Genomic DNA, 143039 nt, shown 5'->3' with positions numbered 1-143039 from the left:
TACGAGCTTGTGCTGCAATGCTTGGAAGAGAGAATCGTGGAAATTACAAGCACGTGCGAAGGAGGCTATGAGCTTGTGCTCCAATGCTTGGAAGAGAGAATCGTGGAAATTACAAGCACGTGCGAGGGAGGCTACGAGCTTGTGCTCCAATGCTTGGAAGAGAGAATCGTTGAAACTACAAGTACTTGCGAGGGAGGCTATGGGCTTGTTATCCAATGCTCGGAAGAGAGAATCGTGGAAACTACAAGCACGTGCGAGGGAGGCTACGAGCTTGTGCTCCAGTGCTTGGAAGAGAGAATCGTTGAAACTACAAGCACGTGCGACGGAGGCGACGAGCTTGTGCTCCAATGCTTGGAAGAGAGAATCGTGGAAACTACAAGCACGTGCGATGGAGGCTACGAGCTTGTGCTCCAATGCTTGGAAGATAGAATCGTGGAAACTACAAGCACTTGCGAGGGAGGCTACGGGCTTGTGCTCCAATGCTTGGAAGAGAGAATCGTGGAAACTACAAGCACGTGCGAGGGAGGCTACGAGCTTGTGCTCCAATGCTTGGAAGAGAGAATCGTGGAAACTACAAGCAGGTGCGAGGGAGGCTACGAGCTTGTGCGCCAATGCTTGGAAGAGAGAATCGTGGAAACTACAAGCACGTGCGAGGGAGGCTACGAGCTTGTGCTCCAATGATTGGAAGAGAGAATCGTGGAAACTACAAGCACGTGCGAGGGAGGCTTAGAGCTTGTGCTCCAATGCTTGGAAGAGAGAATCGTGGAAACTATACGCACGTGCGAGGGAGGCTACGAGCTTGTGCTCCAATGCTTGGAAGAAAGAATCGTGGAAACTACAAGCACGTGCGAGGGAGGCTAGGAGCTTGTGCTCCAATGCTTGGAAGAGAGAATCGTGGAAATTACAAGCACGTGTGAGGGAGGCTACGAGCTTGTGCTCCAATGCTTGGAAGAGAGAATCGTTGAAACTACAAGCACTTGCGAGGGAGGCTACGAGATTGTGCTAAAATGCTCGGAAGAGAGAATCGTGGAAACTACAAGCACGTGCGAGGGAGGCTACGAGCTTGTGCTGCAATGCTTGGAAGAGAGAATCGTGGAAACTACAAGCACGTGCGAGGGAGGCTACGAGCTTGTGCTCCAATGCTTGGAAGAGAGAATCGTGGAAACTACAAGCACGTGCGAGGGAGGCCACGAGCTTGTGCTCCAGTGCCTGGAAGGGAGAATCGTGGAAACTACAAGCACGTGCGACGGATGCTACGAGCTTGTGCTCCAATGCTTGGAAGAGAGAATCGTGGAAACTACAAGCACGTGCGAGAGAGGCTACGAGCTTGTGCTCCAATGCTTGGAAGAGAGAATCGTGGAAATTACAAGCACGTGCGAGGGACGCTACGAGCTTGTGCTCCAATGCTTGGAAGAGAGAATTGTGGAAACTACAAGCACGTGCGAGGGAGGCTACGAGTTTGTGCTCCAATGCTGGGAAGAGAGAATCGTGGAAACTATACGCCGGTGCGAGGGAAGCTACGAGCTTGTGCTGCAATGCTTGGAAGAGAGAATCGTGGAAATTACAAGCACGTGCGAAGGAGGCTATGAGCTTGTGCTCCAATGCTTGGAAGAGAGAATCGTGGAAATTACAAGCACATGCGAGGGAGGCTACGAGCTTGTGCTCCAATGCTTGGAAGAGAGAATCGTTGAAACTACAAGTACTTGCGAGGGAGGCTATGGGCTTGTTATCCAATGCTCGGAAGAGAGAATCGTGGAAACTACAAGCACGTGCGAGGGAGGCTACGAGCTTGTGCTCCAGTGCTTGGAAGAGAGAATCGTTGAAACTACAAGCACGTGCGACGGAGGCGACGAGCTTGTGCTCCAATGCTTGGAAGAGAGAATCGTGGAAACTACAAGCACGTGCGATGGAGGCTACGAGCTTGTGCTCCAATGCTTGGAAGATAGAATCGTGGAAACTACAAGCACTTGCGAGGGAGGCTACGGGCTTGTGCTCCAATGCTTGGAAGAGAGAATCGTGGAAACTACAAGCACGTGCGAGGGAGGCTACGAGCTTGTGCTCCAATGCTTGGAAGAGAGAATCGTGGAAACTACAAGCAGGTGCGAGGGAGGCTACGAGCTTGTGCGCCAATGCTTGGAAGAGAGAATCGTGGAAACTACAAGCACGTGCGAGGGAGGCTACGAGCTTGTGCTCCAATGCTTGGAAGAGAGAATCGTGGAAATTACAAGCACGTGCGTTGGAGGCTACGAGCTTGTGCTCCAATGCTTGGAAGAGAGAATCGTGGAAACTACAAGCACTTGCGAGGGAGGCTACGGGCTTGTGCTCCAATGCTTGGAAGAGAGAATCGTGGAAACTACAAGCACGTGCGAGGGAGGCTACGAGCTTGTGCTCCAGTGCCTGGAAGGGAGAATCGTGGAAACTACAAGCACGTGCGACGGATGCTACGAGCTTGTGCTCCAATGCTTGGAAGAGAGAATCGTGGAAACTACAAGCACGTGCGAGAGAGGCTACGAGCTTGTGCTCCAATGCTTGGAAGAGAGAATCGTGGAAATTACAAGCACGTGCGAGGGACGCTACGAGCTTGTGCTCCAATGCTTGGAAGAGAGAATTGTGGAAACTACAAGCACGTGCGAGGGAGGCTGCGAGCTTGTGCTCCAATGCTGGGAAGAGAGAATCGTGGAAACTATACGCCCGTGCGAGGGAAGCTACGAGCTTGTGCTGCAATGCTTGGAAAAGAGAATCGTGGAAACTACAAGCACGTGCGAGGGAGGCTACGACCTTGTGCTGCAATGCTTGGAAGAGAGAATCGTGGAAACTACACGCACGTGCGAGGGAGGCTACAAGCTTGTGCTCCAATGCTTGGAAGAGAGAATCGTGGAAATTATTGGCACGTGTGAGGGAGGCTACGAGCTTGTGCTCCAATGCTTGGAAGAGAGAATCGTGGAAACTACAAGCACGTGCGAGGGAGGCTACGAGCTTGCGCTCCAATGCTTGGAAGAGAGAATCGTGGAAACTACAAGCACGTGCGAGAGAGGCTACGAGCGTGTGCTCCAATGCTTGGAAGAGAGAATCGTGGAAATTACAAGCACGTGCGAGGGACGCTACGAGCTTGTGCTCCAATGCTTGGAAGAGAGAATCGTGGAAACTACAAGCACGTGCGAGAGAGGCTACGAGCTTGTGCTCCAATGCTTGGAAGAGAGAATCGTGGAAATTACAAGCACGTGCGAGGGACGCTACGAGCTTGTGCTCCAATGCTCGGAAGAGAGAATTGTGGAAACTACGAGCACGTGCGAGGGAGGCTACGAGATTGTGCTCCAATGCTGGGAAGAGAGAATCGTGGAAACTATACGCACGTGCGAGGGAGGCTACGAGCTTGTGCTGCAATGCTTGGAAGAGAGAATCGTGGAAATTACAAGCACGTGCGAAGGAGGCTACCAGCTTGTGCTTCAATGCTTGGAAGAGAGAATCGTGGAAATTACAATCACGTGCGAGGGAGGCTACGAGCTTGTGCTGCAATGCTTGGAAGAGAGAATCGTGGAAACTACAAGCACGTGCGAGGGAGGCTAAGAGCTTGTGCTCCAATGCTTGGAAGAGAGAATGGTGGAAATTACAAGCATGTGCGATGGAGGCTACGAGCTTGTGCTCCAATGCTTGGAAGAGAGAATCGTGGAAACTACAAGCACGTGCGAGGGAGGGTAAGAGCTTGTGCTCCAATGCTTGGAAGAGAGAATCGTGGAAATTACAAGCACGTGCGATGGAGGCTACGAGCTTGTGCTCCAATGCTTGGAAGATAGAATCGTGGAAACTACAAGACTTGCGAGGGAGGCTACGGGCTTGTGCTCCAATGCTTGGAAGAGAGAATCGTGGAAACTACAAGCACGTACGAGGGACTCTACGAGCTTGTGCTGCAATGCTTGGAAGAGAGAATCGTGGAAATTACAAGCACGTGCGAGGGAGGCTACGAGATTGTGCTCCAATGCTTGGAAGAGAGAATCGTGGAAATTACAAGCACGTGCGAGGGAGGCTACGAGCTTGTGCTCCAATGCTTGGAAGAGAGAATCGTGGAAACTACACGCACGTGCGAGGGAGGCTACGAGCTTGTGCTCCAATGCTTGGAAGAGAGAATCGTGGAAACTACACGCACGTGCGAGGGAGGCTACAAGCTTGTGCTCCAATGCTTGGAAGAGAGAATCGTGGAAATTATTGGCACGTGTGAGGGAGGCTACGAGCTTGTGCTCCAATGCTTGGAAGAGAGAATCGTGGAAACTACAAGCACGTGCGAGGGAGGCTACGAGCTTGCGCTCCAATGCTTGGAAGAGAGAATCGTGGGAACTACAAGCACGTGCGACGGAGGCTACGAGCTTGTGCTCCAATGCTTGGAAGAGAGAATTGTGGAAACTACAATCACGTGCGAGGGAGGCTACGAGCTTGTGCTGCAATGCTTGGAAGAGAGAATCGTGGAAACTACACGCACGTTCGAGGGACGCTACCAGCTTGTGCTGCAATGCTTGGAAGAGAGAATCGTGGAAATTACAAGCACGTGCGAGGGAGGCTACGAGATTGTGCTCCAATGCTTGGAAGAGAGAATCGTGGAAATTACAAGCACGTGCGAGGGAGGCTACCAGCTTGTGCTGCAATGCTTGGAAGAGAGAATCGTGGAAACTACACGCACGTTCGAGGGACGCTACCAGCTTGTGCTGCAATGCTTGGAAGAGAGAATCGTGGAAACTACACGCTCGTGCGAGGGAGGCTAGGAGCTTGTGCTCCAATGCTTGGAAGCGAGAATCGTGGAAACTACAAGCACGTGCGAGGGAGGCTACGAGCTTGTGCTCCAATGCTTGGAAAAGAGAATCGTGGAAACTACAAGCACGTGCGAGGGAGGCTACGACCTTGTGCTCCAATGATTGGAAGAGAGAATCGTGGAAATTACAAGCACGTGCGAGGGAGGCTACGAGCTTGTGCTCCAATGATTGGAAGAGAGAATCGTGGAAACTACCTGCAATTGCGAGGGAGGCTACGGGCTTGTGATCCAATGCTTGGAAAAGAGAATCGTGGAAACTACAAGCACGTGCGAGGGAGGCTACGAGCTTGTGCTCCAATGCTTGGAAGAGAGAATCGTGGAAACTACACGCACGTGCGAGGGATGCTACGAGCTTGTGCTCCAATGATTGGAAGAGAGAATCGTGGAAACTACAAGCACGTGCGAGGGAGGCTAAGAGCTTGTGCTCCAATGGTTGGAAGAGAGAATCGTGGAAACTATACGCACGTGCGAGGGAGGCTACGAGCTTGTGCTCCAATGCTTGGAAGAATGAATCGTGGAAACTACAAGCACGTGCGAGGGAGGCTAGGAGCTTGTGCTCCAATGCTTGGAAGAGAGAATCGTGGAAATTACAAGCACGTGTGAGGGAGGCTACGAGCTTGTGCTCCAATGCTTGGAAGAGAGAATCGTTGAAACTACAAGCACTTGCGAGGGAGGCTACGAGATTGTGCTAAAATGCTCGGAAGAGAGAATCGTGTAAACTACAAGCACGTGCGAGGGAGGCTACGAGCTTGTGCTGCAATGCTTGGAAGAGAGAATCGTGGAAACTACAAGCACGTGCGAGGGAGGCTACGAGCTTGTGCTGCAATGCTTGGAAGAGAGAATCGTGGAAACTACAAGCACGTGCGAGGGAGGCTACGAGCTTGTGCTCCAGTGCCTGGAAGGGAGAATCGTGGAAACTAGAAGCACGTGCGACGGAGGCTACGAGCTTGTGCTCCAATGCTTGGAAGAGAGAATCGTGGAAACTACAAGCACGTGCGAGAGAGGCTACGAGGTTGTGCTCCAATGCTTGGAAGAGAGAATCGTGGAAATTACAAGCACGTGCGTGGGACGCTACGAGCTTGTGCTCCAATGCTTGGAAGAGAGAATTGTGGAAACTACAAGCACGTGCGAGGGAGGCTACGAGCTTGTGCTCCAATGCTGGGAAGAGAGAATCGTGGAAACTATACGCCCGTGCGAGGGAAGCTACGAACTTGTGCTGCAATGCTTGGAAGAGAGAATCGTGGAAATTACAAGCACGTGCGAAGGAGGCTATGAGCTTGTGCTCCAATGCTTGGAAGAGAATCGTGGAAATTACAAGCACGTGCGAGGGAGGCTACGAGCTTGTGCTCCAATGCTTGGAAGAGAGAATCGTTGAAACTACAAGTACTTGCGAGGGAGGCTATGGGCTTGTTATCCAATGCTCGGAAGAGACAATCGTGGAAACTACAAGGACGTGCGAGGGAGGCTACGAGCTTGTGCTGCAATGCTTGGAAGAGAGAATCGTGGAAACTACAAGCACGTGCGAGGGAGGCTACGAGCTTGTGCTCCAATGCTTGGAAGAGAGAATCGTGGAAACTACAAGCACGTGCGAGGGAGGCTACGAGCTTGTGCTCCAGTGCTTGGAAGAGAGAATCGTGGAAACTACAAGCACGTGCGACGGAGGCGACGAGCTTGTGCTCCAATGCTTGGAAGAGAGAATCGTGGAAACTACAAGCACGTGCGAGAGAGGCTACGAGCTTGTGCTCCAATGCTTGGAAGAGAGAATCGTGGAAATTACAAGCACGTGCGAGGGACGCTACGAGCTTGTGCTCCAATGCTTGGAAGAGAGAATCGTGGAAACTACAAGCACGTGCGAGAGAGGCTACGAGCTTGTGCTCCAATGCTTGGAAGAGAGAATCGTGGAAATTACAAGCACGTGCGAGGGACGCTACGAGCTTGTGCTCCAATGCTTGGAAGAGAGAATTGTGGAAACTACGAGCTCGTGCGAGGGAGGCTACGAGATTGTGCTCCAATGCTGGGAAGAGAGAATCGTGGAAACTATACGCACGTGCGAGGGAGGCTACGAGCTTGTGCTGCAATGCTTGGAAGAGAGAATCGTGGAAATTACAAGCACGTGCGAAGGAGGCTACCAGCTTGTGCTTCAATGCTTGGAAGAGAGAATCGTGGAAATTACAATCACGTGCGAGGGAGGCTACGAGCTTGTGCTGCAATGCTTGGAAGAGAGAATCGTGGAAACTACAAGCACGTGCGAGGGAGGCTAAGAGCTTGTGCTCCAATGCTTGGAAGAGAGAATGGTGGAAATTACAAGCACGTGCGATGGAGGCTACGAGCTTGTGCTCCAATGCTTGGAGGAGAGAATCGTGGAAACTACAAGCACGTGCGAGGGAGGCTAAGAGCTTGTGCTCCAATGCTTGGAAGAGAGAATCGTGGAAATTACAAGCACGTGCGATGGAGGCTACGAGCTTGTGCTCCAATGCTTGGAAGATAGAATCGTGGAAACTACAAGCACTTGCGAGGGAGGCTACGGGCTTGTGCTCCAATGCTTGGAAGAGAGAATCGTGGAAACTACAAGCACGTGCGAGGGACTCTACGAGCTTGTGCTGCAATGCTTGGAAGAGAGAATCGTGGAAATTACAAGCACGTGCGAGGGAGGCTACGAGATTGTGCTCCAATGCTTGGAAGAGAGAATCGTGGAAATTACAAGCACGTGCGAGGGAGGCTTCGAGCTTGTGCTCCAATGCTTGGAAGAGAGAATCGTGGAAACTACACGCACGTGCGAGGGAGGCTACGAGCTTGTGCTCCAATGCTTGGAAGAGAGAATCGTGGAAACTACACGCACGTGCGAGGGAGGCTACAAGCTTGTGCTCCAATGCTTGGAAGAGAGAATCGTGGAAATTATTGGCACGTGTGAGGGAGGCTACGAGCTTGTGCTCCAATGCTTGGAAGAGAGAATCGTGGAAACTACAAGCACGTGCGAGGGAGGCTACGAGCTTGCGCTCCAATGCTTGGAAGAGAGAATCGTGGGAACTACAAGCACGTGCGACGGAGGCTACGAGCTTGTGCTCCAATGCTTGGAAGAGAGAATTGTAGAAACTACAATCACGTGCGAGGGAGGCTACGAGCTTGTGCTGCAATGCTTGGAAGAGAGAATCGTGGAAACTACACGCACGTGCGAGGGAGGCTACGAGCTTGTGCTGCAACGCTTGGAAGAGAGAATCGTGGAAACTACACGCACGTTCGAGGGACGCTACCAGCTTGTGCTTCAATGCTTGGAAGAGAGAATCTTGGAAACTACACGCACGTGCGAGGGAGGCTACGAGCTTGTGCTGCAATGCTTGGAAGAGAGAATCGTGGAAACTACACGCACGTTCGAGGGAGGCTACGAGCTTGTGCTGCAATGCTTGGAAGAGAGAATCGTGGAAACTACACGCTCGTGCGAGGGAGGCTACGAGCTTGTGCTGCAATGCTTGGAAGTGAGAATCGTGGAAACTACATGCACGTGCGAGGGAGGCTACGAGCTTGTGCTCTAATGCTTGGAAGAGAGAATCGTGGAAACTACAAGCACGTGCGAGGGAGGCTAAGAGCTTGTGCTCCAATGCTTGGAAGAGAGAATCGTGGAAATTACAAGCACGTGCGATGGAGGTTACGAGCTTGTGCTCCAATGCTTGGAAAATAGAATCGTGGAAACTACAAGCACTTGCGAGGGAGGCTACGGGCTTGTGCTCCAATGCTTGGAAGAGAGAATCGTGGAAACTACAAGCACGTGCGAGGGAGGCTACGAGCTTGTGCTCCAATGCTTGGAAGAGAGAATCGTGGAAACTACAAGCAGGTGCGAGGGAGGCTACGAGCTTGTGCTCCAATGCTTGGAAGAGAGAATCGTGGAAACTACAAGCACGTGCGAGGGAGGCTACGAGCTTGTGCTCCAATGCTTGGAAGAGAGAATCGTGGAAATTACAAGCACGTGCGTTGGAGGCTACGAGCTTGTGCTCCAATGCTTGGAAGAGAGAATCGTGGAAACTACAAGCACTTGCGAGGGAGGCTACGGGCTTGTGCTCCAATGCTTGGAAGAGAGAATCGTGGAAACTACAAGCACGTGCGAGGGAGGCTACGAGCTTGTGCTCCAATGCTTGGAAGAGAGAATCGTGGAAACTACAAGCACGTGCGAGGGAGGCTACGAGCTTGTGCTCCAATGCTTGGAAGAGAGAATCGTGGAAACTACAAGCACGTGCGAGGGAGGCTACGAGCTTGTGCTCCAATGCTTGGAAGCGAGAATCGTGGAAACTACAAGCACGTGCGAGGGAGGCTACGAGCTTGTGCTCCAATGCTTGGAAAAGAGAATCGTGGAAACTACCAGCACGTGCGAGGGAGGCTACGACCTTGTGCTCCAATGATTGGAAGAGAGAATCGTGGAAATTACAAGCACGTGCGAGGGAGGCTACGAGCTTGTGCTCCAATGCTTGGAAGAGAGAATCGTGGAAACTACAAGCAGGTGCGAGGGAGGCTACGAGCTTGTGCTCCAATGCTTGGAAGAGAGAATCGTGGAAACTACAAGCACGTGCGAGGGAGGCTACGAGCTTGTGCTCCAATGCTTGGAAGAGAGAATCGTGGAAATTACAAGCACGTGCGTTGGAGGCTACGAGCTTGTGCTCCAATGCTTGGAAGAGAGAATCGTGGAAACTACAAGCACTTGCGAGGGAGGCTACGGGCTTGTGCTCCAATGCTTGGAAGAGAGAATCGTGGAAACTACAAGCACGTGCGAGGGAGGCTACGAGCTTGTGCTCCAATGCTTGGAAGAGAGAATCGTGGAAACTACAAGCACGTGCGAGGGAGGCTACGAGCTTGTGCTCCAATGCTTGGAAGAGAGAATCGTGGAAACTACAAGTACGTGCGAGGGAGGCTACGAGCTTGTGCTCCAATGCTTGGAAGCGAGAATCGTGGAAACTACAAGCACGTGCGAGGGAGGCTACGAGCTTGTGCTCCAATGCTTGGAAAAGAGAATCGTGGAAACTACCAGCACGTGCGAGGGAGGCTACGACCTTGTGCTCCAATGATTGGAAGAGAGAATCGTGGAAATTACAAGCACGTGCTAGGGAGGCTACGAGCTTGTGCTCCAATGATTGGAAGAGAGAATCGTGGAAACTACCTGCAATTGCGAGGGAGGCTACGGGCTTGTGATCCAATGCTTGGAAAAGAGAATCGTGGAAACTACAAGCACGTGCGAGGGAGGCTACGAGCTTGTGCTCCAATGCTTGGAAGAGAGAATCGTGGAAACTACACGCACGTGCGAGGGAGGCTACGAGCTTGTGCTCCAATGATTGGAAGAGAGAATCGTGGAAACTACAAGCACGTGCGAGGGAGGCTAAGAGCTTGTGCTCCAATGCTTGGAAGAGAGAATCGTGGAAACTATACGCACGTGCGAGGGAGGCTACGAGCTTGTGCTCCAATGCTTGGAAGAAAGAATCGTGGAAACTACAAGCACGTGCGAGGGAGGCTAGGAGCTTGTGCTCCAATGCTTGGAAGAGAGAATCGTGGAAATTACAAGCACGTGTGAGGGAGGCTACGAGCTTGTGCTCCAATGCTTGGAAGAGAGAATCGTTGAAACTACAAGCACTTGCGAGGGAGGCTACGAGATTGTGCTAAAATGCTCGGAAGAGAGAATCGTGGAAACTACAAGCACGTGCGAGGGAGGCTACGAGCTTGTGCTGCAATGCTTGGAAGAGAGAATCGTGGAAACTACAAGCACGTGCGAGGGAGGCTACGAGCTTGTGCTCCAATGCTTGGAAGAGAGAATCGTGGAAACTACAAGCACGTGCGAGGGAGGCTACGAGCTTGTGCTCCAGTGCCTGGAAGGGAGAATCGTGGAAACTACAAGCACGTGCGACGGAGGCTACGAGCTTGTGCTCCAATGCTTGGAAGAGAGAATCGTGGAAACTACAAGCACGTGCGAGAGAGGCTACGAGGTTGTGCTCCAATGCTTGGAAGAGAGAATCGTGGAAATTACAAGCACGTGCGAGGGACGCTACGAGCTTGTGCTCCAATGCTTGGAAGAGAGAATTGTGGAAACTACAAGCACGTGCGAGGGAGGCTACGAGCTTGTGCTCCAATGTTGGGAAGAGAGAATCGTGGAAACTATACGCCCGTGCGAGGGAAGCTACGAGCTTGTGCTGCAATGCTTGGAAGAGAGAATCGTGGAAATTACAAGCACGTGCGAAGGAGGCTATGAGCTTGTGCTCAAATGCTTGGAAGAGAATCGTGGAAATTACAAGCACGTGCGAGGGAGGCTACGAGCTTGTGCTCCAATGCTTGGAAGAGAGAATCGTTGAAACTACAAGCAATTGCGAGGGAAGCTACGGGCTTGTGATCCAATGCTTGGAAAAGAGAATCGTGGAAACTACAAGCACGTGCGAGGGAGGCTACGAGCTTGTGCTCCAATGCTTGGAAGAGAGAATCGTGGAAACTACAAGCACGTGCGAGGGAGGCTACGAGCTTGTGCTCCAATGCTTGGAAGAGAGAATCGTGGAAACTACAAGCACGTGCGAGGGAGGCTACGAGCTTGTGCGCCAATGCTTGGAAGAGAGAATCGTGGAAACTACAAGCACGTGCGAGGGAGGCTACGAGCTTGTGCTCCAATGCTTGGAAGAGAGAATCGTGGAAACTACAAGCACGTGCGAGGGAGGCTACGAGCTTGTGCTCCAATGCTTGGAAGAGAGAATCGTGGAAACTAGAAGCACGTTCGAGGGAGGCTACGAGCTTGTGCTCCAATGCTTGGAAGAGAGAATCGTGGAAATTACAAGCAAGTGCGAGGGAGGCTACGAGCGTGTGCTCCAATGCTTGGAAGAGAGAATCGTGGAAACTACAAGCAGGTGCGAGGGAGGCTACGAGCTTGTGCTCCAATGCTTGGAAGAGAGAATCGTGGAAACTACAAGCACGTACGAGGGAGGCTACGAGCTTGTGCTCCAATGCTTGGAAGAGAGAATCGTGGAAACTACACGCACGTGCAAGGGACTCTACGAGCTTGTGCTGCAATGCTTGGAAGAGAGAATCGTGGAAATTACAAGCACGTGCGAGGGAGGCTACGAGATTGTGCTCCAATGCTTGGAAGAGAGAATCGTGGAAATTACAAGCACGTGCGAGGGAGGCTACGAGCTTGTGCTCCAATGCTTGGAAGAGAGAATCGTGGAAACTACACGCACGTGCGAGGGAGGCTACGAGCTTGTGCTCCAATGCTTGGAAGAGAGAATCGTGGAAACTACACGCACGTGCGAGGGAGGCTACGAGCTTGTGCTGCAATGCTTGGAAGAGAGAATCGTGGAAACTACACGCACGTGCGAGGGAGGCTACAAGCTTGTGCTCCAATGCTTGGAAGAGAGAATCGTGGAAATTATTGGCACGTGTGAGGGAGGCTACGAGCTTGTGCTCCAATGCTTGGAAGAGAGAATCGTGGAAACTACAAGCACGTGCGAGGGAGGCTACGAGCTTGCGCTCCAATGCTTGGAAGAGAGAATCGTGGGAACTACAAGCACGTGCGACGGAGGCTACGAGCTTGTGCTCCAATGCTTGGAAGAGAGAATTGTGGAAACTACAAGCACGTGCGAGGGAGGCTACGAGCTTGTGCTGCAATGCTTGGAAGAGAGAATCGTGGAAACTACACGCACGTGCGAGGGAGGCTACGAGCTTGTGCTGCAATGCTTGGAAGAGAGAATCGTGGAAACTACACGCACGTTCGAGGGACGCTACCAGCTTGTGCTTCAATGCTTGGAAGAGAGAATCTTGGAAACTACACGCACGTGCGAGGGAGGCTACGAGCTTGTGCTGCAATGCTTGGAAGAGAGAATCGTGGAAACTACACGCACGTGCGAGGGAGGCTACGAGCTTGTGCTGCAATGCTTGGAAGAGAGAATCGTGGAAACTACACGCACGTGCGAGGGAGGCTACGAGCTTGTGCTGCAATGCTTGGAAGTGAGAATCGTGGAAACTACATGCACGTGCGAGGGAGGCTACGAGCTTGTGCTCCAATGCTTGGAAGAGAGAATCGTGGAAACTACAAGCACGTGCGAGGGAGGCTAAGAGCTTGTGCTCCAATGCTTGAAAGAGAGAATCGTGGAAATTACAAGCACGTGCGATGGAGGTTACGAGCTTGTGCTCCAATGCTTGGAAGATAGAATCGTGGAAACTACAAGCACTTGCGAGGGAGGCTACGGGCTTGTGCTCCAATGCTTGGAAGAGAGAATCGTGGAAACTACAAGCACGTGCGAGGGAGGCTACGAGCTTGTGCTCCAATGCTTGGAAGAGAGAATCGTGGAGACTACAAGCAGGTGCGAGGGAGGCTACGAGCTTGTGCTCCAATGCTTGGAAGAGAGAATCGTGGAAATTACAAGCACGTGCGTTGGAGGCTACGAGCTTGTGCTCCAATGCTTGGAAGAGAGAATCGTGGAAACTACAAGCACTTGCGAGGGAGGCTACGGGCTTGTGCTCCAATGCTTGGAAGAGAGAATCGTGGAAACTACAAGCACGTGCGAGGGAGGCTACGAGCTTGTGCTCCAATGCTTGGAAGAGAGAATCGTGGAAAGTACAAGCACGTGCGAGGGAGGCTACGAGCTTGTGCTCCAATGCTTGGAAGAGAGAATCGTGGAAACTACAAGCACGTGCGAGGGAGGCTACGAGCTTGTGCTCCAATGCTTGGAAGCGAGAATCGTGGAAACTACAAGCACGTGCGAGGGAGGCTACGAGCTTGTGCTCCAATGCTTGGAAAAGAGAATCGTGGAAACTACAAGCACGTGCGAGGGAGGCTACGACCTTGTGCTCCAATGATTGGAAGAGAGAATCGTGGAAATTACAAGCACGTGCGAGGGAGGCTACGAGCTTGTGCTCCAATGATTGGAAGAGAGAATCGTGGAAACTACCTGCAATTGCGAGGGAGGCTACGGGCTTGTGATCCAATGCTTGGAAAAGAGAATCGTGGAAACTACAAGCACGTGCGAGGGAGGCTACGAGCTTGTGCTCCAATGCTTGGAAGAGAGAATCGTGGAAACTACACGCACGTGCGAGGGAGGCTACGAGCTTGTGCTCCAATGATTGGAAGAGAGAATCGTGGAAACTACAAGCACGTGCGAGGGAGGCTAAGAGCTTGTGCTCCAATGGTTGGAAGAGAGAATCGTGGAAACTATACGCACGTGCGAGGGAGGCTACGAGCTTGTGCTCCAATGCTTGGAAGAATGAATCGTGGAAACTACAAGCACGTGCGAGGGAGGCTAGGAGCTTGTGCTCCAATGCTTGGAAGAGAGAATCGTGGAAATTACAAGCACGTGTGAGGGAGGCTACGAGCTTGTGCTCCAATGCTTGGAAGAGAGAATCGTTGAAACTACAAGCACTTGCGAGGGAGTCTACGAGATTGTGCTAAAATGCTCGGAAGAGAGAATCGTGTAAACTACAAGCACGTGCGAGGGAAGCTACGAGCTTGTGCTGCAATGCTTGGATGAGAGAATTATGGAAACTACAAGCACGTGCGAGGGAGGCTACGAGCTTGTGCTCCAATGCTTGGAAGAGAGAATCGCGGAAATTACAAGCACGTGCGAGGGAGGCTACGAGCTTGTGCTCCAATGCTTGGAAGAGAGAATCGTGGAAATTACAAGCACGTGCGAGGGAGGCTACGAGATTGTGCTCCAATGCTTGGAAGAGAGAATCGTGGAAATTACAAGCACGTGCGAGGGAGGCTTCGAGCTTGTGCTCCAATGCTTGGAAGAGAGAATCGTGGAAACTACACGCACGTGCGAGGGAGGCTACGAGCTTGTGCTCCAATGCTTGGAAGAGAGAATCGTGGAAACTACACGCACGTGCGAGGGAGGCTACAAGCTTGTGCTCCAATGCTTGGAAGAGAGAATCGTGGAAATTATTGGCACGTGTGAGGGAGGCTACGAGCTTGTGCTCCAATGCTTGGAAGAGAGAATCGTGGAAACTACAAGCACGTGCGAGGGAGGCTACGAGCTTGCGCTCCAATGCTTGGAAGAGAGAATCGTGGGAACTACAAGCACGTGCGACTGAGGCTACGAGCTTGTGCTCCAATGCTTGGAAGAGAGAATTGTGGAAACTACAATCACGTGCGAGGGAGGCTACGAGCTTGTGCTGCAATGCTTGGAAGAGAGAATCGTGGAAACTACACGCACGTGCGAGGGAGGCTACGAGCTTGTGCTGCAACGCTTGGAAGAGAGAATCGTGGAAACTACACGCACGTTCGAGGGACGCTACCAGCTTGTGCTTCAATGCTTGGAAGAGAGAATCTTGGAAACTACACGCACGTGCGAGGGAGGCTACGAGCTTGTGCTGCAATGCTTGGAAGAGAGAATCGTGGAAACTACACGCACGTTCGAGGGAGGCTACGAGCTTGTGCTGCAATGCTTGGAAGAGAGAATCGTGGAAACTACACGCTCGTGCGAGGGAGGCTACGAGCTTGTGCTGCAATGCTTGGAAGTGAGAATCGTGGAAACTACATGCACGTGCGAGGGAGGCTACGAGCTTGTGCTCTAATGCTTGGAAGAACGAATCGTGGAAACTACAAGCACGTGCGAGGGAGGCTAAGAGCTTGTGCTCCAATGCTTGGAAGAGAGAATCGTGGAAATTACAAGCACGTGCGATGGAGGTTACGAGCTTGTGCTCCAATGCTTGGAAAATAGAATCGTGGAAACTACAAGCACTTGCGAGGGAGGCTACGGGCTTGTGCTCCAATGCTTGGAAGAGAGAATCGTGGAAACTACAAGCACGTGCGAGGGAGGCTACGAGCTTGTGCTCCAATGCTTGGAAGAGAGAATCGTGGAAACTACAAGCAGGTGCGAGGGAGGCTACGAGCTTGTGCTCCAATGCTTGGAAGAGAGAATCGTGGAAACTACAAGCACGTGCGAGGGAGGCTACGAGCTTGTGCTCCAATGCTTGGAAGAGAGAATCGTGGAAATTACAAGCACGTGCGTTGGAGGCTACGAGCTTGTGCTCTAATGCTTGGAAGAGAGAATCGTGGAAACTACAAGCACTTGCGAGGGAGGCTACGGGCTTGTGCTCCAATGCTTGGAAGAGAGAATCGTGGAAACTACAAGCACGTGCGAGGGAGGCTACGAGCTTGTGCTCCAATGCTTGGAAGAGAGAATCGTGGAAACTACAAGCACGTGCGAGGGAGGCTACGAGCTTGTGCTCCAATGCTTGGAAGAGAGAATCGTGGAAACTACAAGCACGTGCGAGGGAGGCTACGAGCTTGTGCTCCAATGCTTGGAAGCGAGAATCGTGGAAACTACAAGCACGTGCGAGGGAGGCTACGAGCTTGTGCTCCAATGCTTGGAAAAGAGAATCGTGGAAACTACCAGCACGTGCGAGGGAGGCTACGACCTTGTGCTCCAATGATTGGAAGAGAGAATCGTGGAAATTACAAGCACGTGCGAGGGAGGCTACGAGCTTGTGCTCCAATGCTTGGAAGAGAGAATAGTGGAAACTACAAGCAGGTGCGAGGGAGGCTACGAGCTTGTGCTCCAATGCTTGGAAGAGAGAATCGTGGAAACTACAAGCACGTGCGAGGGAGGCTACGAGCTTGTGCTCCAATGCTTGGAAGAGAGAATCGTGGAAATTACAAGCACGTGCGTTGGAGGCTACGAGCTTGTGCTCCAATGCTTGGAAGAGAGAATCGTGGAAACTACAAGCACTTGCGAGGGAGGCTACGGGCTTGTGCTCCAATGCTTGGAAGAGAGAATCGTGGAAACTACAAGCACGTGCGAGGGAGGCTACGAGCTTGTGCTCCAATGCTTGGAAGAGAGAATCGTGGAAACTACAAGCACGTGCGAGGGAGGCTACGAGCTTGTGCTCCAATGCTTGGAAGAGAGAATCGTGGAAACTACAAGTACGTGCGAGGGAGGCTACGAGCTTGTGCTCCAATGCTTGGAAGCGAGAATCGTGGAAACTACAAGCACGTGCGAGGGAGGCTACGAGCTTGTGCTCCAATGCTTGGAAAAGAGAATCGTGGAAACTACCAGCACGTGCGAGGGAGGCTACGACCTTGTGCTCCAATGATTGGAAGAGAGAATCGTGGAAATTACAAGCACGTGCTAGGGAGGCTACGAGCTTGTGCTCCAATGATTGGAAGAGAGAATCGTGGAAACTACCTGCAATTGCGAGGGAGGCTACGGGCTTGTGATCCAATGCTTGGAAAAGAGAATCGTGGAAACTACAAGCACGTGCGAGGGAGGCTACGAGCTTGTGCTCCAATGCTTGGAAGAGAGAATCGTGGAAACTACACGCACGTGCGAGGGAGGCTACGAGCTTGTGCTCCAATGATTGGAAGAGAGAATCGTGGAAACTACAAGCACGTGCGAGGGAGGCTAAGAGCTTGTGCTCCAATGCTTGGAAGAGAGAATCGTGGAAACTATACGCACGTGCGAGGGAGGCTACGAGCTTGTGCTCCAATGCTTGGAAGAAAGAATCGTGGAAACTACAAGCACGTGCGAGGGAGGCTAGGAGCTTGTGCTCCAATGCTTGGAAGAGAGAATCGTGGAAATTACAAGCACGTGTGAGGGAGGCTACGAGCTTGTGCTCCAATGCTTGGAAGAGAGAATCGTTGAAACTACAAGCACTTGCGAGGGAGGCTACGAGATTGTGCTAAAATGCTCGGAAGAGAGAATCGTGGAAACTACAAGCACGTGCGAGGGAGGCTACGAGATTGTGCTCCAATGCTTGGAAGAGAGAATCGTGGAAATTACAAGCACGTGCGAGGGAGGCTACCAGCTTGTGCTGCAATGCTTGGAAGAGAGAATCGTGGAAACTACACGCACGTTCGAGGGACGCTACCAGCTTGTGCTGCAATGCTTGGAAGAGAGAATCGTGGAAACTACACGCTCGTGCGAGGGAGGCTACGAGCTTGTGCTCCAATGCTTGGAAGCGAGAATCGTGGAAACTACAAGCACGTGCGAGGGAGGCTACGAGCTTGTGCTCCAATGCTTGGAAAAGAGAATCGTGGAAACTACAAGCACGTGCGAGGGAGGCTACGACCTTGTGCTCCAATGATTGGAAGAGAGAATCGTGGAAATTACAAGCACGTGCGAGGGAGGCTACGAGCTTGTGCTCCAATGATTGGAAGAGAGAATCGTGGAAACTACCTGCAATTGCGAGGGAGGCTACGGGCTTGTGATCCAATGCTTGGAAAAGAGAATCGTGGAAACTACAAGCACGTGCGAGGGAGGCTACGAGCTTGTGCTCCAATGCTTGGAAGAGAGAATCGTGGAAACTACACGCACGTGCGAGGGAGGCTACGAGCTTGTGCTCCAATGATTGGAAGAGAGAATCGTGGAAACTACAAGCACGTGCGAGGGAGGCTAAGAGCTTGTGCTCCAATGGTTGGAAGAGAGAATCGTGGAAACTATACGCACGTGCGAGGGAGGCTACGAGCTTGTGCTCCAATGCTTGGAAGAATGAATCGTGGAAACTACAAGCACGTGCGAGGGAGGCTAGGAGCTTGTGCTCCAATGCTTGGAAGAGAGAATCGTGGAAATTACAAGCACGTGTGAGGGAGGCTACGAGCTTGTGCTCCAATGCTTGGAAGAGAGAATCGTTGAAACTACAAGCACTTGCGAGGGAGGCTACGAGATTGTGCTAAAATGCTCGGAAGAGAGAATCGTGTAAACTACAAGCACGTGCGAGGGAGGCTACGAGCTTGTGCTGCAATGCTTGGAAGAGAGAATCGTGGAAACTACAAGCACGTGCGAGGGAGGCTACGAGCTTGTGCTGCAATGCTTGGAAGAGAGAATCGTGGAAACTACAAGCACGTGCGAGGGAGGCTACGAGCTTGTGCTCCAGTGCCTGGAAGGGAGAATCGTGGAAACTAGAAGCACGTGCGACGGAGGCTACGAGCTTGTGCTCCAATGCTTGGAAGAGAGAATCGTGGAAACTACAAGCACGTGCGAGAGAGGCTACGAGGTTGTGCTCCAATGCTTGGAAGAGAGAATCGTGGAAATTACAAGCACGTGCGTGGGACGCTACGAGCTTGTGCTCCAATGCTTGGAAGAGAGAATTGTGGAAACTACAAGCACGTGCGAGGGAGGCTACGAGCTTGTGCTCCAATGCTGGGAAGAGAGAATCGTGGAAACTATACGCCCGTGCGAGGGAAGCTACGAACTTGTGCTGCAATGCTTGGAAGAGAGAATCGTGGAAATTACAAGCACGTGCGAAGGAGGCTATGAGCTTGTGCTCCAATGCTTGGAAGAGAATCGTGGAAATTACAAGCACGTGCGAGGGAGGCTACGAGCTTGTGCTCCAATGCTTGGAAGAGAGAATCGTTGAAACTACAAGTACTTGCGAGGGAGGCTATGGGCTTGTTATCCAATGCTCGGAAGAGACAATCGTGGAAACTACAAGGACGTGCGAGGGAGGCTACGAGCTTGTGCTGCAATGCTTGGAAGAGAGAATCGTGGAAACTACAAGCACGTGCGAGGGAGGCTACGAGCTTGTGCTCCAATGCTTGGAAGAGAGAATCGTGGAAACTACAAGCACGTGCGAGGGAGGCTACGAGCTTGTGCTCCAGTGCTTGGAAGAGAGAATCGTGGAAACTACAAGCACGTGCGACGGAGGCGACGAGCTTGTGCTCCAATGCTTGGAAGAGAGAATCGTGGAAACTACAAGCACGTGCGAGAGAGGCTACGAGCTTGTGCTCCAATGCTTGGAAGAGAGAATCGTGGAAATTACAAGCACGTGCGAGGGACGCTACGAGCTTGTGCTCCAATGCTTGGAAGAGAGAATCGTGGAAACTACAAGCACGTGCGAGAGAGGCTACGAGCTTGTGCTCCAATGCTTGGAAGAGAGAATCGTGGAAATTACAAGCACGTGCGAGGGACGCTACGAGCTTGTGCTCCAATGCTTGGAAGAGAGAATTGTGGAAACTACGAGCTCGTGCGAGGGAGGCTACGAGATTGTGCTCCAATGCTGGGAAGAGAGAATCGTGGAAACTATACGCACGTGCGAGGGAGGCTACGAGCTTGTGCTGCAATGCTTGGAAGAGAGAATCGTGGAAATTACAAGCACGTGCGAAGGAGGCTACCAGCTTGTGCTTCAATGCTTGGAAGAGAGAATCGTGGAAATTACAATCACGTGCGAGGGAGGCTACGAGCTTGTGCTGCAATGCTTGGAAGAGAGAATCGTGGAAACTACAAGCACGTGCGAGGGAGGCTAAGAGCTTGTGCTCCAATGCTTGGAAGAGAGAATGGTGGAAATTACAAGCACGTGCGATGGAGGCTACGAGCTTGTGCTCCAATGCTTGGAGGAGAGAATCGTGGAAACTACAAGCACGTGCGAGGGAGGCTAAGAGCTTGTGCTCCAATGCTTGGAAGAGAGAATCGTGGAAATTACAAGCACGTGCGATGGAGGCTACGAGCTTGTGCTCCAATGCTTGGAAGATAGAATCGTGGAAACTACAAGCACTTGCGAGGGAGGCTACGGGCTTGTGCTCCAATGCTTGGAAGAGAGAATCGTGGAAACTACAAGCACGTGCGAGGGACTCTACGAGCTTGTGCTGCAATGCTTGGAAGAGAGAATCGTGGAAATTACAAGCACGTGCGAGGGAGGCTACGAGATTGTGCTCCAATGCTTGGAAGAGAGAATCGTGGAAATTACAAGCACGTGCGAGGGAGGCTTCGAGCTTGTGCTCCAATGCTTGGAAGAGAGAATCGTGGAAACTACACGCACGTGCGAGGGAGGCTACGAGCTTGTGCTCCAATGCTTGGAAGAGAGAATCGTGGAAACTACACGCACGTGCGAGGGAGGCTACAAGCTTGTGCTCCAATGCTTGGAAGAGAGAATCGTGGAAATTATTGGCACGTGTGAGGGAGGCTACGAGCTTGTGCTCCAATGCTTGGAAGAGAGAATCGTGGAAACTACAAGCACGTGCGAGGGAGGCTACGAGCTTGCGCTCCAATGCTTGGAAGAGAGAATCGTGGGAACTACAAGCACGTGCGACGGAGGCTACGAGCTTGTGCTCCAATGCTTGGAAGAGAGAATTGTAGAAACTACAATCACGTGCGAGGGAGGCTACGAGCTTGTGCTGCAATGCTTGGAAGAGAGAATCGTGGAAACTACACGCACGTGCGAGGGAGGCTACGAGCTTGTGCTGCAACGCTTGGAAGAGAGAATCGTGGAAACTACACGCACGTTCGAGGGACGCTACCAGCTTGTGCTTCAATGCTTGGAAGAGAGAATCTTGGAAACTACACGCACGTGCGAGGGAGGCTACGAGCTTGTGCTGCAATGCTTGGAAGAGAGAATCGTGGAAACTACACGCACGTTCGAGGGAGGCTACGAGCTTGTGCTGCAATGCTTGGAAGAGAGAATCGTGGAAACTACACGCTCGTGCGAGGGAGGCTACGAGCTTGTGCTGCAATGCTTGGAAGTGAGAATCGTGGAAACTACATGCACGTGCGAGGGAGGCTACGAGCTTGTGCTCTAATGCTTGGAAGAGAGAATCGTGGAAACTACAAGCACGTGCGAGGGAGGCTAAGAGCTTGTGCTCCAATGCTTGGAAGAGAGAATCGTGGAAATTACAAGCACGTGCGATGGAGGTTACGAGCTTGTGCTCCAATGCTTGGAAAATAGAATCGTGGAAACTACAAGCACTTGCGAGGGAGGCTACGGGCTTGTGCTCCAATGCTTGGAAGAGAGAATCGTGGAAACTACAAGCACGTGCGAGGGAGGCTACGAGCTTGTGCTCCAATGCTTGGAAGAGAGAATCGTGGAAACTACAAGCAGGTGCGAGGGAGGCTACGAGCTTGTGCTCCAATGCTTGGAAGAGAGAATCGTGGAAACTACAAGCACGTGCGAGGGAGGCTACGAGCTTGTGCTCCAATGCTTGGAAGAGAGAATCGTGGAAATTACAAGCACGTGCGTTGGAGGCTACGAGCTTGTGCTCCAATGCTTGGAAGAGAGAATCGTGGAAACTACAAGCACTTGCGAGGGAGGCTACGGGCTTGTGCTCCAATGCTTGGAAGAGAGAATCGTGGAAACTACAAGCACGTGCGAGGGAGGCTACGAGCTTGTGCTCCAATGCTTGGAAGAGAGAATCGTGGAAACTACAAGCACGTGCGAGGGAGGCTACGAGCTTGTGCTCCAATGCTTGGAAGAGAGAATCGTGGAAACTACAAGCACGTGCGAGGGAGGCTACGAGCTTGTGCTCCAATGCTTGGAAGCGAGAATCGTGGAAACTACAAGCACGTGCGAGGGAGGCTACGAGCTTGTGCTCCAATGCTTGGAAAAGAGAATCGTGGAAACTACCAGCACGTGCGAGGGAGGCTACGACCTTGTGCTCCAATGATTGGAAGAGAGAATCGTGGAAATTACAAGCACGTGCGAGGGAGGCTACGAGCTTGTGCTCCAATGCTTGGAAGAGAGAATCGTGGAAACTACAAGCAGGTGCGAGGGAGGCTACGAGCTTGTGCTCCAATGCTTGGAAGAGAGAATCGTGGAAACTACAAGCACGTGCGAGGGAGGCTACGAGCTTGTGCTCCAATGCTTGGAAGAGAGAATCGTGGAAATTACAAGCACGTGCGTTGGAGGCTACGAGCTTGTGCTCCAATGCTTGGAAGAGAGAATCGTGGAAACTACAAGCACTTGCGAGGGAGGCTACGGGCTTGTGCTCCAATGCTTGGAAGAGAGAATCGTGGAAACTACAAGCACGTGCGAGGGAGGCTACGAGCTTGTGCTCCAATGCTTTGAAGAGAGAATCGTGGAAACTACAAGCACGTGCGAGGGAGGCTACGAGCTTGTGCTCCAATGCTTGGAAGAGAGAATCGTGGAAACTACAAGTACGTGCGAGGGAGGCTACGAGCTTGTGCTCCAATGCTTGGAAGCGAGAATCGTGGAAACTACAAGCACGTGCGAGGGAGGCTACGAGCTTGTGCTCCAATGCTTGGAAAAGAGAATCGTGGAAACTACCAGCACGTGCGAGGGAGGCTACGACCTTGTGCTCCAATGATTGGAAGAGAGAATCGTGGAAATTACAAGCACGTGCTAGGGAGGCTACGAGCTTGTGCTCCAATGATTGGAAGAGAGAATCGTGGAAACTACCTGCAATTGCGAGGGAGGCTACGGGCTTGTGATCCAATGCTTGGAAAAGAGAATCGTGGAAACTACAAGCACGTGCGAGGGAGGCTACGAGCTTGTGCTCCAATGCTTGGAAGAGAGAATCGTGGAAACTACACGCACGTGCGAGGGAGGCTACGAGCTTGTGCTCCAATGATTGGAAGAGAGAATCGTGGAAACTACAAGCACGTGCGAGGGAGGCTAAGAGCTTGTGCTCCAATGCTTGGAAGAGAGAATCGTGGAAACTATACGCACGTGCGAGGGAGGCTACGAGCTTGTGCTCCAATGCTTGGAAGAAAGAATCGTGGAAACTACAAGCACGTGCGAGGGAGGCTAGGAGCTTGTGCTCCAATGCTTGGAAGAGAGAATCGTGGAAATTACAAGCACGTGTGAGGGAGGCTACGAGCTTGTGCTCCAATGCTTGGAAGAGAGAATCGTTGAAACTACAAGCACTTGCGAGGGAGGCTACGAGATTGTGCTAAAATGCTCGGAAGAGAGAATCGTGGAAACTACAAGCACGTGCGAGGGAGGCTACGAGCTTGTGCTGCAATGCTTGGAAGAGAGAATCGTGGAAACTACAAGCACGTGCGAGGGAGGCTACGAGCTTGTGCTCCAATGCTTGGAAGAGAGAATCGTGGAAACTACAAGCACGTGCGAGGGAGGCTACGAGCTTGTGCTCCAGTGCCTGGAAGGGAGAATCGTGGAAACTACAAGCACGTGCGACGGAGGCTACGAGCTTGTGCTCCAATGCTTGGAAGAGAGAATCGTGGAAACTACAAGCACGTGCGAGAGAGGCTACGAGGTTGTGCTCCAATGCTTGGAAGAGAGAATCGTGGAAATTACAAGCACGTGCGAGGGACGCTACGAGCTTGTGCTCCAATGCTTGGAAGAGAGAATTGTGGAAACTACAAGCACGTGCGAGGGAGGCTACGAGCTTGTGCTCCAATGTTGGGAAGAGAGAATCGTGGAAACTATACGCCCGTGCGAGGGAAGCTACGAGCTTGTGCTGCAATGCTTGGAAGAGAGAATCGTGGAAATTACAAGCACGTGCGAAGGAGGCTATGAGCTTGTGCTCAAATGCTTGGAAGAGAATCGTGGAAATTACAAGCACGTGCGAGGGAGGCTACGAGCTTGTGCTCCAATGCTTGGAAGAGAGAATCGTTGAAACTACAAGCAATTGCGAGGGAAGCTACGGGCTTGTGATCCAATGCTTGGAAAAGAGAATCGTGGAAACTACAAGCACGTGCGAGGGAGGCTACGAGCTTGTGCTCCAATGCTTGGAAGAGAGAATCGTGGAAACTACAAGCACGTGCGAGGGAGGCTACGAGCTTGTGCTCCAATGCTTGGAAGAGAGAATCGTGGAAACTACAAGCACGTGCGAGGGAGGCTACGAGCTTGTGCGCCAATGCTTGGAAGAGAGAATCGTGGAAACTACAAGCACGTGCGAGGGAGGCTACGAGCTTGTGCTCCAATGCTTGGAAGAGAGAATCGTGGAAACTACAAGCACGTGCGAGGGAGGCTACGAGCTTGTGCTCCAATGCTTGGAAGAGAGAATCGTGGAAACTAGAAGCACGTTCGAGGGAGGCTACGAGCTTGTGCTCCAATGCTTGGAAGAGAGAATCGTGGAAATTACAAGCAAGTGCGAGGGAGGCTACGAGCGTGTGCTCCAATGCTTGGAAGAGAGAATCGTGGAAACTACAAGCAGGTGCGAGGGAGGCTACGAGCTTGTGCTCCAATGCTTGGAAGAGAGAATCGTGGAAACTACAAGCACGTACGAGGGAGGCTACGAGCTTGTGCTCCAATGCTTGGAAGAGAGAATCGTGGAAACTACACGCACGTGCAAGGGACTCTACGAGCTTGTGCTGCAATGCTTGGAAGAGAGAATCGTGGAAATTACAAGCACGTGCGAGGGAGGCTACGAGATTGTGCTCCAATGCTTGGAAGAGAGAATCGTGGAAATTACAAGCACGTGCGAGGGAGGCTACGAGCTTGTGCTCCAATGCTTGGAAGAGAGAATCGTGGAAACTACACGCACGTGCGAGGGAGGCTACGAGCTTGTGCTCCAATGCTTGGAAGAGAGAATCGTGGAAACTACACGCACGTGCGAGGGAGGCTACGAGCTTGTGCTGCAATGCTTGGAAGAGAGAATCGTGGAAACTACACGCACGTGCGAGGGAGGCTACAAGCTTGTGCTCCAATGCTTGGAAGAGAGAATCGTGGAAATTATTGGCACGTGTGAGGGAGGCTACGAGCTTGTGCTCCAATGCTTGGAAGAGAGAATCGTGGAAACTACAAGCACGTGCGAGGGAGGCTACGAGCTTGCGCTCCAATGCTTGGAAGAGAGAATCGTGGGAACTACAAGCACGTGCGACGGAGGCTACGAGCTTGTGCTCCAATGCTTGGAAGAGAGAATTGTGGAAACTACAAGCACGTGCGAGGGAGGCTACGAGCTTGTGCTGCAATGCTTGGAAGAGAGAATCGTGGAAACTACACGCACGTGCGAGGGAGGCTACGAGCTTGTGCTGCAATGCTTGGAAGAGAGAATCGTGGAAACTACACGCACGTGCGAGGGAGGCTACGAGCTTGTGCTGCAATGCTTGGAAGAGAGAATCGTGGAAACTACACGCACGTGCGAGGGAGGCTACGAGCTTGTGCTGCAATGCTTGGAAGTGAGAATCGTGGAAACTACATGCACGTGCGAGGGAGGCTACGAGCTTGTGCTCCAATGCTTGGAAGAGAGAATCGTGGAAACTACAAGCACGTGCGAGGGAGGCTAAGAGCTTGTGCTCCAATGCTTGAAAGAGAGAATCGTGGAAATTACAAGCACGTGCGATGGAGGTTACGAGCTTGTGCTCCAATGCTTGGAAGATAGAATCGTGGAAACTACAAGCACTTGCGAGGGAGGCTACGGGCTTGTGCTCCAATGCTTGGAAGAGAGAATCGTGGAAACTACAAGCACGTGCGAGGGAGGCTACGAGCTTGTGCTCCAATGCTTGGAAGAGAGAATCGTGGAGACTACAAGCAGGTGCGAGGGAGGCTACGAGCTTGTGCTCCAATGCTTGGAAGAGAGAATCGTGGAAATTACAAGCACGTGCGTTGGAGGCTACGAGCTTGTGCTCCAATGCTTGGAAGAGAGAATCGTGGAAACTACAAGCACTTGCGAGGGAGGCTACGGGCTTGTGCTCCAATGCTTGGAAGAGAGAATCGTGGAAACTACAAGCACGTGCGAGGGAGGCTACGAGCTTGTGCTCCAATGCTTGGAAGAGAGAATCGTGGAAAGTACAAGCACGTGCGAGGGAGGCTACGAGCTTGTGCTCCAATGCTTGGAAGAGAGAATCGTGGAAACTACAAGCACGTGCGAGGGAGGCTACGAGCTTGTGCTCCAATGCTTGGAAGCGAGAATCGTGGAAACTACAAGCACGTGCGAGGGAGGCTACGAGCTTGTGCTCCAATGCTTGGAAAAGAGAATCGTGGAAACTACAAGCACGTGCGAGGGAGGCTACGACCTTGTGCTCCAATGATTGGAAGAGAGAATCGTGGAAATTACAAGCACGTGCGAGGGAGGCTACGAGCTTGTGCTCCAATGATTGGAAGAGAGAATCGTGGAAACTACCTGCAATTGCGAGGGAGGCTACGGGCTTGTGATCCAATGCTTGGAAAAGAGAATCGTGGAAACTACAAGCACGTGCGAGGGAGGCTACGAGCTTGTGCTCCAATGCTTGGAAGAGAGAATCGTGGAAACTACACGCACGTGCGAGGGAGGCTACGAGCTTGTGCTCCAATGATTGGAAGAGAGAATCGTGGAAACTACAAGCACGTGCGAGGGAGGCTAAGAGCTTGTGCTCCAATGGTTGGAAGAGAGAATCGTGGAAACTATACGCACGTGCGAGGGAGGCTACGAGCTTGTGCTCCAATGCTTGGAAGAATGAATCGTGGAAACTACAAGCACGTGCGAGGGAGGCTAGGAGCTTGTGCTCCAATGCTTGGAAGAGAGAATCGTGGAAATTACAAGCACGTGTGAGGGAGGCTACGAGCTTGTGCTCCAATGCTTGGAAGAGAGAATCGTTGAAACTACAAGCACTTGCGAGGGAGTCTACGAGATTGTGCTAAAATGCTCGGAAGAGAGAATCGTGTAAACTACAAGCACGTGCGAGGGAAGCTACGAGCTTGTGCTGCAATGCTTGGATGAGAGAATTATGGAAACTACAAGCACGTGCGAGGGAGGCTACGAGCTTGTGCTCCAATGCTTGGAAGAGAGAATCGCGGAAATTACAAGCACGTGCGAGGGAGGCTACGAGCTTGTGCTCCAATGCTTGGAAGAGAGAATCGTGGAAATTACAAGCACGTGCGAGGGAGGCTACGAGATTGTGCTCCAATGCTTGGAAGAGAGAATCGTGGAAATTACAAGCACGTGCGAGGGAGGCTTCGAGCTTGTGCTCCAATGCTTGGAAGAGAGAATCGTGGAAACTACACGCACGTGCGAGGGAGGCTACGAGCTTGTGCTCCAATGCTTGGAAGAGAGAATCGTGGAAACTACACGCACGTGCGAGGGATGCTACAAGCTTGTGCTCCAATGCTTGGAAGAGAGAATCGTGGAAATTATTGGCACGTGTGAGGGAGGCTACGAGCTTGTGCTCCAATGCTTGGAAGAGAGAATCGTGGAAACTACAAGCACGTGCGAGGGAGGCTACGAGCTTGCGCTCCAATGCTTGGAAGAGAGAATCGTGGGAACTACAAGCACGTGCGACGGAGGCTACGAGCTTGTGCTCCAATGCTTGGAAGAGAGAATTGTGGAAACTACAATCACGTGCGAGGGAGGCTACGAGCTTGTGCTGCAATGCTTGGAAGAGAGAATCGTGGAAACTACACGCACGTGCGAGGGAGGCTACGAGCTTGTGCTGCAACGCTTGGAAGAGAGAATCGTGGAAACTACACGCACGTTCGAGGGACGCTACCAGCTTGTGCTTCAATGCTTGGAAGAGAGAATCTTGGAAACTACACGCACGTGCGAGGGAGGCTACGAGCTTGTGCTGCAATGCTTGGAAGAGAGAATCGTGGAAACTACACTCACGTTCGAGGGAGGCTACGAGCTTGTGCTGCAATGCTTGGAAGAGAGAATCGTGGAAACTACACGCTCGTGCGAGGGAGGCTACGAGCTTGTGCTGCAATGCTTGGAAGTGAGAATCGTGGAAACTACATGCACGTGCGAGGGAGGCTACGAGCTTGTGCTCTAATGCTTGGAAGAACGAATCGTGGAAACTACAAGCACGTGCGAGGGAGGCTAAGAGCTTGTGCTCCAATGCTTGGAAGAGAGAATCGTGGAAATTACAAGCACGTGCGATGGAGGTTACGAGCTTGTGCTCCAATGCTTGGAAAATAGAATCGTGGAAACTACAAGCACTTGCGAGGGAGGCTACGGGCTTGTGCTCCAATGCTTGGAAGAGAGAATCGTGGAAACTACAAGCACGTTTGAGGGAGGCTACGAGCTTGTGCTCCAATGCTTGGAAGAGAGAATCGTGGAAACTACAAGCAGGTGCGAGGGAGGCTACGAGCTTGTGCTCCAATGCTTGGAAGAGAGAATCGTGGAAACTACAAGCACGTGCGAGGGAGGCTACGAGCTTGTGCTCCAATGCTTGGAAGAGAGAATCGTGGAAATTACAAGCACGTGCGTTGGAGGCTACGAGCTTGTGCTCCAATGCTTGGAAGAGAGAATCGTGGAAACTACAAGCACTTGCGAGGGAGGCTACGGGCTTGTGCTCCAATGCTTGGAAGAGAGAATCGTGGAAACTACAAGCACGTGCGAGGGAGGCTACGAGCTTGTGCTCCAATGCTTGGAAGAGAGAATCGTGGAAACTACAAGCACGTGCGAGGGAGGCTACGAGCTTGTGCTCCAATGCTTGGAAGAGAGAATCGTGGAAACTACAAGCACGTGCGAGGGAGGCTACGAGCTTGTGCTCCAATGCTTGGAAGCGAGAATCGTGGAAACTACAAGCACGTGCGAGGGAGGCTACGAGCTTGTGCTCCAATGCTTGGAAAAGAGAATCGTGGAAACTACCAGCACGTGCGAGGGAGGCTACGACCTTGTGCTCCAATGATTGGAAGAGAGAATCGTGGAAATTACAAGCACGTGCGAGGGAGGCTACGAGCTTGTGCTCCAATGCTTGGAAGAGAGAATAGTGGAAACTACAAGCAGGTGCGAGGGAGGCTACGAGCTTGTGCTCCAATGCTTGGAAGAGAGAATCGTGGAAACTACAAGCACGTGCGAGGGAGGCTACGAGCTTGTGCTCCAATGCTTGGAAGAGAGAATCGTGGAAATTACAAGCACGTGCGTTGGAGGCTACGAGCTTGTGCTCCAATGCTTGGAAGAGAGAATCGTGGAAACTACAAGCACTTGCGAGGGAGGCTACGGGCTTGTGCTCCAATGCTTGGAAGAGAGAATCGTGGAAACTACAAGCACGTGCGAGGGAGGCTACGAGCTTGTGCTCCAATGCTTGGAAGAGAGAATCGTGGAAACTACAAGCACGTGCGAGGGAGGCTACGAGCTTGTGCTCCAATGCTTGGAAGAGAGAATCGTGGAAACTACAAGTACGTGCGAGGGAGGCTACGAGCTTGTGCTCCAATGCTTGGAAGCGAGAATCGTGGAAACTACAAGCACGTGCGAGGGAGGCTACGAGCTTGTGCTCCAATGCTTGGAAAAGAGAATCGTGGAAACTACCAGCACGTGCGAGGGAGGCTACGACCTTGTGCTCCAATGATTGGAAGAGAGAATCGTGGAAATTACAAGCACGTGCTAGGGAGGCTACGAGCTTGTGCTCCAATGATTGGAAGAGAGAATCGTGGAAACTACCTGCAATTGCGAGGGAGGCTACGGGCTTGTGATCCAATGCTTGGAAAAGAGAATCGTGGAAACTACAAGCACGTGCGAGGGAGGCTACGAGCTTGTGCTCCAATGCTTGGAAGAGAGAATCGTGGAAACTACACGCACGTGCGAGGGAGGCTACGAGCTTGTGCTCCAATGATTGGAAGAGAGAATCGTGGAAACTACAAGCACGTGCGAGGGAGGCTAAGAGCTTGTGCTCCAATGCTTGGAAGAGAGAATCGTGGAAACTATACGCACGTGCGAGGGAGGCTACGAGCTTGTGCTCCAATGCTTGGAAGAAAGAATCGTGGAAACTACAAGCACGTGCGAGGGAGGCTAGGAGCTTGTGCTCCAATGCTTGGAAGAGAGAATCGTGGAAATTACAAGCACGTGTGAGGGAGGCTACGAGCTTGTGCTGCAATGCTTGGAAGAGAGAATCGTTGAAACTACAAGCACTTGCGAGGGAGGCTACGAGATTGTGCTAAAATGCTCGGAAGAGAGAATCGTGGAAACTACAAGCACGTGCGAGGGAGGCTACGAGCTTGTGCTGCAATGCTTGGAAGAGAGAATCGTGGAAACTACAAGCACGTGCGAGGGAGGCTACGAGCTTGTGCTCCAATGCTTGGAAGAGAGAATCGTGGAAACTACAAGCACGTGCGAGGGAGGCTACGAGCTTGTGCTCCAGTGCCTGGAAGGGAGAATCGTGGAAACTACAAGCACGTGCGACGGAGGCTACGAGCTTGTGCTCCAATGCTTGGAAGAGAGAATCGTGGAAACTACAAGCACGTGCGAGAGAGGCTACGAGGTTGTGCTCCAATGCTTGGAAGAGAGAATCGTGGAAATTACAAGCACGTGCGAGGGACGCTACGAGCTTGTGCTCCAATGCTTGGAAGAGAGAATTGTGGAAACTACAAGCACGTGCGAGGGAGGCTACGAGCTTGTGCTCCAATGTTGGGAAGAGAGAATCGTGGAAACTATACGCCCGTGCGAGGGAAGCTACGAGCTTGTGCTGCAATGCTTGGAAGAGAGAATCGTGGAAATTACAAGCACGTGCGAAGGAGGCTATGAGCTTGTGCTCAAATGCTTGGAAGAGAATCGTGGAAATTACAAGCACGTGCGAGGGAGGCTACGAGCTTGTGCTCCAATGCTTGGAAGAGAGAATCGTTGAAACTACAAGCAATTGCGAGGGAAGCTACGGGCTTGTGATCCAATGCTTGGAAAAGAGAATCGTGGAAACTACAAGCACGTGCGAGGGAGGCTACGAGCTTGTGCTCCAATGCTTGGAAGAGAGAATCGTGGAAACTACAAGCACGTGCGAGGGAGGCTACGAGCTTGTGCTCCAATGCTTGGAAGAGAGAATCGTGGAAACTACAAGCACGTGCGAGGGAGGCTACGAGCTTGTGCGCCAATGCTTGGAAGAGAGAATCGTGGAAACTACAAGCACGTGCGAGGGAGGCTACGAGCTTGTGCTCCAATGCTTGGAAGAGAGAATCGTGGAAACTACAAGCACGTGCGAGGGAGGCTACGAGCTTGTGCTCCAATGCTTGGAAGAGAGAATCGTGGAAACTAGAAGCACGTTCGAGGGAGGCTACGAGCTTGTGCTCCAATGCTTGGAAGAGAGAATCGTGGAAATTACAAGCAAGTGCGAGGGAGGCTACGAGCGTGTGCTCCAATGCTTGGAAGAGAGAATCGTGGAAACTACAAGCAGGTGCGAGGGAGGCTACGAGCTTGTGCTCCAATGCTTGGAAGAGAGAATCGTGGAAACTACAAGCACGTACGAGGGAGGCTACGAGCTTGTGCTCCAATGCTTGGAAGAGAGAATCGTGGAAACTACACGCACGTGCAAGGGACTCTACGAGCTTGTGCTGCAATGCTTGGAAGAGAGAATCGTGGAAATTACAAGCACGTGCGAGGGAGGCTACGAGATTGTGCTCCAATGCTTGGAAGAGAGAATCGTGGAAATTACAAGCACGTGCGAGGGAGGCTACGAGCTTGTGCTCCAATGCTTGGAAGAGAGAATCGTGGAAACTACACGCACGTGCGAGGGAGGCTACGAGCTTGTGCTCCAATGCTTGGAAGAGAGAATCGTGGAAACTACACGCACGTGCGAGGGAGGCTACGAGCTTGTGCTGCAATGCTTGGAAGAGAGAATCGTGGAAACTACACGCACGTGCGAGGGAGGCTACAAGCTTGTGCTCCAATGCTTGGAAGAGAGAATCGTGGAAATTATTGGCACGTGTGAGGGAGGCTACGAGCTTGTGCTCCAATGCTTGGAAGAGAGAATCGTGGAAACTACAAGCACGTGCGAGGGAGGCTACGAGCTTGCGCTCCAATGCTTGGAAGAGAGAATCGTGGGAACTACAAGCACGTGCGACGGAGGCTACGAGCTTGTGCTCCAATGCTTGGAAGAGAGAATTGTGGAAACTACAAGCACGTGCGAGGGAGGCTACGAGCTTGTGCTGCAATGCTTGGAAGAGAGAATCGTGGAAACTACACGCACGTGCGAGGGAGGCTACGAGCTTGTGCTGCAATGCTTGGAAGAGAGAATCGTGGAAACTACACGCACGTTCGAGGGACGCTACCAGCTTGTGCTTCAATGCTTGGAAGAGAGAATCTTGGAAACTACACGCACGTGCGAGGGAGGCTACGAGCTTGTGCTGCAATGCTTGGAAGAGAGAATCGTGGAAACTACACGCACGTGCGAGGGAGGCTACGAGCTTGTGCTGCAATGCTTGGAAGAGAGAATCGTGGAAACTACACGCACGTGCGAGGGAGGCTACGAGCTTGTGCTGCAATGCTTGGAAGTGAGAATCGTGGAAACTACATGCACGTGCGAGGGAGGCTACGAGCTTGTGCTCCAATGCTTGGAAGAGAGAATCGTGGAAACTACAAGCACGTGCGAGGGAGGCTAAGAGCTTGTGCTCCAATGCTTGAAAGAGAGAATCGTGGAAATTACAAGCACGTGCGATGGAGGTTACGAGCTTGTGCTCCAATGCTTGGAAGATAGAATCGTGGAAACTACAAGCACTTGCGAGGGAGGCTACGGGCTTGTGCTCCAATGCTTGGAAGAGAGAATCGTGGAAACTACAAGCACGTGCGAGGGAGGCTACGAGCTTGTGCTCCAATGCTTGGAAGAGAGAATCGTGGAGACTACAAGCAGGTGCGAGGGAGGCTACGAGCTTGTGCTCCAATGCTTGGAAGAGAGAATCGTGGAAATTACAAGCACGTGCGTTGGAGGCTACGAGCTTGTGCTCCAATGCTTGGAAGAGAGAATCGTGGAAACTACAAGCACTTGCGAGGGAGGCTACGGGCTTGTGCTCCAATGCTTGGAAGAGAGAATCGTGGAAACTACAAGCACGTGCGAGGGAGGCTACGAGCTTGTGCTCCAATGCTTGGAAGAGAGAATCGTGGAAAGTACAAGCACGTGCGAGGGAGGCTACGAGCTTGTGCTCCAATGCTTGGAAGAGAGAATCGTGGAAACTACAAGCACGTGCGAGGGAGGCTACGAGCTTGTGCTCCAATGCTTGGAAGCGAGAATCGTGGAAACTACAAGCACGTGCGAGGGAGGCTACGAGCTTGTGCTCCAATGCTTGGAAAAGAGAATCGTGGAAACTACAAGCACGTGCGAGGGAGGCTACGACCTTGTGCTCCAATGATTGGAAGAGAGAATCGTGGAAATTACAAGCACGTGCGAGGGAGGCTACGAGCTTGTGCTCCAATGATTGGAAGAGAGAATCGTGGAAACTACCTGCAATTGCGAGGGAGGCTACGGGCTTGTGATCCAATGCTTGGAAAAGAGAATCGTGGAAACTACAAGCACGTGCGAGGGAGGCTACGAGCTTGTGCTCCAATGCTTGGAAGAGAGAATCGTGGAAACTACACGCACGTGCGAGGGAGGCTACGAGCTTGTGCTCCAATGATTGGAAGAGAGAATCGTGGAAACTACAAGCACGTGCGAGGGAGGCTAAGAGCTTGTGCTCCAATGGTTGGAAGAGAGAATCGTGGAAACTATACGCACGTGCGAGGGAGGCTACGAGCTTGTGCTCCAATGCTTGGAAGAATGAATCGTGGAAACTACAAGCACGTGCGAGGGAGGCTAGGAGCTTGTGCTCCAATGCTTGGAAGAGAGAATCGTGGAAATTACAAGCACGTGTGAGGGAGGCTACGAGCTTGTGCTCCAATGCTTGGAAGAGAGAATCGTTGAAACTACAAGCACTTGCGAGGGAGTCTACGAGATTGTGCTAAAATGCTCGGAAGAGAGAATCGTGTAAACTACAAGCACGTGCGAGGGAAGCTACGAGCTTGTGCTGCAATGCTTGGATGAGAGAATTATGGAAACTACAAGCACGTGCGAGGGAGGCTACGAGCTTGTGCTCCAATGCTTGGAAGAGAGAATCGTGGAAACTACAAGCACGTGCGAGGGAGGCTACGAGCTTGTGCTCCAGTGCCTGGAAGGGAGAATCGTGGAAACTACAAGCACGTGCGACGGAGGCTACGAGCTTGTGCTCCAATGCTTGGAAGAGAGAATCGTGGAAACTACAAGCATGTGCGAGAGAGGCTACGAGGTTGTGCTCCAATGCTTGGAAGAGAGAATCGTGGAAATTACAAGCACGTGCGTGGGACGCTACGAGCTTGTGCTCCAATGCTTGGAAGAGAGAATTGTGGAAACTACAAGCACGTGCGAGGGAGGCTACGAGCTTGTGCTCCAATGCTGGGAAGAGAGAATCGTGGAAACTATACGCCCGTGCGAGGGAAGCTACGAGCTTGTGCTGCAATGCTTGGAAGAGAGAATCGTGGGAACTACAAGCACGTGCGACGGAGGCTACGAGCTTGTGCTCCAATGCTTGGAAGAGAGAATAGTGGAAACTACAAGCACGTGCGAGGGAGGCTACGAGCTTGTGCTGCAATGCTTGGAAGAGAGAATCGTGGAAACTACACGCACGTGCGAGGGAGGCTACGAGCTTGTGCTGCAATGCTTGGAAGAGAGAATCGTGGAAACTACACGCACGTTCGAGGGACGCTACCAGCTTGTGCTTCAATGCTTGGAAGAGAGAATCTTGGAAACTACAAGCACGTGCGAGGGAGGCTACGAGCTTGTGCTCCAATGCTTGGAAGAGAGAATCGTGGAAACTACAAGCACGTGCGAGGGAGGCTACGAGCTTGTGCTCCAATGCTTGGAAGAGAGAATCGTGGAAATTACAAGCACGTGCGTTGGAGGCTACGAGCTTGTGCTCCAATGCTTGGAAGAGAGAATCGTGGAAACTACAAGCACTTGCGAGGGAGGCTACGGGCTTGTACTCCAATGCTTGGAAGAGAGAATCGTGGAAACTACAAGCACGTGCGAGGGAGGCTACGAGCTTGTGCTCCAATGCTTGGAAGAGAGAATCGTGGAAACTACAAGCACGTGCGAGGGAGGCTACGAGCTTGTGCTCCAATGCTTGGAAGAGAGAATCGTGGAAACTACAAGTACGTGCGAGGGAGGCTACGAGCTTGTGCTCCAATGCTTGGAAGCGAGAATCGTGGAAACTACAAGCACGTGCGAGGGAGGCTACGAGCTTGTGCTCCAATGCTTGGAAAAGAGAATCGTGGAAACTACCAGCACGTGCGAGGGAGGCTACGACCTTGTGCTCCAATGATTGGAAGAGAGAATCGTGGAAATTACAAGCACGTGCTAGGGAGGCTACGAGCTTGTGCTCCAATGATTGGAAGAGAGAATCGTGGAAACTACCTGCAATTGCGAGGGAGGCTACGGGCTTGTGATCCAATGCTTGGAAAAGAGAATCGTGGAAACTACAAGCACGTGCGAGGGAGGCTACGAGCTTGTGCTCCAATGCTTGGAAGAGAGAATCGTGGAAACTACACGCACGTGCGAGGGAGGCTACGAGCTTGTGCTCCAATGATTGGAAGAGAGAATCGTGGAAACTACAAGCACGTGCGAGGGAGGCTAAGAGCTTGTGCTCCAATGCTTGGAAGAGAGAATCGTGGAAACTATACGCACGTGCGAGGGAGGCTACGAGCTTGTGCTCCAATGCTTGGAAGAAAGAATCGTGGAAACTACAAGCACGTGCGAGGGAGGCTAGGAGCTTGTGCTCCAATGCTTGGAAGAGAGAATCGTGGAAATTACAAGCACGTGTGAGGGAGGCTACGAGCTTGTGCTCCAATGCTTGGAAGAGAGAATCGTTGAAAAAACAAGCACTTGCGAGGGAGGCTACGAGATTGTGCTAAAATGCTCGGAAGAGAGAATCGTGGAAACTACAAGCACGTGCGAGGGAGGCTACGAGCTTGTGCTGCAATGCTTGGAAGAGAGAATCGTGGAAACTACAAGCACGTGCGAGGGAGGCTACGAGCTTGTGCTCCAATGCTTGGAAGAGAGAATCGTGGAAACTACAATCACGTGCGAGGGAGGCTACGAGCTTGTGCTCCAGTGCCTGGAAGGGAGAATCGTGGAAACTACAAGCACGTGCGACGGAGGCTACGAGCTTGTGCTCCAATGCTTGGAAGAGAGAATCGTGGAAACTACAAGCACGTGCGAGAGAGGCTACGAGGTTGTGCTCCAATGCTTGGAAGAGAGAATCGTGGAAATTACAAGCACGTGCGAGGGACGCTACGTGCTTGTGCTCCAATGCTTGGAAGAGAGAATTGTGGAAACTACAAGCACGTGCGAGGGAGGCTACGAGCTTGTGCTCCAATGTTGGGAAGAGAGAATCGTGGAAACTATACGCCCGTGCGAGGGAAGCTACGAGCTTGTGCTGCAATGCTTGGAAGAGAGAATCGTGGAAATTACAAGCACGTGCGAAGGAGGCGATGAGCTTGTGCTCAAATGCTTGGAAGAGAATCGTGGAAATTACAAGCACGTGCGAGGGAGGCTACGAGCTTGTGCTCCAATGCTTGGAAGAGAGAATCGTTGAAACTACAAGCAATTGCGAGGGAAGCTACGGGCTTGTGATCCAATGCTTGGAAAAGAGAATCGTGGAAACTACAAGCACGTGCGAGGGAGGCTACGAGCTTGTGCTCCAATGCTTGGAAGAGAGAATCGTGGAAACTACAAGCACGTGCGAGGGAGGCTACGAGCTTGTGCTCCAATGCTTGGAAGAGAGAATCGTGGAAACTACAAGCACGTGCGAGGGAGGCTACGAGCTTGTGCGCCAATGCTTGGAAGAGAGAATCGTGGAAACTACAAGCACGTGCGAGGGAGGCTACGAGCTTGTGCTCCAATGCTTGGAAGAGAGAATCGTGGAAACTACAAGGACGTGCGAGGGAGGCTACGAGCTTGTGCTCCAATGCTTGGAAGAGAGAATCGTGGAAACTAGAAGCACGTTCGAGGGAGGCTACGAGCTTGTGCTCCAATGCTTGGAAGAGAGAATCGTGGAAATTACAAGCAAGTGCGAGGGAGGCTACGAGCGTGTGCTCCAATGCTTGGAAGAGAGAATCGTGGAAACTACAAGCAGGTGCGAGGGAGGCTACGAGCTTGTGCTCCAATGCTTGGAAGAGAGAATCGTGCAAACTACAAGCACGTACGAGGGAGGCTACGAGCTTGTGCTCCAATGCTTGGAAGAGAGAATCGTGGAAACTACACGCACGTGCAAGGGACTCTACGAGCTTGTGCTGCAATGCTTGGAAGAGAGAATCGTGGAAATTACAAGCACGTGCGAGGGAGGCTACGAGATTGTGCTCCAATGCTTGGAAGAGAGAATCGTGGAAATTACAAGCACGTGCGAGGGAGGCTACGAGCTTGTGCTCCAATGCTTGGAAGAGAGAATCGTGGAAACTACACGCACGTGCGAGGGAGGCTACGAGCTTGTGCTCCAATGCTTGGAAGAGAGAATCGTGGAAACTACACGCACGTGCGAGGGAGGCTACGAGCTTGTGCTGCAATGCTTGGAAGAGAGAATCGTGGAAACTACACGCGCGTGCGAGGGAGGCTACAAGCTTGTGCTCCAATGCTTGGAAGAGAGAATCGTGGAAATTATTGGCACGTGTGAGGGAGGCTACGAGCTTGTGCTCCAATGCTTGGAAGAGAGAATCGTGGAAACTACAAGCACGTGCGAGGGAGGCTACGAGCTTGCGCTCCAATGCTTGGAAGAGAGAATCGTGGGAACTACAAGCACGTGCGACGGAGGCTACGAGCTTGTGCTCCAATGCTTGGAAGAGAGAATTGTGGAAACTACAAGCACGTGCGAGGGAGGCTACGAGCTTGTGCTGCAATGCTTGGAAGAGAGAATCGTGGAAACTACACGCACGTGCGAGGGAGGCTACGAGCTTGTGCTGCAATGCTTGGAAGAGAGAATCGTGGAAACTACACGCACTTTCGAGGGACGCTACCAGCTTGTGCTTCAATGCTTGGAAGAGAGAATCTTGGAAACTACACGCACGTGCGAGGGAGGCTACGAGCTTGTGCTGCAATGCTTGGAAGAGAGAATCGTGGAAACTACACGCACGTGCGAGGGAGGCTACGAGCTTGTGCTGCAATGCTTGGAAGAGAGAATCGTGGAAACTACACGCACGTGCGAGGGAGGCTACGAGCTTGTGCTGCAATGCTTGGAAGTGAGAATCGTGGAAACTACATGCACGTGCGAGGGAGGCTACGAGCTTGTGCTCCAATGCTTGGAAGAGAGAATCGTGGAAACTACAAGCACGTGCGAGGGAGGCTAAGAGCTTGTGCTCCAATGCTTGAAAGAGAGAATCGTGGAAATTACAAGCACGTGCGATGGAGGTTACGAGCTTGTGCTCCAATGCTTGGAAGATAGAATCGTGGAAACTACAAGCACTTGCGAGGGAGGCTACGGGCTTGTGCTCCAATGCTTGGAAGAGAGAATCGTGGAAACTACAAGCACGTGCGAGGGAGGCTACGAGCTTGTGCTCCAATGCTTGGAAGAGAGAATCGTGGAGACTACAAGCAGGTGCGAGGGAGGCTACGAGCTTGTGCTCCAATGCTTGGAAGAGAGAATCGTGGAAAGTACAAGCACGTGCGAGGGAGGCTACGAGCTTGTGCTCCAATGCTTGGAAGAGAGAATCGTGGAAACTACAAGCACGTGCGAGGGAGGCTACGAGCTTGTGCTCCAATGCTTGGAAGCGAGAATCGTGGAAACTACAAGCACGTGCGAGGGAGGCTACGAGCTTGTGCTCCAATGCTTGGAAAAGAGAATCGTGGAAACTACAAGCACGTGCGAGGGAGGCTACGACCTTGTGCTCCAATGATTGGAAGAGAGAATCGTGGAAATTACAAGCACGTGCGAGGGAGGCTACGAGCTTGTGCTCCAATGATTGGAAGAGAGAATCGTGGAAACTACCTGCAATTGCGAGGGAGGCTACGGGCTTGTGATCCAATGCTTGGAAAAGAGAATCGTGGAAACTACAAGCACGTGCGAGGGAGGCTACGAGCTTGTGCTCCAATGCTTGGAAGAGAGAATCGTGGAAACTACACGCACGTGCGAGGGAGGCTACGAGCTTGTTCTCCAATGATTGGAAGAGAGAATCGTGGAAACTACAAGCACGTGCGAGGGAGGCTAAGAGCTTGTGCTCCAATGGTTGGAAGAGAGAATCGTGGAAACTATACGCACGTGCGAGGGAGGCTACGAGCTTGTGCTCCAATGCTTGGAAGAATGAATCGTGGAAACTACAAGCACGTGCGAGGGAGGCTAGGAGCTTGTGCTCCAATGCTTGGAAGAGAGAATCGTGGAAATTACAAGCACGTGTGAGGGAGGCTACGAGCTTGTGCTCCAATGCTTGGAAGAGAGAATCGTTGAAACTACAAGCACTTGCGAGGGAGTCTACGAGATTGTGCTAAAATGCTCGGAAGAGAGAATCGTGTAAACTACAAGCACGTGCGAGGGAAGCTACGAGCTTGTGCTGCAATGCTTGGATGAGAGAATTATGGAAACTACAAGCACGTGCGAGGGAGGCTACGAGCTTGTGCTCCAATGCTTGGAAGAGAGAATCGTGGAAACTACAAGCACGTGCGAGGGAGGCTACGAGCTTGTGCTCCAGTGCCTGGAAGGGAGAATCGTGGAAACTACAAGCACGTGCGACGGAGGCTACGAGCTTGTGCTCCAATGCTTGGAAGAGAGAATCGTGGAAACTACAAGCACGTGCGAGAGAGGCTACGAGGTTGTGCTCCAATGCTTGGAAGAGAGAATCGTGGAAATTACAAGCACGTGCGTGGGACGCTACGAGATTGTGCTCCAATGCTTGGAAGAGAGAATTGTGGAAACTACAAGCACGTGCGAGGGAGGCTACGAGCTTGTGCTCCAATGCTGGGAAGAGAGAATCGTGGAAACTATACGCCCGTGCGAGGGAAGCTACGAGCTTGTGCTGCAATGCTTGGAAGAGAGAATCGTGGGAACTACAAGCACGTGCGACGGAGGCTACGAGCTTGTGCTCCAATGCTTGGAAGAGAGAATTGTGGAAACTACAAGCACGTGCGAGGGAGGCTACGAGCTTGTGCTGCAATGCTTGGAAGAGAGAATCGTGGAAACTACACGCACGTGCGAGGGAGGCTACGAGCTTGTGCTGCAATGCTTGGAAGAGAGAATCGTGGAAACTACACGCACGTTCGAGGGACGCTACCAGCTTGTGCTTCAATGCTTGGAAGAGAGAATCTTGGAAACTACACGCACGTGCGAGGGAGGCTACGAGCTTGTGCTGCAATGCTTGGAAGAGAGAATCGTGGAAACTACACGCACGTGCGAGGGAGGCTACGAGCTTGTGCTGCAATGCTTGGAAGAGAGAATCGTGGAAACTACACGCACGTGCGAGGGAGGCTACGAGCTTGTGCTGCAATGCTTGGAAGTGAGAATCGTGGAAACTACATGCACGTGCGAGGGAGGCTACGAGCTTGTGCTCCAATGCTTGGAAGAGAGAATCGTGGAAACTACAAGCACGTGCGAGGGAGGCTAAGAGCTTGTGCTCCAATGCTTGAAAGAGAGAATCGTGGAAATTACAAGCACGTGCGATGGAGGTTACGAGCTTGTGCTCCAATGCTTGGAAGATAGAATCGTGGAAACTACAAGCACTTGCGAGGGAGGCTACGGGCTTGTGCTCCAATGCTTGGAAGAGAGAATCGTGGAAACTACAAGCACGTGCGAGGGAGGCTACGAGCTTGTGCTCCAATGCTTGGAAGAGAGAATCGTGGAGACTACAAGCAGGTGCGAGGGAGGCTACGAGCTTGTGCTCCAATGCTTGGAAGAGAGAATCGTGGAAATTACAAGCACGTGCGTTGGAGGCTACGAGCTTGTGCTCCAATGCTTGGAAGAGAGAATCGTGGAAACTACAAGCACTTGCGAGGGAGGCTACGGGCTTGTGCTCCAATGCTTGGAAGAGAGAATCGTGGAAACTACAAGCACGTGCGAGGGAGGCTACGAGCTTGTGCTCCAATGCTTGGAAGAGAGAATCGTGGAAAGTACAAGCACGTGCGAGGGAGGCTACGAGCTTGTGCTCCAATGCTTGGAAGAGAGAATCGTGGAAACTACAAGCACGTGCGAGGGAGGCTACGAGCTTGTGCTCCAATGCTTGGAAGCGAGAATCGTGGAAACTACAAGCACGTGCGAGGGAGGCTACGAGCTTGTGCTCCAATGCTTGGAAAAGAGAATCGTGGAAACTACAAGCACGTGCGAGGGAGGCTACGACCTTGTGCTCCAATGATTGGAAGAGAGAATCGTGGAAATTACAAGCACGTGCGAGGGAGGCTACGAGCTTGTGCTCCAATGATTGGAAGAGAGAATCGTGGAAACTACCTGCAATTGCGAGGGAGGCTACGGGCTTGTGATCCAATGCTTGGAAAAGAGAATCGTGGAAACTACAAGCACGTGCGAGGGAGGCTACGAGCTTGTGCTCCAATGCTTGGAAGAGAGAATCGTGGAAACTACACGCACGTGCGAGGGAGGCTACGAGCTTGTGCTCCAATGATTGGAAGAGAGAATCGTGGAAACTACAAGCACGTGCGAGGGAGGCTAAGAGCTTGTGCTCCAATGGTTGGAAGAGAGAATCGTGGAAACTATACGCACGTGCGAGGGAGGCTACGAGCTTGTGCTCCAATGCTTGGAAGAATGAATCGTGGAAACTACAAGCACGTGCGAGGGAGGCTAGGAGCTTGTGCTCCAATGCTTGGAAGAGAGAATCGTGGAAATTACAAGCACGTGTGAGGGAGGCTACGAGCTTGTGCTCCAATGCTTGGAAGAGAGAATCGTTGAAACTACAAGCACTTGCGAGGGAGTCTACGAGATTGTGCTAAAATGCTCGGAAGAGAGAATCGTGTAAACTACAAGCACGTGCGAGGGAAGCTACGAGCTTGTGCTGCAATGCTTGGAAGTGAGAATCGTGGAAACTACATGCACGTGCGAGGGAGGCTACGAGCTTGTGCTCCAATGCTTGGAAGAGAGAATCGTGGAAACTACAAGCACGTGCGAGGGAGGCTAAGAGCTTGTGCTCCAATGCTTGAAAGAGAGAATCGTGGAAATTACAAGCATGTGCGATGGAGGTTACGAGCTTGTGCTCCAATGCTTGGAAGATAGAATCGTGGAAACTACAAGCACTTGCGAGGGAGGCTACGGGCTTGTGCTCCAATGCTTGGAAGAGAGAATCGTGGAAACTACAAGCACGTGCGAGGGAGGCTACGAGCTTGTGCTCCAATGCTTGGAAGAGAGAATCGTGGAGACTACAAGCAGGTGCGAGGGAGGCTACGAGCTTGTGCTCCAATGCTTGGAAGAGAGAATCGTGGAAATTACAAGCACGTGCGTTGGAGGCTACGAGCTTGTGCTCCAATGCTTGGAAGAGAGAATCGTGGAAACTACAAGCACTTGCGAGGGAGGCTACGGGCTTGTGCTCCAATGCTTGGAAGAGAGAATCGTGGAAACTACAAGCACGTGTGAGGGAGGCTACGAGCTTGTGCTCCAATGCTTGGAAGAGAGAATCGTGGAAAGTACAAGCACGTGCGAGGGAGGCTACGAGCTTGTGCTCCAATGCTTGGAAGAGAGAATCGTGGAAACTACAAGCACGTGCGAGGGAGGCTACGAGCTTGTGCTCCAATGCTTGGAAGCGAGAATCGTGGAAACTACAAGCACGTGCGAGGGAGGCTACGAGCTTGTGCTCCAATGCTTGGAAAAGAGAATCGTGGAAACTACAAGCACGTGCGAGGGAGGCTACGACCTTGTGCTCCAATGATTGGAAGAGAGAATCGTGGAAATTACAAGCACGTGCGAGGGAGGCTACGAGCTTGTGCTCCAATGATTGGAAGAGAGAATCGTGGAAACTACCTGCAATTGCGAGGGAGGCTACGGGCTTGTGATCCAATGCTTGGAAAAGAGAATCGTGGAGACTACAAGCACGTGCGAGGGAGCTACGAGCTTGTGCTCCAATGCTTGGAAGAGAGAATCGTGGAAACTACACGCACGTGCGAGGGAGGCTACGAGCTTGTGCTCCAATGATTGGAAGAGAGAATCGTGGAAACTACAAGCACGTGCGAGGGAGGCTAAGAGCTTGTGCTCCAATGGTTGGAAGAGAGAATCGTGGAAACTATACGCACGTGCGAGGGAGGCTACGAGCTTGTGCTCCAATGCTTGGAAGAATGAATCGTGGAAACTACAAGCACGTGCGAGGGAGGCTAGGAGCTTGTGCTCCAATGCTTGGAAGAGAGAATCGTGGAAATTACAAGCACGTGTGAGGGAGGCTACGAGCTTGTGCTCCAATGCTTGGAAGAGAGAATCGTTGAAACTACAAGCACTTGCGAGGGAGTCTACGAGATTGTGCTAAAATGCTCGGAAGAGAGAATCGTGTAAACTACAAGCACGTGCGAGGGAAGCTACGAGCTTGTGCTGCAATGCTTGGATGAGAGAATTATGGAAACTACAAGCACGTGCGAGGGAGGCTACGAGCTTGTGCTCCAATGCTTGGAAGAGAGAATCGTGGAAACTACAAGCACGTGCGAGGGAGGCTACGAGCTTGGGCTCCAGTGCCTGGAAGGGAGAATCGTGGAAACTACAAGCACGTGCGACGGAGGCTACGAGCTTGTGCTCCAATGCTTGGAAGAGAGAATCGTGGAAACTACAAGCACGTGCGAGAGAGGCTACGAGGTTGTGCTCCAATGCTTGGAAGAGAGAATCGTGGAAATTACAAGCACGTGCGTGGGACGCTACGAGCTTGTGCTCCAATGCTTGGAAGAGAGAATTGTGGAAACTACAAGCACGTGCGAGGGAGGCTACGAGCTTGTGCTCCAATGCTGGGAAGAGAGAATCGTGGAAACTATACGCCCGTGCGAGGGAAGCTACGAGCTTGTGCTGCAATGCTTGGAAGAGAGAATCGTGGAAATTACAAGCACGTGCGAAGGAGGCTATGAGCTTGTGCTCCAATGCTTGGAAGAGAATCGTGGAAATTACAAGCACGTGCGAGGGAGGCTACGAGCTTGTGCTCCAATGCTTGGAAGAGAGAATCGTTGAAACTACAAGTACTTGCGAGGGAGGCTATGGGCTTGTTATCCAATGCTCGGAAGAGAGAATCGTGGAAACTACAAGCACGTGCGAGGGAGGCTACGAGCTTGTGCTGCAATGCTTGGAAGAGAGAATCGTGGAAACTACAAGCACGTGCGAGGGAGGCTACGAGCTTGTGCTCCAATGCTTGGAAGAGAGAATCGTGGAAACTACAAGCACGTGCGAGGGAGGCTACGAGCTTGTGCTCCAGAGCTTGGAAGAGAGAATCGTGGAAACTACAAGCACGTGCGACGGAGGCGACGAGCTTGTGCTCCAATGCTTGGAAGAGAGAATCGTGGAAACTACAAGCACGTGCGAGAGAGGCTACGAGCTTGTGCTCCAATGCTTGGAAGAGAGAATCGTGGAAATTACAAGCACGTGCGAGGGACGCTACGAGCTTGTGCTCCAATGCTTGGAAGAGAGAATCGTGGAAACTACAAGCACGTGCGAGAGAGGCTACGAGCTTGTGCTCCAATGCTTGGAAGAGAGAATCGTGGAAATTACAAGCACGTGCGAGGGACGCTACGAGCTTGTGCTCCAATGCTTGGAAGAGAGAATTGTGGAAACTACGAGCACGTGCGAGGGAGGCTACGAGATTGTGCTCCAATGCTGGGAAGAGAGAATCGTGGAAACTATACGCACGTGCGAGGGAGGCTACGAGCTTGTGCTGCAATGCTTGGAAGAGAGAATCGTGGAAATTACAAGCACGTGCGAAGGAGGCTACCAGCTTGTGCTTCAATGCTTGGAAGAGAGAATCGTGGAAATTACAATCACGTGCGAGGGAGGCTACGAGCTTGTGCTGCAATGCTTGGAAGAGAGAATCGTGGAAACTACAAGCACGTGCGAGGGAGGCTAAGAGCTTGTGCTCCAATGCTTGGAAGAGAGAATGGTGGAAATTACAAGCACGTGCGATGGAGGCTACGAGCTTGTGCTCCAATGCTTAGAAGAGAGAATCGTGGAAACTACAAGCACGTGCGAGGGAGGCTAAGAGCTTGTGTTCCAATGCTTGGAAGAGAGAATCGTGGAAATTACAAGCACGTGCGATGGAGGCAACGAGCTTGTGCTCCAATGCTTGGAAGATAGAATCGTGGAAACTACAAGCACTTGCGAGGGAGGCTACGGGCTTGTGCTCCAATGCTTGGAAGAGAGAATCGTGGAAACTACAAGCACGTGCGAGGGAGGCTACGAGCTTGTGCTCCAATGCTTGGAAGAGAGAATCGTGGAAACTACAAGCACGTGCGAGGGAGGCTACGAGCTTGTGCTCCAATGCTTGGAAGAGAGAATCGTGGAAATTACAAGCACGTGCGTTGGAGGCTACGAGCTTGTGCTCCAATGCTTGGAAGAGAGAATCGTGGAAACTACAAGCACTTGCGAGGGAGGCTACGGGCTTGTGCTCCAATGCTTGGAAGAGAGAATCGTGGAAACTACAAGCACGTGCGAGGGAGGCTACGAGCTTGTGCTCCAATGCTTGGAAGAGAGAATCGTGGAAACTACAAGCACGTGCGAGGGAGGCTACGAGCTTGTGCTCCAATGCTTGGAAGAGAGAATCGTGGAAACTACAAGCACGTGCGAGGGAGGCTACGAGCTTGTGCTCCAATGCTTGGAAGCGAGAATCGTGGAAACTACAAGCACGTGCGAGGGAGGCTACGAGCTTGTGCTCCAATGCTTGGAAAAGAGAATCGTGGAAACTACAAGCACGTGCGAGGGAGGCTACGACCTTGGGCTCCAATGATTGGAAGAGAGAATCGTGGAAATTACAAGCACGTGCGAGGGAGGCTACGAGCTTTTGCTCCAATGATTGGAAGAGAGAATCGTGGAAACTGCAAGCAATTGCGAGGGAGGCTATGGGCTTGTGATCCAATGCTTGGAAAAGAGAATCGTGGAAACTACAAGCACGTGCGAGGGAGGCTACGAGCTTGTGCTCCAATGCTTGGAAGAGAGAATCGTGGAAACTATACGCACGTGCGAGGGAGGCTACGAGCTTGTGCTCCAATGCTTGGAAGAAAGAATCGTGGAAACTACAAGCACGTGCGAGGGAGGCTAGGAGCTTGTGCTCCAATGCTTGGAAGAGAGAATCGTGGAAATTACAAGCACGTGTGAGGGAGGCTACGAGCTTGTGCTCCAATGCTTGGAAGAGAGAATCGTTGAAACTACAAGCACTTGCGAGGGAGGCTACGAGATTGTGCTAAAATGCTCGGAAGAGAGAATCGTGGAAACTACACGCACGTGCGAGGGAGGCTACGAGCTTGTGCTGCAATGCTTGGAAGAGAGAATCGTGGAAACTACACGCACGTGCGAGGGAGGCTACGAGCTTGTGCTGCAATGCTTGGAAGAGAGAATCGTGGAAACTACACGCACGTGCGAGGGAGGCTACGAGCTTGTGCTGCAATGCTTGGAAGTGAGAATCGTGGAAACTACATGCACGTGCGAGGGAGGCTACGAGCTTGTGCTCTAATGCTTGGAAGAGAGAATCGTGGAAACTACAAGCACGTGCGAGGGAGGCTAAGAGCTTGTGCTCCAATGCTTGGAAGAGAGAATCGTGGAAATTACAAGCACGTGCGATGGAGGTTACGAGCTTGTGCTCCAATGCTTGGAAGATAGAATCGTGGAAACAAGCACTTGCGAGGGAGGCTACGGGCTTGTGCTCCAATGCTTGGAAGAGAGAATCGTGGAAACTACAAGCACGTGCGAGGGAGGCTACGAGCTTGTGCTCCAATGCTTGGAAGAGAGAATCGTGGAAACTACAAGCAGGTGCGAGGGAGGCTACGAGCTTGTGCTCCAATGCTTGGAAGAGAGAATCGTGGTAACTACAAGCACGTGCGAGGGAGGCTACTAGCTTGTGCTCCAATGCTTGGAAGAGGGAATCGTGGAAACTACAAGCACGTGCGAGGGTGGCTACGAGCTTGTGCTCCAATGCTTGGAAGCGAGAATTGTGGAAACTACAAGCACGTGCGAGGGAGGCTACGAGCTTGTGCTCCAATGCTTGGAAAAGAGAATCGTGGAAACTACAAGCACGTGCGAGGGAGGCTACGACCTTGTGCTCCAATGATTGGAAGAGAGAATCGTGGAAATTACAAGCACGTGCGAGGGAGGCTACGAGCTTGTGCTCCAATGATTGGAAGAGAGAATCGTGGAAACTACCTGCAATTGCGAGGGAGGCTACGGGCTTGTGATCCAATGCTTGGAAAAGAGAATCGTGGAAACTACAAGCACGTGCGAGGGAGGCTACGAGCTTGTGCTCCAATGCTTGGAAGAGAGAATCGTGGAAACTACACGCACGTGCGAGGGAGGCTACGAGCTTGTGCTCCAATGATTGGAAGAGAGAATCGTGGAAACTACAAGCACGTGCGAGGGAGGCTAAGAGCTTGTGCTCCAATGCCTGGAAGAGAGAATCGTTGAAACTACAAGCAATTGCGAGGGAAGCTACGGGCTTGTGATCCAATGCTTGGAAAAGAGAATCGTGGAAACTACAAGCACGTGCGAGGGACGCTACGAGCTTGTGCTCCAATGCTTGGAAGAGAGAATCGTGGAAACTACAAGCACGTGCGAGGGAGGCTACGAGCTTGTGCTCCAATGCTTGGAAGAGAGAATCGTGGAAACTACAAGCACGTGCGAGGGAGGCTACGAGCTTGTGCTCCAGTGCCTAGAACGGAGAATCGTGGAAACTACAAGCACGTGCGACGGAGGCTACGAGCGTGTGCTCCAATGCTTGGAAGAGAGAATCGTGGAAACTACAAGCACGTGCGAGAGAGGCTACGAGGTTGTGCTCCAATGCTTGGAAGAGAGAATCGTGGAAATTACAAGCACGTGCGAGGGACGCTACGAGCTTGTGCTCCAATGCTTGGAAGAGAGAATTGTGGAAACTACAAGCACGTGCGAGGGAGGCTACGAGCTTGTGCTCCAATGCTTGGAAGAGAGAATCGTGGAAACTAGAAGCACGTGCGAGGGAGGCTACGAGCTTGTGCTCCAATGCTTGGAAGAGAGAATCGTGGAAACTACAAGCACGTACGAGGGAGGCTACGAGCTTGTGCTCCAATGCTTGGAAGAGAGAATCGTGGAAACTACACGCACGTGCAAGGGACTCTACGAGCTTGTGCTGCAATGCTTGGAAGAGAGAATCGTGGAAATTACAAGCACGTGCGAGGGAGGCTACGAGATTGTGCTCCAATGCTTGGAAGAGAGAATCGTGGAAATTACAAGCACGTGCGAGGGAGGCTACGAGCTTGTGCTCCAATGCTTGGAAGAGAGAATCGTGGAAACTACACGCACGTGCGAGGGAGGCTACGAGCTTGTGCTCCAATGCTTGGAAGAGAGAATCGTGGAAATTACAAGCACGTGCGAGGGAGGCTACGAGCTTGTGCTCCAATGATTGGAAGAGAGAATCGTGGAAACTACCTGCAATTGCGAGGGAGGCTACGGGCTTGTGATCCAATGCTTGGAAAAGAGAATCGTGGAAACTACAAGCACGTGCGAGGGAGGCTACGAGCTTGTGCTCCAATGCTTGGAAGAGAGAATCGTGGAAACTACACGCACGTGCGAGGGAGGCTACGAGCTTGTGCTCCAATGATTGGAAGAGAGAATCGTGGAAACTACAAGCACGTGCGAGGGAGGCTAAGAGCTTGTGCTCCAATGCTTGGAAGAGAGAATCGTGGAAACTATACGCACGTGCGAGGGAGGCTACGAGCTTGTGCTCCAATGCTTGGAAGAAAGAATCGTGGAAACTACAAGCACGTGCGAGGGAGGCTAGGAGCTTGTGCTCCAATGCTTGGAAGAGAGAATCGTGGAAATTACAAGCACGTGTGAGGGAGGCTACGAGCTTGTGCTCCAATGCTTGGAAGAGAGAATCGTTGAAACTACAAGCACTTGCGAGGGAGGCTACGAGATTGTGCTAAAATGCTCGGAAGAGAGAATCGTGGAAACTACAAGCACGTGCGAGGGAGGCTACGAGCTTGTGCTGCAATGCTTGGAAGAGAGAATCGTGGAAACTACAAGCACGTGCGAGGGAGGCTACGAGCTTGTGCTCCAATGCTTGGAAGAGAGAATCGTGGAAACTACAAGCACGTGCGAGGGAGGCTACGAGCTTGTGCTCCAGTGCCTGGAAGGGAGAATCGTGGAAACTACAAGCACGTGCGACGGAGGCTACGAGCTTGTGCTCCAATGCTTGGAAGAGAGAATCGTGGAAACTACAAGCACGTGCGAGAGAGGCTACGAGGTTGTGCTCCAATGCTTGGAAGAGAGAATCGTGGAAATTACAAGCACGTGCGAGGGACGCTACGAGCTTGTGCTCCAATGCTTGGAAGAGAGAATTGTGGAAACTACAAGCACGTGCGAGGGAGGCTACGAGCTTGTGCTCCAATGTTGGGAAGAGAGAATCGTGGAAACTATACGCCCGTGCGAGGGAAGCTACGAGCTTGTGCTGCAATGCTTGGAAGAGAGAATCGTGGAAATTACAAGCACGTGCGAAGGAGGCTATGAGCTTGTGCTCAAATGCTTGGAAGAGAATCGTGGAAATTACAAGCACGTGCGAGGGAGGCTACGAGCTTGTGCTCCAATGCTTGGAAGAGAGAATCGTTGAAACTACAAGCAATTGCGAGGGAAGCTACGGGCTTGTGATCCAATGCTTGGAAAAGAGAATCGTGGAAACTACAAGCACGTGCGAGGGAGGCTACGAGCTTGTGCTCCAATGCTTGGAAGAGAGAATCGTGGAAACTACAAGCACGTGCGAGGGAGGCTACGAGCTTGTGCTCCAATGCTTGGAAGAGAGAATCGTGGAAACTACAAGCACGTGCGAGGGAGGCTACGAGCTTGTGCGCCAATGCTTGGAAGAGAGAATCGTGGAAACTACAAGCACGTGCGAGGGAGGCTACGAGCTTGTGCTCCAATGCTTGGAAGAGAGAATCGTGGAAACTACAAGCACGTGCGAGGGAGGCTACGAGCTTGTGCTCCAATGCTTGGAAGAGAGAATCGTGGAAACTAGAAGCACATGCGAGGGAGGCTACGAGCTTGTGCTCCAATGCTTGGAAGAGAGAATCGTGGAAATTACAAGCAAGTGCGAGGGAGGCTACGAGCGTGTGCTCCAATGCTTGGAAGAGAGAATCGTGGAAACTACAAGCACGTGCGAGGGAGGCTACGAGCTTGTGCTCCAATGCTTGGAAGAGAGAATCGTGGAAACTACAAGCACGTACGAGGGAGGCCACGAGCTTGTGCTCCAATGCTTGGAAGAGAGAATCGTGGAAACTACACGCACGTGCAAGGGACTCTACGAGCTTGTGCTGCAATGCTTGGAAGAGAGAATCGTGGAAATTACAAGCACGTGCGAGGGAGGCTACGAGATTGTGCTCCAATGCTTGGAAGAGAGAATCGTGGAAATTACAAGCACGTGCGAGGGAGGCTACGAGCTTGTGCTCCAATGCTTGGAAGAGAGAATCGTGGAAACTACACGCACGTGCGAGGGAGGCTACGAGCTTGTGCTCCAATGCTTGGAAGAGAGAATCGTGGAAACTACACGCACGTGCGAGGGAGGCTACGAGCTTGTGCTGCAATGCTTGGAAGAGAGAATCGTGGAAACTACACGCACGTGCGAGGGACGCTACAAGCTTGTGCTCCAATGCTTGGAAGAGAGAATCGTGGAAATTATTGGCACGTGTGAGGGAGGCTACGAGCTTGTGCTCCAATGCTTGGAAGAGAGAATCGTGGAAACTACAAGCACGTGCGAGGGAGGCTACGAGCTTGCGCTCCAATGCTTGGAAGAGAGAATCGTGGGAACTACAAGCACGTGCGACGGAGGCTACGAGCTTGTGCTCCAATGCTTGCAAGAGAGAATTGTGGAAACTACAAGCACGTGCGAGGGAGGCTACGAGCTTGTGCTGCAATGCTTGGAAGAGAGAATCGTGGAAACTACACGCACGTGCGAGGGAGGCTACGAGCTTGTGCTCCAATGCTTGGAAGAGAGAATCGTGGAAACTACAAGCACGTGCGAGGGAGGCTACGAGCTTGCGCTCCAATGCTTGGAAGAGAGAATCGTGGGAACTACAAGCACGTGCGACGGAGGCTACGAGCTTGTGCTCCAATGCTTGGAAGAGAGAATTGTGGAAACTACAAGCACGTGCGAGGGAGGCTACGAGCTTGTGCTGCAATGCTTGGAAGAGAGAATCGTGGAAACTACACGCACGTGCGAGGGAGGCTACAAGCTTGTGCTCCAATGCTTGGAAGAGAGAATCGTGGAAATTATTGGCACGTGTGAGGGAGGCTACGAGCTTGTGCTCCAATGCTTGGAAGAGAGAATCGTGGAAACTACAAGCACGTGCGAGGGAGGCTACGAGCTTGCGCTCCAATGCTTGGATGAGAGAATTATGGAAACTACAAGCACGTGCGAGGGAGGCTACGAGCTTGTGCTCCAATGCTTGGAAGAGAGAATCGTGGAAACTACAAGCACGTGCGAGGGAGGCTACGAGCTTGTGCTCCAGTGCCTGGAAGGGAGAATCGTGGAAACTACAAGCACGTGCGACGGAGGCTACGAGCTTGTGCTCCAATGCTTGGAAGAGAGAATCGTGGAAACTACAAGCACGTGCGAGAGAGGCTACGAGGTTGTGCTCCAATGCTTGGAAGAGAGAATCGTGGAAATTACAAGCACGTGCGAGGGAGGCTACGAGCTTGTGCTCCAATGTTGGGAAGAGAGAATCGTGGAAACTATACGCCCGTGCGAGGGAAGCTACGAGCTTGTGCTGCAATGCTTGGAAGAGAGAATCGTGGAAATTACAAGCACGTGCGAAGGAGGCTATGAGCTTGTGCTCAAATGCTTGGAAGAGAATCGTGGAAATTACAAGCACGTGCGAGGGAGGCTACGAGCTTGTGCTCCAATGCTTGGAAGAGAGAATCGTTGAAACTACAAGCAATTGCGAGGGAAGCTACGGGCTTGTGATCCAATGCTTGGAAAAGAGAATCGTGGAAACTACAAGCACGTGCGAGGGAGGCTACGAGCTTGTGCTCCAATGCTTGGAAGAGAGAATCGTGGAAACTACAAGCACGTGCGAGGGAGGCTACGAGCTTGTGCTCCAATGCTTGGAAGAGAGAATCGTGGAAACTACAAGCACGTGCGAGGGAGGCTACGAGCTTGTGCGCCAATGCTTGGAAGAGAGAATCGTGGAAACTACAAGCACGTGCGAGGGAGGCTACGAGCTTGTGCTCCAATGCTTGGAAGAGAGAATCGTGGAAACTACAAGCACGTGCGAGGGAGGCTACGAGCTTGTGCTCCAATGCTTGGAAGAGAGAATCGTGGAAACTAGAAGCACATGCGAGGGAGGCTACGAGCTTGTGCTCCAATGCTTGGAAGAGAGAATCGTGGAAATTACAAGCAAGTGCGAGGGAGGCTACGAGCGTGTGCTCCAATGCTTGGAAGAGAGAATCGTGGAAACTACAAGCACGTGCGAGGGAGGCTACGAGCTTGTGCTCCAATGCTTGGAAGAGAGAATCGTGGAAACTACAAGCACGTACGAGGGAGGCCACGAGCTTGTGCTCCAATGCTTGGAAGAGAGAATCGTGGAAACTACACGCACGTGCAAGGGACTCTACGAGCTTGTGCTGCAATGCTTGGAAGAGAGAATCGTGGAAATTACAAGCACGTGCGAGGGAGGCTACGAGATTGTGCTCCAATGCTTGGAAGAGAGAATCGTGGAAATTACAAGCACGTGCGAGGGAGGCTACGAGCTTGTGCTCCAATGCTTGGAAGAGAGAATCGTGGAAACTACACGCACGTGCGAGGGAGGCTACGAGCTTGTGCTCCAATGCTTGGAAGAGAGAATCGTGGAAACTACACGCACGTGCGAGGGAGGCTACGAGCTTGTGCTGCAATGCTTGGAAGAGAGAATCGTGGAAACTACACGCACGTGCGAGGGACGCTACAAGCTTGTGCTCCAATGCTTGGAAGAGAGAATCGTGGAAATTATTGGCACGTGTGAGGGAGGCTACGAGCTTGTGCTCCAATGCTTGGAAGAGAGAATCGTGGAAACTACAAGCACGTGCGAGGGAGGCTACGAGCTTGCGCTCCAATGCTTGGAAGAGAGAATCGTGGGAACTACAAGCACGTGCGACGGAGGCTACGAGCTTGTGCTCCAATGCTTGCAAGAGAGAATTGTGGAAACTACAAGCACGTGCGAGGGAGGCTACGAGCTTGTGCTGCAATGCTTGGAAGAGAGAATCGTGGAAACTACACGCACGTGCGAGGGAGGCTACGAGCTTGTGCTCCAATGCTTGGAAGAGAGAATCGTGGAAACTACAAGCACGTGCGAGGGAGGCTACGAGCTTGCGCTCCAATGCTTGGAAGAGAGAATCGTGGGAACTACAAGCACGTGCGACGGAGGCTACGAGCTTGTGCTCCAATGCTTGGAAGAGAGAATTGTGGAAACTACAAGCACGTGCGAGGGAGGCTACGAGCTTGTGCTGCAATGCTTGGAAGAGAGAATCGTGGAAACTACACGCACGTGCGAGGGAGGCTACAAGCTTGTGCTCCAATGCTTGGAAGAGAGAATCGTGGAAATTATTGGCACGTGTGAGGGAGGCTACGAGCTTGTGCTCCAATGCTTGGAAGAGAGAATCGTGGAAACTACAAGCACGTGCGAGGGAGGCTACGAGCTTGCGCTCCAATGCTTGGATGAGAGAATTATGGAAACTACAAGCACGTGCGAGGGAGGCTACGAGCTTGTGCTCCAATGCTTGGAAGAGAGAATCGTGGAAACTACAAGCACGTGCGAGGGAGGCTACGAGCTTGTGCTCCAGTGCCTGGAAGGGAGAATCGTGGAAACTACAAGCACGTGCGACGGAGGCTACGAGCTTGTGCTCCAATGCTTGGAAGAGAGAATCGTGGAAACTACAAGCACGTGCGAGAGAGGCTACGAGGTTGTGCTCCAATGCTTGGAAGAGAGAATCGTGGAAATTACAAGCACGTGCGTGGGACGCTACGAGCTTGTGCTCCAATGCTTGGAAGAGAGAATTGTGGAGACTACAAGCACGTGCGAGGGAGGCTACGAGCTTGTGCTCCAATGCTGGGAAGAGAGAATCGTGGAAACTATACGCCCGTGCGAGGGAAGCTACGAGCTTGTGCTGCAATGCTTGGAAGAGAGAATCGTGGAAATTACAAGCACGTGCGAAGGAGGCTATGAGCTTGTGCTCCAATGCTTGGAAGAGAATCGTGGAAATTACAAGCACGTGCGAGGGAGGCTACGAGCTTGTGCTCCAATGCTTGGAAGAGAGAATCGTTGAAACTACAAGTACTTGCGAGGGAGGCTATGGGCTTGTCATCCAATGCTCGGAAGAGAGAATCGTGGAAACTACAAGCACGTGCGAGGGAGGCTACGAGCTTGTGCTGCAATGCTTGGAAGAGAGAATCGTGGAAACTACAAGCACGTGCGAGGGAGGCTACGAGCTTGTGCTCCAATGCTTGGAAGAGAGAATCGTGGAAACTACAAGCACGTGCGAGGGAGGCTACGAGCTTGTGCTCCAGTGCTTGGAAGAGAGAATCGTGGAAACTACAAGCACGTGCGACGGAGGCGACGAGCTTGTGCTCCAATGCTTGGAAGAGAGAATCGTGGAAACTACAAGCACGTGCGAGAGAGGCTACGAGCTTGTGCTCCAATGCTTGGAAGAGAGAATCGTGGAAATTACAAGCACGTGCGAGGGACGCTACGAGCTTGTGCTCCAATGCTTGGAAGAGAGAATCGTGGAAACTACAAGCACGTGCGAGAGAGGCTACGAGCTTGTGCTCCAATGCTTGGAAGAGAGAATCGTGGAAATTACAAGCACGTGCGAGGGACGCTACGAGCTTGTGCTCCAATGCTTGGAAGAGAGAATTGTGGAAACTACGAGCACGTGCGAGGGAGGCTACGAGATTGTGCTCCAATGCTGGGAAGAGAGAATCGTGGAAACTATACGCACGTGCGAGGGAGGCTACGAGCTTGTGCTGCAATGCTTGGAAGAGAGAATCGTGGAAATTACAAGCACGTGCGAAGGAGGCTACCAGCTTGTGCTTCAATGCTTGGAAAAGAGAATCGTGGAAATTACAATCACGTGCGAGGGAGGCTACGAGCTTGTGCTGCAATGCTTGGAAGAGAGAATCGTGGAAACTACAAGCACGTGCGAGGGAGGCTAAGAGCTTGTGCTCCAATGCTTGGAAGAGAGAATGGTGGAAATTACAAGCACGTGCGATGGAGGCTACGAGCTTGTGCTCCAATGCTTGGAAGAGAGAATCGTGGAAACTACAAGCACGTGCGAGGGAGGCTAAGAGCTTGTGCTCCAATGCTTGGAAGAGAGAATCGTGGAAATTACAAGCACGTGCGATGGAGGCTACGAGCTTGTGCTCCAATGCTTGGAAGATAGAATCGTGGAAACTACAAGCACTTGCGAGGGAGGCTACGGGCTTGTGCTCCAATGCTTGGAAGAGAGAATCGTGGAAACTGCAAGCACGTGCGAGGGAGGCTACGAGCTTGTGCTCCAATGCTTGGAAGAGAGAATCGTGGAAACTACAAGCAGGTGCGAGGGAGGCTACGAGCTTGTGCTCCAATGCTTGGAAGAGAGAATCGTGGAAACTACAAGCACGTGCGAGGGAGGCTACGAGCTTGTGCTCCAATGCTTGGAAGAGAGAATCGTGGAAATTACAAGCACGTGCGTTGGAGGCTACGAGCTTGTGCTCCAATGCTTGGAAGAGAGAATCGTGGAAACTACAAGCACTTGCGAGGGAGGCTAGGGGCTTGTGCTCCAATGCTTGGAAGAGAGAATCGTGGAAACTACAAGCACGTGCGAGGGAGGCTACGAGCTTGTGCTCCAATGCTTGGATGAGAGAATCGTGGAAACTACAAGCACGTGCGAGGGAGGCTACGAGCTTGTGCTCCAATGCTTGGAAGAGAGAATCGTGGAAACTACAAGCACGTGCGAGGGAGGCTACGAGCTTGTGCTCCAATGCTTGGAAGCGAAAATCGCGGAAACTACAAGCACGTGCGAGGGAGGCTACGAGCTTGTGCTCCAATGCTTGGAAAAGAGATTCGTGGAAACTACAAGCACGTGCGAGGGAGGCTACGACCTTGTGCTCCAATGATTGGAAGAGAGAATCGTGGAAATTACAAGTACGTGCGAGGGAGGCTACGAGCTTTTGCTCCAATGATTGGAAGAGAGAATCGTGGAAACTACAAGCAATTGCGAGGGAGGCTATGGGCTTGTGATCCAATGCTTGGAAAAGAGAATCGTGGAAACTACAAGCACGTGCGAGGGAGGCTACGAGCTTGGGCTCCAATGCTTGGAAGAGAGAATCGTGGAAACTATACGCACGTGCGAGGGAGGCTACGAGCTTGTGCTCCAATGCTTGGAAGAAAGAATCGTGGAAACTACAAGCACGTGCGAGGGAGGCTAGGAGCTTGTGCTCCAATGCTTGGAAGAGAGAATCGTGGAAATTACAAGCACGTGTGAGGGAGGCTACGAGCTTGTGCTCCAATGCTTGGAAGAGAGAATCGTTGAAACTACAAGCACTTGCGAGGGAGGCTACGAGATTGTGCTAAAATGCTCGGAAGAGAGAATCGTGGAAACTACACGCACGTGCGAGGGAGGCTACGAGCTTGTGCTGCAATGCTTGGAAGAGAGAATCGTGGAAACTACACGCACGTGCGAGGGAGGCTACGAGCTTGTGCTGCAATGCTTGGAAGAGAGAATCGTGGAAACTACACGCACGTGCGAGGGAGGCTACGAGCTTGTGCTGCAATGCTTGGAAGTGAGAATCGTGGAAACTACATGCACGTGCGAGGGAGGCTACGAGCTTGTGCTCTAATGCTTGGAAGAGAGAATCGTGGAAACTACAAGCACGTGCGAGGGAGGCTAAGAGCTTGTGCTCCAATGCTTGGAAGAGAGAATCGTGGAAATTACAAGCACGTGCGATGGAGGTTACGAGCTTGTGCTCCAATGCTTGGAAGATAGAATCGTGGAAACAAGCACTTGCGAGGGAGGCTACGGGCTTGTGATCCAATGCTTGGAAGAGAGAATCGTGGAAACTACAAGCACGTGCGAGGGAGGCTACGAGCTTGTGCTCCAATGCTTGGAAGAGAGAATCGTGGAAACTACAAGCAGGTGCGAGGGAGGCTACGAGCTTGTGCTCCAATGCTTGGAAGAGAGAATCGTGGTAACTACAAGCACGTGCGAGGGAGGCTACTAGCTTGTGCTCCAATGCTTGGAAGAGAGAATCGTGGAAACTACAAGCACGTGCGAGGGTGGCTACGAGCTTGTGCTCCAATGCTTGGAAGCGAGAATTGTGGAAACTACAAGCACGTGCGAGGGAGGCTACGAGCTTGCGCTCCAATGCTTGGAAAAGAGAATCGTGGAAACTACAAGCACGTGCGAGGGAGGCTACGACCTTGTGCTCCAATGATTGGAAGAGAGAATCGTGGAAATTACAAGCACGTGCGAGGGAGGCTACGAGCTTGTGCTCCAATGATTGGAAGAGAGAATCGTGGAAACTACCTGCAATTGCGAGGGAGGCTACGGGCTTGTGATCCAATGCTTGGAAAAGAGAATCGTGGAAACTACAAGCACGTGCGAGGGAGGCTACGAGCTTGTGCTCCAATGCTTGGAAGAGAGAATCGTGGAAACTACACGCACGTGCGAGGGAGGCTACGAGCTTGTGCTCCAATGATTGGAAGAGAGAATCGTGGAAACTACAAGCACGTGCGAGGGAGGCTAAGAGCTTGTGCTCCAATGCCTGGAAGAGAGAATCGTTGAAACTACAAGCAATTGCGAGGGAAGCTACGGGCTTGTGATCCAATGCTTGGAAAAGAGAATCGTGGAAACTACAAGCACGTGCGAGGGACGCTACGAGCTTGTGCTCCAATGCTTGGAAGAGAGAATCGTGGAAACTACAAGCACGTGCGAGGGAGGGTACGAGCTTGTGCTCCAATGCTTGGAAGAGAGAATCGTGGAAATTACAAGCACGTGCGAGGGAGGCTACGAGCTTGTGCTCCAATGCTTGGAAGAGAGAATCGTGGAAACTACAAGCACGTGCGAGGGAGGCTACGAGGTTGTGCTCCAGTGCCTGGAAGGGAGAATCGTGGAAACTACAAGCACGTGCGACGGAGGCTACGAGCGTGTGCTCCAATGCTTGGAAGAGAGAATCGTGGAAACTACAAGCACGTGCGAGAGAGGCTACGAGGTTGTGCTCCAATGCTTGGAAGAGAGAATCGTGGAAATTACAAGCACGTGCGAGGGACGCTACGAGCTTGTGCTCCAATGCTTGGAAGAGAGAATTGTGGAAACTACAAGCACGTGCGAGGGAGGCTACGAGCTTGTGCTCCAATGCTTGGAAGAGAGAATCGTGGAAACTAGAAGCACGTGCGAGGGAGGCTACGAGCTTGTGCTCCAATGCTTGGAAGAGAGAATCGTGGAAACTACAAGCACGTACGAGGGAGGCTACGAGCTTGTGCTCCAATGCTTGGAAGAGAGAATCGTGGAAACTACACGCACGTGCAAGGGACTCTACGAGCTTGTGCTGCAATGCTTGGAAGAGAGAATCGTGGAAATTACAAGCACGTGCGAGGGAGGCTACGAGATTGCGCTCCAATGCTTGGAAGAGAGAATCGTGGAAATTACAAGCACGTGCGAGGGAGGCTACGAGCTTGTGCTCCAATGCTTGGAAGAGAGAATCGTGGAAACTACACGCACGTGCGAGGGAGGCTACGAGCTTGTGCTCCAATGCTTGGAAGAGAGAATCGTGGAAATTACAAGCACGTGCGAGGGAGGCTACGAGCTTGTGCTCCAATGATTGGAAGAGAGAATCGTGGAAACTACCTGCAATTGCGAGGGAGGCTACGGGCTTGTGATCCAATGCTTGGAAAAGAGAATCGTGGAAACTACAAGCACGTGCGAGGGAGGCTACGAGCTTGTCCTCCAATGCTTGGAAGAGAGAATCGTGGAAACTACACGCACGTGCGAGGGAGGCTACGAGCTTGTGCTCCAATGATTGGAAGAGAGAATCGTGGAAACTACAAGCACGTGCGAGGGAGGCTAAGAGCTTGTGCTCCAATGCTTGGAAGAGAGAATCGTGGAAACTATACGCACGTGCGAGGGAGGCTACGAGCTTGTGCTCCAATGCTTGGAAGAAAGAATCGTGGAAACTACAAGCACGTGCGAGGGAGGCTAGGAGCTTGTGCTCCAATGCTTGGAAGAGAGAATCGTGGAAATTACAAGCACGTGTGAGGGAGGCTACGAGCTTGTGCTCCAATGCTTGGAAGAGAGAATCGTTGAAACTACAAGCACTTGCGAGGGAGGCTACGAGATTGTGCTAAAATGCTCGGAAGAGAGAATCGTGGAAACTACAAGCACGTGCGAGGGAGGCTACGAGCTTGTGCTGCAATGCTTGGAAGAGAGAATCGTGGAAACTACAAGCACGTGCGAGGGAGGCTACGAGCTTGTGCTCCAATGCTTGGAAGAGAGAATCGTGGAAACTACAAGCACGTGCGAGGGAGGCTACGAGCTTGTGCTCCAGTGCCTGGAAGGGAGAATCGTGGAAACTACAAGCACGTGCGACGGAGGCTACGAGCTTGTGCTCCAATGCTTGGAAGAGAGAATCGTGGAAACTACAAGCACGTGCGAGAGAGGCTACGAGGTTGTGCTCCAATGCTTGGAAGAGAGAATCGTGGAAATTACAAGCACGTGCGAGGGACGCTACGAGCTTGTGCTCCAATGCTTGGAAGAGAGAATTGTGGAAACTACAAGCACGTGCGAGGGAGGCTACGAGCTTGTGCTCCAATGTTGGGAAGAGAGAATCGTGGAAACTATACGCCCGTGCGAGGGAAGCTACGAGCTTGTGCTGCAATGCTTGGAAGAGAGAATCGTGGAAATTACAAGCACGTGCGAAGGAGGCTATGAGCTTGTGCTCAAATGCTTGGAAGAGAATCGTGGAAATTACAAGCACGTGCGAGGGAGGCTACGAGCTTGTGCTCAAATGCTTGGAAGAGAGAATCGTTGAAACTACAAGCAATTGCGAGGGAAGCTACGGGCTTGTGATCCAATGCTTGGAAAAGAGAATCGTGGAAACTACAAGCACGTGCGAGGGAGGCTACGAGATTGTGCTCCAATGCTTGGAAGAGAGAATCGTGGAAACTACAAGCACGTGCGAGGGAGGCTACGAGCTTGTGCTCCAATGCTTGGAAGAGAGAATCGTGGAAACTACAAGCACGTGCGAGGGAGGCTACGAGCTTGTGCGCCAATGCTTGGAAGAGAGAATCGTGGAAACTACAAGCACGTGCGAGGGAGGCTACGAGCTTGTGCTCCAATGCTTGGAAGAGAGAATCGTGGAAACTACAAGCACGTGCGAGGGAGGCTACGAGCTTGTGCTCCAATGCTTGGAAGAGAGAATCGTGGAAACTTGAAGCACGTGCGAGGGAGGCTACGAGCTTGTGCTCCAATGCTTGGAAGAGAGAATCGTGGAAATTACAAGCAAGTGCGAGGGAGGCTACGAGCGTGTGCTCCAATGCTTGGAAGAGAGAATCGTGGAAACTACAAGCACGTGCGAGGGAGGCTACGAGCTTGTGCTCCAATGCTTGGAAGAGAGAATCGTGGAAACTACAAGCACGTACGAGGGAGGCCACGAGCTTGTGCTCCAATGCTTGGAAGAGAGAATCGTGGAAACTACACGCACGTGCAAGGGACTCTACGAGCTTGTGCTGCAATGCTTGGAAGAGAGAATCGTGGAAATTACAAGCACGTGCGAGGGAGGCTACGAGATTGTGCTCCAATGCTTGGAAGAGAGAATCGTGGAAATTACAAGCACGTGCGAGGGAGGCTACGAGCTTGTGCTCCAATGCTTGGAAGAGAGAATCGTGGAAACTACACGCACGTGCGAGGGAGGCTACGAGCTTGTGCTCCAATGCTTGGAAGAGATAATCGTGGAAACTACACGCACGTGCGAGGGAGGCTACGAGCTTGTGCTGCAATGCTTGGAAGAGAGAATCGTGGAAACTACACGCACGTGCGAGGGAGGCTACAAGCTTGTGCTCCAATGCTTGGAAGAGAGAATCGTGGAAATTATTGGCACGTGTGAGGGAGGCTACGAGCTTGTGCTCCAATGCTTGGAAGAGAGAATCGTGGAAACTACAAGCACGTGCGAGGGAGGCTAAGAGCTTGTGCTCCAATGCTTGAAAGAGAGAATCGTGGAAATTACAAGCACGTGCGATGGAGGTTACGAGCTTGTGCTCCAATGCTTGGAAGATAGAATCGTGGAAACTACAAGCACTTGCGAGGGAGGCTACGGGCTTGTGCTCCAATGCTTGGAAGAGAGAATCGTGGGAACTACAAGCACGTGCGACGGAGGCTACGAGCTTGTGCTCCAATGCTTGGAAGAGAGAATTGTGGAAACTACAAGCACGTGCGAGGGAGGCTACGAGCTTGTGCTGCAATGCTTGGAAGAGAGAATCGTGGAAACTACACGCACGTGCGAGGGAGGCTACGAGCTTGTGCTGCAATGCTTGGAAGAGAGAATCGTGGAAACTACATGCACGTTCGAGGGACGCTACCAGCTTGTGCTTCAATGCTTGGAAGAGAGAATCTTGGAAACTACACGCACGTGCGAGGGAGGCTACGAGCTTGTGCTGCAATGCTTGGAAGAGAGAATCGTGGAAACTACACGCACGTGCGAGGGAGGCTACGAGCTTGTGCTGCAATGCTTGGAAGAGAGAATCGTGGAAACTACACGCACGTGCGAGGGAGGCTACGAGCTTGTGCTGCAATGCTTGGAAGTGAGAATCGTGGAAACTACATGCACGTGCGAGGGAGGCTACGAGCTTGTGCTCCAATGCTTGGAAGAGAGAATCGTGGAAACTACAAGCACGTGCGAGGGAGGCTAAGAGCTTGTGCTCCAATGCTTGAAAGAGAGAATCGTGGAAATTACAAGCACGTGCGATGGAGGTTACGAGCTTGTGCTCCAATGCTTGGAAGATAGAATCGTGGAAACTACAAGCACTTGCGAGGGAGGCTACGGGCTTGTGCTCCAATGCTTGGAAGAGAGAATCGTGGAAACTACAAGCACGTGCGAGGGAGGCTACGAGCTTGTGCTCCAATGCTTGGAAGAGAGAATCGTGGAGACTACAAGCAGGTGCGAGGGAGGCTACGAGCTTGTGCTCCAATGCTTGGAAGAGAGAATCGTGGAAACTACAAGCACGTGCGAGGGAGGCTACGAGCTTGTGCTCCAATGCTTGGAAGAGAGAATCGTGGAAATTACAAGCACGTGCGTTGGAGGCTACGAGCTTGTGCTCCAATGCTTGGAAGAGAGAATCGTGGAAACTACAAGCACTTGCGAGGGAGGCTACGGGCTTGTGCTCCAATGCTTGGAAGAGAGAATCGTGGAAACTACAAGTACGTGCGAGGGAGGCTACGAGCTTGTGCTCCAATGATTGGAAGAGAGAATCGTGGAAACTACCTGCAATTGCGAGGGAGGCTACGGGCTTGTGATCCAATCCTTGGAAAAGAGAATCGTGGAAACTACAAGCACGTGCGAGGGAGGCTACGAGCTTGTGCTCCAATGCTTGGAAGAGAGAATCGTGGAAACTACACGCACGTGCGAGGGAGGCTACGAGCTTGTGCTCCAATGATTGGAAGAGAGAATCGTGGAAACTACAAGCACGTGCGAGGGAGGCTAAGAGCTTGTGCTCCAATGGTTGGAAGAGAGAATCGTGGAAACTATACGCACGTGCGAGGGAGGCTACGAGCTTGTGCTCCAATGCTTGGAAGAATGAATCGTGGAAACTACAAGCACGTGCGAGGGAGGCTAGGAGCTTGTGCTCCAATGCTTGGAAGAGAGAATCGTGGAAATTACAAGCACGTGTGAGGGAGGCTACGAGCTTGTGCTCCAATGCTTGGAAGAGAGAATCGTTGAAACTACAAGCACTTGCGAGGGAGTCTACGAGATTGTGCTAAAATGCTCGGAAGAGAGAATCGTGTAAACTACAAGCACGTGCGAGGGAGGCTACGAGCTTGTGCTGCAATGCTTGGAAGAGAGAATCGTGGAAACTACAAGCACGTGCGAGGGAGGCTACGAGCTTGTGCTCCAATGCTTGGAAGAGAGAATCGTGGAAACTACAAGCACGTGCGAGGGAGGCTACGAGCTTGTGCTCCAGTGCCTGGAAGGGAGAATCGTGGAAACTACAAGCACGTGCGACGGAGGCTACGAGCTTGTGCTCCAATGCTTGGAAGAGAGAATCGTGGAAACTACAAGCACGTGCGAGAGAGGCTACGAGGTTGTGCTCCAATGCTTGGAAGAGAGAATCGTGGAAATTACAAGCACGTGCTGGGACGCTACGAGCTTGTGCTCCAATGCTTGGAAGAGAGAATTGTGGAAACTACAAGCACGTGCGAGGGAGGCTACGAGCTTGTGCTCCAATGCTGGGAAGAGAGAATCGTGGAAACTATACGCCCGTGCGAGGGAAGCTACGAGCTTGTGCTGCAATGCTTGGAAGAGAGAATCGTGGAAATTACAAGCACGTGCGAAGGAGGCTATGAGCTTGTGCTCCAATGCTTGGAAGAGAATCGTGGAAATTACAAGCACGTGCGAGGGAGGCTACGAGCTTGTGCTCCAATGCTTGGAAGAGAGAATCGTTGAAACTACAAGTACTTGCGAGGGAGGCTATGGGCTTGTTATCCAATGCTCGGAAGAGAGAATCGTGGAAACTACAAGCACTTGCGAGGGAGGCTACGAGCTTGTGCTGCAATGCTTGGAAGAGAGAATCGTGGAAACTACAAGCACGTGCGAGGGAGGCTACGAGCTTGTGCTCCAATGCTTGGAAGAGAGAATCGTGGAAACTACAAGCACGTGCGAGGGAGGCTACGAGCTTGTGCTCCAGTGCTTGGAAGAGAGAATCGTGGAAACTACAAGCACGTGCGAGAGAGGCTACGAGCTTGTGCTCCAATGCTTGGAAGAGAGAATCGTGGAAATTACAAGCACGTGCGAGGGACGCTACGAGCTTGTGCTCCAATGCTTGGAAGAGAGAATCGTGGAAACTACAAGCACGTGCGAGAGGCTACGAGATTGTGCTCCAATGCTTGGAAGAGAGAATCGTGGAAATTACAAGCACGTGCGAGGGACGCTACGAGCTTGTGCTCCAATGCTTGGAAGAGAGAATTGTGGAAACTACGAGCACGTGCGAGGGAGGCTACGAGATTGTGCTCCAATGCTGGGAAGAGAGAATCGTGGAAACTATACGCACGTGCGAGGGAGGCTACGAGCTTGTGCTGCAATGCTTGGAAGAGAGAATCGTGGAAATTACAAGCACGTGCGAAGGAGGCTACCAGCTTGTGCTTCAATGCTTGGAAGAGAGAATCGTGGAAATTACAATCACGTGCGAGGGAGGCTACGAGCTTGTGCTGCAATGCTTGGAAGAGAGAATCGTGGAAACTACAAGCACGTGCGAGGGAGGCTAAGAGCTTGTGCTCCAATGCTTGGAAGAGAGAATGGTGGAAATTACAAGCACGTGCGATGGAGGCTACGAGCTTGTGCTCCAATGCTTGGAAGAGAGAATCGTGGAAACTACAAGCACGTGCGAGGGAGGCTAAGAGCTTGTGCTCCAATGCTTGGAAGAGAGAATCGTGGAAATTACAAGCACGTGCGATGGAGGCTACGAGCTTGTGCTCCAATGCTTGGAAGATAGAATCGTGGAAACTACAAGCACTTGCGAGGGAGGCTACGGGCTTGTGCTCTAATGCTTGGAAGAGAGAATCGTGGAAACTACAAGCACGTGCGAGGGAGGCTACGAGCTTGTGCTCCAATGCTTGGAAGAGAGAATCGTGGAAACTACAAGCAGGTGCGAGGGAGGCTACGAGCTTGTGCTCCAATGCTTGGAAGAGAGAATCGTGGAAACTACAAGCACGTGCGAGGGAGGCTACGAGCTTGTGCTCCAATGCTTGGAAGAGAGAATCGTGGAAATTACAAGCACGTGCGTTGGAGGCTACGAGCTTGTGCTCCAATGCTTGGAAGAGAGAATCGTGGAAACTACAAGCACTTGCGAGGGAGGCTACGGGCTTGTGCTCCAATGCTTGGAAGAGAGAATCGTGGAAACTACAAGCACGTGCGAGGGAGGCTACGAGCTTGTGCTCCAATGCTTGGAAGAGAGAATCGTGGAAACTACAAGCACGTGCGAGGGAGGCTACGAGCTTGTGCTCCAATGCTTGGAAGAGAGAATCGTGGAAACTACAAGCACGTGCGAGGGAGGCTACGAGCTTGTGCTCCAATGCTTGGAAGCGAGAATCGTGGAAACTACAAGCACGTGCGAGGGAGGCTACGAGCTTGTGCTCCAATGCTTGGAAAAGAAAATCGTGGAAACTACAAGCACGTGCGAGGGAGGCTACGACCTTGTGCTCCAATGATTGGAAGAGAGAATCGTGGAAATTACAAGCACGTGCGAGGGAGGCTACGAGCTTTTGCTCCAATGATTGGAAGAGAGAATCGTGGAAACTACAAGCAATTGCGAGGGAGGCTATGGGCTTGTGATCCAATGCTTGGAAAAGAGAATCGTGGAAACTACAAGCACGTGCGAGGGAGGCTACGAGCTTGTGCTCCAATGCTTGGAAGAGAGAATCGTGGAAACTATACGCACGTGCGAGGGAGGCTACGAGCTTGTGCTCCAATGCTTGGAAGAAAGAATCGTGGAAACTACAAGCACGTGCGAGGGAGGCTAGGAGCTTGTGCTCCAATGCTTGGAAGAGAGAATCGTGGAAATTACAAGCACGTGTGAGGGAGGCTACGAGCTTGTGCTCCAATGCTTGGAAGAGAGAATCGTTGAAACTACAAGCACTTGCGAGGGAGGCTACGAGATTGTGCTAAAATGCTCGGAAGAGAGAATCGTGGAAACTACACGCACGTGCGAGGGAGGCTACGAGCTTGTGCTGCAATGCTTGGAAGAGAGAATCGTGGAAACTACACGCACGTGCGAGGGAGGCTACGAGCTTGTGCTGCAATGCTTGGAAGAGAGAATCGTGGAAACTACACGCACGTGCGAGGGAGGCTACGAGCTTGTGCTGCAATGCTTGGAAGTGAGAATCGTGGAAACTACATGCACGTGCGAGGGAGGCTACGAGCTTGTGCTCTAATGCTTGGAAGAGAGAATCGTGGAAACTACAAGCACGTGCGAGGGAGGCTAAGAGCTTGTGCTCCAATGCTTGGAAGAGAGAATCGTGGAAATTACAAGCACGTGCGATGGAGGTTACGAGCTTGTGCTCCAATGCTTGGAAGATAGAATCGTGGAAACAAGCACTTGCGAGGGAGGCTACGGGCTTGTGCTCCAATGCTTGGAAGAGAGAATCGTGGAAACTACAAGCACGTGCGAGGGAGGCTACGAGCTTGTGCTCCAATGCTTGGAAGAGAGAATCGTGGAAACTACAAGCAGGTGCGAGGGAGGCTACGAGCTTGTGCTCCAATGCTTGGAAGAGAGAATCGTGGTAACTACAAGCACGTGTGAGGGAGGCTACTAGCTTGTGCTCCAATGCTTGGAAGAGAGAATCGTGGAAACTACAAGCACGTGCGAGGGTGGCTACGAGCTTGTGCTCCAATGCTTGGAAGCGAGAATTGTGGAAACTACAAGCACGTGCGAGGGAGGCTACGAGCTTGTGCTCCAATGCTTGGAAGAGAGAATCGTGGAAACTACACGCACGTGCGAGGGAGCCTACGAGCTTGTGCTCCAATGATTGGAAGAGAGAATCGTGGAAACTACAAGCACGTGCGAGGGAGGCTAAGAGCTTGTGCTCCAATGCCTGGAAGAGAGAATCGTTGAAACTACAAGCAATTGCGAGGGAAGCTACGGGCTTGTGATCCAATGCTTGGAAAAGAGAAACGTGGAAACTACAAGCACGTGCGAGGGAGGCTACGAGCTTGTGCTCCAATGCTTGGAAGAGAGAATCGTGGAAACTACAAGCACGTGCGAGGGAGGCTACGAGCTTGGGCTCCAATGCTTGGAAGAGAGAATCGTGGAAACTACAAGCACGTGCGAGGGAGGCTACGAGCTTGTGCTTCAATGCTTGGAAGAGAGAATTGTGGAAACTACAAGCACGTGCGAGGGAGGCTACGAGCTTGTGCTCCAGTGCCTGGAAGGGAGAATCGTGGAAACTACAAGCACGTGCGACGGAGGCTACGAGCGTTTGCTCCAATGCTTGGAAGAGAGAATCGTGGAAACTACAAGCACGTGCGAGAGAGGCTACGAGGTTGTGCTCCAATGCTTGGAAGAGAGAATCGTGGAAATTACAAGCACGTGCGAGGGAGGCTACGAGCTTGTGCTCCAATGCTTGGAAGAGAGAATCGTGGAAACTAGAAGCACGTGCGAGGGAGGCTACGAGCTTGTGCTCCAATGCTTGGAAGAGAGAATCGTGGAAACTACAAGCACGTATGAGGGAGGCTACGAGCTTGTGCTCCAATGCTTGGAAGAGAGAATCGTGGAAACTACACGCACGTGCAAGGGACTCTACGAGCTTGTGCTGCAATGCTTGGAAGAGAGAATCGTGGAAATTACAAGCACGTGCGAGGGAGGCTACGAGATTGTGCTCCAATGCTTGGAAGAGAGAATCGTGGAAATTACAAGCACGTGCGAGGGAGGCTACGAGCTTGTGCTCCAATGCTTGGAAGAGAGAATCGTGGAAACTACACGCACGTGCGAGGGAGGCTACGAGCTTGTGCTCCAATGCTTGGAAGAGAGAATCGTGGAAACTACACGCACGTGCGAGGAAGGCTACGAGCTTGTGCTGCAATGCTTGGAAGAGAGAATCGTGGAAATTACAAGCACGTGCGAAGGAGGCTATGAGCTTGTGCTCAAATGCTTGGAAGAGAATCGTGGAAATTACAAGCACGTGCGAGGGAGGCTACGAGCTTGTGCTCCAATGCTTGGAAGAGAGAATCGTTGAAACTACAAGCAATTGCGAGGGAAGCTACGGGCTTGTGATCCAATGCTTGGAAAAGAGAATCGTGGAAACTACAAGCACGTGCGAGGGAGGCTACGAGCTTGTGCTCCAATGCTTGGAAGAGAGAATCGTGGAAACTACAAGCACGTGCGAGGGAGGCTACGAGCTTGTGCTCCAATGCTTGGAAGAGAGAATCGTGGAAACTACAAGCACGTGCGAGGGAGGCTACGAGCTTGTGCTCCAGTGCCTGGAAGGGAGAATCGTGGAAACTACAAGCACGTGCGACGGAGGCTACGAGCTTGTGCTCCAATGCTTGGAAGAGAGAATCGTGGAAACTACAAGCACGTGCGAGAGAGGCTACGAGGTTGTGCTCCAATGCTTGGAAGAGAGAATCGTGGAAATTACAAGCACGTGCGAGGGACGCTACGAGCTTGTGCTCCAATGCTTGGAAGAGAGAATTGTGGAAACTACAAGCACGTGCGAGGGAGGCTACGAGCTTGTGCTCCAATGCTTGGAAGAGAGAATCGTGGAAACTAGAAGCACGTGCGAGGGAGGCTACGAGCTTGTGCTCCAATGCTTGGAAGAGAGAATCGTGGAAACTACAAGCACGTACGAGGGAGGCTACGAGCTTGTGCTCCAATGCTTGGAAGAGAGAATCGTGGAAACTACACGCACGTGCAAGGGACTCTACGAGCTTGTGCTGCAATGCTTGGAAGAGAGAATCGTGGAAATTACAAGCACGTGCGAGGAAGGCTACGAGATTGTGCTCCAATGCTTGGAAGAGAGAATCGTGGAAACTACAAGCACGTGCGACGGAGGCTACGAGCTTGTGCTCCAATGCTGGGAAGAGAGAATCGTGGAAACTATACGCCCGTGCGAGGGAAGCTACGAGCTTGTGCTGCAATGCTTGGAAGAGAGAATCGTGGAAATTACAAGCACGTGCGAAGGAGGCTATGAGCTTGTGCTCAAATGCTTGGAAGAGAATCGTGGAAATTACAAGCACGTGCGAGGGAGGCTACGAGCTTGTGCTCCAATGCTTGGAAGAGAGAATCGTTGAAACTACAAGCAATTGCGAGGGAAGCTACGGGCTTGTGATCCAATGCTTGGAAAAGAGAATCGTGGAAACTACAAGCACGTGCGAGGGAGGCTACGAGCTTGTGCTCCAATGCTTGGAAGAGAGAATCGTGGAAACTACAAGCACGTGCGAGGGAGGCTACGAGCTTGTGCTCCAATGCTTGGAAGAGAGAATCGTGGAAACTACAAGCACGTGCGAGGGAGGCTACGAGCTTGTGCGCCAATGCTTGGAAGAGAGAATCGTGGAAACTACAAGCACGTGCGAGGGAGGCTACGAGCTTGTGCTCCAATTCTTGGAAGAGAGAATCGTGGAAACTACAAGCACGTGCGAGGGAGGCTACGAGCTTGTGCTCCAATGCTTGGAAGAGAGAATCGTGGAAACTAGAAGCACGTGCGAGGGAGGCTACGAGCTTGTGCTCCAATGCTTGGAAGAGAGAATCGTGGAAATTACAAGCAAGTGCGAGGGAGGCTACGAGCGTGTGCTCCAATGCTTGGAAGAGAGAATCGTGGAAACTACAAGCACGTGCGAGGGAGGCTACGAGCTTGTGCTCCAATGCTTGGAAGAGAGAATCGTGGAAACTACAAGCACGTACGAGGGAGGCTACGAGCTTGTGCTCCAATGCTTGGAAGAGAGAATCGTGGAAACTACACGCACGTGCAAGGGACTCTACGAGCTTGTGCTGCAATGCTTGGAAGAGAGAATCGTGGAAATTACAAGCACGTGCGAGGGAGGCTACGAGATTGTGCTCCAATGCTTGGAAGAGAGAATCGTGGAAATTACAAGCACGTGCGAGGGAGGCTACGAGCTTGTGCTCCAATGCTTGGAAGAGAGAATCGTGGAAACTACACGCACGTGCGAGGGAGGCTACGAGCTTGTGCTCCAATGCTTGGAAGAGAGAATCGTGGAAACTACACGCACGTGCGAGGGAGGCTACGAGCTTGTGCTGCAATGCTTGGAAGAGAGAATCGTGGAAACTACACGCACGTGCGAGGGAGGCTACAAGCTTGTGCTCCAATGCTTGGAAGAGAGAATCGTGGAAATTATTGGCACGTGTGAGGGAGGCTACGAGCTTGTGCTCCAATGCTTGGAAGAGAGAATCGTGGAAACTACAAGCACGTGCGAGGGAGGCTGCGAGCTTGCGCTCCAATGCTTGGAAGAGAGAATCGTGGGAACTACAAGCACGTGCGACGGAGGCTACGAGCTTGTGCTCCAATGCTTGGAAGAGAGAATTGTGGAAACTACAAGCACGTGCGAGGGAGGCTACGAGCTTGTGCTGCAATGCTTGGAAGAGAGAATCGTGGAAACTACACGCACGTGCGAGGGAGGCTACGAGCTTGTGCTGCAATGCTTGGAAGAGAGAATCGTGGAAACTACACGCACGTTCGAGGGACGCTACCAGCTTGTGCTCCAATGCTTGGAAGAGAGAATCGTGGAAACTACACGCACGTGCGAGGGAGGCTACGAGCTTGTGCTGCAATGCTTGGAAGTGAGAATCATGGAAACTACATGCACGTGCGAGGGAGGCTACGAGCTTGTGCTCTAATGCTTGGAAGAGAGAATCGTGGAAACTACAAGCACGTGCGAGGGAGGCTAAGAACTTGTGCTCCAATGCTTGGAAGAGAGAATCGTGGAAATTACAAGCACGTGCGATGGAGGTTACGAGCTTGTGCTCCAATGCTTGGAAGATAGAATCGTGGAAACTACAAGCACTTGCGAGGGAGGCTACGGGCTTGTGCTCCAATGCTTGGAAGAGAGAATCGTGGAAACTACAAGCACGTGCGAGGGAGGCTACGAGCTTGTGCTCCAATGCTTGGAAGAGAGAATCGTGGAGACTACAAGCAGGTGCGAGGGAGGCTACGAGCTTGTGCTCCAATGCTTGGAAGAGAGAATCGTGGAAACTACAAGCACGTGCGAGGGAGGCTACGAGCTTGTGCTCCAATGCTTGGAAGAGAGAATCGTGGAAATTACAAGCACGTGCGTTGGAGGCTACGAGCTTGTGCTCCAATGCTTGGAAGAGAGAATCGTGGAAACTACAAGCACTTGCGAGGGAGGCTACGGGCTTGTGCTCCAATGCTTGGAAGAGAGAATCGTGGAAACTACAAGCACGTGCGAGGGAGGCTACGAGCTTGTGCTCCAATGCTTGGAAGAGAGAATCGTGGAAACTACAAGCACGTGCGAGGGAGGCTACGAGCTTGTGCTCCAATGCTTGGAAGAGAGAATCGTGGAAACTACAAGCACGTGCGAGGGAGGCTACGAGCTTGTGCTCCAATGCTTGGAAGCGAGAATCGTGGAAACTACAAGCACGTGCGAGGGAGGCTACTAGCTTGTGCTCCAATGCTTGGAAAAGAGAATCGTGGAAACTACAAGCACGTGCGAGGGAGGCTACGACCTTGTGCTCCAATGATTGGAAGAGAGAATCGTGGAAACTACCTGCAATTGCGAGGGAGGCTACGGGCTTGTGATCCAATGCTTGGAAAAGAGAATCGTGGAAACTACAAGCACGTGCGAGGGAGGCTACGAGCTTGTGCTCCAATGCTTGGAAGAGAGAATCGTGGAAACTACACGCACGTGCGAGGGAGGTTACGAGCTTGTGCTCCAATGATTGGAAGAGAGAATCGTGAAAACTACAAGCACGTGCGAGGGAGGCTAAGAGCTTGTGCTCCAATGGTTGGAAGAGAGAATCGTGGAAACTATACGCACGTGCGAGGGAGGCTACGAGCTTGTGCTCCAATGCTTGGAAGAATGAATCGTGGAAACTACAAGCACGTGCGAGGGAGGCTAGGAGCTTGTGCTCCAATGCTTGGAAGAGAGAATCGTGGAAATTACAAGCACGTGTGAGGGAGGCTACGAGCTTGTGCTCCAATGCTTGGAAGAGAGAATCGTTGAAACTACAAGCACTTGCGAGGGAGGCTACGAGATTGTGCTAAAATGCTCGGAAGAGAGAATCGTGGAAACTACAAGCACGTGCGAGGGAGGCTACGAGCTTGTGCTGCAATGCTTGGAAGAGAGAATCGTGGAAACTACAAGCACGTGCGAGGGAGGCTACGAGCTTGTGCTCCAGTGCCTGGAAGGGAGAATCGTGGAAACTACAAGCACGTGCGACGGAGGCTACGAGCTTGTGCTCCAATGCTTGGAAGAGAGAATCGTGGAAACTACAAGCACGTGCGAGGGAGGCTACGAGCTTGTGCTGCAATGCTTGGAAGAGAGAATCGTGGAAACTACAAGCACGTGCGAGGGAGGCTACGAGCTTGTGCTCCAATGCTTGGAAGAGAGAATCGTGGAAACTACACGCACGTGCGAGGGAGGTTACGAGCTTGTGCTCCAATGATTGGAAGAGAGAATCGTGAAAACTACAAGCACGTGCGAGGGAGGCTAAGAGCTTGTGCTCCAATGGTTGGAAGAGAGAATCGTGGAAACTATACGCACGTGCGAGGGAGGCTACGAGCTTGTGCTCCAATGCTTGGAAGAATGAATCGTGGAAACTACAAGCACGTGCGAGGGAGGCTAGGAGCTTGTGCTCCAATGCTTGGAAGAGAGAATCGTGGAAATTACAAGCACGTGTGAGGGAGGCTACGAGCTTGTGCTCCAATGCTTAAAAGAGAGAATCGTTGAAACTACAAGCACTTGCGAGGGAGGCTACGAGATTGTGCTAAAATGCTCGGAAGAGAGAATCGTGGAAACTACAAGCACGTGCGAGGGAGGCTACGAGCTTGTGCTGCAATGCTTGGAAGAGAGAATCGTGGAAACTACAAGCACGTGCGAGGGAGGCTACGAGCTTGTGCTCCAGTGCCTGGAAGGGAGAATCGTGGAAACCACAAGCACGTGCGACGGAGGCTACGAGCTTGTGCTCCAATGCTTGGAAGAGAGAATCGTGGAAACTACAAGCACGTGCGAGAGAGGCTACGAAGTTGTGCTCCAATGCTTGGAAGAGAGAATCGTGGAAATTACAAGCACGTGGTGGGACGCTACGAGCTTGTGCTCCAATGCTTGGAAGAGAGAATTGTGGAAACTACAAGCACGTGCGAGGGAGGCTACGAGCTTGTGCTCCAATGCTGGGAAGAGAGAATCGTGGAAACTATACGCCCGTGCGAGGGAAGCTACGAGCTTGTGCTGCAATGCTTGGAAGAGAGAATCGTGGAAATTACAAGCACGTGCGAAGGAGGCTATGAGCTTGTGCTCCAATGCTTGGAAGAGAATCGTGGAAATTACAAGCACGTGCGAGGGAGGCTACGAGCTTGTGCTCCAATGCTTGGAAGAGAGAATCGTTGAAACTACAAGTACTTGCGAGGGAGGCTATGGGCTTGTTATCCAATGCTCGGAAGAGAGAATCGTGGAAACTACAAGCACGTGCGAGGGAGGCTACGAGCTTGTGCTGCAATGCTTGGAAGAGAGAATCGTGGAAACTAAAAGCACGTGCGAGGGAGGCTACGAGCTTGTGCTCCAATGCTTGGAAGAGAGAATCGTGGAAACTACAAGCACGTGCGAGGGAGGCTACGAGCTTGTGCTCCAGTGCTTGGAAGAGAAAATCGTGGAAACTACAAGCACGTGCGACGGAGGCGACGAGCTTGTGCTCCAATGCTTGGAAGAGAGAATCGTGGAAACTACAAGCACGTGCGAGAGAGGCTACGAGCTTGTGCTCCAATGCTTGGAAGAGAGAATCGTGGAAATTACAAGCACGTGCGAGGGACGCTACGAGCTTGTGCTCCAATGCTTGGAAGAGAGAATCGTGGAAACTACAAGCACGTGCGAGAGAGGCTACGAGCTTGTGCTCCAATGCTTGGAAGAGAGAATCGTGGAAATTACAAGCACGTGCGAGGGACGCTACGAGCTTGTGCTCCAATGCTTGGAAGAGAGAATTGTGGAAACTACGAGCACGTGCGAGGGAGGCTACGAGATTGTGCTCCAATGCTGGGAAGAGAGAATCGTGGAAACTATACGCACGTGCGAGGGAGGCTACGAGCTTGTGCTGCAATGCTTGGAAGAGAGAATCGTGGAAATTACAAGCACGTGCGAAGGAGGCTACCAGCTTGTGCTTCAATGCTTGGAAGAGAGAATCGTGGAAATTACAATCACGTGCGAGGGAGGCTACGAGCTTGTGCTGCAATGCTTGGAAGAGAGAATCGTGGAAACTACAAGCACGTGCGAGGGAGGCTAAGAGCTTGTGCTCCAATGCTTGGAAGAGAGAATGATGGAAATTACAAGCACGTGCGATGGAGGCTACGAGCTTGTGCTCCAATGCTTGGAAGAGAGAATCGTGGAAACTACAAGCACGTGCGAGGGAGGCTAAGAGCTTGTGCTCCAATGCTTGGAAGAGAGAATCGTGGAAATTACAAGCACGTGCGATGGAGGCTACGAGCTTGTGCTCCAATGCTTGGAAGATAGAATCGTGGAAACTACAAGCACTTGCGAGGGAGCCTACGGGCTTGTGCTCCAATGCTTGGAAGAGAGAATCGTGGAAACTACAAGCACGTGCGAGGGAGGCTACGAGCTTGTGCTCCAATGCTTGGAAGAGAGAATCGTGGAAACTACAAGCAGGTGCGAGGGAGGCTATGAGCTTGTGCTCCAATGCTTGGAAGAGAGAATCGTGGAAACTACAAGCACGTGCGAGGGAGGCTACGAGCTTGTGCTCCAATGCTTGGAAGAGAGAATCGTGGAAATTACAAGCACGTGCGTTGGAGGCTACGAGCTTGTGCTCCAATGCTTGGAAGAGAGAATCGTGGAAACTACAAGCACTTGCGAGGGAGGCTACGGGCTTGTGCTCCAATGCTTGGAAGAGAGAATCGTGGAAACTACAAGCACGTGCGAGGGAGGCTACGAGCTTGTGCTCCAATGCTTGGAAGAGAGAATCGTGGAAACTACAAGCACGTGCGAGGGAGGCTACGAGCTTGTGCTCCAATGCTTGGAAGAGAGAATCGTGGAAACTACAAGCACGTGCGAGGGAGGCTACGAGCTTGTGCTCCAATGCTTGGAAGCGAGAATCGTGGAAACTACAAGCACGTGCGAGGGAGGCTACGACCTTGTGCTCCAATGATTGGAAGAGAGAATCGTGGAAATTACAAGCACGTGCGAGGGAGGCTACGAGCTTGTGCTCCAATGATTGGAAGAGAGAATCGTGGAAACTACAAGCAATTGCGAGGGAGGCTACGGGCTTGTGATCCAATGCTTGGAAAAGAGAATCGTGGAAACTACAAGCACGTGCGAGGGAGGCTACGAGCTTGTGCTCCAATGCTTGGAAGAGAGAATCGTGGAAACTACAAGCACGTGCGAGGGAGGCTACGAGCTTGTGCTCCAATGATTGGAAGAGAGAATCGTGGAAACTACAAGCACGTGCGAGGGAGGCTTAGAGCTTGTGCTCCAATGCTTGGAAGAGAGAATCGTGGAAACTATACGCACGTGCGAGGGAGGCTACGAGCTTGTGCTCCAATGCTTGGAAGAAAGAATCGTGGAAACTACAAGCACGTGCGAGGGAGGCTAGGAGCTTGTGCTCCAATGCTTGGAAGAGAGAATCGTGGAAATTACAAGCACGTGTGAGGGAGGCTACGAGCTTGTGCTCCAATGCTTGGAAGAGAGAATCGTTGAAACTACAAGCACTTGCGAGGGAGGCTACGAGATTGTGCTAAAATGCTCGGAAGAGAGAATCGTGGAAACTACAAGCACGTGCGAGGGAGGCTACGAGCTTGTGCTGCAATGCTTGGAAGAGAGAATCGTGGAAACTACAAGCTCGTGCGAGGGAGGCTACGAGCTTGTGCTCCAATGCTTGGAAGAGAGAATCGTGGAAACTACAAGCACTTGCGAGGGAGGCTACGGGCTTGTGCTCCAATGCTTGGAAGAGAGAATCGTGGAAACTACAAGCACGTGCGAGGGAGGCTACGAGCTTGTGCTCCAATGCTTGGAAGAGAGAATCGTGGAAACTACAAGCACGTGCGAGGGAGGCTACGAGCTTGTGCTCCAATGCTTGGAAGAGAGAATCGTGGAAACTACAAGCACGTGCGAGGGAGGCTACGAGCTTGTGCTCCAATGCTTGGAAGCGAGAATCGTGGAAACTACAAGCACGTGCGAGGGAGGCTACTAGCTTGTGCTCCAATGCTTGGAAAAGAGAATCGTGGAAACTACAAGCACGTGCGAGGGAGGCTACGACCTTGTGCTCCAATGATTGGAAGAGAGAATCGTGGAAACTACCTGCAATTGCGAGGGAGGCTACGGGCTTGTGATCCAATGCTTGGAAAAGAGAATCGTGGAAACTACAAGCACGTGCGAGGGAGGCTACGAGCTTGTGCTCCAATGCTTGGAAGAGAGAATCGTGGAAACTACACGCACGTGCGAGGGAGGTTACGAGCTTGTGCTCCAATGATTGGAAGAGAGAATCGTGAAAACTACAAGCACGTGCGAGGGAGGCTAAGAGCTTGTGCTCCAATGGTTGGAAGAGAGAATCGTGGAAACTATACGCACGTGCGAGGGAGGCTACGAGCTTGTGCTCCAATGCTTGGAAGAATGAATCGTGGAAACTACAAGCACGTGCGAGGGAGGCTAGGAGCTTGTGCTCCAATGCTTGGAAGAGAGAATCGTGGAAATTACAAGCACGTGTGAGGGAGGCTACGAGCTTGTGCTCCAATGCTTGGAAGAGAGAATCGTTGAAACTACAAGCACTTGCGAGGGAGGCTACGAGATTGTGCTAAAATGCTCGGAAGAGAGAATCGTGGAAACTACAAGCACGTGCGAGGGAGGCTACGAGCTTGTGCTGCAATGCTTGGAAGAGAGAATCGTGGAAACTACAAGCACGTGCGAGGGAGGCTACGAGCTTGTGCTCCAGTGCCTGGAAGGGAGAATCGTGGAAACTACAAGCACGTGCGACGGAGGCTACGAGCTTGTGCTCCAATGCTTGGAAGAGAGAATCGTGGAAACTACAAGCACGTGCGAGGGAGGCTACGAGCTTGTGCTGCAATGCTTGGAAGAGAGAATCGTGGAAACTACAAGCACGTGCGAGGGAGGCTACGAGCTTGTGCTCCAATGCTTGGAAGAGAGAATCGTGGAAACTACACGCACGTGCGAGGGAGGTTACGAGCTTGTGCTCCAATGATTGGAAGAGAGAATCGTGAAAACTACAAGCACGTGCGAGGGAGGCTAAGAGCTTGTGCTCCAATGGTTGGAAGAGAGAATCGTGGAAACTATACGCGCGTGCGAGGGAGGCTACGAGCTTGTGCTCCAATGCTTGGAAGAATGAATCGTGGAAACTACAAGCACGTGCGAGGGAGGCTAGGAGCTTGTGCTCCAATGCTTGGAAGAGAGAATCGTGGAAATTACAAGCACGTGTGAGGGAGGCTACGAGCTTGTGCTCCAATGCTTAAAAGAGAGAATCGTTGAAACTACAAGCACTTGCGAGGGAGGCTACGAGATTGTGCTAAAATGCTCGGAAGAGAGAATCGTGGAAACTACAAGCACGTGCGAGGGAGGCTACGAGCTTGTGCTGCAATGCTTGGAAGAGAGAATCGTGGAAACTACAAGCACGTGCGAGGGAGGCTACGAGCTTGTGCTCCAGTGCCTGGAAGGGAGAATCGTGGAAACTACAAGCACGTGCGACGGAGGCTACGAGCTTGTGCTCCAATGCTTGGAAGAGAGAATCGTGGAAACTACAAGCACGTGCGAGAGAGGCTACGAAGTTGTGCTCCAATGCTTGGAAGAGAGAATCGTGGAAATTACAAGCACGTGGTGGGACGCTACGAGCTTGTGCTCCAATGCTTGGAAGAGAGAATTGTGGAAACTACAAGCACGTGCGAGGGAGGCTACGAGCTTGTGCTCCAATGCTGGGAAGAGAGAATCGTGGAAACTATACGCCCGTGCGAGGGAAGCTACGAGCTTGTGCTGCAATGCTTGGAAGAGAGAATCGTGGAAATTACAAGCACGTGCGAAGGAGGCTATGAGCTTGTGCTCCAATGCTTGGAAGAGAATCGTGGAAATTACAAGCACGTGCGAGGGAGGCTACGAGCTTGTGCTCCAATGCTTGGAAGAGAGAATCGTTGAAACTACAAGTACTTGCGAGGGAGGCTATGGGCTTGTTATCCAATGCTCGGAAGAGAGAATCGTGGAAACTACAAGCACGTGCGAGGGAGGCTACGAGCTTGTGCTGCAATGCTTGGAAGAGAGAATCGTGGAAACTAAAAGCACGTGCGAGGGAGGCTACGAGCTTGTGCTCCAATGCTTGGAAGAGAGAATCGTGGAAACTACAAGCACGTGCGAGGGAGGCTACGAGCTTGTGCTCCAGTGCTTGGAAGAGAAAATCGTGGAAACTACAAGCACGTGCGACGGAGGCGACGAGCTTGTGCTCCAATGCTTGGAAGAGAGAATCGTGGAAACTACAAGCACGTGCGAGAGAGGCTACGAGCTTGTGCTCCAATGCTTGGAAGAGAGAATCGTGGAAATTACAAGCACGTGCGAGGGACGCTACGAGCTTGTGCTCCAATGCTTGGAAGAGAGAATCGTGGAAACTACAAGCACGTGCGAGAGAGGCTACGAGCTTGTGCTCCAATGCTTGGAAGAGAGAATCGTGGAAATTACAAGCACGTGCGAGGGACGCTACGAGCTTGTGCTCCAATGCTTGGAAGAGAGAATTGTGGAAACTACGAGCACGTGCGAGGGAGGCTACGAGATTGTGCTCCAATGCTGGGAAGAGAGAATCGTGGAAACTATACGCACGTGCGAGGGAGGCTACGAGCTTGTGCTGCAATGCTTGGAAGAGAGAATCGTGGAAATTACAAGCACGTGCGAAGGAGGCTACCAGCTTGTGCTTCAATGCTTGGAAGAGAGAATCGTGGAAATTACAATCACGTGCGAGGGAGGCTACGAGCTTGTGCTGCAATGCTTGGAAGAGAGAATCGTGGAAACTACAAGCACGTGCGAGGGAGGCTAAGAGCTTGTGCTCCAATGCTTGGAAGAGAGAATGATGGAAATTACAAGCACGTGCGATGGAGGCTACGAGCTTGTGCTCCAATGCTTGGAAGAGAGAATCGTGGAAACTACAAGCACGTGCGAGGGAGGCTAAGAGCTTGTGCTCCAATGCTTGGAAGAGAGAATCGTGGAAATTACAAGCACGTGCGATGGAGGCTACGAGCTTGTGCTCCAATGCTTGGAAGATAGAATCGTGGAAACTACAAGCACTTGCGAGGGAGCCTACGGGCTTGTGCTCCAATGCTTGGAAGAGAGAATCGTGGAAACTACAAGCACGTGCGAGGGAGGCTACGAGCTTGTGCTCCAATGCTTGGAAGAGAGAATCGTGGAAACTACAAGCAGGTGCGAGGGAGGCTATGAGCTTGTGCTCCAATGCTTGGAAGAGAGAATCGTGGAAACTACAAGCACGTGCGAGGGAGGCTACGAGCTTGTGCTCCAATGCTTGGAAGAGAGAATCGTGGAAATTACAAGCACGTGCGTTGGAGGCTACGAGCTTGTGCTCCAATGCTTGGAAGAGAGAATCGTGGAAACTACAAGCACTTGCGAGGGAGGCTACGGGCTTGTGCTCCAATGCTTGGAAGAGAGAATCGTGGAAACTACAAGCACGTGCGAGGGAGGCTACGAGCTTGTGCTCCAATGCTTGGAAGAGAGAATCGTGGAAACTACAAGCACGTGCGAGGGAGGCTACGAGCTTGTGCTCCAATGCTTGGAAGAGAGAATCGTGGAAACTACAAGCACGTGCGAGGGAGGCTACGAGCTTGTGCTCCAATGCTTGGAAGCGAGAATCGTGGAAACTACAAGCACGTGCGAGGGAGGCTACGACCTTGTGCTCCAATGATTGGAAGAGAGAATCGTGGAAATTACAAGCACGTGCGAGGGAGGCTACGAGCTTGTGCTCCAATGATTGGAAGAGAGAATCGTGGAAACTACAAGCAATTGCGAGGGAGGCTACGGGCTTGTGATCCAATGCTTGGAAAAGAGAATCGTGGAAACTACAAGCACGTGCGAGGGAGGCTACGAGCTTGTGCTCCAATGCTTGGAAGAGAGAATCGTGGAAACTACAAGCACGTGCGAGGGAGGCTACGAGCTTGTGCTCCAATGATTGGAAGAGAGAATCGTGGAAACTACAAGCACGTGCGAGGGAGGCTTAGAGCTTGTGCTCCAATGCTTGGAAGAGAGAATCGTGGAAACTATACGCACGTGCGAGGGAGGCTACGAGCTTGTGCTCCAATGCTTGGAAGAAAGAATCGTGGAAACTACAAGCACGTGCGAGGGAGGCTAGGAGCTTGTGCTCCAATGCTTGGAAGAGAGAATCGTGGAAATTACAAGCACGTGTGAGGGAGGCTACGAGCTTGTGCTCCAATGCTTGGAAGAGAGAATCGTTGAAACTACAAGCACTTGCGAGGGAGGCTACGAGATTGTGCTAAAATGCTCGGAAGAGAGAATCGTGGAAACTACAAGCACGTGCGAGGGAGGCTACGAGCTTGTGCTGCAATGCTTGGAAGAGAGAATCGTGGAAACTACAAGCTCGTGCGAGGGAGGCTACGAGCTTGTGCTCCAATGCTTGGAAGAGAGAATCGTGGAAACTACAAGCACGTGCGAGGGAGGCTACGAGCTTGTGCTCCAGTGCCTGGAAGGTAGAATCGTGGAAACTACAAGCACGTGCGACGGATGCTACGAGCTTGTGCTCCAATGCTTGGAAGAGAGAATCGTGGAAACTACAAGCACGTGCGAGGGAGGCTACGAGCTTGTGCTCCAATGCTGGGAAGAGAGAATTGTGGAAACTATACGCCCGTGCGAGGGAAGCTACGAGCTTGTGCTGCAATGCTTGGAAGAGAGAATCGTGGAAATTACAAGCACGTGCGAAGGAGGCTATGAGCTTGTGCTCCAATGCTTGGAAGAGAGAATCGTGGAAATTACAAGCACGTGCGAGGGAGGCTACGAGCTCGTGCTCCAATGTTTGGAAGAGAGAATCGTTGAAACTACAAGTACTTGCGAGGGAGGCTATGGGCTTGTTATCCAATGCTCGGAAGAGAGAATCGTGGAAACTACAAGCACGTGCGAGGGAGGCTACGAGCTTGTGCTGCAATGCTTGGAAGAGAGAATCGTGGAAACTACAAGCACGTGCGAGGGAGGCTACGACCTTGTGCTCCAATGATTGGAAGAGAGAATCGTGGAAACTACCTGCAATTGCGAGGGAGGCTACGGGCTTGTGATCCAATGCTTGGAAAAGAGAATCGTGGAAACTACAAGCACGTGCGAGGGAGGCTACGAGCTTGTGCTCCAATGCTTGGAAGAGAGAATCGTGGAAACTACACGCACGCGCGAGGGAGGTTACGAGCTTGTGCTCCAATGATTGGAAGAGAGAATCGTGAAAACTACAAGCACGTGCGAGGGAGGCTAAGAGCTTGTGCTCCAATGGTTGGAAGAGAGAATCGTGGAAACTATACGCACGTGCGAGGGAGGCTACGAGCTTGTGCTCCAATGCTTGGAAGAATGAATCGTGGAAACTACAAGCACGTGCGAGGGAGGCTAGGAGCTTGTGCTCCAATGCTTGGAAGAGAGAATCGTGGAAATTACAAGCACGTGTGAGGGAGGCTACGAGCTTGTGCTCCAATGCTTGGAAGAGAGAATCGTTGAAACTACAAGCACTTGCGAGGGAGGCTACGAGATTGTGCTAAAATGCTCGGAAGAGAGAATCGTGGAAACTACAAGCACGTGCGAGGGAGGCTACGAGCTTGTGCTGCAATGCTTGGAAGAGAGAATCGTGGAAACTACAAGCTCGTGCGAGGGAGGCTACGAGCTTGTGCTCCAATGCTTGGAAGAGAGAATCGTGGAAACTACAAGCACGTGCGAGGGAGGCTACGAGCTTGTGCTCCAGTGCCTGGAAGGTAGAATCGTGGAAACTACAAGCACGTGCGACGGATGCTACGAGCTTGTGCTCCAATGCTTGGAAGAGAGAATCGTGGAAACTACAAGCACGTGCGAGAGAGGCTACGAGCTTGTGCTCCAATGCTTGGAAGAGAGAATCGTGGAAATTACAAGCACGTGCGAGGGACGCTACGAGCTTGTGCTCCAATGCTTGGAAGAGAGAATTGTGGAAACTACAAGCACGTGCGAGGGAGGCTACGAGCTTGTGCTCCAATGCTGGGAAGAGAGAATTGTGGAAACTATACGCCCGTGCGAGGGAAGCTACGAGCTTGTGCTGCAATGCTTGGAAGAGAGAATCGTGGAAATTACAAGCACGTGCGAAGGAGGCTATGAGCTTGTGCTCCAATGCTTGGAAGAGAGAATCGTGGAAATTACAAGCACGTGCGAGGGAGGCTACGAGCTCGTGCTCCAATGTTTGGAAGAGAGAATCGTTGAAACTACAAGTACTTGCGAGGGAGGCTATGGGCTTGTTATCCAATGCTCGGAAGAGAGAATCGTGGAAACTACAAGCACGTGCGAGGGAGGCTACGAGCTTGTGCTGCAATGCTTGGAAGAGAGAATCGTGGAAACTACAAGCACGTGCGAGGGAGGCTACGACCTTGTGCTCCAATGATTGGAAGAGAGAATCGTGGAAACTACCTGCCATTGCGAGGGAGGCTACGGGCTTGTGATCCAATGCTTGGAAAAGAGAATCGTGGAAACTACAAGCACGTGCGAAGGAGGCTATGAGCTTGTGCTCCAATGCTTGGAAGAGAATCGTGGAAATTACAAGCACGTGCGAGGGAGGCTACGAGCTTGTGCTCCAATGCTTGGAAGAGAGAATCGTGGAAACTACAAGCACGTGCGAGAGAGGCTACGAGCTTGTGCTCCAATGCTTGGAAGAGAGAATCGTGGAAATTACAAGCACGTGCGAGGGACGCTACGAGCTTGTGCTCCAATGCTTGGAAGAGAGAATTGTGGAAACTACGAGCACGTGCGAGGGAGGCTACGAGATTGTGCTCCAATGCTGGGAAGAGAGAATCGTGGAAACTATACGCACGTGCGAGGGAGGCTACGAGCTTGTGCTGCAATGCTTGGAAGAGAGAATCGTGGAAATTACAAGCACGTGCGAAGGAGGCTACCAGCTTGTGCTTCAATGCTTGGAAGAGAGAATCGTGGAAATTACAATCACGTGCGAGGGAGGCTACGAGCTTGTGCTGCAATGCTTGGAAGAGAGAATCGTGGAAACTACAAGCACGTGCGAGGGAGGCTAAGAGCTTGTGCTCCAATGCTTGGAAGAGAGAATGGTGGAAATTACAAGCACGTGCGATGGAGGCTACGAGCTTGTGCTCCAATGCTTGGAAGAGAGAATCGTGGAAACTACAAGCACGTGCGAGGGAGGCTAAGAGCTTGTGCTCCAATGCTTGGAAGAGAGAATCGTGGAAATTACAAGCACGTGCGATGGAGGCTACGAGCTTGTGCTCCAATGCTTGGAAGATAGAATCGTGGAAACTACAAGCACTTGCGAGGGAGGCTACGGGCTTGTGCTCCAATGCTTGGAAGAGAGAATCGTGGAAACTACAAGCACGTGCGAGGGAGGCTACGAGCTTGTGCTCCAATGCTTGGAAGAGAGAATCGTGGAAACTACAAGCAGGTGCGAGGGAGGCTATGAGCTTGTGCTCCAATGCTTGGAAGAGAGAATCGTGGAAACTACAAGCACGTGCGAGGGAGGCTACGAGCTTGTGCTCCAATGCTTGGAAGAGAGAATCGTGGAAATTACAAGCACGTGCGTTGGAGGCTACGAGCTTGTGCTCCAATGCTTGGAAGAGAGAATCGTGGAAACTACAAGCACTTGCGAGGGAGGCTACGGGCTTGTGCTCCAATGCTTGGAAGAGAGAATCGTGGAAACTACAAGCACGTGCGAGGGAGGCTACGAGCTTGTGCTCCAATGCTTGGAAGAGAGAATCGTGGAAACTACAAGCACGTGCGAGGGAGGCTACGAGCTTGTGCTCCAATGCTTGGAAGAGAGAATCGTGGAAACTACAAGCACGTGCGAGGGAGGCTACGAGCTTGTGCTCCAATGCTTGGAAGCGAGAATCGTGGAAACTACAAGCACGTGCGAGGGAGGCTACGAGCTTGTGCTCCAATGCTAGGAAAAGAGAATCGTGGAAACTACAAGCACGTGCGAGGGAGGCTACGACCTTGTGCTCCAATGATTGGAAGAGAGAATCGTGGAAATTACAAGCACGTGCGAGGGAGGCTACGAGCTTGTGCTCCAATGATTGGAAGAGAGAATCGTGGAAACTACAAGCAATTGCGAGGGAGGCTACGGGCTTGTGATCCAATGCTTGGAAAAGAGAATCGTGGAAACTACAAGCACGTGCGAGGGAGGCTACGAGCTTGTGCTCCAATGCTTGGAAGAGAGAATCGTGGAAACTACAAGCACGTGCGAGGGAGGCTACGAGCTTGTGCTCCAATGATTGGAAGAGAGAATCGTGGAAACTACAAGCACGTGCGAGGGAGGCTTAGAGCTTGTGCTCCAATGCTTGGAAGAGAGAATCGTGGAAACTATACGCACGTGCGAGGGAGGCTACGAGCTTGTGCTCCAATGCTTGGAAGAAAGAATCGTGGAAACTACAAGCACGTGCGAGGGAGGCTAGGAGCTTGTGCTCCAATGCTTGGAAGAGAGAATCGTGGAAATTACAAGCACGTGTGAGGGAGGCTACGAGCTTGTGCTCCAATGCTTGGAAGAGAGAATCGTTGAAACTACAAGCACTTGCGAGGGAGGCTACGAGATTGTGCTAAAATGCTCGGAAGAGAGAATCGTGGAAACTACAAGCACGTGCGAGGGAGGCTACGAGCTTGTGCTGCAATGCTTGGAAGAGAGAATCGTGGAAACTACAAGCTCGTGCGAGGGAGGCTACGAGCTTGTGCTCCAATGCTTGGAAGAGAGAATCGTGGAAACTACAAGCACGTGCGAGGGAGGCTACGAGCTTGTGCTCCAGTGCCTGGAAGGTAGAATCGTGGAAACTACAAGCACGTGCGACGGATGCTACGAGCTTGTGCTCCAATGCTTGGAAGAGAGAATCGTGGAAACTACAAGCACGTGCGAGAGAGGCTACGAGCTTGTGCTCCAATGCTTGGAAGAGAGAATCGTGGAAACTACAAGCAATTGCGAGGGAGGCTACGGGCTTGTGATCCAATGCTTGGAAAAGAGAATCGTGGAAACTACAAGCACGTGCGAGGGAGGCTACGAGCTTGTGCTCCAATGCTTGGAAGAGAGAATCGTGGAAACTACAAGCACGTGCGAGGGAGGCTACGAGCTTGTGCTCCAATGATTGGAAGAGAGAATCGTGGAAACTACAAGCACGTGCGAGGGAGGCTTAGAGCTTGTGCTCCAATGCTTGGAAGAGAGAATCGTGGAAACTATACGCACGTGCGAGGGAGGCTACGAGCTTGTGCTCCAATGCTTGGAAGAAAGAATCGTGGAAACTACAAGCACGTGCGAGGGAGGCTAGGAGCTTGTGCTCCAATGCTTGGAAGAGAGAATCGTGGAAATTACAAGCACGTGTGAGGGAGGCTACGAGCTTGTGCTCCAATGCTTGGAAGAGAGAATCGTTGAAACTACAAGCACTTGCGAGGGAGGCTACGAGATTGTGCTAAAATGCTCGGAAGAGAGAATCGTGGAAACTACAAGCACGTGCGAGGGAGGCTACGAGCTTGTGCTGCAATGCTTGGAAGAGAGAATCGTGGAAACTACAAGCTCGTGCGAGGGAGGCTACGAGCTTGTGCTCCAATGCTTGGAAGAGAGTATCGTGGAAACTACAAGCACGTGCGAGGGAGGCTACGAGCTTGTGCTCCAGTGCCTGGAAGGTAGAATCGTGGAAACTACAAGCACGTGCGACGGATGCTACGAGCTTGTGCTCCAATGCTTGGAAGAGAGAATCGTGGAAACTACAAGCACGTGCGAGAGAGGCTACGAGCTTGTGCTCCAATGCTTGGAAGAGAGAATCGTGGAAATTACAAGCACGTGCGAGGGACGCTACGAGCTTGTGCTCCAATGCTTGGAAGAGAGAATTGTGGAAACTACAAGCACGTGCGAGGGAGGCTACGAGCTTGTGCTCCAATGCTGGGAAGAGAGAATTGTGGAAACTATACGCCCGTGCGAGGGAAGCTACGAGCTTGTGCTGCAATGCTTGGAAGAGAGAATCGTGGAAATTACAAGCACGTGCGAAGGAGGCTATGAGCTTGTGCTCCAATGCTTGGAAGAGAAAATCGTGGAAATTACAAGCACGTGCGAGGGAGGCTACGAGCTCGTGCTCCAATGTTTGGAAGAGAGAATCGTTGAAACTACAAGTACTTGCGAGGGAGGCTATGGGCTTGTTATCCAATGCTCGGAAGAGAGAATCGTGGAAACTACAAGCACGTGCGAGGGAGGCTACGAGCTTGTGCTGCAATGCTTGGAAGAGAGAATCGTGGAAACTACAAGCACGTGCGAGGGAGGCTACGAGCTTGTGCTCCAGTGCTTGGAAGAGAGAATCGTGGAAACTACAAGCACGTGCGACGGAGGCGACGAGCTTGTGCTGCAATGCTTGGAAGTGAGAATCATGGAAACTACATGCACGTGCGAGGGAGGCTACGAGCTTGTGCTCTAATGCTTGGAAGAGAGAATCGTGGAAACTACAAGCACGTGCGAGGGAGGCTAAGAACTTGTGCTCCAATGCTTGGAAGAGAGAATCGTGGAAATTACAAGCACGTGCGATGGAGGTTACGAGCTTGTGCTCCAATGCTTGGAAGATAGAATCGTGGAAACTACAAGCACTTGCGAGGGAGGCTACGGGCTTGTGCTCCAATGCTTGGAAGAGAGAATCGTGGAAACTACAAGCACGTGCGAGGGAGGCTACGAGCTTGTGCTCCAATGCTTGGAAGAGAGAATCGTGGAGACTACAAGCAGGTGCGAGGGAGGCTACGAGCTTGTGCTCCAATGCTTGGAAGAGAGAATCGTGGAAACTACAAGCACGTGCGAGGGAGGCTACGAGCTTGTGCTCCAATGCTTGGAAGAGAGAATCGTGGAAATTACAAGCACGTGCGTTGGAGGCTACGAGCTTGTGCTCCAATGCTTGGAAGAGAGAATCGTGGAAACTACAAGCACTTGCGAGGGAGGCTACGGGCTTGTGCTCCAATGCTTGGAAGAGAGAATCGTGGAAACTACAAGCACGTGCGAGGGAGGCTACGAGCTTGTGCTCCAATGCTTGGAAGAGAGAATCGTGGAAACTACAAGCACGTGCGAGGGAGGCTACGAGCTTGTGCTCCAATGCTTGGAAGAGAGAATCGTGGAAACTACAAGCACGTGCGAGGGAGGCTACGAGCTTGTGCTCCAATGCTTGGAAGCGAGAATCGTGGAAACTACAAGCACGTGCGAGGGAGGCTACTAGCTTGTGCTCCAATGCTTGGAAAAGAGAATCGTGGAAACTACAAGCACGTGCGAGGGAGGCTACGACCTTGTGCTCCAATGATTGGAAGAGAGAATCGTGGAAACTACCTGCAATTGCGAGGGAGGCTACGGGCTTGTGATCCAATGCTTGGAAAAGAGAATCGTGGAAACTACAAGCACGTGCGAGGGAGGCTACGAGCTTGTGCTCCAATGCTTGGAAGAGAGAATCGTGGAAACTACACGCACGTGCGAGGGAGGTTACGAGCTTGTGCTCCAATGATTGGAAGAGAGAATCGTGAAAACTACAAGCACGTGCGAGGGAGGCTAAGAGCTTGTGCTCCAATGGTTGGAAGAGAGAATCGTGGAAACTATACGCACGTGCGAGGGAGGCTACGAGCTTGTGCTCCAATGCTTGGAAGAATGAATCGTGGAAACTACAAGCACGTGCGAGGGAGGCTAGGAGCTTGTGCTCCAATGCTTGGAAGAGAGAATCGTGGAAATTACAAGCACGTGTGAGGGAGGCTACGAGCTTGTGCTCCAATGCTTGGAAGAGAGAATCGTTGAAACTACAAGCACTTGCGAGGGAGGCTACGAGATTGTGCTAAAATGCTCGGAAGAGAGAATCGTGGAAACTACAAGCACGTGCGAGGGAGGCTACGAGCTTGTGCTGCAATGCTTGGAAGAGAGAATCGTGGAAACTACAAGCACGTGCGAGGGAGGCTACGAGCTTGTGCTCCAGTGCCTGGAAGGGAGAATCGTGGAAACTACAAGCACGTGCGACGGAGGCTACGAGCTTGTGCTCCAATGCTTGGAAGAGAGAATCGTGGAAACTACAAGCACGTGCGAGGGAGGCTACGAGCTTGTGCTGCAATGCTTGGAAGAGAGAATCGTGGAAACTACAAGCACGTGCGAGGGAGGCTACGAGCTTGTGCTCCAATGCTTGGAAGAGAGAATCGTGGAAACTACACGCACGTGCGAGGGAGGTTACGAGCTTGTGCTCCAATGATTGGAAGAGAGAATCGTGAAAACTACAAGCACGTGCGAGGGAGGCTAAGAGCTTGTGCTCCAATGGTTGGAAGAGAGAATCGTGGAAACTATACGCACGTGCGAGAGAGGCTACGAGCTTGTGCTCCAATGCTTGGAAGAATGAATCGTGGAAACTACAAGCACGTGCGAGGGAGGCTAGGAGCTTGTGCTCCAATGCTTGGAAGAGAGAATCGTGGAAATTACAAGCACGTGTGAGGGAGGCTACGAGCTTGTGCTCCAATGCTTAAAAGAGAGAATCGTTGAAACTACAAGCACTTGCGAGGGAGGCTACGAGATTGTGCTAAAATGCTCGGAAGAGAGAATCGTGGAAACTACAAGCACGTGCGAGGGAGGCTACGAGCTTGTGCTGCAATGCTTGGAAGAGAGAATCGTGGAAACTACAAGCACGTGCGAGGGAGGCTACGAGCTTGTGCTCCAGTGCCTGGAAGGGAGAATCGTGGAAACTACAAGCACGTGCGACGGAGGCTACGAGCTTGTGCTCCAATGCTTGGAAGAGAGAATCGTGGAAACTACAAGCACGTGCGAGAGAGGCTACGAAGTTGTGCTCCAATGCTTGGAAGAGAGAATCGTGGAAATTACAAGCACGTGGTGGGACGCTACGAGCTTGTGCTCCAATGCTTGGAAGAGAGAATTGTGGAAACTACAAGCACGTGCGAGGGAGGCTACGAGCTTGTGCTCCAATGCTGGGAAGAGAGAATCGTGGAAACTATACGCCCGTGCGAGGGAAGCTACGAGCTTGTGCTGCAATGCTTGGAAGAGAGAATCGTGGAAATTACAAGCACGTGCGAAGGAGGCTATGAGCTTGTGCTCCAATGCTTGGAAGAGAATCGTGGAAATTACAAGCACGTGCGAGGGAGGCTACGAGCTTGTGCTCCAATGCTTGGAAGAGAGAATCGTTGAAACTACAAGTACTTGCGAGGGAGGCTATGGGCTTGTTATCCAATGCTCGGAAGAGAGAATCGTGGAAACTACAAGCACGTGCGAGGGAGGCTACGAGCTTGTGCTGCAATGCTTGGAAGAGAGAATCGTGGAAACTAAAAGCACGTGCGAGGGAGGCTACGAGCTTGTGCTCCAATGCTTGGAAGAGAGAATCGTGGAAACTACAAGCACGTGCGAGGGAGGCTACGAGCTTGTGCTCCAGTGCTTGGAAGAGAAAATCGTGGAAACTACAAGCACGTGCGACGGAGGCGACGAGCTTGTGCTCCAATGCTTGGAAGAGAGAATCGTGGAAACTACAAGCACGTGCGAGAGAGGCTACGAGCTTGTGCTCCAATGCTTGGAAGAGAGAATCGTGGAAATTACAAGCACGTGCGAGGGACGCTACGAGCTTGTGCTCCAATGCTTGGAAGAGAGAATCGTGGAAACTACAAGCACGTGCGAGAGAGGCTACGAGCTTGTGCTCCAATGCTTGGAAGAGAGAATCGTGGAAATTACAAGCACGTGCGAGGGACGCTACGAGCTTGTGCTCCAATGCTTGGAAGAGAGAATTGTGGAAACTACGAGCACGTGCGAGGGAGGCTACGAGATTGTGCTCCAATGCTGGGAAGAGAGAATCGTGGAAACTATACGCACGTGCGAGGGAGGCTACGAGCTTGTGCTGCAATGCTTGGAAGAGAGAATCGTGGAAATTACAAGCACGTGCGAAGGAGGCTACCAGCTTGTGCTTCAATGCTTGGAAGAGAGAATCGTGGAAATTACAATCACGTGCGAGGGAGGCTACGAGCTTGTGCTGCAATGCTTGGAAGAGAGAATCGTGGAAACTACAAGCACGTGCGAGGGAGGCTAAGAGCTTGTGCTCCAATGCTTGGAAGAGAGAATGATGGAAATTACAAGCACGTGCGATGGAGGCTACGAGCTTGTGCTCCAATGCTTGGAAGAGAGAATCGTGGAAACTACAAGCACGTGCGAGGGAGGCTAAGAGCTTGTGCTCCAATGCTTGGAAGAGAGAATCGTGGAAATTACAAGCACGTGCGATGGAGGCTACGAGCTTGTGCTCCAATGCTTGGAAGATAGAATCGTGGAAACTACAAGCACTTGCGAGGGAGCCTACGGGCTTGTGCTCCAATGCTTGGAAGAGAGAATCGTGGAAACTACAAGCACGTGCGAGGGAGGCTACGAGCTTGTGCTCCAATGCTTGGAAGAGAGAATCGTGGAAACTACAAGCAGGTGCGAGGGAGGCTATGAGCTTGTGCTCCAATGCTTGGAAGAGAGAATCGTGGAAACTACAAGCACGTGCGAGGGAGGCTACGAGCTTGTGCTCCAATGCTTGGAAGAGAGAATCGTGGAAATTACAAGCACGTGCGTTGGAGGCTACGAGCTTGTGCTCCAATGCTTGGAAGAGAGAATCGTGGAAACTACAAGCACTTGCGAGGGAGGCTACGGGCTTGTGCTCCAATGCTTGGAAGAGAGAATCGTGGAAACTACAAGCACGTGCGAGGGAGGCTACGAGCTTGTGCTCCAATGCTTGGAAGAGAGAATCGTGGAAACTACAAGCACGTGCGAGGGAGGCTACGAGCTTGTGCTCCAATGCTTGGAAGAGAGAATCGTGGAAACTACAAGCACGTGCGAGGGAGGCTACGAGCTTGTGCTCCAATGCTTGGAAGCGAGAATCGTGGAAACTACAAGCACGTGCGAGGGAGGCTACGACCTTGTGCTCCAATGATTGGAAGAGAGAATCGTGGAAATTACAAGCACGTGCGAGGGAGGCTACGAGCTTGTGCTCCAATGATTGGAAGAGAGAATCGTGGAAACTACAAGCAATTGCGAGGGAGGCTACGGGCTTGTGATCCAATGCTTGGAAAAGAGAATCGTGGAAACTACAAGCACGTGCGAGGGAGGCTACGAGCTTGTGCTCCAATGCTTGGAAGAGAGAATCGTGGAAACTACAAGCACGTGCGAGGGAGGCTACGAGCTTGTGCTCCAATGATTGGAAGAGAGAATCGTGGAAACTACAAGCACGTGCGAGGGAGGCTTAGAGCTTGTGCTCCAATGCTTGGAAGAGAGAATCGTGGAAACTATACGCACGTGCGAGGGAGGCTACGAGCTTGTGCTCCAATGCTTGGAAGAAAGAATCGTGGAAACTACAAGCACGTGCGAGGGAGGCTAGGAGCTTGTGCTCCAATGCTTGGAAGAGAGAATCGTGGAAATTACAAGCACGTGTGAGGGAGGCTACGAGCTTGTGCTCCAATGCTTGGAAGAGAGAATCGTTGAAACTACAAGCACTTGCGAGGGAGGCTACGAGATTGTGCTAAAATGCTCGGAAGAGAGAATCGTGGAAACTACAAGCACGTGCGAGGGAGGCTACGAGCTTGTGCTGCAATGCTTGGAAGAGAGAATCGTGGAAACTACAAGCTCGTGCGAGGGAGGCTACGAGCTTGTGCTCCAATGCTTGGAAGAGAGAATCGTGGAAACTACAAGCACGTGCGAGGGAGGCTACGAGCTTGTGCTCCAGTGCCTGGAAGGTAGAATCGTGGAAACTACAAGCACGTGCGACGGATGCTACGAGCTTGTGCTCCAATGCTTGGAAGAGAGAATCGTGGAAACTACAAGCACGTGCGAGAGAGGCTACGAGCTTGTGCTCCAATGCTTGGAAGAGAGAATCGTGGAAATTACAAGCACGTGCGAGGGACGCTACGAGCTTGTGCTCCAATGCTTGGAAGAGAGAATTGTGGAAACTACAAGCACGTGCGAGGGAGGCTACGAGCTTGTGCTCCAATGCTGGGAAGAGAGAATTGTGGAAACTATACGCCCGTGCGAGGGAAGCTACGAGCTTGTGCTGCAATGCTTGGAAGAGAGAATCGTGGAAATTACAAGCACGTGCGAAGGAGGCTATGAGCTTGTGCTCCAATGCTTGGAAGAGAGAATCGTGGAAATTACAAGCACGTGCGAGGGAGGCTACGAGCTCGTGCTCCAATGTTTGGAAGAGAGAATCGTTGAAACTACAAGTACTTGCGAGGGAGGCTATGGGCTTGTTATCCAATGCTCGGAAGAGAGAATCGTGGAAACTACAAGCACGTGCGAGGGAGGCTACGAGCTTGTGCTGCAATGCTTGGAAGAGAGAATCGTGGAAACTACAAGCACGTGCGAGGGAGGCTACGACCTTGTGCTCCAATGATTGGAAGAGAGAATCGTGGAAACTACCTGCAATTGCGAGGGAGGCTACGGGCTTGTGATCCAATGCTTGGAAAAGAGAATCGTGGAAACTACAAGCACGTGCGAGGGAGGCTACGAGCTTGTGCTCCAATGCTTGGAAGAGAGAATCGTGGAAACTACACGCACGCGCGAGGGAGGTTACGAGCTTGTGCTCCAATGATTGGAAGAGAGAATCGTGAAAACTACAAGCACGTGCGAGGGAGGCTAAGAGCTTGTGCTCCAATGGTTGGAAGAGAGAATCGTGGAAACTATACGCACGTGCGAGGGAGGCTACGAGCTTGTGCTCCAATGCTTGGAAGAATGAATCGTGGAAACTACAAGCACGTGCGAGGGAGGCTAGGAGCTTGTGCTCCAATGCTTGGAAGAGAGAATCGTGGAAATTACAAGCACGTGTGAGGGAGGCTACGAGCTTGTGCTCCAATGCTTGGAAGAGAGAATCGTTGAAACTACAAGCACTTGCGAGGGAGGCTACGAGATTGTGCTAAAATGCTCGGAAGAGAGAATCGTGGAAACTACAAGCACGTGCGAGGGAGGCTACGAGCTTGTGCTGCAATGCTTGGAAGAGAGAATCGTGGAAACTACAAGCTCGTGCGAGGGAGGCTACGAGCTTGTGCTCCAATGCTTGGAAGAGAGAATCGTGGAAACTACAAGCACGTGCGAGGGAGGCTACGAGCTTGTGCTCCAGTGCCTGGAAGGTAGAATCGTGGAAACTACAAGCACGTGCGACGGATGCTACGAGCTTGTGCTCCAATGCTTGGAAGAGAGAATCGTGGAAACTACAAGCACGTGCGAGAGAGGCTACGAGCTTGTGCTCCAATGCTTGGAAGAGAGAATCGTGGAAATTACAAGCACGTGCGAGGGACGCTACGAGCTTGTGCTCCAATGCTTGGAAGAGAGAATTGTGGAAACTACAAGCACGTGCGAGGGAGGCTACGAGCTTGTGCTCCAATGCTGGGAAGAGAGAATTGTGGAAACTATACGCCCGTGCGAGGGAAGCTACGAGCTTGTGCTGCAATGCTTGGAAGAGAGAATCGTGGAAATTACAAGCACGTGCGAAGGAGGCTATGAGCTTGTGCTCCAATGCTTGGAAGAGAGAATCGTGGAAATTACAAGCACGTGCGAGGGAGGCTACGAGCTCGTGCTCCAATGTTTGGAAGAGAGAATCGTTGAAACTACAAGTACTTGCGAGGGAGGCTATGGGCTTGTTATCCAATGCTCGGAAGAGAGAATCGTGGAAACTACAAGCACGTGCGAGGGAGGCTACGAGCTTGTGCTGCAATGCTTGGAAGAGAGAATCGTGGAAACTACAAGCACGTGCGAGGGAGGCTACGACCTTGTGCTCCAATGATTGGAAGAGAGAATCGTGGAAACTACCTGCCATTGCGAGGGAGGCTACGGGCTTGTGATCCAATGCTTGGAAAAGAGAATCGTGGAAACTACAAGCACGTGCGAAGGAGGCTATGAGCTTGTGCTCCAATGCTTGGAAGAGAATCGTGGAAATTACAAGCACGTGCGAGGGAGGCTACGAGCTTGTGCTCCAATGCTTGGAAGAGAGAATCGTGGAAACTACAAGCACGTGCGAGAGAGGCTACGAGCTTGTGCTCCAATGCTTGGAAGAGAGAATCGTGGAAATTACAAGCACGTGCGAGGGACGCTACGAGCTTGTGCTCCAATGCTTGGAAGAGAGAATTGTGGAAACTACGAGCACGTGCGAGGGAGGCTACGAGATTGTGCTCCAATGCTGGGAAGAGAGAATCGTGGAAACTATACGCACGTGCGAGGGAGGCTACGAGCTTGTGCTGCAATGCTTGGAAGAGAGAATCGTGGAAATTACAAGCACGTGCGAAGGAGGCTACCAGCTTGTGCTTCAATGCTTGGAAGAGAGAATCGTGGAAATTACAATCACGTGCGAGGGAGGCTACGAGCTTGTGCTGCAATGCTTGGAAGAGAGAATCGTGGAAACTACAAGCACGTGCGAGGGAGGCTAAGAGCTTGTGCTCCAATGCTTGGAAGAGAGAATGGTGGAAATTACAAGCACGTGCGATGGAGGCTACGAGCTTGTGCTCCAATGCTTGGAAGAGAGAATCGTGGAAACTACAAGCACGTGCGAGGGAGGCTAAGAGCTTGTGCTCCAATGCTTGGAAGAGAGAATCGTGGAAATTACAAGCACGTGCGATGGAGGCTACGAGCTTGTGCTCCAATGCTTGGAAGATAGAATCGTGGAAACTACAAGCACTTGCGAGGGAGGCTACGGGCTTGTGCTCCAATGCTTGGAAGAGAGAATCGTGGAAACTACAAGCACGTGCGAGGGAGGCTACGAGCTTGTGCTCCAATGCTTGGAAGAGAGAATCGTGGAAACTACAAGCAGGTGCGAGGGAGGCTATGAGCTTGTGCTCCAATGCTTGGAAGAGAGAATCGTGGAAACTACAAGCACGTGCGAGGGAGGCTACGAGCTTGTGCTCCAATGCTTGGAAGAGAGAATCGTGGAAATTACAAGCACGTGCGTTGGAGGCTACGAGCTTGTGCTCCAATGCTTGGAAGAGAGAATCGTGGAAACTACAAGCACTTGCGAGGGAGGCTACGGGCTTGTGCTCCAATGCTTGGAAGAGAGAATCGTGGAAACTACAAGCACGTGCGAGGGAGGCTACGAGCTTGTGCTCCAATGCTTGGAAGAGAGAATCGTGGAAACTACAAGCACGTGCGAGGGAGGCTACGAGCTTGTGCTCCAATGCTTGGAAGAGAGAATCGTGGAAACTACAAGCACGTGCGAGGGAGGCTACGAGCTTGTGCTCCAATGCTTGGAAGCGAGAATCGTGGAAACTACAAGCACGTGCGAGGGAGGCTACGAGCTTGTGCTCCAATGCTAGGAAAAGAGAATCGTGGAAACTACAAGCACGTGCGAGGGAGGCTACGACCTTGTGCTCCAATGATTGGAAGAGAGAATCGTGGAAATTACAAGCACGTGCGAGGGAGGCTACGAGCTTGTGCTCCAATGATTGGAAGAGAGAATCGTGGAAACTACAAGCAATTGCGAGGGAGGCTACGGGCTTGTGATCCAATGCTTGGAAAAGAGAATCGTGGAAACTACAAGCACGTGCGAGGGAGGCTACGAGCTTGTGCTCCAATGCTTGGAAGAGAGAATCGTGGAAACTACAAGCACGTGCGAGGGAGGCTACGAGCTTGTGCTCCAATGATTGGAAGAGAGAATCGTGGAAACTACAAGCACGTGCGAGGGAGGCTTAGAGCTTGTGCTCCAATGCTTGGAAGAGAGAATCGTGGAAACTATACGCACGTGCGAGGGAGGCTACGAGCTTGTGCTCCAATGCTTGGAAGAAAGAATCGTGGAAACTACAAGCACGTGCGAGGGAGGCTAGGAGCTTGTGCTCCAATGCTTGGAAGAGAGAATCGTGGAAATTACAAGCACGTGTGAGGGAGGCTACGAGCTTGTGCTCCAATGCTTGGAAGAGAGAATCGTTGAAACTACAAGCACTTGCGAGGGAGGCTACGAGATTGTGCTAAAATGCTCGGAAGAGAGAATCGTGGAAACTACAAGCACGTGCGAGGGAGGCTACGAGCTTGTGCTGCAATGCTTGGAAGAGAGAATCGTGGAAACTACAAGCTCGTGCGAGGGAGGCTACGAGCTTGTGCTCCAATGCTTGGAAGAGAGAATCGTGGAAACTACAAGCACGTGCGAGGGAGGCTACGAGCTTGTGCTCCAGTGCCTGGAAGGTAGAATCGTGGAAACTACAAGCACGTGCGACGGATGCTACGAGCTTGTGCTCCAATGCTTGGAAGAGAGAATCGTGGAAACTACAAGCACGTGCGAGAGAGGCTACGAGCTTGTGCTCCAATGCTTGGAAGAGAGAATCGTGGAAACTACAAGCAATTGCGAGGGAGGCTACGGGCTTGTGATCCAATGCTTGGAAAAGAGAATCGTGGAAACTACAAGCACGTGCGAGGGAGGCTACGAGCTTGTGCTCCAATGCTTGGAAGAGAGAATCGTGGAAACTACAAGCACGTGCGAGGGAGGCTACGAGCTTGTGCTCCAATGATTGGAAGAGAGAATCGTGGAAACTACAAGCACGTGCGAGGGAGGCTTAGAGCTTGTGCTCCAATGCTTGGAAGAGAGAATCGTGGAAACTATACGCACGTGCGAGGGAGGCTACGAGCTTGTGCTCCAATGCTTGGAAGAAAGAATCGTGGAAACTACAAGCACGTGCGAGGGAGGCTAGGAGCTTGTGCTCCAATGCTTGGAAGAGAGAATCGTGGAAATTACAAGCACGTGTGAGGGAGGCTACGAGCTTGTGCTCCAATGCTTGGAAGAGAGAATCGTTGAAACTACAAGCACTTGCGAGGGAGGCTACGAGATTGTGCTAAAATGCTCGGAAGAGAGAATCGTGGAAACTACAAGCACGTGCGAGGGAGGCTACGAGCTTGTGCTGCAATGCTTGGAAGAGAGAATCGTGGAAACTACAAGCTCGTGCGAGGGAGGCTACGAGCTTGTGCTCCAATGCTTGGAAGAGAGTATCGTGGAAACTACAAGCACGTGCGAGGGAGGCTACGAGCTTGTGCTCCAGTGCCTGGAAGGTAGAATCGTGGAAACTACAAGCACGTGCGACGGATGCTACGAGCTTGTGCTCCAATGCTTGGAAGAGAGAATCGTGGAAACTACAAGCACGTGCGAGAGAGGCTACGAGCTTGTGCTCCAATGCTTGGAAGAGAGAATCGTGGAAATTACAAGCACGTGCGAGGGACGCTACGAGCTTGTGCTCCAATGCTTGGAAGAGAGAATTGTGGAAACTACAAGCACGTGCGAGGGAGGCTACGAGCTTGTGCTCCAATGCTGGGAAGAGAGAATTGTGGAAACTATACGCCCGTGCGAGGGAAGCTACGAGCTTGTGCTGCAATGCTTGGAAGAGAGAATCGTGGAAATTACAAGCACGTGCGAAGGAGGCTATGAGCTTGTGCTCCAATGCTTGGAAGAGAGAATCGTGGAAATTACAAGCACGTGCGAGGGAGGCTACGAGCTCGTGCTCCAATGTTTGGAAGAGAGAATCGTTGAAACTACAAGTACTTGCGAGGGAGGCTATGGGCTTGTTATCCAATGCTCGGAAGAGAGAATCGTGGAAACTACAAGCACGTGCGAGGGAGGCTACGAGCTTGTGCTGCAATGCTTGGAAGAGAGAATCGTGGAAACTACAAGCACGTGCGAGGGAGGCTACGAGCTTGTGCTCCAGTGCTTGGAAGAGAGAATCGTGGAAACTACAAGCACGTGCGACGGAGGCGACGAGCTTGTGCTCCAATGCTTGGAAGAGAGAATCGTGGAAACTACAAGCACGTGCGATGGAGGCTACGAGCTTGTGCTCCAATGCTTGGAAGATAGAATCGTGGAAACTACAAGCACTTGTGAGGGAGGCTACGGGCTTGTGCTCCAATGCTTGGAAGAGAGAATCGTGGAAACTACAAGCACGTGCGAGGGAGGCTACGAGCTTGTGCTCCAATGCTTGGAAGAGAGAATCGTGGAAACTACAAGCAGGTGCGAGGGAGGCTACGAGCTTGTGCGCCAATGCTTGGAAGAGAGAATCGTGGAAACTACAAGCACGTGCGAGGGAGGCTACGAGCTTGTGCTCCAATGCTTGGAAGAGAGAATCGTGGAAATTACAAGCACGTGCGTTGGAGGCTACGAGCTTGTGCTCCAATGCTTGGAAGAGAGAATCGTGGAAACTACAAGCACTTGCGAGGGAGGCTACGGGCTTGTGCTCCAATGCTTGGAAGAGAGAATCGTGGAAACTACAAGCACGTGCGAGGGAGGCTACGAGCTTCTGCTCCAGTGCCTGGAAGGGAGAATCGTGGAAACTACAAGCACGTGCGACGGATGCTACGAGCTTGTGCTCCAATGCTTGGAAGAGAGAATCGTGGAAACTACAAGCACGTGCGAGAGAGGCTACGAGCTTGTGCTCCAATGCTTGGAAGAGAGAATCGTGGAAAAACAAGCACGTGCGAGGGACGCTCCGAGCTTGTGCTCCAATGCTTGGAAGAGAGAATTGTGGAAACTACAAGCGCGTGCGAGGGAGGCTACGAGCTTGTGCTCCAATGCTGGGAAGAGAGAATCGTGGAAACTATACGCCCGTGCGAGGGAAGCTACGAGCTTGTGCTGCAAAGCTTGGAAGAGAGAATCGTGGAAATTACAAGCACGTGCGAAGGAGGCTATGAGCTTGTGCTCCAATGCTTGGAAGAGAGAATCGTGGAAATTACAAGCACGTGCGAGGGAGGCTACGAGCTTGTGCTCCAATGCTTGGAAGAGAGAATCGTTGAAACTACAAGTACTTGCGAGGGAGGCTATGGGCTTGTTATCCAATGCTCGGAAGAGAGAATCGTGGAAACTACAAGCACGTGCGAGGGAGGCTACGAGCTTGTGCTGCAATGCTTGGAAGAGAGAATCGTGGAAACTACAAGCTCGTGCGAGGGAGGCTACGAGCTTGTGCTCCAGTGCTTGGAAGAGGGAATCGTGGAAACTACAAGCACGTGCGACGGAGGCGACTAGCTTGTGCTCCAATGCTTGGAAGAGAGAATTGTGGAAACTACAAGCACGTGCAATGGAGGCTACGAGCTTGTGCTCCAATGCTTGGAAGATAGAATCGTGGAAACTACAAGCACTTGCGAGGGAGGCTACGGGCTTGTGCTCCAATGCTTGGAAGAGAGAATCGTGGAAACTACAAGCAGGTGCGAGGGAGGCTACGAGCTTGTGCTCCAATGCTTGGAAGAGAGAATCGTGGAAACTACAAGCACGTGCGACGGAGGCTACGAGCTTGTGCTCCAATGCTTGGAAGAGAGAATCGTGGAAATTACAAGCACGTGCGAGGGACGCTACGAGCTTGTGCTCCAATGCTTGGAAGAGAGAATCGTGGAAACTACAAGCACGTGCGAGAGGCTACGAGCTTGTGCTCCAATGCTTGGAAGAGAGAATCGTGGAAATTACAAGCACGTGCGAGGGACGCTACGAGCTTGTGCTCCAATGCTTGGAAGAGAGAATTGTGGAAACTACGAGCACGTGCGAGGGAGGCTACGAGATTGTGCTCCAATGCTGGGAAGAGAGAATCGTGGAAACTATACGCACGTGCGAGGGAGGCTACGAGCTTGTGCTCCAGTGCTTGGAAGAGGGAATCGTGGAAACTACAAGCACGTGCGACGGAGGCGACTAGCTTGTGCTCCAATGCTTGGAAGAGAGAATTGTGGAAACTACAAGCACTTGCGAGGGAGGCTACGAGCTTGTGCTGCAATGCTTGGAAGAGAGAATCGTGGAAACTACAAGCACGTGCGAGGGAGGCTACGAGCTTGTGCTCCAATGCTTGGAAGAGAGAATCGTGGAAACTACAAGCACGTGCGAGGGAGGCTACGAGCTTGTGCTCCAGTGCTTGGAAGAGAGAATCGTGGAAACTACAAGCACGTGCGACGGAGGCGACGAGCTTGTGCTCCAATGCTTGGAAGAGAGAATCGTGGAAATTACAAGCACGTGCGAAGGAGGCTATGAGCTTGTGCTCCAATGCTTGGAAGAGAATCGTGGAAATTACAAGCACGTGCGAGGGAGGCTACGAGCTTGTGCTCCAATGCTTGGAAGAGAGAATCGTTGAAACTACAAGTACTTGCGAGGGAGGCTATGGGCTTGTTATCCAATGCTCGGAAGAGAGAATCGTGGAAACTACAAGCACTTGCGAGGGAGGCTACGAGCTTGTGCTGCAATGCTTGGAAGAGAGAATCGTGGAAACTACAAGCACGTGCGAGGGAGGCTACGAGCTTGTGCTCCAATGCTTGGAAGAGAGAATCGTGGAAACTACAAGCACGTGCGAGGGAGGCTACGAGCTTGTGCTCCAGTGCTTGGAAGAGAGAATCGTGGAAACTACAAGCACGTGCGACGGAGGCGACGAGCTTGTGCTCCAATGCTTGGAAGAGAGAATCGTGGAAATTACAAGCACGTGCGAGGGACGCTACGAGCTTGTGCTCCAATGCTTGGAAGAGAGAATCGTGGAAACTACAAGCACGTGCGAGAGGCTACGAGCTTGTGCTCCAATGCTTGGAAGAGAGAATCGTGGAAATTACAAGCACGTGCGAGGGACGCTACGAGCTTGTGCTCCAATGCTTGGAAGAGAGAATTGTGGAAACTACGAGCACGTGCGAGGGAGGCTACGAGCTTGTGCTCCAATGCTGGGAAGAGAGAATCGTGGAAACTATACGCCCGTGCGAGGGAAGCTACGAGCTTGTGCTGCAATGCTTGGAAGAGAGAATCGTGGAAATTACAAGCACGTGCGAAGGAGGCTATGAGCTTGTGCTCCAATGCTTGGAAGAGAATCGTGGAAATTACAAGCACGTGCGAGGGAGGCTACGAGCTTGTGCTCCAATGCTTGGAAGAGAGAATCGTTGAAACTACAAGTACTTGCGAGGGAGGCTATGGGCTTGTTATCCAATGCTCGGAAGAGAGAATCGTGGAAACTACAAGCACTTGCGAGGGAGGCTACGAGCTTGTGCTGCAATGCTTGGAAGAGAGAATCGTGGAAACTACAAGCACGTGCGAGGGAGGCTACGAGCTTGTGCTCCAATGCTTGGAAGAGAGAATCGTGGAAACTACAAGCACGTGCGAGGGAGGCTACGAGCTTGTGCTCCAGTGCTTGGAAGAGAGAATCGTGGAAACTACAAGCACGTGCGACGGAGGCGACGAGCTTGTGCTCCAATGCTTGGAAGAGAGAATCGTGGAAATTACAAGCACGTGCGAGGGACGCTACGAGCTTGTGCTCCAATGCTTGGAAGAGAGAATCGTGGAAACTACAAGCACGTGCGAGAGGCTACGAGCTTGTGCTCCAATGCTTGGAAGAGAGAATCGTGGAAATTACAAGCACGTGCGAGGGACGCTACGAGCTTGTGCTCCAATGCTTGGAAGAGAGAATTGTGGAAACTACGAGCACGTGCGAGGGAGGCTACGAGATTGTGCTCCAATGCTGGGAAGAGAGAATCGTGGAAACTATACGCACGTGCGAGGGAGGCTACGAGCTTGTGCTGCAATGCTTGGAAGAGAGAATCGTGGAAATTACAAGCACGTGCGAAGGAGGCTACCAGCTTGTGCTTCAATGCTTGGAAGAGAGAATCGTGGAAATTACAATCACGTGCGAGGGAGGCTACGAGCTTGTGCTGCAATGCTTGGAAGAGAGAATCGTGGAAACTACAAGCACGTGCGAGGGAGGCTAAGAGCTTGTGCTCCAATGCTTGGAAGAGAGAATGGTGGAAATTACAAGCACGTGCGATGGAGGCTACGAGCTTGTGCTCCAATGCTTGGAAGAGAGAATCGTGGAAACTACAAGCACGTGCGAGGGAGGCTAAGAGCTTGTGCTCCAATGCTTGGAAGAGAGAATCGTGGAAATTACAAGCACGTGCGATGGAGGCTACGAGCTTGTGCTCCAATGCTTGGAAGATAGAATCGTGGAAACTACAAGCACTTGCGAGGGAGGCTACGGGCTTGTGCTCTAATGCTTGGAAGAGAGAATCGTGGAAACTACAAGCACGTGCGAGGGAGGCTACGAGCTTGTGCTCCAATGCTTGGAAGAGAGAATCGTGGAAACTACAAGCAGGTGCGAGGGAGGCTACGAGCTTGTGCTCCAATGCTTGGAAGAGAGAATCGTGGAAACTACAAGCACGTGCGAGGGAGGCTACGAGCTTGTGCTCCAATGCTTGGAAGAGAGAATCGTGGAAATTACAAGCACGTGCGTTGGAGGCTACGAGCTTGTGCTCCAATGCTTGGAAGAGAGAATCGTGGAAACTACAAGCACTTGCGAGGGAGGCTACGGGCTTGTTATCCAATGCTCGGAAGAGAGAATCGTGGAAACTACAAGCACTTGCGAGGGAGGCTACGAGCTTGTGCTGCAATGCTTGGAAGAGAGAATCGTGGAAACTACAAGCACGTGCGAGGGAGGCTACGAGCTTGTGCTCCAATGCTTGGAAGAGAGAATCGTGGAAACTACAAGCACGTGCGAGGGAGGCTACGAGCTTGTGCTCCAGTGCTTGGAAGAGAGAATCGTGGAAACTACAAGCACGTGCGACGGAGGCGACGAGCTTGTGCTCCAATGCTTGGAAGAGAGAATCGTGGAAATTACAAGCACGTGCGAGGGACGCTACGAGCTTGTGCTCCAATGCTTGGAAGAGAGAATCGTGGAAACTACAAGCACGTGCGAGGGAGGCTACGAGCTTGTGCTCCAGTGCTTGGAAGAGAGAATCGTGGAAACTACAAGCACGTGCGACGGAGGCGACGAGCTTGTGCTCCAATGCTTGGAAGAGAGAATCGTGGAAATTACAAGCACGTGCGAGGGACGCTACGAGCTTGTGCTCCAATGCTTGGAAGAGAGAATCGTGGAAACTACAAGCACGTGCGAGAGGCTACGAGCTTGTGCTCCAATGCTTGGAAGAGAGAATCGTGGAAATTACAAGCACGTGCGAAGGAGGCTATGAGCTTGTGCTCCAATGCTTGGAAGAGAATCGTGGAAATTACAAGCACGTGCGAGGGAGGCTACGAGCTTGTGCTCCAATGCTTGGAAGAGAGAATCGTTGAAACTACAAGTACTTGCGAGGGAGGCTATGGGCTTGTTATCCAATGCTCGGAAGAGAGAATCGTGGAAACTACAAGCACTTGCGAGGGAGGCTACGAGCTTGTGCTGCAATGCTTGGAAGAGAGAATCGTGGAAACTACAAGCACGTGCGAGGGAGGCTACGAGCTTGTGCTCCAATGCTTGGAAGAGAGAATCGTGGAAACTACAAGCACGTGCGAGGGAGGCTACGAGCTTGTGCTCCAGTGCTTGGAAGAGAGAATCGTGGAAACTACAAGCACGTGCGAGAGAGGCTACGAGCTTGTGCTCCAATGCTTGGAAGAGAGAATCGTGGAAATTACAAGCACGTGCGAGGGACGCTACGAGCTTGTGCTCCAATGCTTGGAAGAGAGAATCGTGGAAACTACAAGCACGTGCGAGAGGCTACGAGCTTGTGCTCCAATGCTTGGAAGAGAGAATCGTGGAAATTACAAGCACGTGCGAGGGACGCTACGAGCTTGTGCTCCAATGCTTGGAAGAGAGAATTGTGGAAACTACGAGCACGTGCGAGGGAGGCTACGAGATTGTGCTCCAATGCTGGGAAGAGAGAATCGTGGAAACTATACGCACGTGCGAGGGAGGCTACGAGCTTGTGCTGCAATGCTTGGAAGAGAGAATCGTGGAAATTACAAGCACGTGCGAAGGAGGCTACCAGCTTGTGCTTCAATGCTTGGAAGAGAGAATCGTGGAAATTACAATCACGTGCGAGGGAGGCTACGAGCTTGTGCTGCAATGCTTGGAAGAGAGAATCGTGGAAACTACAAGCACGTGCGAGGGAGGCTAAGAGCTTGTGCTCCAATGCTTGGAAGAGAGAATGGTGGAAATTACAAGCACGTGCGATGGAGGCTACGAGCTTGTGCTCCAATGCTTGGAAGAGAGAATCGTGGAAACTACAAGCACGTGCGAGGGAGGCTAAGAGCTTGTGCTCCAATGCTTGGAAGAGAGAATCGTGGAAATTACAAGCACGTGCGAGGGACGCTACGAGCTTGTGCTCCAATGCTTGGAAGAGAGAATTGTGGAAACTACGAGCACGTGCGAGGGAGGCTACGAGATTGTGCTCCAATGCTGGGAAGAGAGAATCGTGGAAACTATACGCACGTGCGAGGGAGGCTACGAGCTTGTGCTGCAATGCTTGGAAGAGAGAATCGTGGAAATTACAAGCACGTGCGAAGGAGGCTACCAGCTTGTGCTTCAATGCTTGGAAGAGAGAATCGTGGAAATTACAATCACGTGCGAGGGAGGCTACGAGCTTGTGCTGCAATGCTTGGAAGAGAGAATCGTGGAAACTACAAGCACGTGCGAGGGAGGCTAAGAGCTTGTGCTCCAATGCTTGGAAGAGAGAATGGTGGAAATTACAAGCACGTGCGATGGAGGCTACGAGCTTGTGCTCCAATGCTTGGAAGAGAGAATCGTGGAAACTACAAGCACGTGCGAGGGAGGCTACGAGCTTGTGCTCCAATGCTGGGAAGAGAGAATCGTGGAAACTATACGCCCGTGCGAGGGAAGCTACGAGCTTGTGCTGCAATGCTTGGAAGAGAGAATCGTGGAAATTACAAGCACGTGCGAAGGAGGCTATGAGCTTGTGCTCCAATGCTTGGAAGAGAATCGTGGAAATTACAAGCACGTGCGAGGGAGGCTACGAGCTTGTGCTCCAATGCTTGGAAGAGAGAATCGTTGAAACTACAAGTACTTGCGAGGGAGGCTATGGGCTTGTTATCCAATGCTCGGAAGAGAGAATCGTGGAAACTACAAGCACTTGCGAGGGAGGCTACGAGCTTGTGCTGCAATGCTTGGAAGAGAGAATCGTGGAAACTACAAGCACGTGCGAGGGAGGCTACGAGCTTGTGCTCCAATGCTTGGAAGAGAGAATCGTGGAAACTACAAGCACGTGCGAGGGAGGCTACGAGCTTGTGCTCCAGTGCTTGGAAGAGAGAATCGTGGAAACTACAAGCACGTGCGACGGAGGCGACGAGCTTGTGCTCCAATGCTTGGAAGAGAGAATCGTGGAAATTACAAGCACGTGCGAGGGACGCTACGAGCTTGTGCTCCAATGCTTGGAAGAGAGAATCGTGGAAACTACAAGCACGTGCGAGAGGCTACGAGCTTGTGCTCCAATGCTTGGAAGAGAGAATCGTGGAAATTACAAGCACGTGCGAGGGACGCTACGAGCTTGTGCTCCAATGCTTGGAAGAGAGAATTGTGGAAACTACGAGCACGTGCGAGGGAGGCTACGAGATTGTGCTCCAATGCTGGGAAGAGAGAATCGTGGAAACTATACGCACGTGCGAGGGAGGCTACGAGCTTGTGCTGCAATGCTTGGAAGAGAGAATCGTGGAAATTACAAGCACGTGCGAAGGAGGCTACCAGCTTGTGCTTCAATGCTTGGAAGAGAGAATCGTGGAAATTACAATCACGTGCGAGGGACGCTACGAGCTTGTGCTGCAATGCTTGGAAGAGAGAATCGTGGAAACTACAAGCACGTGCGAGGGAGGCTAAGAGCTTGTGCTCCAATGCTTGGAAGAGAGAATGGTGGAAATTACAAGCACGTGCGATGGAGGCTACGAGCTTGTGCTCCAATGCTTGGAAGAGAGAATCGTGGAAACTACAAGCACGTGCGAGGGAGGCTAAGAGCTTGTGCTCCAATGCTTGGAAGAGAGAATCGTGGAAATTACAAGCACGTGCGATGGAGGCTACGAGCTTGTGCTCCAATGCTTGGAAGATAGAATCGTGGAAACTACAAGCACTTGCGAGGGAGGCTACGGGCTTGTGCTCTAATGCTTGGAAGAGAGAATCGTGGAAACTACAAGCACGTGCGAGGGAGGCTACGAGCTTGTGCTCCAATGCTTGGAAGAGAGAATCGTGGAAACTACAAGCAGGTGCGAGGGAGGCTACGAGCTTGTGCTCCAATGCTTGGAAGAGAGAATCGTGGAAACTACAAGCACGTGCGAGGGAGGCTACGAGCTTGTGCTCCAATGCTTGGAAGAGAGAATCGTGGAAATTACAAGCACGTGCGTTGGAGGCTACGAGCTTGTGCTCCAATGCTTGGAAGAGAGAATCGTGGAAACTACAAGCACTTGCGAGGGAGGCTACGGGCTTGTGCTCCAATGCTTGGAAGAGAGAATCGTGGAAACTACAAGCACGTGCGAGGGAGGCTACGAGCTTGTGCTCCAATGCTTGGAAGAGAGAATCGTGGAAACTACAAGCACGTGCGAGGGAGGCTACGAGCTTGTGCTCCAATGCTTGGAAGAGAGAATCGTGGAAACTACAAGCACGTGCGAGGGAGGCTACGAGCTTGTGCTCCAATGCTTGGAAGCGAGAATCGTGGAAACTACAAGCACGTGCGAGGGAGGCTACGAGCTTGTGCTCCAATGCTTGGAAAAGAAAATCGTGGAAACTACAAGCACGTGCGAGGGAGGCTACGACCTTGTGCTCCAATGATTGGAAGAGAGAATCGTGGAAATTACAAGCACGTGCGAGGGAGGCTACGAGCTTTTGCTCCAATGATTGGAAGAGAGAATCGTGGAAACTACAAGCAATTGCGAGGGAGGCTATGGGCTTGTGATCCAATGCTTGGAAAAGAGAATCGTGGAAACTACAAGCACGTGCGAGGGAGGCTACGAGCTTGTGCTCCAATGCTTGGAAGAGAGAATCGTGGAAACTATACGCACGTGCGAGGGAGGCTACGAGCTTGTGCTCCAATGCCTTGGAAGAAAAGAATCGTGGAAACTACAAGCACGTGCGAGGGAGGCTAGGAGCTTGTGCTCCAATGCTTGGAAGAGAGAATCGTGGAAATTACAAGCACGTGTGAGGGAGGCTACGAGCTTGTGCTCCAGTGCTTGGAAGAGAGAATCGTTGAAACTACAAGCACTTGCGAGGGAGGCTACGAGATTGTGCTAAATGCTCGGAAGAGAGAATCGTGGAAACTACACGCACGTGCGAGGGAGGCTCGAGCTTGTGCTGCAATGCTTGGAAGAGAGAATCGTGGAAACTACACGCACGTGCGAGGGAGGCTACGAGCTTGTGCTGCAATGCTTGGAAGAGAGAATCGTGGAAACTACACGCACGTGCGAGGGAGGCTACGAGCTTGTGCTGCAATGCTTGGAAGTGAGAATCGTGGAAACTACATGCACGTGCGAGGGAGGCTACGAGCTTGTGCTCTAATGCTTGGAAGAGAGAATCGTGGAAACTACAAGCACGTGCGAGGGAGGCTAAGAGCTTGTGCTCCAATGCTTGGAAGAGAGAATCGTGGAAATTACAAGCACGTGCGATGGAGGTTACGAGCTTGTGCTCCAATGCTTGGAAGATAGAATCGTGGAAACAAGCACTTGCGAGGGAGGCTACGGGCTTGTGCTCCAATGCTTGGAAGAGAGAATCGTGGAAACTACAAGCACGTGCGAGGGAGGCTACGAGCTTGTGCTCCAATGCTTGGAAGAGAGAATCGTGGAAACTACAAGCAGGTGCGAGGGAGGCTACGAGCTTGTGCTCCAATGCTTGGAAGAGAGAATCGTGGTAACTACAAGCACGTGTGAGGGAGGCTACTAGCTTGTGCTCCAATGCTTGGAAGAGAGAATCGTGGAAACTACAAGCACGTGCGAGGGTGGCTACGAGCTTGTGCTCCAATGCTTGGAAGCGAGAATTGTGGAAACTACAAGCACGTGCGAGGGAGGCTACGAGCTTGTGCTCCAATGCTTGGAAGAGAGAATCGTGGAAACTACACGCACGTGCGAGGGAGCCTACGAGCTTGTGCTCCAATGATTGGAAGAGAGAATCGTGGAAACTACAAGCACGTGCGAGGGAGGCTAAGAGCTTGTGCTCCAATGCCTGGAAGAGAGAATCGTTGAAACTACAAGCAATTGCGAGGGAAGCTACGGGCTTGTGATCCAATGCTTGGAAAAGAGAAACGTGGAAACTACAAGCACGTGCGAGGGAGGCTACGAGCTTGTGCTCCAATGCTTGGAAGAGAGAATCGTGGAAACTACAAGCACGTGCGAGGGAGGCTACGAGCTTGTGCTCCAATGCTTGGAAGAGAGAATCGTGGAAACTACAAGCACGTGCGAGGGAGGCTACGAGCTTGTGCTTCAATGCTTGGAAGAGAGAATTGTGGAAACTACAAGCACGTGCGAGGGAGGCTACGAGCTTGTGCTCCAGTGCCTGGAAGGGAGAATCGTGGAAACTACAAGCACGTGCGACGGAGGCTACGAGCGTTTGCTCCAATGCTTGGAAGAGAGAATCGTGGAAACTACAAGCACGTGCGAGAGAGGCTACGAGGTTGTGCTCCAATGCTTGGAAGAGAGAATCGTGGAAATTACAAGCACGTGCGAGGGAGGCTACGAGCTTGTGCTCCAATGCTTGGAAGAGAGAATCGTGGAAACTAGAAGCACGTGCGAGGGAGGCTACGAGCTTGTGCTCCAATGCTTGGAAGAGAGAATCGTGGAAACTACAAGCACGTATGAGGGAGGCTACGAGCTTGTGCTCCAATGCTTGGAAGAGAGAATCGTGGAAACTACACGCACGTGCAAGGGACTCTACGAGCTTGTGCTGCAATGCTTGGAAGAGAGAATCGTGGAAATTACAAGCACGTGCGAGGGAGGCTACGAGATTGTGCTCCAATGCTTGGAAGAGAGAATCGTGGAAATTACAAGCACGTGCGAGGGAGGCTACGAGCTTGTGCTCCAATGCTTGGAAGAGAGAATCGTGGAAACTACACGCACGTGCGAGGGAGGCTACGAGCTTGTGCTCCAATGCTTGGAAGAGAGAATCGTGGAAACTACACGCACGTGCGAGGAAGGCTACGAGCTTGTGCTGCAATGCTTGGAAGAGAGAATCGTGGAAATTACAAGCACGTGCGAAGGAGGCTATGAGCTTGTGCTCAAATGCTTGGAAGAGAATCGTGGAAATTACAAGCACGTGCGAGGGAGGCTACGAGCTTGTGCTCCAATGCTTGGAAGAGAGAATCGTTGAAACTACAAGCAATTGCGAGGGAAGCTACGGGCTTGTGATCCAATGCTTGGAAAAGAGAATCGTGGAAACTACAAGCACGTGCGAGGGAGGCTACGAGCTTGTGCTCCAATGCTTGGAAGAGAGAATCGTGGAAACTACAAGCACGTGCGAGGGAGGCTACGAGCTTGTGCTCCAATGCTTGGAAGAGAGAATCGTGGAAACTACAAGCACGTGCGAGGGAGGCTACGAGCTTGTGCTCCAGTGCCTGGAAGGGAGAATCGTGGAAACTACAAGCACGTGCGACGGAGGCTACGAGCTTGTGCTCCAATGCTTGGAAGAGAGAATCGTGGAAACTACAAGCACGTGCGAGAGAGGCTACGAGGTTGTGCTCCAATGCTTGGAAGAGAGAATCGTGGAAATTACAAGCACGTGCGAGGGACGCTACGAGCTTGTGCTCCAATGCTTGGAAGAGAGAATTGTGGAAACTACAAGCACGTGCGAGGGAGGCTACGAGCTTGTGCTCCAATGCTTGGAAGAGAGAATCGTGGAAACTAGAAGCACGTGCGAGGGAGGCTACGAGCTTGTGCTCCAATGCTTGGAAGAGAGAATCGTGGAAACTACAAGCACGTACGAGGGAGGCTACGAGCTTGTGCTCCAATGCTTGGAAGAGAGAATCGTGGAAACTACACGCACGTGCAAGGGACTCTACGAGCTTGTGCTGCAATGCTTGGAAGAGAGAATCGTGGAAATTACAAGCACGTGCGAGGAAGGCTACGAGATTGTGCTCCAATGCTTGGAAGAGAGAATCGTGGAAACTACAAGCACGTGCGACGGAGGCTACGAGCTTGTGCTCCAATGCTGGGAAGAGAGAATCGTGGAAACTATACGCCCGTGCGAGGGAAGCTACGAGCTTGTGCTGCAATGCTTGGAAGAGAGAATCGTGGAATTACAAGCACGTGCGAAGGAGGCTATGAGCTTGTGCTCAAATGCTTGGAAGAGAATCGTGGAAATTACAAGCACGTGCGAGGGAGGCTACGAGCTTGTGCTCCAATGCTTGGAAGAGAGAATCGTTGAAACTACAAGCAATTGCGAGGGAAGCTACGGGCTTGTGATCCAATGCTTGGAAAAGAGAATCGTGGAAACTACAAGCACGTGCGAGGGAGGCTACGAGCTTGTGCTCCAATGCTTGGAAGAGAGAATCGTGGAAACTACAAGCACGTGCGAGGGAGGCTACGAGCTTGTGCTCCAATGCTTGGAAGAGAGAATCGTGGAAACTACAAGCACGTGCGAGGGAGGCTACGAGCTTGTGCGCCAATGCTTGGAAGAGAGAATCGTGGAAACTACAAGCACGTGCGAGGGAGGCTACGAGCTTGTGCTCCAATTCTTGGAAGAGAGAATCGTGGAAACTACAAGCACGTGCGAGGGAGGCTACGAGCTTGTGCTCCAATGCTTGGAAGAGAGAATCGTGGAAACTAGAAGCACGTGCGAGGGAGGCTACGAGCTTGTGCTCCAATGCTTGGAAGAGAGAATCGTGGAAATTACAAGCAAGTGCGAGGGAGGCTACGAGCGTGTGCTCCAATGCTTGGAAGAGAGAATCGTGGAAACTACAAGCACGTGCGAGGGAGGCTACGAGCTTGTGCTCCAATGCTTGGAAGAGAGAATCGTGGAAACTACAAGCACGTACGAGGGAGGCTACGAGCTTGTGCTCCAATGCTTGGAAGAGAGAATCGTGGAAACTACACGCACGTGCAAGGGACTCTACGAGCTTGTGCTGCAATGCTTGGAAGAGAGAATCGTGGAAATTACAAGCACGTGCGAGGGAGGCTACGAGATTGTGCTCCAATGCTTGGAAGAGAGAATCGTGGAAATTACAAGCACGTGCGAGGGAGGCTACGAGCTTGTGCTCCAATGCTTGGAAGAGAGAATCGTGGAAACTACACGCACGTGCGAGGGAGGCTACGAGCTTGTGCTCCAATGCTTGGAAGAGAGAATCGTGGAAACTACACGCACGTGCGAGGGAGGCTACGAGCTTGTGCTGCAATGCTTGGAAGAGAGAATCGTGGAAACTACACGCACGTGCGAGGGAGGCTACAAGCTTGTGCTCCAATGCTTGGAAGAGAGAATCGTGGAAATTATTGGCACGTGTGAGGGAGGCTACGAGCTTGTGCTCCAATGCTTGGAAGAGAGAATCGTGGAAACTACAAGCACGTGCGAGGGAGGCTGCGAGCTTGCGCTCCAATGCTTGGAAGAGAGAATCGTGGGAACTACAAGCACGTGCGACGGAGGCTACGAGCTTGTGCTCCAATGCTTGGAAGAGAGAATTGTGGAAACTACAAGCACGTGCGAGGGAGGCTACGAGCTTGTGCTGCAATGCTTGGAAGAGAGAATCGTGGAAACTACACGCACGTGCGAGGGAGGCTACGAGCTTGTGCTGCAATGCTTGGAAGAGAGAATCGTGGAAACTACACGCACGTTCGAGGGACGCTACCAGCTTGTGCTCCAATGCTTGGAAGAGAGAATCGTGGAAACTACACGCACGTGCGAGGGAGGCTACGAGCTTGTGCTGCAATGCTTGGAAGTGAGAATCATGGAAACTACATGCACGTGCGAGGGAGGCTACGAGCTTGTGCTCTAATGCTTGGAAGAGAGAATCGTGGAAACTACAAGCACGTGCGAGGGAGGCTAAGAACTTGTGCTCCAATGCTTGGAAGAGAGAATCGTGGAAATTACAAGCACGTGCGATGGAGGTTACGAGCTTGTGCTCCAATGCTTGGAAGATAGAATCGTGGAAACTACAAGCACTTGCGAGGGAGGCTACGGGCTTGTGCTCCAATGCTTGGAAGAGAGAATCGTGGAAACTACAAGCACGTGCGAGGGAGGCTACGAGCTTGTGCTCCAATGCTTGGAAGAGAGAATCGTGGAGACTACAAGCAGGTGCGAGGGAGGCTACGAGCTTGTGCTCCAATGCTTGGAAGAGAGAATCGTGGAAACTACAAGCACGTGCGAGGGAGGCTACGAGCTTGTGCTCCAATGCTTGGAAGAGAGAATCGTGGAAATTACAAGCACGTGCGTTGGAGGCTACGAGCTTGTGCTCCAATGCTTGGAAGAGAGAATCGTGGAAACTACAAGCACTTGCGAGGGAGGCTACGGGCTTGTGCTCCAATGCTTGGAAGAGAGAATCGTGGAAACTACAAGCACGTGCGAGGGAGGCTACGAGCTTGTGCTCCAATGCTTGGAAGAGAGAATCGTGGAAACTACAAGCACGTGCGAGGGAGGCTACGAGCTTGTGCTCCAATGCTTGGAAGAGAGAATCGTGGAAACTACAAGCACGTGCGAGGGAGGCTACGAGCTTGTGCTCCAATGCTTGGAAGCGAGAATCGTGGAAACTACAAGCACGTGCGAGGGAGGCTACTAGCTTGTGCTCCAATGCTTGGAAAAGAGAATCGTGGAAACTACAAGCACGTGCGAGGGAGGCTACGACCTTGTGCTCCAATGATTGGAAGAGAGAATCGTGGAAACTACCTGCAATTGCGAGGGAGGCTACGGGCTTGTGATCCAATGCTTGGAAAAGAGAATCGTGGAAACTACAAGCACGTGCGAGGGAGGCTACGAGCTTGTGCTCCAATGCTTGGAAGAGAGAATCGTGGAAACTACACGCACGTGCGAGGGAGGTTACGAGCTTGTGCTCCAATGATTGGAAGAGAGAATCGTGAAAACTACAAGCACGTGCGAGGGAGGCTAAGAGCTTGTGCTCCAATGGTTGGAAGAGAGAATCGTGGAAACTATACGCACGTGCGAGGGAGGCTACGAGCTTGTGCTCCAATGCTTGGAAGAATGAATCGTGGAAACTACAAGCACGTGCGAGGGAGGCTAGGAGCTTGTGCTCCAATGCTTGGAAGAGAGAATCGTGGAAATTACAAGCACGTGTGAGGGAGGCTACGAGCTTGTGCTCCAATGCTTGGAAGAGAGAATCGTTGAAACTACAAGCACTTGCGAGGGAGGCTACGAGATTGTGCTAAAATGCTCGGAAGAGAGAATCGTGGAAACTACAAGCACGTGCGAGGGAGGCTACGAGCTTGTGCTGCAATGCTTGGAAGAGAGAATCGTGGAAACTACAAGCACGTGCGAGGGAGGCTACGAGCTTGTGCTCCAGTGCCTGGAAGGGAGAATCGTGGAAACTACAAGCACGTGCGACGGAGGCTACGAGCTTGTGCTCCAATGCTTGGAAGAGAGAATCGTGGAAACTACAAGCACGTGCGAGGGAGGCTACGAGCTTGTGCTGCAATGCTTGGAAGAGAGAATCGTGGAAACTACAAGCACGTGCGAGGGAGGCTACGAGCTTGTGCTCCAATGCTTGGAAGAGAGAATCGTGGAAACTACACGCACGTGCGAGGGAGGTTACGAGCTTGTGCTCCAATGATTGGAAGAGAGAATCGTGAAAACTACAAGCACGTGCGAGGGAGGCTAAGAGCTTGTGCTCCAATGGTTGGAAGAGAGAATCGTGGAAACTATACGCACGTGCGAGGGAGGCTACGAGCTTGTGCTCCAATGCTTGGAAGAATGAATCGTGGAAACTACAAGCACGTGCGAGGGAGGCTAGGAGCTTGTGCTCCAATGCTTGGAAGAGAGAATCGTGGAAATTACAAGCACGTGTGAGGGAGGCTACGAGCTTGTGCTCCAATGCTTGGAAGAGAGAATCGTTGAAACTACAAGCACTTGCGAGGGAGGCTACGAGATTGTGCTAAAATGCTCGGAAGAGAGAATCGTGGAAACTACAAGCACGTGCGAGGGAGGCTACGAGCTTGTGCTGCAATGCTTGGAAGAGAGAATCGTGGAAACTACAAGCACGTGCGAGGGAGGCTACGAGCTTGTGCTCCAGTGCCTGGAAGGGAGAATCGTGGAAACTACAAGCACGTGCGACGGAGGCTACGAGCTTGTGCTCCAATGCTTGGAAGAGAGAATCGTGGAAACTACAAGCACGTGCGAGAGAGGCTACGAAGTTGTGCTCCAATGCTTGGAAGAGAGAATCGTGGAAATTACAAGCACGTGGTGGGACGCTACGAGCTTGTGCTCCAATGCTTGGAAGAGAGAATTGTGGAAACTACAAGCACGTGCGAGGGAGGCTACGAGCTTGTGCTCCAATGCTGGGAAGAGAGAATCGTGGAAACTATACGCCCGTGCGAGGGAAGCTACGAGCTTGTGCTGCAATGCTTGGAAGAGAGAATCGTGGAAATTACAAGCACGTGCGAAGGAGGCTATGAGCTTGTGCTCCAATGCTTGGAAGAGAATCGTGGAAATTACAAGCACGTGCGAGGGAGGCTACGAGCTTGTGCTCCAATGCTTGGAAGAGAGAATCGTTGAAACTACAAGTACTTGCGAGGGAGGCTATGGGCTTGTTATCCAATGCTCGGAAGAGAGAATCGTGGAAACTACAAGCACGTGCGAGGGAGGCTACGAGCTTGTGCTGCAATGCTTGGAAGAGAGAATCGTGGAAACTAAAAGCACGTGCGAGGGAGGCTACGAGCTTGTGCTCCAATGCTTGGAAGAGAGAATCGTGGAAACTACAAGCACGTGCGAGGGAGGCTACGAGCTTGTGCTCCAGTGCTTGGAAGAGAAAATCGTGGAAACTACAAGCACGTGCGACGGAGGCGACGAGCTTGTGCTCCAATGCTTGGAAGAGAGAATCGTGGAAACTACAAGCACGTGCGAGAGAGGCTACGAGCTTGTGCTCCAATGCTTGGAAGAGAGAATCGTGGAAATTACAAGCACGTGCGAGGGACGCTACGAGCTTGTGCTCCAATGCTTGGAAGAGAGAATCGTGGAAACTACAAGCACGTGCGAGAGAGGCTACGAGCTTGTGCTCCAATGCTTGGAAGAGAGAATCGTGGAAATTACAAGCACGTGCGAGGGACGCTACGAGCTTGTGCTCCAATGCTTGGAAGAGAGAATTGTGGAAACTACGAGCACGTGCGAGGGAGGCTACGAGATTGTGCTCCAATGCTGGGAAGAGAGAATCGTGGAAACTATACGCACGTGCGAGGGAGGCTACGAGCTTGTGCTGCAATGCTTGGAAGAGAGAATCGTGGAAATTACAAGCACGTGCGAAGGAGGCTACCAGCTTGTGCTTCAATGCTTGGAAGAGAGAATCGTGGAAATTACAATCACGTGCGAGGGAGGCTACGAGCTTGTGCTGCAATGCTTGGAAGAGAGAATCGTGGAAACTACAAGCACGTGCGAGGGAGGCTAAGAGCTTGTGCTCCAATGCTTGGAAGAGAGAATGATGGAAATTACAAGCACGTGCGATGGAGGCTACGAGCTTGTGCTCCAATGCTTGGAAGAGAGAATCGTGGAAACTACAAGCACGTGCGAGGGAGGCTAAGAGCTTGTGCTCCAATGCTTGGAAGAGAGAATCGTGGAAATTACAAGCACGTGCGATGGAGGCTACGAGCTTGTGCTCCAATGCTTGGAAGATAGAATCGTGGAAACTACAAGCACTTGCGAGGGAGGCTACGGGCTTGTGCTCCAATGCTTGGAAGAGAGAATCGTGGAAACTACAAGCACGTGCGAGGGAGGCTACGAGCTTGTGCTCCAATGCTTGGAAGAGAGAATCGTGGAAACTACAAGCACGTGCGAGGGAGGCTACGAGCTTGTGCTCCAATGCTTGGAAGAGAGAATCGTGGAAACTACAAGCACGTGCGAGGGAGGCTACGAGCTTGTGCTCCAGTGCCTGGAAGGGAGAATCGTGGAAACTACAAGCACGTGCGACGGAGGCTACGAGCTTGTGCTCCAATGCTTGGAAGAGAGAATCGTGGAAACTACAAGCACGTGCGAGAGAGGCTACGAGGTTGTGCTCCAATGCTTGGAAGAGAGAATCGTGGAAATTACAAGCACGTGCGAGGGACGCTACGAGCTTGTGCTCCAATGCTTGGAAGAGAGAATTGTGGAAACTACAAGCACGTGCGAGGGAGGCTACGAGCTTGTGCTCCAATGCTTGGAAGAGAGAATCGTGGAAACTAGAAGCACGTGCGAGGGAGGCTACGAGCTTGTGCTCCAATGCTTGGAAGAGAGAATCGTGGAAACTACAAGCACGTACGAGGGAGGCTACGAGCTTGTGCTCCAATGCTTGGAAGAGAGAATCGTGGAAACTACACGCACGTGCAAGGGACTCTACGAGCTTGTGCTGCAATGCATGGAAGAGAGAATCGTGGAAATTACAAGCACGTGCGAGGAAGGCTACGAGATTGTGCTCCAATGCTTGGAAGAGAGAATCGTGGAAACTACAAGCACGTGCGACGGAGGCTACGAGCTTGTGCTCCAATGCTGGGAAGAGAGAATCGTGGAAACTATACGCCCGTGCGAGGGAAGCTACGAGCTTGTGCTGCAATGCTTGGAAGAGAGAATCGTGGAAATTACAAGCACGTGCGAAGGAGGCTATGAGCTTGTGCTCAAATGCTTGGAAGAGAATCGTGGAAATTACAAGCACGTGCGAGGGAGGCTACGAGCTTGTGCTCCAATGCTTGGAAGAGAGAATCGTTGAAACTACAAGCAATTGCGAGGGAAGCTACGGGCTTGTGATCCAATGCTTGGAAAAGAGAATCGTGGAAACTACAAGCACGTGCGAGGGAGGCTACGAGCTTGTGCTCCAATGCTTGGAAGAGAGAATCGTGGAAACTACAAGCACGTGCGAGGGAGGCTACGAGCTTGTGCTCCAATGCTTGGAAGAGAGAATCGTGGAAACTACAAGCACGTGCGAGGGAGGCTACGAGCTTGTGCGCCAATGCTTGGAAGAGAGAATCGTGGAAACTACAAGCACGTGCGAGGGAGGCTACGAGCTTGTGCTCCAATTCTTGGAAGAGAGAATCGTGGAAACTACAAGCACGTGCGAGGGAGGCTACGAGCTTGTGCTCCAATGCTTGGAAGAGAGAATCGTGGAAACTAGAAGCACGTGCGAGGGAGGCTACGAGCTTGTGCTCCAATGCTTGGAAGAGAGAATCGTGGAAATTACAAGCAAGTGCGAGGGAGGCTACGAGCGTGTGCTCCAATGCTTGGAAGAGAGAATCGTGGAAACTACAAGCACGTGCGAGGGAGGCTACGAGCTTGTGCTCCAATGCTTGGAAGAGAGAATCGTGGAAACTACAAGCACGTACGAGGGAGGCTACGAGCTTGTGCTCCAATGCTTGGAAGAGAGAATCGTGGAAACTACACGCACGTGCAAGGGACTCTACGAGCTTGTGCTGCAATGCTTGGAAGAGAGAATCGTGGAAATTACAAGCACGTGCGAGGGAGGCTACGAGATTGTGCTCCAATGCTTGGAAGAGAGAATCGTGGAAATTACAAGCACGTGCGAGGGAGGCTACGAGCTTGTGCTCCAATGCTTGGAAGAGAGAATCGTGGAAACTACACGCACGTGCGAGGGAGGCTACGAGCTTGTGCTCCAATGCTTGGAAGAGAGAATCGTGGAAACTACACGCACGTGCGAGGGAGGCTACGAGCTTGTGCTGCAATGCTTGGAAGAGAGAATCGTGGAAACTACACGCACGTGCGAGGGAGGCTACAAGCTTGTGCTCCAATGCTTGGAAGAGAGAATCGTGGAAATTATTGGCACGTGTGAGGGAGGCTACGAGCTTGTGCTCCAATGCTTGGAAGAGAGAATCGTGGAAACTACAAGCACGTGCGAGGGAGGCTGCGAGCTTGCGCTCCAATGCTTGGAAGAGAGAATCGTGGGAACTACAAGCACGTGCGACGGAGGCTACGAGCTTGTGCTCCAATGCTTGGAAGAGAGAATTGTGGAAACTACAAGCACGTGCGAGGGAGGCTACGAGCTTGTGCTGCAATGCTTGGAAGAGAGAATCGTGGAAACTACACGCACGTGCGAGGGAGGCTACGAGCTTGTGCTGCAATGCTTGGAAGAGAGAATCGTGGAAACTACACGCACGTTCGAGGGACGCTACCAGCTTGTGCTCCAATGCTTGGAAGAGAGAATCGTGGAAACTACACGCACGTGCGAGGGAGGCTACGAGCTTGTGCTGCAATGCTTGGAAGTGAGAATCATGGAAACTACATGCACGTGCGAGGGAGGCTACGAGCTTGTGCTCTAATGCTTGGAAGAGAGAATCGTGGAAACTACAAGCACGTGCGAGGGAGGCTAAGAACTTGTGCTCCAATGCTTGGAAGAGAGAATCGTGGAAATTACAAGCACGTGCGATGGAGGTTACGAGCTTGTGCTCCAATGCTTGGAAGATAGAATCGTGGAAACTACAAGCACTTGCGAGGGAGGCTACGGGCTTGTGCTCCAATGCTTGGAAGAGAGAATCGTGGAAACTACAAGCACGTGCGAGGGAGGCTACGAGCTTGTGCTCCAATGCTTGGAAGAGAGAATCGTGGAGACTACAAGCAGGTGCGAGGGAGGCTACGAGCTTGTGCTCCAATGCTTGGAAGAGAGAATCGTGGAAACTACAAGCACGTGCGAGGGAGGCTACGAGCTTGTGCTCCAATGCTTGGAAGAGAGAATCGTGGAAATTACAAGCACGTGCGTTGGAGGCTACGAGCTTGTGCTCCAATGCTTGGAAGAGAGAATCGTGGAAACTACAAGCACTTGCGAGGGAGGCTACGGGCTTGTGCTCCAATGCTTGGAAGAGAGAATCGTGGAAACTACAAGCACGTGCGAGGGAGGCTACGAGCTTGTGCTCCAATGCTTGGAAGAGAGAATCGTGGAAACTACAAGCACGTGCGAGGGAGGCTACGAGCTTGTGCTCCAATGCTTGGAAGAGAGAATCGTGGAAACTACAAGCACGTGCGAGGGAGGCTACGAGCTTGTGCTCCAATGCTTGGAAGCGAGAATCGTGGAAACTACAAGCACGTGCGAGGGAGGCTACTAGCTTGTGCTCCAATGCTTGGAAAAGAGAATCGTGGAAACTACAAGCACGTGCGAGGGAGGCTACGACCTTGTGCTCCAATGATTGGAAGAGAGAATCGTGGAAACTACCTGCAATTGCGAGGGAGGCTACGGGCTTGTGATCCAATGCTTGGAAAAGAGAATCGTGGAAACTACAAGCACGTGCGAGGGAGGCTACGAGCTTGTGCTCCAATGCTTGGAAGAGAGAATCGTGGAAACTACACGCACGTGCGAGGGAGGTTACGAGCTTGTGCTCCAATGATTGGAAGAGAGAATCGTGAAAACTACAAGCACGTGCGAGGGAGGCTAAGAGCTTGTGCTCCAATGGTTGGAAGAGAGAATCGTGGAAACTATACGCACGTGCGAGGGAGGCTACGAGCTTGTGCTCCAATGCTTGGAAGAATGAATCGTGGAAACTACAAGCACGTGCGAGGGAGGCTAGGAGCTTGTGCTCCAATGCTTGGAAGAGAGAATCGTGGAAATTACAAGCACGTGTGAGGGAGGCTACGAGCTTGTGCTCCAATGCTTGGAAGAGAGAATCGTTGAAACTACAAGCACTTGCGAGGGAGGCTACGAGATTGTGCTAAAATGCTCGGAAGAGAGAATCGTGGAAACTACAAGCACGTGCGAGGGAGGCTACGAGCTTGTGCTGCAATGCTTGGAAGAGAGAATCGTGGAAACTACAAGCACGTGCGAGGGAGGCTACGAGCTTGTGCTCCAGTGCCTGGAAGGGAGAATCGTGGAAACTACAAGCACGTGCGACGGAGGCTACGAGCTTGTGCTCCAATGCTTGGAAGAGAGAATCGTGGAAACTACAAGCACGTGCGAGGGAGGCTACGAGCTTGTGCTGCAATGCTTGGAAGAGAGAATCGTGGAAACTACAAGCACGTGCGAGGGAGGCTACGAGCTTGTGCTCCAATGCTTGGAAGAGAGAATCGTGGAAACTACACGCACGTGCGAGGGAGGTTACGAGCTTGTGCTCCAATGATTGGAAGAGAGAATCGTGAAAACTACAAGCACGTGCGAGGGAGGCTACGAGATTGTGCTAAAATGCTCGGAAGAGAGAATCGTGGAAACTACAAGCACGTGCGAGGGAGGCTACGAGCTTGTGCTGCAATGCTTGGAAGAGAGAATCGTGGAAACTACAAGCACGTGCGAGGGAGGCTACGAGCTTGTGCTCCAGTGCCTGGAAGGGAGAATCGTGGAAACTACAAGCACGTGCGACGGAGGCTACGAGCTTGTGCTCCAATGCTTGGAAGAGAGAATCGTGGAAACTACAAGCACGTGCGAGAGAGGCTACGAAGTTGTGCTCCAATGCTTGGAAGAGAGAATCGTGGAAATTACAAGCACGTGGTGGGACGCTACGAGCTTGTGCTCCAATGCTTGGAAGAGAGAATTGTGGAAACTACAAGCACGTGCGAGGGAGGCTACGAGCTTGTGCTCCAATGCTGGGAAGAGAGAATCGTGGAAACTATACGCCCGTGCGAGGGAAGCTACGAGCTTGTGCTGCAATGCTTGGAAGAGAGAATCGTGGAAATTACAAGCACGTGCGAAGGAGGCTATGAGCTTGTGCTCCAATGCTTGGAAGAGAATCGTGGAAATTACAAGCACGTGCGAGGGAGGCTACGAGCTTGTGCTCCAATGCTTGGAAGAGAGAATCGTTGAAACTACAAGTACTTGCGAGGGAGGCTATGGGCTTGTTATCCAATGCTCGGAAGAGAGAATCGTGGAAACTACAAGCACGTGCGAGGGAGGCTACGAGCTTGTGCTGCAATGCTTGGAAGAGAGAATCGTGGAAACTAAAAGCACGTGCGAGGGAGGCTACGAGCTTGTGCTCCAATGCTTGGAAGAGAGAATCGTGGAAACTACAAGCACGTGCGAGGGAGGCTACGAGCTTGTGCTCCAGTGCTTGGAAGAGAAAATCGTGGAAACTACAAGCACGTGCGACGGAGGCGACGAGCTTGTGCTCCAATGCTTGGAAGAGAGAATCGTGGAAACTACAAGCACGTGCGAGAGAGGCTACGAGCTTGTGCTCCAATGCTTGGAAGAGAGAATCGTGGAAATTACAAGCACGTGCGAGGGACGCTACGAGCTTGTGCTCCAATGCTTGGAAGAGAGAATCGTGGAAACTACAAGCACGTGCGAGAGAGGCTACGAGCTTGTGCTCCAATGCTTGGAAGAGAGAATCGTGGAAATTACAAGCACGTGCGAGGGACGCTACGAGCTTGTGCTCCAATGCTTGGAAGAGAGAATTGTGGAAACTACGAGCACGTGCGAGGGAGGCTACGAGATTGTGCTCCAATGCTGGGAAGAGAGAATCGTGGAAACTATACGCACGTGCGAGGGAGGCTACGAGCTTGTGCTGCAATGCTTGGAAGAGAGAATCGTGGAAATTACAAGCACGTGCGAAGGAGGCTACCAGCTTGTGCTTCAATGCTTGGAAGAGAGAATCGTGGAAATTACAATCACGTGCGAGGGAGGCTACGAGCTTGTGCTGCAATGCTTGGAAGAGAGAATCGTGGAAACTACAAGCACGTGCGAGGGAGGCTAAGAGCTTGTGCTCCAATGCTTGGAAGAGAGAATGATGGAAATTACAAGCACGTGCGATGGAGGCTACGAGCTTGTGCTCCAATGCTTGGAAGAGAGAATCGTGGAAACTACAAGCACGTGCGAGGGAGGCTAAGAGCTTGTGCTCCAATGCTTGGAAGAGAGAATCGTGGAAATTACAAGCACGTGCGATGGAGGCTACGAGCTTGTGCTCCAATGCTTGGAAGATAGAATCGTGGAAACTACAAGCACTTGCGAGGGAGGCTACGGGCTTGTGCTCCAATGCTTGGAAGAGAGAATCGTGGAAACTACAAGCACGTGCGAGGGAGGCTACGAGCTTGTGCTCCAATGCTTGGAAGAGAGAATCGTGGAAACTACAAGCAGGTGCGAGGGAGGCTATGAGCTTGTGCTCCAATGCTTGGAAGAGAGAATCGTGGAAACTACAAGCACGTGCGAGGGAGGCTACGAGCTTGTGCTCCAATGCTTGGAAGAGAGAATCGTGGAAATTACAAGCACGTGCGTTGGAGGCTACGAGCTTGTGCTCCAATGCTTGGAAGAGAGAATCGTGGAAACTACAAGCACTTGCGAGGGAGGCTACGGGCTTGTGCTCCAATGCTTGGAAGAGAGAATCGTGGAAACTACAAGCACGTGCGAGGGAGGCTACGAGCTTGTGCTCCAATGCTTGGAAGAGAGAATCGTGGAAACTACAAGCACGTGCGAGGGAGGCTACGAGCTTGTGCTCCAATGCTTGGAAGAGAGAATCGTGGAAACTACAAGCACGTGCGAGGGAGGCTACGAGCTTGTGCTCCAATGCTTGGAAGCGAGAATCGTGGAAACTACAAGCACGTGCGAGGGAGGCTACGACGTTGTGCTCCAATGATTGGAAGAGAGAATCGTGGAAATTACAAGCACGTGCGAGGGAGGCTACGAGCTTGTGCTCCAATGATTGGAAGAGAGAATCGTGGAAACTACAAGCAATTGCGAGGGAGGCTACGGGCTTGTGATCCAATGCTTGGAAAAGAGAATCGTGGAAACTACAAGCACGTGCGAGGGAGGCTACGAGCTTGTGCTCCAATGCTTGGAAGAGAGAATCGTGGAAACTACAAGCACGTGCGAGGGAGGCTACGAGCTTGTGCTCCAATGATTGGAAGAGAGAATCGTGGAAACTACAAGCACGTGCGAGGGAGGCTTAGAGCTTGTGCTCCAATGCTTGGAAGAGAGAATCGTGGAAACTATACGCACGTGCGAGGGAGGCTACGAGCTTGTGCTCCAATGCTTGGAAGAAAGAATCGTGGAAACTACAAGCACGTGCGAGGGAGGCTAGGAGCTTGTGCTCCAATGCTTGGAAGAGAGAATCGTGGAAATTACAAGCACGTGTGAGGGAGGCTACGAGCTTGTGCTCCAATGCTTGGAAGAGAGAATCGTTGAAACTACAAGCACTTGCGAGGGAGGCTACGAGATTGTGCTAAAATGCTCGGAAGAGAGAATCGTGGAAACTACAAGCACGTGCGAGGGAGGCTACGAGCTTGTGCTGCAATGCTTGGAAGAGAGAATCGTGGAAACTACAAGCTCGTGCGAGGGAGGCTACGAGCTTGTGCTCCAATGCTTGGAAGAGAGAATCGTGGAAACTACAAGCACGTGCGAGGGAGGCTACGAGCTTGTGCTCCAGTGCCTGGAAGGTAGAATCGTGGAAACTACAAGCACGTGCGACGGATGCTACGAGCTTGTGCTCCAATGCTTGGAAGAGAGAATCGTGGAAACTACAAGCACGTGCGAGAGAGGCTACGAGCTTGTGCTCCAATGCTTGGAAGAGAGAATCGTGGAAATTACAAGCACGTGCGAGGGACGCTACGAGCTTGTGCTCCAATGCTTGGAAGAGAGAATTGTGGAAACTACAAGCACGTGCGAGGGAGGCTACGAGCTTGTGCTCCAATGCTGGGAAGAGAGAATTGTGGAAACTATACGCCCGTGCGAGGGAAGCTACGAGCTTGTGCTGCAATGCTTGGAAGAGAGAATCGTGGAAATTACAAGCACGTGCGAAGGAGGCTATGAGCTTGTGCTCCAATGCTTGGAAGAGAGAATCGTGGAAATTACAAGCACGTGCGAGGGAGGCTACGAGCTCGTGCTCCAATGTTTGGAAGAGAGAATCGTTGAAACTACAAGTACTTGCGAGGGAGGCTATGGGCTTGTTATCCAATGCTCGGAAGAGAGAATCGTGGAAACTACAAGCACGTGCGAGGGAGGCTACGAGCTTGTGCTGCAATGCTTGGAAGAGAGAATCGTGGAAACTACAAGCACGTGCGAGGGAGGCTACGACCTTGTGCTCCAATGATTGGAAGAGAGAATCGTGGAAACTACCTGCAATTGCGAGGGAGGCTACGGGCTTGTGATCCAATGCTTGGAAAAGAGAATCGTGGAAACTACAAGCACGTGCGAGGGAGGCTACGAGCTTGTGCTCCAATGCTTGGAAGAGAGAATCGTGGAAACTACACGCACGTGCGAGGGAGGTTACGAGCTTGTGCTCCAATGATTGGAAGAGAGAATCGTGAAAACTACAAGCACGTGCGAGGGAGGCTAAGAGCTTGTGCTCCAATGGTTGGAAGAGAGAATCGTGGAAACTATACGCACGTGCGAGGGAGGCTACGAGCTTGTGCTCCAATGCTTGGAAGAATGAATCGTGGAAACTACAAGCACGTGCGAGGGAGGCTAGGAGCTTGTGCTCCAATGCTTGGAAGAGAGAATCGTGGAAATTACAAGCACGTGTGAGGGAGGCTACGAGCTTGTGCTCCAATGCTTGGAAGAGAGAATCGTTGAAACTACAAGCACTTGCGAGGGAGGCTACGAGATTGTGCTAAAATGCTCGGAAGAGAGAATCGTGGAAACTACAAGCACGTGCGAGGGAGGCTACGAGCTTGTGCTGCAATGCTTGGAAGAGAGAATCGTGGAAACTACAAGCTCGTGCGAGGGAGGCTACGAGCTTGTGCTCCAATGCTTGGAAGAGAGAATCGTGGAAACTACAAGCACGTGCGAGGGAGGCTACGAGCTTGTGCTCCAGTGCCTGGAAGGTAGAATCGTGGAAACTACAAGCACGTGCGACGGATGCTACGAGCTTGTGCTCCAATGCTTGGAAGAGAGAATCGTGGAAACTACAAGCACGTGCGAGAGAGGCTACGAGCTTGTGCTCCAATGCTTGGAAGAGAGAATCGTGGAAATTACAAGCACGTGCGAGGGACGCTACGAGCTTGTGCTCCAATGCTTGGAAGAGAGAATTGTGGAAACTACAAGCACGTGCGAGGGAGGCTACGAGCTTGTGCTCCAATGCTGGGAAGAGAGAATTGTGGAAACTATACGCCCGTGCGAGGGAAGCTACGAGCTTGTGCTGCAATGCTTGGAAGAGAGAATCGTGGAAATTACAAGCACGTGCGAAGGAGGCTATGAGCTTGTGCTCCAATGCTTGGAAGAGAGAATCGTGGAAATTACAAGCACGTGCGAGGGAGGCTACGAGCTCGTGCTCCAATGTTTGGAAGAGAGAATCGTTGAAACTACAAGTACTTGCGAGGGAGGCTATGGGCTTGTTATCCAATGCTCGGAAGAGAGAATCGTGGAAACTACAAGCACGTGCGAGGGAGGCTACGAGCTTGTGCTGCAATGCTTGGAAGAGAGAATCGTGGAAACTACAAGCACGTGCGAGGGAGGCTACGACCTTGTGCTCCAATGATTGGAAGAGAGAATCGTGGAAACTACCTGCCATTGCGAGGGAGGCTACGGGCTTGTGATCCAATGCTTGGAAAAGAGAATCGTGGAAACTACAAGCACGTGCGAAGGAGGCTATGAGCTTGTGCTCCAATGCTTGGAAGAGAATCGTGGAAATTACAAGCACGTGCGAGGGAGGCTACGAGCTTGTGCTCCAATGCTTGGAAGAGAGAATCGTGGAAACTACAAGCACGTGCGAGAGAGGCTACGAGCTTGTGCTCCAATGCTTGGAAGAGAGAATCGTGGAAATTACAAGCACGTGCGAGGGACGCTACGAGCTTGTGCTCCAATGCTTGGAAGAGAGAATTGTGGAAACTACGAGCACGTGCGAGGGAGGCTACGAGATTGTGCTCCAATGCTGGGAAGAGAGAATCGTGGAAACTATACGCACGTGCGAGGGAGGCTACGAGCTTGTGCTGCAATGCTTGGAAGAGAGAATCGTGGAAATTACAAGCACGTGCGAAGGAGGCTACCAGCTTGTGCTTCAATGCTTGGAAGAGAGAATCGTGGAAATTACAATCACGTGCGAGGGAGGCTACGAGCTTGTGCTGCAATGCTTGGAAGAGAGAATCGTGGAAACTACAAGCACGTGCGAGGGAGGCTAAGAGCTAGTGCTCCAATGCTTGGAAGAGAGAATGGTGGAAATTACAAGCACGTGCGATGGAGGCTACGAGCTTGTGCTCCAATGCTTGGAAGAGAGAATCGTGGAAACTACAAGCACGTGCGAGGGAGGCTAAGAGCTTGTGCTCCAATGCTTGGAAGAGAGAATCGTGGAAATTACAAGCACGTGCGATGGAGGCTACGAGCTTGTGCTCCAATGCTTGGAAGATAGAATCGTGGAAACTACAAGCACTTGCGAGGGAGGCTACGGGCTTGTGCTCCAATGCTTGGAAGAGAGAATCGTGGAAACTACAAGCACGTGCGAGGGAGGCTACGAGCTTGTGCTCCAATGCTTGGAAGAGAGAATCGTGGAAACTACAAGCAGGTGCGAGGGAGGCTATGAGCTTGTGCTCCAATGCTTGGAAGAGAGAATCGTGGAAACTACAAGCACGTGCGAGGGAGGCTACGAGCTTGTGCTCCAATGCTTGGAAGAGAGAATCGTGGAAATTACAAGCACGTGCGTTGGAGGCTACGAGCTTGTGCTCCAATGCTTGGAAGAGAGAATCGTGGAAACTACAAGCACTTGCGAGGGAGGCTACGGGCTTGTGCTCCAATGCTTGGAAGAGAGAATCGTGGAAACTACAAGCACGTGCGAGGGAGGCTACGAGCTTGTGCTCCAATGCTTGGAAGAGAGAATCGTGGAAACTACAAGCACGTGCGAGGGAGGCTACGAGCTTGTGCTCCAATGCTTGGAAGAGAGAATCGTGGAAACTACAAGCACGTGCGAGGGAGGCTACGAGCTTGTGCTCCAATGCTTGGAAGCGAGAATCGTGGAAACTACAAGCACGTGCGAGGGAGGCTACGAGCTTGTGCTCCAATGCTAGGAAAAGAGAATCGTGGAAACTACAAGCACGTGCGAGGGAGGCTACGACCTTGTGCTCCAATGATTGGAAGAGAGAATCGTGGAAATTACAAGCACGTGCGAGGGAGGCTACGAGCTTGTGCTCCAATGATTGGAAGAGAGAATCGTGGAAACTACAAGCAATTGCGAGGGAGGCTACGGGCTTGTGATCCAATGCTTGGAAAAGAGAATCGTGGAAACTACAAGCACGTGCGAGGGAGGCTACGAGCTTGTGCTCCAATGCTTGGAAGAGAGAATCGTGGAAACTACAAGCACGTGCGAGGGAGGCTACGAGCTTGTGCTCCAATGATTGGAAGAGAGAATCGTGGAAACTACAAGCACGTGCGAGGGAGGCTTAGAGCTTGTGCTCCAATGCTTGGAAGAGAGAATCGTGGAAACTATACGCACGTGCGAGGGAGGCTACGAGCTTGTGCTCCAATGCTTGGAAGAAAGAATCGTGGAAACTACAAGCACGTGCGAGGGAGGCTAGGAGCTTGTGCTCCAATGCTTGGAAGAGAGAATTGTGGAAATTACAAGCACGTGTGAGGGAGGCTACGAGCTTGTGCTCCAATGCTTGGAAGAGAGAATCGTTGAAACTACAAGCACTTGCGAGGGAGGCTACGAGATTGTGCTAAAATGCTCGGAAGAGAGAATCGTGGAAACTACAAGCACGTGCGAGGGAGGCTACGAGCTTGTGCTGCAATGCTTGGAAGAGAGAATCGTGGAAACTACAAGCTCGTGCGAGGGAGGCTACGAGCTTGTGCTCCAATGCTTGGAAGAGAGAATCGTGGAAACTACAAGCACGTGCGAGGGAGGCTACGAGCTTGTGCTCCAGTGCCTGGAAGGTAGAATCGTGGAAACTACAAGCACGTGCGACGGATGCTACGAGCTTGTGCTCCAATGCTTGGAAGAGAGAATCGTGGAAACTACAAGCACGTGCGAGAGAGGCTACGAGCTTGTGCTCCAATGCTTGGAAGAGAGAATCGTGGAAACTACAAGCAATTGCGAGGGAGGCTACGGGCTTGTGATCCAATGCTTGGAAAAGAGAATCGTGGAAACTACAAGCACGTGCGAGGGAGGCTACGAGCTTGTGCTCCAATGCTTGGAAGAGAGAATCGTGGAAACTACAAGCACGTGCGAGGGAGGCTACGAGCTTGTGCTCCAATGATTGGAAGAGAGAATCGTGGAAACTACAAGCACGTGCGAGGGAGGCTTAGAGCTTGTGCTCCAATGCTTGGAAGAGAGAATCGTGGAAACTATACGCACGTGCGAGGGAGGCTACGAGCTTGTGCTCCAATGCTTGGAAGAAAGAATCGTGGAAACTACAAGCACGTGCGAGGGAGGCTAGGAGCTTGTGCTCCAATGCTTGGAAGAGAGAATCGTGGAAATTACAAGCACGTGTGAGGGAGGCTACGAGCTTGTGCTCCAATGCTTGGAAGAGAGAATCGTTGAAACTACAAGCACTTGCGAGGGAGGCTACGAGATTGTGCTAAAATGCTCGGAAGAGAGAATCGTGGAAACTACAAGCACGTGCGAGGGAGGCTACGAGCTTGTGCTGCAATGCTTGGAAGAGAGAATCGTGGAAACTACAAGCTCGTGCGAGGGAGGCTACGAGCTTGTGCTCCAATGCTTGGAAGAGAGTATCGTGGAAACTACAAGCACGTGCGAGGGAGGCTACGAGCTTGTGCTCCAGTGCCTGGAAGGTAGAATCGTGGAAACTACAAGCACGTGCGACGGATGCTACGAGCTTGTGCTCCAATGCTTGGAAGAGAGAATCGTGGAAACTACAAGCACGTGCGAGAGAGGCTACGAGCTTGTGCTCCAATGCTTGGAAGAGAGAATCGTGGAAATTACAAGCACGTGCGAGGGACGCTACGAGCTTGTGCTCCAATGCTTGGAAGAGAGAATTGTGGAAACTACAAGCACGTGCGAGGGAGGCTACGAGCTTGTGCTCCAATGCTGGGAAGAGAGAATTGTGGAAACTATACGCCCGTGCGAGGGAAGCTACGAGCTTGTGCTGCAATGCTTGGAAGAGAGAATCGTGGAAATTACAAGCACGTGCGAAGGAGGCTATGAGCTTGTGCTCCAATGCTTGGAAGAGAGAATCGTGGAAATTACAAGCACGTGCGAGGGAGGCTACGAGCTCGTGCTCCAATGTTTGGAAGAGAGAATCGTTGAAACTACAAGTACTTGCGAGGGAGGCTATGGGCTTGTTATCCAATGCTCGGAAGAGAGAATCGTGGAAACTACAAGCACGTGCGAGGGAGGCTACGAGCTTGTGCTGCAATGCTTGGAAGAGAGAATCGTGGAAACTACAAGCACGTGCGAGGGAGGCTACGAGCTTGTGCTCCAGTGCTTGGAAGAGAGAATCGTGGAAACTACAAGCACGTGCGACGGAGGCGACGAGCTTGTGCTCCAATGCTTGGAAGAGAGAATCGTGGAAACTACAAGCACGTGCGATGGAGGCTACGAGCTTGTGCTCCAATGCTTGGAAGATAGAATCGTGGAAACTACAAGCACTTGTGAGGGAGGCTACGGGCTTGTGCTCCAATGCTTGGAAGAGAGAATCGTGGAAACTACAAGCACGTGCGAGGGAGGCTACGAGCTTGTGCTCCAATGCTTGGAAGAGAGAATCGTGGAAACTACAAGCAGGTGCGAGGGAGGCTACGAGCTTGTGCGCCAATGCTTGGAAGAGAGAATCGTGGAAACTACAAGCACGTGCGAGGGAGGCTACGAGCTTGTGCTCCAATGCTTGGAAGAGAGAATCGTGGAAATTACAAGCACGTGCGTTGGAGGCTACGAGCTTGTGCTCCAATGCTTGGAAGAGAGAATCGTGGAAACTACAAGCACTTGCGAGGGAGGCTACGGGCTTGTGCTCCAATGCTTGGAAGAGAGAATCGTGGAAACTACAAGCACGTGCGAGGGAGGCTACGAGCTTCTGCTCCAGTGCCTGGAAGGGAGAATCGTGGAAACTACAAGCACGTGCGACGGATGCTACGAGCTTGTGCTCCAATGCTTGGAAGAGAGAATCGTGGAAACTACAAGCACGTGCGAGAGAGGCTACGAGCTTGTGCTCCAATGCTTGGAAGAGAGAATCGTGGAAAAACAAGCACGTGCGAGGGACGCTCCGAGCTTGTGCTCCAATGCTTGGAAGAGAGAATTGTGGGAACTACAAGCGCGTGCGAGGGAGGCTACGAGCTTGTGCTCCAATGCTGGGAAGAGAGAATCGTGGAAACTATACGCCCGTGCGAGGGAAGCTACGAGCTTGTGCTGCAAAGCTTGGAAGAGAGAATCGTGGAAATTACAAGCACGTGCGAAGGAGGCTATGAGCTTGTGCTCCAATGCTTGGAAGAGAGAATCGTGGAAATTACAAGCACGTGCGAGGGAGGCTACGAGCTTTTGCTCCAATGCTTGGAAGAGAGAATCGTTGAAACTACAAGTACTTGCGAGGGAGGCTATGGGCTTGTTATCCAATGCTCGGAAGAGAGAATCGTGGAAACTACAAGCACGTGCGAGGGAGGCTACGAGCTTGTGCTGCAATGCTTGGAAGAGAGAATCGTGGAAACTACAAGCTCGTGCGAGGGAGGCTACGAGCTTGTGCTCCAGTGCTTGGAAGAGGGAATCGTGGAAACTACAAGCACGTGCGACGGAGGCGACTAGCTTGTGCTCCAATGCTTGGAAGAGAGAATTGTGGAAACTACAAGCACGTGCAATGGAGGCTACGAGCTTGTGCTCCAATGCTTGGAAGATAGAATCGTGGAAACTACAAGCACTTGCGAGGGAGGCTACGGGCTTGTGCTCCAATGCTTGGAAGAGAGAATCGTGGAAACTACAAGCAGGTGCGAGGGAGGCTACGAGCTTGTGCTCCAATGCTTGGAAGAGAGAATCGTGGAAACTACAAGCACGTGCGACGGAGGCTACGAGCTTGTGCTCCAATGCTTGGAAGAGAGAATCGTGGAAATTACAAGCACGTGCGTTGGAGGCTACGAGCTTGTGCTCCAATGCTTGGAAGAGAGAATCGTGGAAACTACAAGCACTTGCGAGGGAGGCTACGGGCTTGTGCTCCAATGCTTGGAAGAGAGAATCGTGGAAACTACAAGCACGTGCGAGGGAGGCTACGAGCTTGTGCTCCAATGCTTGGAAGAGAGAATCGTGGAAACTACAAGCACGTGCGAGGGAGGCTACGAGCTTGTGCTCCAATGCTTGGAAGAGAGAATCGTGGTAACTACAAGCACGTGCGAGGGAGGCTACGAGCTTGTGCTCCAATGCTTGGAAGCGAGAATCGTGGAAACTACAAGCACGTGCGAGGGAGGCTACGAGCTTGTGCTCCAATGCTTGGAAAAGAGAATCGTGGAAACTACAAGCACGTGCGAGGGAGGCTACGACCTTGTGCTCCAATGATTGGAAGAGAGAATCGTGGAAATTACAAGCACCTGCGAGGGAGGCTACGAGCTTGTGCTCCAATGATTGGAAGAGAGAATCGTGGAAACTACAAGCAATTGCGAGGGAGGCTACGGGCTTGTGATCCAATGCTTGGAAAAGAGAATCGTGGAAACTACAAGCACGTGCGAGGGAGGCTACGAGCTTGTGCTCCAATGCTTGGAAGAGAGAATCGTGGAAACTACACGCACGTGCGAGGGCGGCTTCGAGCTTGTGCTCCAATGATTGGAAGAGAGAATCGTGGAAACTACAAGCACGTGCGAGGGAGGCTACGAGCTTGTGCTCCAATGCTTGGAAGAGAGAATCGTGGAAACTATACGCACGTGCGAGGGAGGCTACGAGCTTGTGCTCCAATGCTTGGAAGAAAGAATCGTGGAAACTACAAGCACGTGCGAGGGAGGCTAGGAGCTTGTGCTCCAATGCTTGGAAGAGAGAATCGTGGAAATTACAAGCACGTGTGAGGGAGGCTACGAGCTTGTGCTCCAATGCTTGGAAGAGAGAATCGTTGAAACTACAAGCACTTGCGAGGGAGGCTACGAGATTGTGCTAAAATGCTCGGAAGAGAGAATCGTGGAAACTACAAGCACGTGCGAGGGAGGCTACGAGCTTGTGCTGAAATGCTTGGAAGAGAGAATCGTGGAAACTACAAGCACGTGCGAGGGAGGCTACGAGCTTGTGCTCCAATGCTTGGAAGAGAGAATCGTGGAAACTACAAGCACGTGCGAGGGAGGCTACGAGCTTGTGCACCAGTGCCTGGAAGGGAGAATCGTGGAAACTACAAGCACGTGCGACGGAGGCTACGAGCTTGTGCTCCAATGCTTGGAAGAGAGAATCGTGGAAACTACAAGCACGTGTGAGAGAGGCTACGAGCTTGTGCTCCAATGCTTGGAAGAGAGAATCGTGGAAATTACAAGCACGTGCGAGGGACGCTACGAGCTTGTGCTCCAATGCTTGGAAGAGAGAATTGTGGAAACTACAAGCACGTGCGAGGGAGGCTACGAGCTTGTGCTCCAATGCTGGGAAGAGAGAATCGTGGAAACTATACGCCCGTGCGAGGGAAGCTACGAGCTTGTGCTGCAATGCTTTGAAGAGAGAATCGTGGAAATTACAAGCACGTGCGAAGGAGGCTATGGGCTTGTTATCCAATGCTCGGAAGAGAGAATCGTGGAAACTACAAGCACGTGCGAGGGAGGCTACGAGCTTGTGCTGCAATGCTTGGAAGAGAGAATCGTGGAAACTACAAGCACGTGCGAGGAAGGCTACGAGCTTGTGCTCCAATGCTTGGAAGAGAGAATCGTGGAAACTACAAGCACGTGCGAGGGAGGCTACGAGCTTGTGCTCCAGTGCTTGGAAGAGAGAATCGTGGAAACTACAAGCACGTGCGACGGAGGCGACGAGCTTGTGCTCCAATGCTTGGAAGAGAGAATCGTGGAAACTACAAGCACGTGCGAGAGAGGCTACGAGCGTGTGCTCCAATGCTTGGAAGAGAGAATCGTGGAAATTACAAGCACGTGCGAGGGACGCTACGAGCTTGTGCTCCAATGCTTGGAAGAGAGAATCGTGGAAACTACAAGCACGTGCGAGAGAGGCTACGAGCTTGTGCTCCAATGCTTGGAAGAGAGAATCGTGGAAATTACAAGCACGTACGAGGGACGCTACGAGCTTGTGCTTCAATGCTTGGAAGAGAGAATTGTGGAAACTACGAGCACGTGCGAGGGAGGCTACGAGATTGTGCTCCAATGCTGGGAAGAGAGAATCGTGGAAACTATACGCACGTGCGAGGGAGGCTACGGGCTTGTGCTGCAATGCTTGGAAGAGAGAATCGTGGAAATTACAAGCACGTGCGAAGGAGGCTATGAGCTTGTGCTCCAATGCTTGGAAGAGAGAATCGTGGAAATTACAATCACGTGCGAGGGAGGCTACGAGCTTGTGCTCCAATGCTTGGAAGAGAGAATCGTTGAATATACAAGCACTTGCGAGGGAGGCTATGGGCTTGTTATCCAATGCTCGGAAGAGAGAATCGTGGAAACTACAAGCACGTGCGAGGGAGGCTACGAGCTTGTGCTGCAATGCTTGGAAGAGAGAATCGTGGAAACTACAAGCACGTGCGAGGGAGGCTACGAGCTTGTGCCCCAATGCTTGGAAGAGAGAATCGTGGAAACTACAAACACGTGCGAGGGAGGCTACGAGCTTGTGCTGCAATGCTTGGAAGAGAGAATCGTGGAAACTACACGCACGTGCGAGGGAGGCTACGAGCTTGTGCTGCGATGCTTGGAAGAGAGAATCGTGGAAACTACAAGCACGTGCGAGAGAGGCTACGAGCTTGTGCTCCAATGCTTGGAAGAGAGAATCGTGGAAATTACAAGCACGTGCGAGGGACGCTACGAGCTTGTGCTCCAATGGTTGGAAGAGAGAATCGTGGAAACTACAAGCACGTGCGAGGGAGGCTACGAGCTTGTGCTCCAATGCTTGGAAGAGAGAATCGTGGAAACTACAAGCACGTGAGAGGGAGGCTACGAGCTTGTACACCAATGCTTGGAAGAGAGAATCGTGGAAACTACACGCACGTGCGAGGGAGGCTACGAGCTTGTGCTGCAATGCTTGGAAGAGAGAATCGTGGAAACTACAAGCACGTGCGAGGGAGGCTACGAGCTTGTGCTCCAATGCTTGGAAGATTGAATCGTGGAAACTACAAGCACGTGCGAGGGAGGCTACGAGCTTGTGCTCTAATGCTTGGAAGAGAGAATCGTGGAAACTACAAGCACGTGCGAGGGAGGCTACGAGCTCGTGCTCCAATGCTTGGAAAAGAGAATCGTGGAAACTACAAGCACGTGCGAGGGAGGCTACGAGCTTGTGCTCCAATGCTTGGAAGAGAGAATCGTGGAAACTACAAGCAATTGCGAGGGAGGCTACGGGCTTGTGCTCCAATGCTTGGAAGAGAGAATCGTGGAAACTACAAGCACGTCCGAGGGAGGCTACGAGCTTGTGCTCCAATGCTTGGAAGAGAGAATCGTGGAAACTACAAGCACGTGCGAGGGAGGCTACGAGCTTGTGCTCCAATGCTTGGAAGAAAGAATCGTGGAAACTACAGGCACGTGCGAGGGAGGCTACGAGCTTGTGCGCCAATGCTTGGAAGAGAGAATCATGGAAACTACAAGCACGTGCGAGGGAGGCTACGAGCTTGTGCTCCAATGCTTGGAAGAGAGAATCGTGGAAACTACAAGCAGGTGCGAGGGTGGCTACGAGCTTGTGCTCCAATGCTTGGGAGAGAGAATCGTGGAAACTAGAAGCACGTGCGAGGGAGGCTACGAGCTTGTGCTCCAATGCTTGGAAGAGAGAATCGTGGAAATTACAAGCAAGTGCGAGGGAGGCTACGAGCTTGTGCTCCAATGCTTGGAAGAGAGAATCGTGGAAACTTCAAGCACGTGCGAGGGAGGCTACGAGCTTGTGCTCCAATGATTGGAAGAGAGAATCGTGGAAACTACAAGCACGTGCGAGGGAGGCTACGAGCTTGTGCTCCAATGATTGGAAGAGAGAATCGTGCAAACTACACGCACGTGCGAGGGAGGCTACGAGCTTGTGCTCCAATGCTTGGAAGAGAGAATCGTGGAAACTAGACGCACGTGCGTGGGAGGCTACGAGCTTGTGCTCCAATGCTTGGAAGAGAGGATCGTGGAAACTACACGCACGTGCGAGGGAGGCTACGAGCTTGTGCTCTAATGCTTGGAAGAGAGAATCGTGGAAACTACACGCACGTGCGAAGGAGGCTACGAGCTTGTGCTCCAATGATTGGAAGAGAGAATCGTGGAAACTACAAGCACGTGCGAGGGAGGCTACGAGCTTGTGCTCCAATGACTGGAAAAGAGAATCGTGGAAACTACACGCACGTGCGAGGGAGGCTACGAGCTTCTGCTCCAATGCTTGGAAGAGAGAATCGTGGAAACTACAAGCACGTGCGAGGGAGGCTACGAGCTTGTGCTCCAATGCTTGGAAGAGATAATCGTGGAAACTACAAGCACGTGCGAGGGAAGCTACGAGCTTGAGCTCCAATGCTTGGAAGAGAGAATCGTGGAAACTACAAGCACGTGCGAGGGAGGCTACGAGCTTGTGCTCCAATGCTTGGAAGAGTGAATCGTGGAAACTACAAGCACTTGCGAGGGAGGCTACGGGCTTGTGCTCCAATGCTTGGAAGAGAGAACCGTGGAAACTACAAGCACGTGCGAGGGAGGCTACGATCTTGTGCTCCAATACGTGGAAGAGAGAATCGTGGAAACATCAAGCACGTGCGAGGGAGGCTACGAGCTTGAGCTCCAATGCTTGGAAGAGAGAATCGTGGAAACTACAAGCACGTGTGAGGGAGGCTACGAGCTTGTGCTCCAATGCTTGGAAAAGAGAATCGTGGAAACTACACGCACGTGCAAGGGACTCTACGAGCTTGTGCTGCAATGCTTGGAAGAGAGAATCGTGGAAATTACAAGCACGTGCGAGGGAGGCTACGAGATTGTGCTCCAATGCTTGGAAGAGAGAATCGTGGAAATTACAAGCACGTGCGAGGGAGGCTACGAGCTTGTGCTCCAATGCTTGGAAGAGAGAATCGTGGAAACTACACGCACGTGCGAGGGAGGCTACGAGCTTGTGCTCCAATGCTTGGAAGAGAGAATCGTGGAAACTACACGCACGTGCGAGGGAGGCTACGAGCTTGTGCTGCAATGCTTGGAAGAGAGAATCGTGGAAACTACACGCACGTGCGAGGGAGGCTACAAGCTTGTGCTCCAATGCTTGGAAGAGAGAATCGTGGAAATTATTGGCACGTGTGAGGCAGGCTACGAGCTTGTGCTCCAATGCTTGGAAGAGAGAATCGTGGAAACTACAAGCACGTGCGAGGGAGGCTACGAGCTTGCGCTCCAATGCTTGGAAGAGAGAATCGTGGGAACTACAAGCACGTGCGACGGAGGCTACGAGCTTGTGCTCCAATGCTTGGAAGAGAGAATTGTGGAAACTACAAGCACGTGCGAGGGAGGCTACGAGCTTGTGCTGCAATGCTTGGAAGAGAGAATCGTGGAAACTACACGCACGTGCGAGGGAGGCTACGAGCTTGTGCTGCAATGCTTGGAAGAGAGAATCGTGGAAACTACACGCACGTTCGAGGGACGCTACCAGCTTGTGCTCCAATGCTTGGAAGAGAGAATCGTGGAAACTACACGCACGTGCGAGGGAGGCTACGAGCTTGTGCTGCAATGCTTGGAAGTGAGAATCATGGAAACTACATGCACGTGCGAGGGAGGCTACGAGCTTGTGCTCCAATGCTTGGAAGAGAGAATCGTGGAAACTACAAGCACGTGCGAGGGAGGCTAAGAACTTGTGCTCCAATGCTTGGAAGAGAGAATCGTGGAAATTACAAGCACGTGCGATGGAGGTTACGAGCTTGTGCTCCAATGCTTGGAAGATAGAATCGTGGAAACTACAAGCACTTGCGAGGGAGGCTACGGGCTTGTGCTCCAATGCTTGGAAGAGAGAATCGTGGAAACTAGACGCACGTGCGTGGGAGGCTACGAGCTTGTGCTCCAATGCTTGGAAGAGAGGATCGTGGAAACTACACGCACGTGCGAGGGAGGCTACGAGCTTGTGCTCTAATGCTTGGAAGAGAGAATCGTGGAAACTACACGCACGTTCGAAGGAGGCTACGAGCTTGTGCTCCAATGATTGGAAGAGAGAATCGTGGAAACTACAAGCACGTGCGAGGGAGGCTACGAGCTTGTGCTCCAATGACTGGAAAAGAGAATCGTGGAAACTACACGCACGTGCGAGGGAGGCTACGAGCTTCTGCTCCAATGCTTGGAAGAGAGAATCGTGGAAACTACAAGCACGTGCGAGGGAGGCTACGAGCTTGTGCTCCAATGCTTGGAAGAGATAATCGTGGAAACTACAAGCACGTGCGAGGGAAGCTACGAGCTTGAGCTCCAATGCTTGGAAGAGAGAATCGTGGAAACTACAAGCACGTGCGAGGGAGGCTACGAGCTTGTGCTCCAATGCTTGGAAGAGTGAATCGTGGAAACTACAAGCACTTGCGAGGGAGGCTACGGGCTTGTGCTCCAATGCTTGGAAGAGAGAACCGTGGAAACTACAAGCACGTGCGAGGGAGGCTACGATCTTGTGCTCCAATACGTGGAAGAGAGAATCGTGGAAACATCAAGCACGTGCGAGGGAGGCTACGAGCTTGAGCTCCAATGCTTGGAAGAGAGAATCGTGGAAACTACAAGCACGTGTGAGGGAGGCTACGAGCTTGTGCTCCAATGCTTGGAAAAGAGAATCGTGGAAACTACACGCACGTGCAAGGGACTCTACGAGCTTGTGCTGCAATGCTTGGAAGAGAGAATCGTGGAAATTACAAGCACGTGCGAGGGAGGCTACGAGATTGTGCTCCAATGCTTGGAAGAGAGAATCGTGGAAATTACAAGCACGTGCGAGGGAGGCTACGAGCTTGTGCTCCAATGCTTGGAAGAGAGAATCGTGGAAACTACACGCACGTGCGAGGGAGGCTACGAGCTTGTGCTCCAATGCTTGGAAGAGAGAATCGTGGAAACTACACGCACGTGCGAGGGAGGCTACGAGCTTGTGCTGCAATGCTTGGAAGAGAGAATCGTGGAAACTACACGCACGTGCGAGGGAGGCTACAAGCTTGTGCTCCAATGCTTGGAAGAGAGAATCGTGGAAATTATTGGCACGTGTGAGGCAGGCTACGAGCTTGTGCTCCAATGCTTGGAAGAGAGAATCGTGGAAACTACAAGCACGTGCGAGGGAGGCTACGAGCTTGCGCTCCAATGCTTGGAAGAGAGAATCGTGGGAACTACAAGCACGTGCGACGGAGGCTACGAGCTTGTGCTCCAATGCTTGGAAGAGAGAATTGTGGAAACTACAAGCACGTGCGAGGGAGGCTACGAGCTTGTGCTGCAATGCTTGGAAGAGAGAATCGTGGAAACTACACGCACGTGCGAGGGAGGCTACGAGCTTGTGCTGCAATGCTTGGAAGAGAGAATCGTGGAAACTACACGCACGTTCGAGGGACGCTACCAGCTTGTGCTCCAATGCTTGGAAGAGAGAATCGTGGAAACTACACGCACGTGCGAGGGAGGCTACGAGCTTGTGCTGCAATGCTTGGAAGTGAGAATCATGGAAACTACATGCACGTGCGAGGGAGGCTACGAGCTTGTGCTCCAATGCTTGGAAGAGAGAATCGTGGAAACTACAAGCACGTGCGAGGGAGGCTAAGAACTTGTGCTCCAATGCTTGGAAGAGAGAATCGTGGAATTTACAAGCACGTGCGATGGAGGTTACGAGCTTGTGCTCCAATGCTTGGAAGATAGAATCGTGGAAACTACAAGCACTTGCGAGGGAGGCTACGGGCTTGTGCTCCAATGCTTGGAAGAGAGAATCGTGGAAACTACAAGCACGTGCGAGGGAGGCTACGAGCTTGTGCTCCAATGCTTGGAAGAGAGAATCGTGGAGACTACAAGCAGGTGCGAGGGAGGCTACGAGCTTGTGCTCCAATGCTTGGAAGAGAGAATCGTGGAAACTACAAGCACGTGCGAGGGAGGCTACGAGCTTGTGCTCCAGTGCTTGGAAGAGAGAATCGTGGAAACTACAAGCACGTGCGACGGAGGCGACGAGCTTGTGCTCCAATGCTTGGAAGAGAGAATCGTGGAAACTACAAGCACGTGCGAGAGAGGCTACGAGCTTGTGCTCCAATGCTTGGAAGAGAGAATCGTGGAAATTACAAGCACGTGCGAGGGACGCTACGAGCTTGTGCTCCAATGCTTGGAAGAGAGAATCGTGGAAACTACAAGCACGTGCGAGAGAGGCTACGAGCTTGTGCTCCAATGCTTGGAAGAGAGAATCGTGGAAATTACAAGCACGTGCGAGGGACGCTACGAGCTTGTGCTCCAATGCTTGGAAGAGAGAATTGTGGAAACTACGAGCACGTGCGAGGGAGGCTACGAGATTGTGCTCCAATGCTGGGAAGAGAGAATCGTGGAAACTATACGCACGTGCGAGGGAGGCTACGGGCTTGTGCTGCAATGCTTGGAAGAGAGAATCGTGGAAATTACAAGCACGTGCGAAGGAGGCTATGAGCTTGTGCTCCAATGCTTGGAAGAGAGAATCGTGGAAATTACAATCACGTGCGAGGGAGGCTACGAGCTTGTGCTCCAATGCTTGGAAGAGAGAATCGTTGAATATACAAGCACTTGCGAGGGAGGCTATGGGCTTGTTATCCAATGCTCGGAAGAGAGAATCGTGGAAACTACAAGCACGTGCGAGGGAGGCTACGAGCTTGTGCTGCAATGCTTGGAAGAGAGAATCGTGGAAACTACAAGCACGTGCGAGGGAGGCTACGAGCTTGTGCCCCAATGCTTGGAAGAGAGAATCGTGGAAACTACAAACACGTGCGAGGGAGGCTACGAGCTTGTGCTGCAATGCTTGGAAGAGAGAATCGTGGAAACTACACGCACGTGCGAGGGAGGCTACGAGCTTGTGCTGCGATGCTTGGAAGAGAGAATCGTGGAAACTACAAGCACGTGCGAGAGAGGCTACGAGCTTGTGCTCCAATGCTTGGAAGAGAGAATCGTGGAAATTACAAGCACGTGCGAGGGACGCTACGAGCTTGTGCTCCAATGGTTGGAAGAGAGAATCGTGGAAACTACAAGCACGTGCGAGGGAGGCTACGAGCTTGTGCTCCAATGCTTGGAAGAGAGAATCGTGGAAACTACAAGCACGTGAGAGGGAGGCTACGAGCTTGTACACCAATGCTTGGAAGAGAGAATCGTGGAAACTACACGCACGTGCGAGGGAGGCTACGAGCTTGTGCTGCAATGCTTGGAAGAGAGAATCGTGGAAACTACAAGCACGTGCGAGGGAGGCTACGAGCTTGTGCTCCAATGCTTGGAAGATTGAATCGTGGAAACTACAAGCACGTGCGAGGGAGGCTACGAGCTTGTGCTCTAATGCTTGGAAGAGAGAATCGTGGAAACTACAAGCACGTGCGAGGGAGGCTACGAGCTCGTGCTCCAATGCTTGGAAAAGAGAATCGTGGAAACTACAAGCACGTGCGAGGGAGGCTACGAGCTTGTGCTCCAATGCTTGGAAGAGAGAATCGTGGAAACTACAAGCAATTGCGAGGGAGGCTACGGGCTTGTGCTCCAATGCTTGGAAGAGAGAATCGTGGAAACTACAAGCACGTCCGAGGGAGGCTACGAGCTTGTGCTCCAATGCTTGGAAGAGAGAATCGTGGAAACTACAAGCACGTGCGAGGGAGGCTACGAGCTTGTGCTCCAATGCTTGGAAGAAAGAATCGTGGAAACTACAGGCACGTGCGAGGGAGGCTACGAGCTTGTGCGCCAATGCTTGGAAGAGAGAATCATGGAAACTACAAGCACGTGCGAGGGAGGCTACGAGCTTGTGCTCCAATGCTTGGAAGAGAGAATCGTGGAAACTACAAGCAGGTGCGAGGGTGGCTACGAGCTTGTGCTCCAATGCTTGGGAGAGAGAATCGTGGAAACTAGAAGCACGTGCGAGGGAGGCTACGAGCTTGTGCTCCAATGCTTGGAAGAGAGAATCGTGGAAATTACAAGCAAGTGCGAGGGAGGCTACGAGCTTGTGCTCCAATGCTTGGAAGAGAGAATCGTGGAAACTACAAGCACGTGCGAGGGAGGCTACGAGCTCGTGCTCCAATGATTGGAAGAGAGAATCGTGGAAACTACAAGCACGTGCGAGGGAGGCTACGAGCTTGTGCTCCAATGATTGGAAGAGAGAATCGTGCAAACTACACGCACGTGCGAGGGAGGCTACGAGCTTGTGCTCCAATGCTTGGAAGAGAGAATCGTGGAAACTAGACGCACGTGCGTGGGAGGCTACGAGCTTGTGCTCCAATGCTTGGAAGAGAGGATCGTGGAAACTACACGCACGTGCGAGGGAGGCTACGAGCTTGTGCTCTAATGCTTGGAAGAGAGAATCGTGGAAACTACACGCACGTGCGAAGGAGGCTACGAGCTTGTGCTCCAATGATTGGAAGAGAGAATCGTGGAAACTACAAGCACGTGCGAGGGAGGCTACGAGCTTGTGCTCCAATGACTGGAAAAGAGAATCGTGGAAACTACACGCACGTGCGAGGGAGGCTACGAGCTTCTGCTCCAATGCTTGGAAGAGAGAATCGTGGAAACTACAAGCACGTGCGAGGGAGGCTACGAGCTTGTGCTCCAATGCTTGGAAGAGATAATCGTGGAAACTACAAGCACGTGCGAGGGAAGCTACGAGCTTGAGCTCCAATGCTTGGAAGAGAGAATCGTGGAAACTACAAGCACGTGCGAGGGAGGCTACGAGCTTGTGCTCCAATGCTTGGAAGAGTGAATCGTGGAAACTACAAGCACTTGCGAGGGAGGCTACGGGCTTGTGCTCCAATGCTTGGAAGAGAGAACCGTGGAAACTACAAGCACGTGCGAGGGAGGCTACGATCTTGTGCTCCAATACGTGGAAGAGAGAATCGTGGAAACATCAAGCACGTGCGAGGGAGGCTACGAGCTTGAGCTCCAATGCTTGGAAGAGAGAATCGTGGAAACTACAAGCACGTGTGAGGGAGGCTACGAGCTTGTGCTCCAATGCTTGGAAAAGAGAATCGTGGAAACTACACGCACGTGCAAGGGACTCTACGAGCTTGTGCTGCAATGCTTGGAAGAGAGAATCGTGGAAATTACAAGCACGTGCGAGGGAGGCTACGAGATTGTGCTCCAATGCTTGGAAGAGAGAATCGTGGAAATTACAAGCACGTGCGAGGGAGGCTACGAGCTTGTGCTCCAATGCTTGGAAGAGAGAATCGTGGAAACTACACGCACGTGCGAGGGAGGCTACGAGCTTGTGCTCCAATGCTTGGAAGAGAGAATCGTGGAAACTACACGCACGTGCGAGGGAGGCTACGAGCTTGTGCTGCAATGCTTGGAAGAGAGAATCGTGGAAACTACACGCACGTGCGAGGGAGGCTACAAGCTTGTGCTCCAATGCTTGGAAGAGAGAATCGTGGAAATTATTGGCACGTGTGAGGCAGGCTACGAGCTTGTGCTCCAATGCTTGGAAGAGAGAATCGTGGAAACTACACGCACGTGCGAGGGAGGCTACGAGCTTCTGCTCCAATGCTTGGAAGAGAGAATCGTGGAAACTACAAGCACGTGCGAGGGAGGCTACGAGCTTGTGCTCCAATGCTTGGAAGAGATAATCGTGGAAACTACAAGCACGTGCGAGGGAAGCTACGAGCTTGAGCTCCAATGCTTGGAAGAGAGAATCGTGGAAACTACAAGCACGTGCGAGGGAGGCTACGAGCTTGTGCTCCAATGCTTGGAAGAGTGAATCGTGGAAACTACAAGCACTTGCGAGGGAGGCTACGGGCTTGTGCTCCAATGCTTGGAAGAGAGAACCGTGGAAACTACAAGCACGTGCGAGGGAGGCTACGATCTTGTGCTCCAATACGTGGAAGAGAGAATCGTGGAAACATCAAGCACGTGCGAGGGAGGCTACGAGCTTGAGCTCCAATGCTTGGAAGAGAGAATCGTGGAAACTACAAGCACGTGTGAGGGAGGCTACGAGCTTGTGCTCCAATGCTTGGAAAAGAGAATCGTGGAAACTA

This window comes from Amblyomma americanum, chromosome 1 (genome assembly GCF_052857255.1).
Source record: "Amblyomma americanum isolate KBUSLIRL-KWMA chromosome 1, ASM5285725v1, whole genome shotgun sequence".
In the NCBI taxonomy this organism is placed as follows: domain Eukaryota; kingdom Metazoa; phylum Arthropoda; class Arachnida; order Ixodida; family Ixodidae; genus Amblyomma; species Amblyomma americanum.
The sequence above is the reverse complement of the archived record's forward strand: the minus strand, read 5'-3'. Positions refer to the sequence as shown.